This window comes from Homalodisca vitripennis, chromosome 6, assembly GCF_021130785.1.
Source record: "Homalodisca vitripennis isolate AUS2020 chromosome 6, UT_GWSS_2.1, whole genome shotgun sequence".
Taxonomy (NCBI): domain Eukaryota; kingdom Metazoa; phylum Arthropoda; class Insecta; order Hemiptera; family Cicadellidae; genus Homalodisca; species Homalodisca vitripennis.
In genome coordinates, this window is record NC_060212.1 from 34,710,173 (window position 1) to 34,854,351 (window position 144,179).

The following is a 144,179-nucleotide window of genomic DNA, read 5'->3' on the forward strand; positions in this document are numbered from 1 at the left end:
AGAAGAAAAAAGAAGAAAGTGGTGTTTTTTTAGTGGGTATGCCATCAGAATACTATCTGGTGGAGAGCCCCACACTTGTTCGCTTGGTTACGGTAAGACCAAGCGTTCGTGCAGCAATGCATTTTTTCACCAATTAAAAAAAAAAAAAAAAAAAAAACATGGTTTGTGTCATATTAATTTTACTTTTTGTTATAGCTCTCATTTTTTTTAAATTTCCTGACTACATGGAAAAGAAGTACGAGTATTGTCTAATAAAAAGGTAATGTATTACTTATATAACTAATAAGTACAAAACACAAACAACTTCAATTTCGTTGGTATATTAAAGTTCAGCTTACAGAGCATCTGTGTACAAAGTTTCATTGCGGGCACTTGTTTGGTTTAGTCTCAGGAGCGACTTTTATACGAGAACGCCCCGTCTAACGGTGCATTTAATTTCGACGATAGGACCTCTGACGGCCGACACCACCTTTTTGACGTTGGTATATTAAAGTTCAGCTTACAGAGCATCTGTGTACAAAGTTTCATTGCGGGCACTTGTTTGGTTAAGTCTCAGGAGTGACTTTTATACGAGAACGCCCGTCTAACCGTGCATTTAATTTTGACGATAGGACCTCTGACGGCCGACACCACCTATTTGACGTTGGTATATTAAAGTTCAGCTTACAGAGCATCTGTGTACAAAGTTTCATTGCGGGCACTTGTTTGGTTTAGTCTCAGGAGCGACTTTTATACGAGAACGCCCCGTCTAACGGTGCATTTAATTTAGACGTTAGGACCTCTGACGGCCGACACCACCTTTTTGACGTTGGTATATTAAAGTTCAGCTTACAGAGCATCTGTGTACAAAGTTTCATTGCGGGCACTTGTTTGGTTTAGTCTCAGGAGCGACTTTTATACGAGAACGCCCCTTCTAACGGTGCATTTAATTTCGACGATAGGACCTCTGACGGCCGACACCACCTTTTTGACGTTGGTATATTAAATTTCAGCTTACAGAGCATCTGTGTACAAAGTTTCATTGCGGGCACTTGTTTGGTTAAGTCTCAGGAGTGACTTTTATACGAGAACGCCCGTCTAACCGTGCATTTAATTTTGACGATAGGACCTCTGACGGCCGACACCACCTATTTAACGTTGGTATATTAAAGTTCAGCTTACAGAGCATCTGTGTACAAAGTTTCATTGCGGGCACTTGTTTGGTTTAGTCTCAGGAGTGACTTTTATACGAGAACGCCCCGTCTAACGGTGCATTTAATTTCGACGATAGGACCTCTGACGGCCGACACCACCTATTTCACGTTGGTATATTAAAGTTCAGCTTACAGAGCATCTGTGTACAAAGTTTCATTGCGGGCACTTGTTTGGTTTAGTCTCAGGAGCGACTTTTATACGAGAACGCCCCGTCTAACGGTGCATTTAATTTCGACGATAGGACCTCTGACGGCCGACACCACCTATTTCACGTTGGTATATTAAAGTTCAGCTTACAGAGCATCTGTGTACAAAGTTTCATTGCGGGCACTTGTTTGGTTTAGTCTCAGGAGTGACTTTTATACGAGAACGCCCGTCTAACCGTGCATTTAATTTTGACGATAGGACCTCTGACGGCCGACACCACCTATTTGACGTTGGTATATTAAAGTTCAGCTTACAGAGCATCTGTGTACAAAGTTTCATTGCGGGCACTTGTTTGGTTAAGTCTCAGGAGTGACTTTTATACGAGAACGCCCGTCTAACCGTGCATTTAATTTTGACGATAGGACCTCTGACGGCCGACACCACCTATTTGACGTTGGTACATTAAAGTTCAGCTTACAGAGCATCTGTGTACAAAGTTCCATTGCGGGCACTTGTTTGGTTAAGTCTCAGGAGTGACTTTTATACGAGAACGCCCGTCTAACCGTGCATTTAATTTTGACGATAGGACCTCTGACGGCCGACACCACCTATTTGACGTTGGTATATTAAAGTTCAGCTTACAGAGCATCTGTGTACAAAGTTTCATTGCGGGCACTTGTTTGGTTTAGTCTCAGGAGCGACTTTTATACGAGAACGCCCCGTCTAACGGTGCATTTAATTTCGACGATAGGACCTCTGACGGCCGACACCACCTATTTCACGTTGGTATATTAAAGTTCAGCTTACAGAGCATCTGTGTACAAAGTTTCATTGCGGGCACTTGTTTGGTTTAGTCTCAGGAGTGACTTTTATACGAGAACGCCCGTCTAACCGTGCATTTAATTTTGACGATAGGACCTCTGACGGCCGACACCACCTATTTGACGTTGGTATATTAAAGTTCAGCTTACAGAGCATCTGTGTACAAAGTTTCATTGCGGGCACTTGTTTGGTTAAGTCTCAGGAGTGACTTTTATACGAGAACGCCCGTCTAACCGTGCATTTAATTTTGACGATAGGACCTCTGACGGCCGACACCACCTATTTGACGTTGGTACATTAAAGTTCAGCTTACAGAGCATCTGTGTACAAAGTTCCATTGCGGGCACTTGTTTGGTTAAGTCTCAGGAGTGACTTTTATACGAGAACGCCCGTCTAACCGTGCATTTAATTTTGACGATAGGACCTCTGACGGCCGACACCACCTATTTGACGTTGGTATATTAAAGTTCAGCTTACAGAGCATCTGTGTACAAAGTTTCATTGCGGGCACTTGTTTGGTTTAGTCTCAGGAGCGACTTTTATACGAGAACGCCCCGTCTAACGGTGCATTTAATTTCGACGATAGGACCTCTGACGGCCGACACCACCTTTTTGACGTTGGTATATTAAAGTTCAGCTTACAGAGCATCTGTGTACAAAGTTTCATTGCGGGCACTTGTTCGGTTTAAGTCTCAGGAGTGACTTTTATACGAGAACGCCCGTCTAACCGTGCATTTAATTTTGACGATAGGACCTCTGACGGCCGACACCACCTATTTGACGTTGGTATATTAAAGTTCAGCGTACAGAGCATCTGTGTACAAAGTTTCATTGCGGGCACTTGTTTGGTTTAGTCTCAGGAGCGACTTTTATACGAGAACGCCCCGTCTAACGGTGCATTTAATTTCGACGATAGGACCTCTGACGGCCGACACCACCTTTTTGACGTTGGTATATTAAAGTTCAGCTTACAGAGCATCTGTGTACAAAGTTTCATTGCGGGCACTTGTTTGGTTAAGTCTCAGGAGTGACTTTTATACGAGAACGCCCGTCTAACCGTGCATTTAATTTTGACGATAGGACCTCTGACGGCCGACACCACCTATTTGACGTTGGTATATTAAAGTTCAGCTTACAGAGCATCTGTGTACAAAGTTTCATTGCGGGCACTTGTTTGGTTTAGTCTCAGGAGCGACTTTTATACGAGAACGCCCGTCTAACGGTGCATTTAATTTCGACGATAGGACCTCTGACGGCCGACACCACCTTTTTGACGTTGGTATATTAAAGTTCAGCTTACAGAGCATCTGTGTACAAAGTTTCATTGCGGGCACTTGTTTGGTTAAGTCTCAGGAGTGACTTTTATACGAGAACGCCCGTCTAACCGTGCATTTAATTTTGACGATAGGACCTCTGACGGCCGACACCACCTATTTGACGTTGGTATATTAAAGTTCAGCTTACAGAGCATCTGTGTACAAAGTTTCATTGCGGGCACTTGTTTGGTTAGTCTCGGGAGTGACTTTTATACGAGAACGCCCGTCTAACCGTGCATTTAATTTTGACGATAGGACCTCTGACGGCCGACACCACCTATTTGACGTTGGTATATTAAAGTTCAGCTTACAGAGCATCTGTGTACAAAGTTTCATTGCGGGCACTTGTTTGGTTTAGTCTCGGGAGTGACTTTTATACGAGAACGCCCGTCTAACCGTGCATTTAATTTTGACGATAGGACCTCTGACGGCCGACACCACCTATTTGACGTTGGTATATTAAAGTTCAGCTTACAGAGCATCTGTGTACAAAGTTTCATTGCGGGCACTTGTTTGGTTAAGTCTCAGGAGTGACTTTTATACGAGAACGTCCGTCTAACCGTGCATTTAATTTTGACGATAGGACCTCTGACGGCCGACACCACCTATTTGACGTTGGTACATTAAAGTTCAGCTTACAGAGCATCTGTGTACAAAGTTTCATTGCGGGCACTTGTTTGGTTTAGTCTCAGGAGCGACTTTTATACGAGAACGCCCCGTCTAACGGTGCATTTAATTTCGACGATAGGACCTCTGACGGCCGACACCACCTTTTTGACGTTGGTATATTAAATTTCAGCTTACAGAGCATCTGTGTACAAAGTTCCATTGCGGGCACTTGTTTGGTTAAGTCTCAGGAGTGACTTTTATACGAGAACGCCCGTCTAACCGTGCATTTAATTTTGACGATAGGACCTCTGACGGCCGACACCACCTATTTGACGTTGGTATATTAAAGTTCAGCTTACAGAGCATCTGTGTACAAAGTTTCATTGCGGGCACTTGTTTGGTTTAGTCTCGGGAGTGACTTTTATACGAGAACGCCCGTCTAACCGTGCATTTAATTTTGACGATAGGACCTCTGACGGCCGACACCACCTTTTTGACGTTGGTATATTAAAGTTCAGCTTACAGAGCATCTGTGTACAAAGTTCCATTGCGGGCACTTGTTTGGTTAAGTCTCAGGAGTGGCATTTATTAGAGGACGTCCATTTTACGATACATTCCTACGGTTTACTTAGGTATTATATTTGGGATTTTTATTCATGACACATTTAATGGGAAACCTTTGTGGAAAGTAATAAATAGAAAAAACTGTGTTGATTTTGTGAAAGATCGTTTTTATAATTAGTATTATACAATTTATCTCAGTTTTTGAATTTTTGTTAACGCCTTCAGATTGATGACTGCAACATTGATGCACTAGACGGTCTGGACGATAAAGTGACGCTAACTTCACGGTGGTAGTAAATACTAAACCGTAAACAATGCTCATCCCCACCACATGCAGTCAACGTGAAAACATAGTCAGCTGTGTATTGTTTTTACCCGAACAAAATGACGATGGTCCAAGGTTGTATAAAATTTGAATTCAATTATGTCAATGTAGTTATACTGTTCGTAAATAAAAAAAAAACTCATTGATAGATACACGTTTTTCTACGACGAAAACATATTAATAACTATAATGTAGTAATTGTTAATCTATACATATTATACGTTAATTGTTTAGTTTGTGTAAGTAGCTTTGTGCATTGTCGTGTGATGTTTTTAGTTAGTTAACTGTTATCTCGCGAATTATATTGACAAAATCAACATTTCTACTACTCATTTTCAACTTTTACTAAAAAATTAAAGATTGTTTGAACTAGTGAATGGTTTTATTTCTTTATGCTCCAACCGCATAACCAGTCGTTTGCGGTTGCACAAACTGTTGGCGGCTGCACGACTGTTGCACAAACAGTCGGCAATGAGAATAGAAAGTGCTTAAACCTTGATCACAGCTTCTGAGTCACAACTGTGTATAGAAATATAGATATGTGAAACAGTAAGAAAACTTAATATTGATAGTCCTATTGTGAAGAAAACGTTATTTAATTTATTTATTTATTAACGGACAAACCATTTTACAATAAATTACACAATAGCTGATACAAGCGATAAGGCAATAAAAATACAAAAAAAGAAAAATATAAACTATTGAAACATAAACAATGAAACTGCAAGATGTGTTCTGCAAATACAGCAATTAATTAACAAAAATCAGATATATATTGTATTGTTGTTAGTATTGGAGTTATACTGGTCAGGTGCCATTGACCAATGAAATTATCAATGAGTTTTTTTACTGAAAAACTTATTTATTTCCAAATAAATAAATTACAATGTCATAATACACTAAATTATACTATATTTAAAAAAATATTGACTAAAAAATAAGCATTTCTTAAAATATAGGAAATGAACTCACATAGGCAATTCTTTACGTGAGTACGATTCATTGAAAAAGATAGGTCAACCTGAATTGCGAATAGGGTTTAAAATATATATACATATATGACTCAAATATATAGCATCCAAAAAGAACACACATTAATAACCTTGCTCCTTGTGTCTAGAGTCAAGTTGTCAGCTTTGTACTAAAAAAAAAAAAACTATAAAATATAATTACTTAGTTTAAGACCTGCTGCCTCATGCTAAATTTCTTATGAAGTTTTTTTTTGTTAGGAAGAAACTTCTCTGGGATTTTATAAAGGGAGTCATTTCGACTGCTGGTAATCACGTTTATAATTATAAACTAAAGTTTAAATTAATTTTTAATATACTGTGTTACATTTCCCAACTAATGCAACATATTGTAAAGTTTTAATGAGATACAAAGACAAGATTATCGGGACATGATATTTGTGTGTTGTAAAGCCAAATATGGATATGGTAAAAAAAGGTTCACAATTAAATATTTCATTTCTAGATGCCCAAAAACTACCTGATTTCTTTTAGGCGTTACCTTTAAAATCTCTGTCTATAGCTGTACTCTTTAAGCTGTACATTTAACTTTAAAAGAGAATAGATTTTGCACCCATATAAAGATTGTGTAGCAGAAAGTTTGTGCTTTAAAGTTTATTTTGTTAGGTGGTACATAGATAGCACTACCTATACCAACTAATCCATTTGAATTTTCTAGTAATGTCTTCATTTATATAAATTAAATTTTAAATGTTCTACAACTGTATTTAATTTACAAGTCACAATTTTGAATCTGTTTATATTATTTGTTGGTATAAACTCTGATATTTGTTACACAACACATGAAGATATATAGAATAAATCAATTACATTACATGCACAGGGTAAGATTTACATAAGCAATGCCTCTATTATTATTGATGATTAAAACAAGCTTGAATTACTTTGAATTGGTTTATAGAGAGATCATTATAGAGTTATAATAGAAAAACTAAAGGGTGTGGGTGTGTGTGTGTACTGTTAAAACATAATTGATTTTGAGCCTAACTTTCTAAAATGCAGGGGAAGGTTTTACTGTATTCTACAATAACTGAGATTCTACTGGAAAACTAGACCACTGCCTGGGGCTGAAAATTTAAAGGGTTACAATGTTCCTTATGACGGTCCCTATCCTGGAAATGTTTGTTATAATCATTAATGGAAATTTAAATTTTTGACATAACGAGATGTACAATTTTTGTGAAAATGTCTTTGAACTTCTTAACATTAACGTACTCCATAGTTAAAAGGTATACACAAATATTGTAAAAAAACATACTTTATTAAATAACAATTTATTTACAGAACCACAAATATTTTGAAGCAAAAATATGAACAAGGATTGTTGTGGAATAATTTATTATTAACACAAGTATTTTTATTACCATACCAAACAATCTAAAAAAAAAACATAATAAATAATAAGATCAAAATACCTCCATTTAACATTTAAAATTAACCGAGATACAATTTTACGCTACATTTCAGAGAATCCCATTACTACAACTAACTTAGATGTAACAATTAACACGTAATAAGCATAAAAACACTGACTACAAGAAAATTGTAATTTTATTTACAAATGTTTTAATTTGTTAGTTTCAGCATATTAAACTGGACTTATTAATAACTGGTACTTTTGACTCATAATGCTTAAGAAATATAATGTTACTGTAGAAACTGTGGTTTAAAAACTGATCTAATTAATATATTAGTTTAGTTTTGGTCATTGAACCACACATATACGAGGTAATCTCCCTTTTTCTCCCTACTATGAAAAAAGACTGAACACAATGAATATTTAAACTATGCTATTAGTGTACAAATAATAAATCTTAATGTTGAAAACCAACTCTACTTTTGGCCATTTTGATTTTAGCTCCATAAAATTAGCTCAAACCTTCAACACTTTTACGCCATTATTTGCGATCATAGACTAATGGGAGATGTTTTATTTTAAAGATATGATTAATACGCATTCCAAACATGTTTAGCTAGTTTTGGGATACGTTTATTGGTTACTTTGAAAAAGTCTCATACTTCTTTGCACTAAATAGACAAGAAAAACTCCAAGTAATATCTTTTAAATGAGAAACTTCCCAAAAGTCTATGACCACAAATAAGGTACTAAAGGCATTTAAGATTAAACATTTTTCTTATGAGGTAAAACTCAAATTATTATCTACAATCGGCTCTTAACCGTGGAAGTGTTAAGACACAACAAAAAACATAAGAAATTATAAAACATGTACTGATTTTTGTAAGTTTTACAAAGTTCCTTTATAAGTAGCATACAAAAATCGTATGAGTAATTTATGCATAGTTGTATATAATTTTCCTTGTTAAGAGTCAGAGAATAAACCTAACCATTTAAAGTTGTAGCTGAAAAACAGTACAATCAAATTTTGAAAGCTTATCAAGTGATAACTTTGATCATAATTACAATACAAGATTTAAACTGAGGAAACAGTCAACCTCAGACTTCATTAATAACTCACATAACAAACAAAGGGCTGTTTGGGAGGTTATTAACTACGAAAAATGCAATAACAGTAAAAAGGACGAACCACTTAAACTTATAATCAATGATAAACTGATCCAGGACCCTTTGGAAATAACTGAACACTTCAACCATTACTTTACAAAAATAGCTGACATCACTCTCTGTAACGCTAACCAGGCCATAAATAATCAGCTAACAACATGGAAAGACTATGGCGATGTACCTGACTTCATCCCACTCTCAACCACACCGGAAGAAGTCCTTCATATACTCACATCCCTTAAATCGAAACCAGCCGCAGGTGTCGATGAAGTCTCTTCCACACTCCTAAAACACTGTAAGGATGAAATAGCAAATCCCTTATGTCACATAATTAACCTGTCGTTTTCACAAGGTGTCTTTCCTATGAAACTGAAACTTGCAAAAGTATTTCCTAAACACAAGAAAGGCAATACAACATCAGTGGAAAACTATAGACCTATATCGATTCTTCCAACGATATCAAAAGTAATTGAAAAAATCTTTCTGAATCAATTGACAGCACATCTGACTACTCAAAACATCTTGACGCCTCAACAGCATGGCTTCTTACAAGGAAGATCCACCACCACGGCTATAGTTCAACTGACAGAGTTTATTATCGACAAACTTGAAGAAGGTACAACAGTAACCGCCATGCTACTAGACTTCAGCAAGGCTTTTGATTGCCTAAACCACTCTCTACTGCTCCAAAAAGTAGGGAATATGGGCATTAGGGGAGCATCACATGACTGGCTTGCTAGCTACCTGAAAGATCGACAGCAACTAGTGGAAGTAAATTATACCAGAAACAACACATCCCATAAAGCAAGATCAACCTTACTCCCAATCACTAGAGGTGTACCTCAGGGATCTATACTTGGACCAGTGCTCTTCATATTGCTGACAAATGACCTACCAAGCTATCTTCTTGACTGGGCCCAAGCTATGTTATATTCAGATGACACCGCTCTTCTTTTTTCCAAAAAAGACACAGAATCTCTTGAAATAAATTCATTTATAGCCCTGAATATGACAAAGCAATACTGCCAACATAATGACCTAGTTCTTAATGAGAGCAAAACACAACAATTAATATGGAAAGGCCGAAGAACCAATGATTACTATGGCTTACCTGAAATAATCCAAGATAATGAAGCCAAGTATCTCGGCATAACAATAGATGACAATCTCTCTTGGAACTCACACATTGATGGTCTTTGCAGCAAGCTCAACTCTAGTATCTATGCTCTTAAAAGAATAAAAAGTACTTGTAACAAAGATACTACCAGGACAGCATACTTCTCTCTTTTTGAATCTCATCTGAGGTACGGACTACTTGTGTGGGGCAACTCCTCAGTAAGAAACAGGGAGCGGGTTCTGGTTCTACAAAAGAAAGCAATTCGAATTCTTGTGGGACTGACTCCTCAAGACTCATGCCGTCAGGCATTTGGAGAACTAGCGATCTTGACAGCTGTCTCACTCTACATCTGCGAGACCATCTGCTTCACAATAGCTCAGAAACCTGACCAGCTAGGTGACACACACAGCTATGACACCAGAAACGCCTGTAACTATGCCCTCCCCACACACCACCTGACCCTATTTGAAAAGAAACCTACATACATGGGGAGAAAACTTTTCAATCATCTTCCAGAGGACCTCAAGAGACGCAGAGATGAGAAGTACTTCAAGACAGCACTCAAGGCCTGGCTGCTGCAGAAACCATATTACACCCTAGAAGAATTTTTAAATACCTGATTGTACAACTAAATTACATTGACACAATTCTGTACTCCATGTATACGAATAAAGATTTCTGTATTCTGTATTCTGTAAAGCTAATTTTCAATATCCCATACATCGACTGCGTCTGGTAGAAAAAACTCCAATATACACGGCAAAAAAACTATACAATAAGTTACCTCAAAAATATAAACATTTAATCAATTCAAAAACATTTAAAAGCAAACTAACAGATTTTTTGTTGGAAAAAAACTATTATAGTGTTGATGAGTATTTGATGGATCCTGAATTTTAAAATTGTGTTTTAACATAGATTACATTAAATTTGTTACGCTGTCTTGACCTCTTATATGTATTTTTATTAAGTTTATATGTATATGTGAATTGTGATGTGCATATGTATGAATGTATATGTGTATGTATCATTATTACATTAATTTATGACAATGTTACCTGTTTCTATAGCAATGCTATGTATAAACGTTGACGTAACAATAAAGACTGATTCTGATTCTGAAATAATTTTTTCAGCATACATCGTATCTATTTGACATATGAAGAAATTATTACATTAAAGTATCCTCATCATAATAAAATGTAATATAAAGTGTTTACATTAAATTTTAAAGTGTGTCATGAATAGTTTCTGATATACAAGGATCACTTATACTGTTTTATAATTAATACTGTAATGATCAACACTTCTAGGGTTATCAAAAACCACTACTTTTTTTCCCCTTTGGGGCTGCCTACTGCCACGCACAAGCCTCAAGGGCTTTTTGCACACCCCGGAAACACACCATGAGGCCCACCAGTCTACAACTTCAGCAGTTCAACAAACCGCCAAAAACAACCTATCAAGTCCTCCTGGGAAAATTCATCACCCCTGTCCAAAATACCAAAGATGGCATACCGCTCTCTTGCTATTGCAGGGCAATCAAAGAGCAGGTGTTCAGCAGTCTCCTCCTGCTCATTACACCTTACACAGAGCGGATCCTCCTGAAGGATGCCAACTCTGTGAAGATGCTTCCTCAGGTGACCATGCCCCGTAATGAGACCAATGACCTTAGAAGACATTGATCTGTTTAATGAGAGAAGGTCCGAAGCCACCTTGGAGGAAGGTGACTGTAATACCATTCTACTCACTCTCAAACCCGGATGCAACCTCCACCTTCTCCCATGCTCCGCGCGAATCCATTTCGAGACAACCCTAGAGGATTCACACCTCGGAATACCGCAGAACGGTTGAGGGCCCGTCATAATTGTCGTTGAGCCCTGGTTGGCCAGGGCATCAGCTCTTTCGTTCCCAAGAATCCCCTCATGACCAAACAATATTGAATCAAAAAGAAGATTGTATTGTATTTATTTTGCTGGATTTGTTTAACTCACACATAACAATTGTAATACATATTGTGAATGCAGAACAGCATTCTATCCCACAAATGTTAACAGTGGCCACAAAGTTATTGAATTGTAAGATTATTTATTGATTTTAATTAATGCAACATTTATTATACGAGAATTATTTTGTTATTATAAATATTATTATACGTAATTACAAGTAAGTTATGTTCATCATAGTAAATTACATGAATAATTACGTTTCTCAAACTTTGCAGAAATATATTTCACTATTTCCCACTAAGAACTACAAAATATGTTGCATTTATTTAAAAAAATTGAGAAAAAGGTATGTCCAAAACAGAACACTATTACTAATTACTTTATTAATCATTTAGACCTATTACATAGTTACTTTCTAGTGAAAAAATTATAAATTGATTGAACCAAGTTTCAAATGTACAACAAAACTAAATTTAATAGAAAAATCAACTTGTTAAAACAGGCGTAATATATTTGAAAAACGTAAACACAACCACATATTTATTTTTCATAATAATACATAGAATGTTTGGGTACAAAGTTTTAAATATAACCTAACTTAAAAAAAATACTCTTTAAATAATAGAACTAAATTAAATTACTTAAAATTAGTACATAATTAACAAGAGGATTGAAATAAAGAAATTAATTTCTAATTAAATCCTTGAATATGAACTTTTAAAATATACAAAAAATTATATTTTTTTTTATAAAATAACCATTTAAGATTATTACAACGAGGTAATTATTCTAAAATATAAATAAAGGTATCACACAAATTATAATACCTTTTTCAAGGTAAAATTATTAACAAAAACAAATATTCTATTGTAAATGTTTTTTAAATACCCGATTTGTCTGAAGCAGTCAGTATCTTTCTTTTTCTCCGAAAATAACATTAAAACAGTTTTAAAGACAGCCAGTGCTCATAGGATGGATATCACTACTTTAGAGAATCTGAGGTGAAAATACTTGCATATTGCAATACTTTACTAGTTCCCAATCAATCAGCGTAGTATGTGCCAAACAAATTTAAATTGTTCTGGATATTTTCAAACTGTGCGCTGAGCAAACGGATACAGACCAGTCTTTTTTATCATGTACCTGTCTCAACATTCAAGTTGTTGGAGGTTACCACCTATTTTGAAGCTCATCATAGAGTGTTCTTTCATGATCTGCTGAAACATAGGCTGAAGTAGGTTATAGATAATATAGTTAGAGTTGCTCCCTTCCCCCCCCCCCCAGGAGTTTATCCTTACTTGATTTCCTTACGTATCTGTACCACCTTGTGAATTTTAGAGCTCTATCGTCAAAAGAACTTTTACGATTGATATTGATGATGAAGGCGGAGACAATAGCTACACACAATGTCGATTGTACTGGCAGGTACAGACAATTTCAAAGCAGTAACCGATAATCTGGCTGCAATTGGTGTGGCAGATAGGCCACAGGAAGCAGCATATAACATCTCTCCTCTGTCATCCAATAGTTGTAAAATTCACCTCCCCTAAAAGTAATCATCCCTCAGACATTTAAGACGCATCATCTGAACGGAATACCATGTGCAAGAAACCTCATCCAGCCATTGGTATAAGTAACCATGGCTTGCACTAAGATTGCTTGCGTCAGCTAGGTTGATATTTCTTGAATTATTTAGTTGATGGGGATGGGGAAAACTGGATACAACTCGTTTTACCCCTAATTCCTATCCAGTGTCTGTAACACTGGTTGAAGTTTTATCATCTAATCTCCCCAACACGTTCTACAAAAAGCTGGATTTAACCATTATGCCTTGAATAACAGTTTCTGGTTAATACACTATTCATCATGCACTGCACTGAGACAAATAAAAAAAAGCTTAAATGAATCAAACAGTCAAAAACAATTCTGTAAAATTACATACAATATGGAATCATGATTACATTTCAATAAAGTATCACACAAACTTATAAAATCAAGTAAATAAACTAAAAGCATTGATCAATATTCTTCATAGTTTGTGTATAGTGACATATCCGTAACTATTATAAAATAATCAGTTTCTTAATGTTTGCTTTCCAGTAGGAAGTATTTATTTGTACTGCACATAATAGATAATCTATTATAGTTTATGTCCTAAAATATCAGTAATGAAAAACACTTGTCATTCGAGATAAAACTGATTTGATGTGAGCAAAAACTTTTATCCTTTACTAATTGACAAAAAATCTTATAATACGTAATAAAACTAAAACTAGTTAGGACTATTTTGAAGACCACTAAAAATACCATGGATACAAGACTATTTAACCCATTACAGATCAATGACAAAATATCTCATCACGCAGTAGCTGGCCATAGTGGTGACAAGCTCAGGTTATAAAATGTATCTGCTGCTAATTTTACCTCCTAATAGTTTAAAAATATCAAGTAGACTACGAAAATGAGTGAGTCTTTTGTAGTCTACTGAATGTTTTTAACAATGATCTTCCTTCGGTTTTCTCAAACACATTTGAAAATATTATATAGATTGCAGTTGTATATAGAAGCTAAAGAATTACTGCTCTGTTGCCGAAGGGCCCGCTGGGACAAACACAGCCGAACAAATTGATCCGCAATGGGTTAAACCTAATTTAATGAAATATATTCCCAAAAGTGGGACCAATGCTTACAGCTAGGGCAGTTTTCAATAACACTTATGATGATCTTTTTACAGTACTCTTTGGCATTTTACAGCTTCTAATAGCAATATTTTTTTTATAACAGTGGTCTGTTAAAAAGAGTAACAATAGTCATATTTAAAATTAGTAGAATTAGGACTAGTAACACAACACTTTACTTAGGATCGCTGACAATGAAGTATTTGAGAATATTATATAAACTACAACCTTGAAAAGAGGAACGTTATATTAACACTAATCAGTCTTTACATTAGAAGCCTACACATCACTCTCAGCCCTGCCTACTGGTTCCGTTTGCCACTTGGGGAATGGAATTTTTAACAGGAACAGAGTTTAACATTGCAGTTTTATCGACGGCATGCTTTACGCCAGGAGGATGAGTGGAGTGGGACATGGACGGGTTGGTCGAATGGGACCGGTTCGCCATCAAAGCGAAAGACAAGTTGGTACAAGACGAGGAACGGTTGAGATTCGACTCTGCTTCCGGAACGACGAAATAATCCTGACGACTCAAGGGGGCCATAAGCGATACAGAGCATCTTCTGTACACCTCCACCACCGGGTACGCACTGAGAGCATGTTTCTGCAAATAACAGACAGTAGATATTGACAGTTAGTTTACAAAATTACCTGTCAACAACGAAAGGAACAGGAAGTTGCGATATTATGAACGTAATTAAAAATGATTAACCTATTGGTAGTCAGGCTGCAACAAAAGATGTGTTTTATATTTACTTATAGTGTGACGCATTCTTAAATTTGCTTTGTAAGTATGCAAGTCACTAAGTAAGAATTATTAAGTAGGCCTAATAGACAATAGTCTTTATTCAGTTAAATACCTATTTAAACATATTTATTCATCAAAGTATAATAGTATTTTCACGTATAATAGTGCCTTCTACTCGGTTTTCAATGTTTAATTATGGATATCTACGGAAGTTTAGTTTTTTATTTTAAACATGTTGATGTATAAATAATTTAAGACAAGAGAACAGTTCAAATTCCATCTGGTTTTTATCTTTACTAATGTAGAGAAGACTAAGACTATAGCCAGATGTTTGTGACCAATCGGTTGAAGAAGGGTTGTACCATACATTTTATATTTACGGACGTATCCAACTCACATGAACTTTGAGGTTTGTACTTTTGTAAAATCAATCAATTTTATCATATACATACAAAAGGTATAACCAATCAGCTGATATTAAGTTCATTAATGGATTTGGAATAACTGCCTGTGTCCTCCTCCATAGACGAATGGTTATAGTCTCGGCTCTAACTGAGAGGTCACGGGTTCAAATCCCGGAGAGGGCCAATAATGTATAGACACGAAACAGAGTGTGTACTTTGAAAATACCAGTGTACATCAAAGCCTACCTAGCTGAAGCTGAGGCTAACAAGAGGAAAAAAAAAACTGCCTGAGCAACACGTTTTAACAATCAGCTGTTTTAAACTAAAGAAAAGTACTCTCATAATATTGACATGGGAACTTTGGAAGCCCATGGGACTGAGCCATATAGGTAGATGTATTTCATATCCAAAAACGGCATATTGTACAGTGTACATACAGTGTAGATATCTTCAGTTACAACCAAATCTGCAAAAATGATAGTTTATATACCTAAAATCGTCGAACAAAAATCAAGAAATTCTTTTAACAGAGATAGATTATGGCTTGGAAACTGTAAATCTTATATTTAGTTCTAATATATACTGTACTGCCAATTGATAATTGAACAATAACTCAAGACTTTATACGAGTCATAAAGGTCATTGGTTATGATGGATGATTTTTAACGATTTTAAGATTTTGGAACATTGTTACGTGAGAACAAGAAATTTGTGCTACTTGTGGATTTTTTTTAAACGTGACATAGCGACAAACTCTGAGAGGTATTGTCAAATGTGGAAACATAAGAAGAGCATTTTATCAAGAAGAAACGACAGAATGTTGAGTTGTACCATACCGAACAACTGTAATATTTGATAGTACGATAAACAATTATCATGAACTCTTTTCTTTACATGGCTGAGTAAGAGACACTCAATTCTGGTATAAGTGTGGTGATATCCGTTAGACAAATAGGCCTGTCTCAGCAACGAAAAAAAATTCCCATGAGCTGTGTCTGTATCAATTTCACACATAATATCAGTGTGATGATATCCGTTAAGACAAACAGGCCTGTCTCAGCTACGAAAACAAAGTTCCATGAGCTGTGTCCGTTAGTATCAATTTCGCATATAATAAATAGTTATTAAGCTGAGAAGATCTTGTACATATTAATAATAAATCATTATCGTAATTTAACTCTTAGACTTTCGTTTTTAATTATTAAAGCCAGTTGTGCACATCCCTTTGGTTGAATCAGTTGTCATTTTACTAATTAATGTCTCGGCTTAAAGCTAATTAATTTGTGATTGTTTTAGTGAAGTTCGTTGTCAAGGATTTTATTGTTGACAATTCGAGGTTACCGGCTGGTATGACTGTTAACACAGTGGAGTCAAGTTAAACGGAAGCATTTTATTAGAAAATTTATTTGAGAACTTTGCGTTGATATAGAAGTGTTTAGGACTATAGGGCTATGATTTGTTTTTTAAAGGCTGGGTAGTTATTAAATCAATCTGCGATTAACTCCGGGCAAGTGTTACTTAAAAATAGCAGTGTTACAATAAATGATTTGTCAGTTCTGAAGGCAGTGTTGTTTACTGGTGTACAACTAACCTTCTGTACTTCGGTAGAGAGTAACAAATTTTTTTGTTTCTTCAACAAGCGTCTATTTCCATGATCTCTTAAAGTTTGTTAACCTCCATGCAAATACTTAAAGTTGTATTAAAGTCGTGCTGAAAAGTAGTATTTAAGCGTTGTTCTCACATAACAGGTTTCCTATTTTTTTTTTTTTTTTTTTTTTTTTTTTTTGTAAAACTAAATTTACTATCTATAGACAGCCCTTGCATTATGTCACTTACTAACAACATAAACAGTAACTGTCTAAAGGCACTAAAACATAATAACTTAAATTATATACTCACTTTACTATACTTATATATCTTGGGATATATAATCTTAAGTACTAGCCACACGCCAAAGTACAATAACCAAGGTATTGTCGGACATGAGATATAAATGGCGTTGGAAATCGGTTTTGTCTGAAGAAGCTTGTAGCCATGTTCAGTTATGTAGCCTCTTATTTCATCACTTAATTCATTAGTGCCAGAACTAACGATTGCACCATACGCTATTCCATAAGGCCCAACCTAAAAAATAAAATGCAAAAGACCAATTAGAAAACAAAACCTAGTTGTGTTTTATATTAGCCTACTATAAAATAACATACGAGGGCTGTTCAACATTTTTTAAGGTCACAATTTTGCGCACTACAATTTAATTTAATCTTATGATATTACAGTCTACTTTAGCCATATACAGTATAGCTATAGTTACCAACAAAACTATAGAGGTGATCATAAATTGCCCCCTGCCAATGTTTGAACAGTTTAAGTTGGATAAACGAATTTAAGCCGTGGTCCTGGACAAATAGTAATTACCTTTACTTGTTGTACTTCAACCTGTAAAAATTACTACAACTATAATCTGAAAGATTGAAACAATACAGCATGCTTCCTAAAAATCTGTTATAATTGTTGCCAATGTAAATAGGTGTTGTAATTGTGCAGTAGGTTAGGTTCGAGTTTTCACTAGTTTACCTCCAACAAAAATATTAAAATTATTAATAAAACTCTCAGATAAGCCGGCCCTTAGGTAGGTCTGACAGTCACGTAAGTTAGATCAGATGAGGTGTCATGTATTTTTTGTGTTGGCAGCCCTTCCATATTGGTCACAACGTAAAAAAACCGTGTACATGAAATTTGTGGGAAAGATACACAGTCAAATGTTGTTAGAGGAGTAAATATAGCAGTGTTTAGAAACAACTAATGAAGGTAATGGTGATCTTAGTTTTAATGCAAAAACATTAATTCCTCTTGTATTAAAGCACATAAGTCTTAACAACCATAGTCACAGACATGTGGATGACATATTTTGGGTTGAGTGACTGTGGTTTTATGCATTTTATCATCAACCAGTAGTGAAAAATTTTGGTACTTTGGGATTATACCGACCACACCCAGACATGAATTGTTATTTGACATTTTGCTTCTACTGATTACTAGATTAGCGTAGAACAATATTTCATCAATATAAAACAGGAATTGTCTTATCGCAAACCCCTCTCCATCCTCAGACAGAGGTCAAAGTCGAGAGGTCTAGTAGATAACGTGATTGCAGAGTCTCGCCGCCTGTTCAGCTGGTCCGTCACTTTGTTGTACTTCCGTGTTTTACCCCTACATTTCTCCAAACACAAAAATTCAACAAAAACAAACATTACCAAAAAAAACTAAACTCTTTATTGAAAAAACACACAAAACTTGTTTTTATTCTTGATCACACTCCGCCACCCAAAATGCGAGTGCCTCCGGCCATCAGCGCGGGCTTCGGCAGCCCCACTCTGATGTCAACGAAAGAAAAACATCCCTCGAGAAAGGCAATTATGTACCCTGCAAAAAACTTAAATAATCATGTGATGCCGCGCGGCCTGCCGTAATCAGGATTCTCAAGAAAGATAAGATAACAGTGACAACAATACCGATCACAATACCTGGAAATGCTTGTTGATTGATGGAATGTTAGTTGTGTTACTCAACTACATCGTTTTATAACGTTCTAAGTTCATTGAAAAAAGTTTAAACATTGGGGGCATATAACGGAATCTGACTCCATTAACAATTGATAATCGTTGTAAGTTTGTAATTTTGTAATTAAAGAGTTGTTTTTTCGTTCTATCATGTTTGTTTCTATAAATTTATATTTTTGTGTTCTTCATACTGGTGTGGTCAGTATAATCCCAAAATTTTAGATCCGGCAACTGGTGATAATTCTCGACAGTTGAAAACTTGTGGAGAACCGTGAAACAAATTTCAAAGTGCCATACCAGATAACCTGCTTGTAGATCATCATATTTATATAGAAGAAAGGAGCGGTTTTCTGGAGAGGATGTTTTCAACCATTTCTTGAAAGTAGTCAATCATTACTATTCAGGAGAAAGCTAATCATTAATAGTTCTACAAATTTCCAATTTCCTGTTCTGATTGTTACGGTTCCTGGATGTACTGTCCCTGTAAGTATAAAATATATTATTTTAATTTCAAACGTGTGATTGTTATTGAGGACTATAGATATGTTGATAGTCTAGTACTCAATAAATGAATAAAATGAATTGATGATAATACTAATCGCACAAAGGTAAAACAATTAAAATTTAAAAGGACAGAATGGTAAGAATATTGGTATCATTGAAGGATTCCTCCCCTTTAGGAGGCTATTTGATATGTTTAAAGTAATCTATTGATAATTAATTGGTAAATATTGGGAAATTATAAGATTAAAGGCCGACCTGGCAAATCACGAATTTGACGTTATCAACATATTCTGCTCATCCTCCTGAACAAAAATATATATATGGTTTTAGGGGGTGCAAATGACAAATAACATGATTTTATTGGGTATATACATAAATAGTTAAGTTTCTTATGTTCTGTTTGTGTGCTGTGTCTGGATATCTGTAAATATGATCTGCGGCTGGGACTGATAGCGTATATGTTATCTGAGCACTCTGGGGCAGAAGTCAGAGATATCGTGTACTGTAGGTTGGATCAAGTGAGTGCGTGACAATCATGAATCAGCCATCCACTAGTTTGACCAATTGTAGTAAACTGGTGTGTCGTAAATATTATCTGTTGACAATTACCAAATATTGATGGCCTAGACTTTTAGTTAAGATCGGTGTGGTTTCCCGAATGCTGATCTCAATACTCTCTTTAAAAATTGTTAATACTGAACTATACGTTAACATTCGAACATACAAATAGTCACAGTAGCCTATAAGACAAATATGGATATGTATATCAACCCATGTTATGCAGCACTCAAGTATCCACAAGTAGGATTAGTTGCAAATAATAACAATGGTAATTATCATATTAACGGCCGGAGCGGAAAAATACGAGATTTGTGTTATTAACTTATTGGAATCGTCCTATAGAACAAAAAAAGTATAAGGTTTTATGGGGTGGAAATGAGAAATAACGAAGTTCTAGAACATAAAAAATTAAATAAATATTCATGCACGGAGTAATATCTCCATGTTCTACATCCACGTCTAGCGTCACATGAACTTTTGTGACCATGATTCAACCTCGTGATGACGTCATCGGTTGTGCCACCATCTTTGCAAACGTAAATGAAAAATAATACTGAAATGAGCAGAATTTTGATCAAAATTAATAATGTTTTTCTTAATTTCGAGCAACAAATTAATTACGAGTGCCTCCGGCCATCAGCGCGGGCTTCGGCACTCGGTGCTGCCCCCGCACTGATGTCAATAAAAGAAAAACATCCCTCGAGATAGTACCTATCAGTAAAATATAAAATTCTAGAGGGGCTGATAAGAAATATAAATTGAAATGTAATGCAAAGGCAATTATGTAAAGTTAAAAACTAAATAAATCATGAAAAACTCAAATATATAGATGGATATTAACAGAGAACACTTACCATTAGTTTGTTGGCGGATATAGCTGAGCAGCAGCAACAAAGAAGTGGTGGAGCCTGGTATGTGGGTGGGGGGTATTTTGCCTTGAAAAGGAATTCTGCCAGGTACCCAACAAAATGGTCAGTCCGGACACCATACCGAGGGATGTTGGCCCTGACTTCCCTCCAGTGTCTCTCAATCATGTTCTTGTGGGTGCCGGTGTTAGGGTCGACAAAGTTTATTGAGTGATTTACCGTTAAGTGCCTAAATCCCTCGTCACCGAGACAATTGTAGGCCCTCCAACAGTCACTAACAATTGTGGTACCTTGCAGAACCCATTGTTTAATTAGGTCGAGCAGAGTGTCCCTATCGCGTTGTTCTACAGGAACAAGGAAGGACGCTCTGCTCTGCCTTTCTATTCCCCCAAAAACCTACTGTCCCTGAATTCTTCTGCCGCGATTGTACTTTCTCTTTCCAAATTTAGCCTCATCAATTTCAACGACTGTCAAAGGTCCGCCAATTTTCTTCGACGTCGTTGAAATGTGATGAAAGTACACTTCGGGGCAGAAAGAATACCAGTCCACCACACAATTTGAAGAAACGCCAAACTCCAAGGAAATGTAACGTTGTCTCGGAGGCTTTAGGTGAAGCAACGTTGTCACCAAACCAAAATAGGTCTCTAAATCTAATCGCGTTTTTTCAAAAAATGAACCTGCCCGAGCCGATTTTTTAAAATTGCAACATTTCATACTTTTTTTTTTACTACTTTTCCTAATTTTTCTATCACAATGAAACGACAAAGTCTCCCGGTTTAAAAACACCACTCGACCGCACAACGAACAAATACACTCACTTTTTAAAATTCCATGTTCAATTAAAAAAGAGATCATTTCGTTTCGGTTAAAACGTAAACTCTTTACGTGCCCTGTTCGAAACACTCCGACACACACAATTCACTAGGGTTGGTTGAACTAGTGGATGGTTGATTCATCATTGTAAACGCACTCACTCAATCCGACCTAAGTTACTGAACACAATATCTTGTGTAGAACTGACTCATGCCCCGGAGAACTCAGATAACAGATACGTTATCAGGCTGCTATCAGTCCCGGCCGCAGATAATATGCAAGTAAACAGATTATCCAGACACAGCACACAAACTGAACATTAAAACATTAGAAACTTAACCACTTATCAATATACCCCCTAAAATCATGTTGTCATTTGCACCCCCTAGTACTATATATATTTTTTGTTCAGGAGAGTGAGCAGAATACGTTTGTAACGTCAAATTCATGATTTGCCGCCCCGGCCTTCTATCTTACAGCTACGATAACAATAACTGTATGTAAAAGCCTAAGTTAATGAACTAATGATAGGTTAAGGAAATCTGGCTACTTACTCTTCTTTCATAGCAAATTTGCACTTTGTCCTTGGTTGGAAAATGTTCATTGACTTTAGATAGCATTGATCTCGATAATGTATTACTCAAGCCATACTTATAAGCAATTGTTAAACTATCCAAATGGGGATGGCCTACTTTTACTTCTTTGATTACCGAAGTAATAAGTAGGAATAAAACTGAAATTATTAAGAGAAATAGTACCACAAATGGCAAAAGCAATACTGCATCAGATAATTGAAATTGTGGCTGAAGCTCGTTAGTAAATTTCAATGGAGTAATAGTACAATTGATACACATATAGATGGTTAAAAGTAAAAGTGTACCGTTAATCAACAATGCAATTTTATGAAACATTTTCCACAATAAAATATCATTGTAGATCCTAAGTACATTGCATTAATGACAGTTGTAGTGTTTAGATATTTTTTTTCAAATGAATAAGCCCATAATAAGTCATGAACTACCCTGTTACAATTGCAACTTAACATTCAAAACTATCCTAAATACACATCTGTAACGAAATTAATATTGAGGTTAGATCTTCTACCAGTATACCGGCTACCAGTCAACCAGCGCGCGAGCGTCAAAGTCCAGTAAATAGATTCTTTTTCTTTTTTTCTTTTGCCACCTTTTTGTGGCGGCCTGGATTAAAAATCCATGAGGCCCCGATGTTCACTTTTGTGGTTGTCCGTCGTTTGTAGGTAGTTCTTACAAGAACTTTAAAAATTTTACATCAGTCTTCGGTTTGGTAATCTGAGGAAAAAAAAAACATTTAGATTCGTTAGTTACAACAATAATGTACAGTGGTAATATGTTTTGTAGTATTTATGTTAGTTACAATAAAGCTAGGATATTCTAAGGATTTTGTAAGTAGATGGGTATCAGGAAGGGAAGGTGTAGGAATTTCTTCTCTGCCAGGGGCCGATCAGGCAATGTCCTATCCCGAAAAAAGGTAGGCCAAGGAAAGAAGAGCCCAGGATTGGAATGACATCTATGTATTGTGTCTGTGTATAGATGGAATTTGTTTTTATATTTAAAGTTTTCGTTTGATTGCTTTTAAAAAATTGTTGATTTCATTATAAATTTCATACTTTTCTGTGCTGATTACATAGTTTAGATTATTGGAAAATGTCTCACTAATGATTTTTGTTTTTTGGAGATAGTTATTTCTTTCATGCGTATATTTTGGACACTGAAAGATTAGATGCTCCAATGTTTCATCCACTCCCATTGTGCAATTTAGACATAATGGTGTAAAATAACATTTAATTCTGTGAAGACATGCGTTAACATTAGCGTGACCAAGCCTAATCCTACAGATATTGACTATTTCACCTCTCGACATTTTAGAGGCTGTGAACCAAGGTGTCTTTGTGAAACATTGCTTGATATTTTTGTACCAATTTGCCTTTAAGGATGATGTTAATATACCAGTCATTTCAGTCCCAATCTTTTTGTTTTGGTGCGATTTGAAATCAGCATTTGTTACATAGAATTCGTAGCTGGTGAAAGTTAGACCTGTTGATTCTTTTGCCAATTTATCTACGGCTTCGTTTTCTTTAATCCCACTATGGCCAGGTATCCATTGTAAAGTGTAATCATTTGTGTTGTTTCTCATCATTTCCGCTATTATGTTCAAAGTCAGGTCCTTACTGTTATTATTCCCCAATAATGCCTGATCAACTGCTTCGATGACAGATTTACAGTCAGAGCAGATAACTATTTCACTATTTGTGATCTTTCTAGTATACTCAACGGCTTTCAGTATTGCATACATTTCGGCTGTATAGCTCGAAACGATATGGTTGAGTTTGAAAATATGTCTTTCGTCATAGCACGGAATATAGAAGGCTGCGCCAGAGCCCGAGTCAATTTTTGATCCGTCAGTGTAGATCATAATATTATCCTTATAGGTTATGTTTACCATATTATACCATTCTTGTTGCAATATTTGATTGCTGACTTTCTTGTCAAGTAATCTACCATTAATTAGTGTATTGCAGCTTACATTTACGTCAGTAATTTCAATAGGTTTGGTTAAATCGTGGGGTACAGCAAATAATTTTAAGTTGTTTTCTATGGGGTTAATTGTTTGTACTAGGCTTAATGCTTGTATATATACAGGAGTTTTCTTTTTGTTCCAGAAAGGGTTATTATTAGTTAGCATGTATAGATACATGACACTGTGATAGGCTGGGTGAGTTGTATCTGTTATTATTTTATAAATTAGTCGCTCAGTAAGAGATAATCTTCTCAGGGATAGTGTAGGTATAGCACATTCAAATTGCATGCCAATGATAGGGGTAGTTTTAAAGGCCCCAATCGCTAATCGGAGTGCTTGGTTTTGTACTTTTTCAAGTCTGTCAAGTATATAGTTAGGAGCATGACCATAAATAAAAGAGCAGTAATCAATCTTGGATCTAATTAGACTTTTGTATATACTCAGCACAAAATCGGGGTTGGCACCGTTTCTGCCACATGATACCATTTTTAAAATATTTAAGTCCTTCTGACATTGCAATATAAGTTGTTCTAAGTATGGTTTAAATTTTAATTTATTATCTATAGTAATACCTAGGAGTTTTAATTTATCTTCAACTCTTATTGTTTGACCATCAATATAAAATTGTGTATTGAGGTTTGTAATTGACCTTTTCCTAGTAAAAATGGTTATGACACTCTTATTAGGATTTAGGCTTAGATTTAAATCCTCTAATACTTTATTCATATTGTCTAATGCAAATTGCATATTATATTGTACGTTGTCATAACTTTTACCAGATGAATATAAGGTGACATCGTCAGCATACTGTAATGATTTTACCTGAGTAGGTAGACATTTATTTATGTCTGATATATATATCTCAAATAATAAAGGACTCAGGACACTACCTTGCGGGATCCCTCGACAAGTGGTCCTTGTAATCTGATAGTCGGGGAAGGTGATTGTCAGCTGCCTATCAACCAGCCATTTGTGACAGTGCACAATAAATTTCCTAGGTATACCTTTAATGAACATTTTTGTCCATAAAGTAGGCAAATGTACATTGTCATACGCACAGGAAATATCTAAAGCCGCCAAAATAGTGAATTCGTTGTGTGTAAAAGCAGTTTGTATATTTGAAATTAATTGCACCAAATAATCAGCACATCCGAGGTGTTTTCTAAAAGCGTGTTGTGCATCAGGGATTATCTTTAAATAGTCTACAAGCCATACTAGCCTATTTTTGATCATTGTGTTCATGATTTTAATAAAACATGGTATTAAGGAAATTGGTCGATACGATGTTTCATTATCCTTATCTTTACCAGGTTTAAGGAGTGCAACAACCTTGAATTTTTTCCAGCTGTCAGGGAAATCCATTATACCATTCCAAATTTTATTATATAAGTTTAGTAATATATCTAGTGCCTCAGGTGGTAGTTTTTTAATCATGGAGTAAGTAATACCATCTGCTCCAGGTGAGGTGTCTTTTGTCTTAGATTTAAGGGCCTTGTATAATTCTTTGATGTTAAAATTAGTTTCAAGTATATGTGATTTTTCAGAAAATAATGGGGGTTGAATTTCAGTTTTGTGTGGTACATATTGTGGCAAAATGTGTTGCATAAATTTTTTGTCCAAGTTCAAAATTATCTATCATTTCAGATTTTGATTTCATATCATGTGGATTTTTTAGTTTTTTAACAATATTCCAAGCATATTTTGATGAGGGTTTATTGCCTATTTTTTGGCACAAGTTTTCCCAACCTACTTTCTTTGCTGCATTAATTACATCTTTTGTTTTTACTTGAGTTACTTGATAAATATGATATGTTGTTGGGGTCATATTAATTCTAAAATTTTTAAAGGCCAATCTCCTTTGTGCAACAAATTGTGAACATTTCTCCGTCCACCAATGTTTTGTATAAAAATTTGGCTTATTTATCGGAGCTTTAATATTTGGAATGGCCTTTTCCGTGGCAAAATGTATTAATTCAAGCAGCTTATTAAACTGTATTTCAGAAGGTAAGTTTTTAATTAATTGTATTTGGTTTTGTATAGTTCTTGTATAAAGATCCCAATTAGCTAATTTAAAATTTTTTCTTATACAGTTGTTTACAGGTGTTTCATTTGTAGGCCTACTATAGAATTCAATTTGCATAGAGATAGGGAAGTGATTACTTCCCATCGGATCATTTAAGACATTCCAGTTTGTGATATGAGCATGTAGGTTTGGGGTAGCAAAAGTTAAATCAATAGTAGATTGTCTATTATACAAATTGGGGATGGTGGTAAATGCATTTTTATTAATCATAATATAGCGGGATTGAGAGTATTCCCGGAAAATGTCCTTACCTCGGGGGTTTGCCTTAAAGCAGAACCAATAGGGGTGGTGGGCATTCATGTCACCGCATATTAATGAATATTTATTGCCATTTATAAATAGTTTGTTACTCCAAAAGGTGGGGTCAATTTTACTATCAGCACAATAGATGTTGTATATATGGATACATTTATTATATAGTTTTATTTTAATTTCCAGAAGTTGAACTTTATTATCATTGTATTCGGACATTTTTTCAAATGATATAGATTTATGTATAAGGAAGGCAGTACCGCCGTATCCATCTAGCCTATTTACACTAATTATGTTGTAATTGCTATCAGATAGTTTTTCATTATCAGTTAACCATGTTTCTTGAAATGCTCCAATATGAAATTGATTTTTAGTCAAAAATTGAGTGATCTCAGGCCACTTGGGTTTAAGTGACCTGCAATTCCATTGGAGTATGTTTAGCTTTTCTGTTGTCATACTTTATCAGGGGGGAGAGTGCTATTATTTTTATTAGTACTTGAATAAGTTTTTTTTGGAGTAGTATTAGCAGAGTTTTTAGTGTCAGTGTTTGAAATTATAAATGTTGCTAGTAGCTCATCTATTTGTTTTTTTGTTGTAACATTAGAAGTTTTAACCTTATTCCTTATTTCTGTAATTTTAGTGTTCAAAAGAGCCTGTAAGTGTTCTCTGTCAACTGTCTTTGTTTCTGTTAGGTTAGGTTTAGGTTTAGGGTTAGCATATATAGGTTTGGTTGAGTTAGGTTTATAGTTAGTAGTGAAAGTTTTGTTTGAGGTATGGTTTGTGTTTGAGGTAGGTTTTCGATAAACTGTGTTTGAAGGTAACCCGGAAGTGGTGGGCGTATCTAGTACAGTGCTAAGGGATGAGTATCTATTAGAGATGGAAATTAGGCTATTACTTGGAGATATTTGTGGAAGATTCGGATAATGATTAGTGTCTGAAGAGTCAAGGGACTTGGTTGCCTCGGCAAAAGTTTGAGGTCTTTTGGGTCCCCTAATATTCTTATAAGTGACCGGGTAGAATTGACTAGATGTAAAGTAATCTTCTTTTCTTAGGCTCATCCTTTCTTTAATCTGTTTTTGTCTGATGAATTCAGGGCAGTATTTAGAGTTGCTGCTGTGGGGGCCTAGACAGTGAATACATTTAAGAGGGAGTTGGCATGGTGAAGAATGAAATTTATCGCCACAGTCTCTGCAAATTCTCTCGTTTTTGCATGGGGAATTTGCCACGTGCCCGTATGCAAAGCAGCGGTAGCACTGTTTCACAGGGATTATATAGGGGGTTACTTGAACCCTGACATAGTTTAAATGAATGTAATTAGGGAGAGTATCGGAATCAAAAGTTAACTTGACATAATGTGTGTCACAAAGTTCGCTATTGATTCTACGCTTAATACGTCTGGCCTCAATAATGGTACAGTCTGATTCAGTTTCTTTAATTATTTCATCCTCACTGATACTAGGGTCTATATTCACTACACCATTGGAGTGTATTCTAATTGAAGGTACAAAAACATTGTATTGGGATAAATGACGGGAATCGACAATATTGTTTGCTGTTTGCGCATTTTTGCAAAAAATTGTTACATTGCGGCCGGATGGTTTAACATACTCAATGTCTGTGTGGTGTAGCTTTATAATCTTTCCTATATGAAAAGCATTGAGTTTAGTTTTATTTTTGTCCTGAACAATAATCTCAAAGGGGCCTTTATTTTCAGGTTTATAGTATCTGATTGTGAAAGGTTTTTTTGGTTTAGGGGGAGCAATTTCACTTTTTTGATTATGTTCTAAGTCAGAAATGTCATCGTTTTCATGTTTTCGTTTTATTGTGGAATTTTCATTAGTTAAAATAGACTCTATTGCCTTAGAGGTTTCATCGTCCATCACGTTGCCGGCCAGACCTGACGACATGTCAGGACCAGCCGAAAGGAATATTACTTAAAATTTAAATTGGTTATACCAACAAAGAACAGTAAAATAGAATGAAGGAAATTAAATAAACAAATATGAGGAAAAGGAAAATTATAGGTTAAATTACATGTTATAGTTACCCAATCTCCAAGGTAGGATGATATAGGATTACAACACAGAACACACAGGAATCTACTTGCGGACAACCACTTAAACAACAGTGCCGAAGTTACGTCTGTTTCACAGCGATGCCGAAGTCGAACTGTAAATAGATCTTATTGGTCATTCCACATTTTCGTCTACAACCGTTACCGTTGCTGATTGGTGATGGTATTGGCAATGTCAAACTGTCAAAGTCAAAGTGAAGTAAGTAAATTGTGGCTAAGGGGTAAAATCTGAGAGAAACTAAATTTTTTTTTAATTTATTTTTTTTAATTCTCTTTTAAGCTTCAGCTCTTGGATATGCTGGCTTGTATCTGGTCACTGTGGCTATTATTCCTATCATATTTGGACCTCCAAACTTGAAACTGATTACTCCTTTTGCCTATTAACAGCTAAAGGAATTGTTGGGTTTTGCAACTCTTTTAAGTGCCGAGTGGTAATGCAGAGTAAGAAGCAACAGATTTTTATTTGCTTAAATCGTACATTCTGATTCCAATAATATTGTTCTAGGAAAACCCTACAACACTAATGGCATTTTTAATTGATTTTAAAGTTAACAGCTTATTCCCATTTGAAATTTTTTTTATTCTCCTCCCGGGACGAATTCAGAGAGGTACAGCTTTACCTGTGGTTTGACGTCCCGGGCGGGACTAGTGGACCTATTGGAAATCTTCAAATTGAGATTACATTTACGTCAAATCCATTAACCAATAAACTTTTTCTTTAATAACAGGGATTTAATTACTTTCCACAGTAGTGGTGATATAATAAAAGCAGTTATCTAAATTTTAGAGATCTAACCATCTCCTTGACTGTCTATTTATATTTTGGCAATCTTAAATTTATTATTTTTTTCAGAACGGTAACACCAATTATACATGGAACCAAATATATAGCCTATCCTACTAATGTGTATCTTTAATTAACAAGAATAACAATAAGTGACTAATAATTTAACAATATAAGAAGAGATAATAACGAAAATAAAAGTATCACAGTAATAAATAATTTGATAACAATAATGTTCCAATTAAAACAAATCATAGGAATTTTACAATTCACAGTTCACAACCATCTTGATAAAAAAATAATTTCAAATGCATTGTCCCAATGCATCATGGTAGGTGCGCGCGGGGACATTTTAAACTATGTAATGTCCATTACTTTTTGATGCTGGCAGTCCTCATCCAACAGCTCATCCCATGCTACAAGTTAGTGTACTGTATTAGTGTACATGTTGTATTATTCTGTCACAAATATTAATTTAGCACTGTAATAATTAGATAAGTTACTGTGTAATATATCGTTTTATCAGTAAACAATGCCAATGATTCAACAGTGATATAGTTAAATTAACTCATGAAATGAATCAATTATTAAACTGTGCTGAGTCCGTACAATTACACTATACGGTTTTATAATAATAGTATAATAATTCTAATAATGTATAACAATAAATAAACATTATATGAATCCATAAATATGTGACCAATGAACAACAACAATATAATAAATGTATGAACAGAATGTATAACAATAAATAAGTAACATTATGATAAATCTATAAATATTATAAAAAAAATAATAACAATGGAATAAAACTATAAGTTTATAACAACTACAGTAAAAGTGTATATTAGTACATGTATCCTATATTCACTAATAATATGATAGAAATACAAAAGTAGAATATAGAAAACAAATATATAAATGGAGCGATTTAAACAACTCTGTTCTTAATCTGATACGTTTTCAGTTATAAGTTCAGACGTTCAGACATAAGATCATGCTTCCATTTTGTACTTCAGGTTTTTCTCAAAAAATAATTCATTGCCATAATAGAGTACGAACTTGTTAAAAAAATTGGGCCCATGTAGCAGAACTGGCATCTAGAAGAAACTGTCCCAAACAGAGGCAATTCAAGCTTATAAAACTGGGTACTGCGTGTTGCTCTATTCACGGTTTTGATTTTATGGTGATCTAAATATTTATGTACCGCATCAACAAGCAAAACTTATACAGCTGGTCAAAATTTAATATTTTATTTTCTTTAAAATTATAGCTGATTCGGTGTTTTCTTTGTAACATTTTGCACAATGCGTGTCTTTGCGCCATTATTATTGGCTTTAGAATGGGTTTAAATGTTCCACCGTAGTGTATTACGCTAAATCTTAATATACTCTCAAAACCAAGAAAAAACATAGTTGCTTCATCTCTAAGGTGCTGCTCAAGATGGCTTAAACAGTAATTTACTTTCCTAAGCTTTTCGACAGAAAGTTGATAATATGGTGGTCCCATTTCAGATAGTTATCAACATATAAACCCAGACATTTCACACTATTACGAATCGAAGTAGTTCAAAAACGAACTTAATTGGAAGAATCTTGGATTCAACTGGAAACTCCTGTGGATGAACCTTTTGTTAAGGCAAAATGTCTTTAATGACTATTTTGTAAGCCTGGGGGAGAAGTTAAATGCTAAGACCAGCACGGCTCAGGATCTTTTGTCTAACAAACTTTCAGTGAGTTCTTCGCTGTTTTCTGTTCCCTACTGATGAGACTGAGTTAAAGAATGTTGTTCTATCCTTAAAGCCAAGTAGTTCTGTAGGTTTTGACGAAGTATCGTCCAAACTTCTGAAGCAATGTATAGATTTACTTACAAAGCCACTAGTTCATTTGATAAATTTTTCTTTATTGTCTGGTTCATTTCCTTCACTTCTAAAAGTTGCGATTGTAAAAGCCTCTTTATAAAAAGGCTAGCAATGAGCAGTGTAAACAACTATAGGCCGATCTCAATTCTCTCCACATTTTCAAAGGTGTTTGAAAAAATTTTTTCAATTAGACTTTTATCACACTTTGACAAGCACAATATTTTGTTCCGTAATCAGTTTGGGTTTCAAAAACAAAAAGGTACTCCTTGACGCAATGTTCTGTTTTATTGACAAAGTAGTTACTGCTCTAGATAAAAAAATGTGTGCTATGGGCCTTTTCGTCGATTTAAGCAAAGCGTTTGATTTAGTTGACCATTCGTTACTGTTAAGTAAACTACAGAGGCTGGGCGTCAGAGGTGAAGCTCATGATTGGATAGCATCGTATCTTTGCGGTCGATCTCAGCGAGTTGAAATCAGCTTTGTGGACAGCCAGGGTATTTTAAAGAAGAAAGTGTTCAAATGATCTGGTCATTAAAATGGGAGTCCCCCAAGGGTCGTGTTAGGTCCTCTCTTTCTCTTCTTGGTATTTATTAACGATATTAGACATTGCACCAAAAAGTCAGATATTTGTATATTTTTGCCGATGATACATCTCTTTTTGGTCACAGCTCACAATCAAGTGGATTTAGAGATCAATGGTTTTGTTGAATCCAATGCTCTTCTTCAATGGTTTACCTCAAATGGCATGATTGTGAACACAGACAAGACCCATATTCTGAAATTTCACCACTTAGACGTAGTTTTGTGGACAACTTACAGGTAATGCTAGGGGAGTGCATGGTATCATGTGTGGACCTCAGTGAGCTTCTTAGGTCTTCAACTTGACTGCAACCTGACATTTGAATTGCATATCAATAAAATAGTAAAAAAATTAAGTTCGTGTTTGTTTGCATTGAGAAAATTGGCTTCTTTCGCTAATTCACAACTACTACTAACTTTGTACTATGGCTGCTTTTATTCTCATCTTGTTTACGCAGTTCCATTTGGGGAAGGAACTGCAGAACCAATTTTCATTTTTAAATTGCAGAAGCAAGCTTTGCGGATTATTTTTGGGCTAAGTAGGCATCAATCTTGTAGAAATGTATTTAAAAACGAACAACATTCTTACTTTCCCATGCATATTTATTTATGAATCTTTGGTTTTTTTTAAAAAAGAATGAATTACTTTATGACACTAGCTAACACAAATTTCAGATTATTCACTTAGAACTCCGGATCTTAACATTCCAGTTCCAAAACATTCTACTTCTTTTTTTTCAAAAACACGTAACTTACAACTGCATTAAACTTTTCAACTCACTTCCAGATGCTTTTAAAGGTGGATTGTTCTTTAACCTTGTTCAAAAATAACTTAAAACAGTTCCTCATCGACGGTTCCTTTTACAGTGTCCCAGGATTTTTTGCATAAATTGTAAATAGTAGACTAAATATAGGTTTTGTTTTTTTTCTTTGATGTATACTTAGCATAACATGTAACAACTGTATAAGTTAGTTAAGCTAGCCCTGTGTGTATACTTTAATGACGTTGCTAATGCATGAAAATGTTATTTTGAGCAATAAAGGATTTTTGATTTTTGATTGACTATCCCCTACCTCGATATTGGAACAGGTACTTATACATACAGCAATGTGAATGACAAACTATAAGTTTAAAAATAATTTCTTAAAATAATCTGTATCATTGGATTGATATAAAAAACGAGACATTTTAATTTTGAAATATTGATTAAAAGTTTATTTTGAATTAGTCAGTCTGACACCGCACCCAGATCCTCTCTAATCCACATTTTTAGTGTCTCTTTGTTGAAAGCAAAGCACACCAAGGTGGTATCATCGGCATATGCAGAGATTGATGAATGTAAAGGTAGTTTTAATAGGTCTTTTATGTATATTAAAAAAATAATTGGACCAAGTACACCACCTTGAGCCGTCCACAAAGCAGTTCTGAAGATTCACTATGTGATTTTCCAATCTTTACCATCTGCCTTCTTTTAGTGACTGAGCTGATAGGGAGACCAGATAATAGAACCATAATCCAGGATTGGCTTAACCATGGTCTTTGTAGAGTAAAACCAATGATTGTGGAGATTTACAGTTCTTGGCAGATCTAAATATGAATCCCAGGAGTGCGTTAGCTCTAGTTATGTAGAGTAGATGGTCAAAGAGACTAAGAGGCCAATATTACCCCAATATTAAAAAAAACTACAAAACCTAAAAGATGTTACCAACTAAACAAACCTCAACCAACAAAATTCGGACACACGTCATGACAGTAAGATCTAGGACCAAAACACAGGGCTGGGAGCGATTTGTCTTTACTACTTACATATCCTGACCATTGCCTGACCCATTGTTTCAGATGACACGATGCAGTGCTGAAGAAGGAGCCGAAATTGATTTTCCTGTTCGTCTTTCGTCTGAGCCGTTGTGATTGTGATTCTCGTACTCGTGACTTGTCCTCGAGACTTGCATTCTGTGCAGTAACAACGTCTGGACTGTATTCCAAAACACTTCGGGTATGTTTATAACCCCCTTTTCGCTTCTTTTCTCTTTTTTTCTTTATATTTGTATGTATTAATAACTCTCTCCCCATGACGAAGAGGGTAACTTCCAATCCTCGAACGTTGTGTTATTCCTTTTGTAACATATAACTACGATACATGTCCGAAATCCTGTTATGTAAATAGTGTCCCTGTGTTTCAAGAGAAAATTGCGTGCAAAATCGCAGGTGATTGCTATTGTACGTATAAAATGTAATGACTAATTATTGACATTACTATACGAGTTGGGCGTATAATCATATAATATGATTGATTATATACCAGGGGTTTGTGATCTGTCCTATCGCAGAGCGTACTTGCTGCTTCTTCCCCCACCCCCCCCCCCCCCCACCCCCCCCCCCCCCCACCCCCCCCCCCCCCCACCCCCCCCCCCCCCCACCCCCCCCCCCCCCCACCCCCCCCCCCCCAGTTACAACTAAAATCCCAAAAGTTAATATTGACTACACATTTTTAGCACTTCAACTTGAGCTGTTTGAACTTGCTGCAAATAAGGAGTTAAAAGAGTACTACAAGGCATGCTACAAGAATACACATCTTCCATTTTAAAGTTCGGGTATAAAATGTGTTTCGTACTGTAAGGCTCGTTAATTAATTGCCCTGATCAATAGTTTATTTGTAGTCAACCAGCAAATTGTTAAAATCTACGTTTTTACATTTTTCTTTGTGTGTCTCGGTGATCATTTCAAAAGTTAGTTTTTTCGATCAGAATGTCAGTGAACTAATTTCTCAAAAAATTATTTTTGTGAAATCCAATTACAGAGCCAACCTTTCCGAAGAACACCTAAAATCTATTTTGATGATAGAGCTGTCGATACAGACTGACACTGTTGGCCAAAAAACACCTGCACAAATATCTCACATAAAAAAAAGAAAGGCCAAGTGGTGTAACGGATGTTTTGTCAACATTTAAAAAGAATATCAATTTGAATAAATAAATTAATGGATTTTGTATAATAATACTGATAGTTCGGAACCTACTAAATCGGCTTCAGTTACTGCAGAACGTTCAATTATTGGTAGTTAGTTTGGTCTGAACGTATTGTCTTACAATGTGAACGTACTTGGAGATCACTGAACATTTGTACGCACCTAACAGAGGCTGCTGTGACTGGGACTGCTGAGTGTCTTCACTTCTGTTGCTGTTCTGCCAAGAATCTTCATGGTCCACCTGCAGCAGAAAACACCATCAAACTAATTGCTCATTAATTAAGCAAATACATAGTCCACTAAAAATATAACATCCTTGCAGGATCAGCTGTCTGAAGCCTCTTTTTCTGTGAACCATTTACTCTTCTTACACAAGAAGAATTATATTTGTAATTTTTGTCAATATCAAGAGGTTCCATGAGTAATTACGTGATAAAAAAAACTGAACTGTTAGATTTTAATTTTCATGTAATTGTAGAGACATATTTTACTGTTAAATATTAACATTGCAAGGTAACCTAAATTAAATCAAACTTAATTACCTTAAATGAAGATACTGAAAATATTATTATATAGCTGAATAATCAGAAATCAGAAATCAGAAATTTTTTATTATTCATATTCCTAGAGAACAGAGTAAAGGTCACGTGGTTATGTTACAATTATGTAGGAGTGTATGTTTTGTTAGCTATGGGTTCCAGTCCTCCACTGCAGAAATTCTTGTATAGTGTAGAATGGACGTTGCAGAAACCAGGTTTTTAGTGGGGGGATGAGTTCCTTTTCTGGAAGCCTTCTTAAGCTGTCGGGCAGTGTGTTGAAGAATAAAGCTCCTCTGTAGGATGGTTTTTTCTCAGTCAGGCTCAGGTGGTGCTGGTCAAGTAGGAAGTTTCTTCCGTGTCTGGTGTGATAGGGGTGTCTGTCTCCTGTTCTTGTTTGGCCTGTCTTGATTGCGTATAGGATTGTTTCCTGAATGTAGAGTCCTATGAGGGTCAGGATTCCCAGTTCCTTGAAGGCTGCTCGGCATGTGTCCAGTGGTTCAAGGCCTTTCAAAGTTCTGACTGCTCTTTTCTGGATGACAAGCACTCTGTGGAGGTTTGTGGCTGTTGTCCCTCCCCAGGCTATCAGACCATATCTCATGTGAGACTCAAATAGCGAGTAGTACGCTGTCATGGCTACTTGAGGGTTGGTAATTTGTGTTATTCTTCTTACTACATAGAGGCTACTACTTAGTTTATTGCAGAGTTTATTCACATGGGGTTCCCAGGATAGATTTTGGTCTATGATTATGCCGAGATATTTTCCTGAGTCTATTGTGTTTACTTCTGGAAGGCCTTCATGGTAGTTTTGCCTGGGCGTGTTGATTATCTGTTGTGTTTTGGAGGCATTTAGAACCAAGTCATTATAGAGGCAATATTGTTTCGCCATATTAAAAGTGACGTACGAGTCAACATCTAGCTGGTCTTTGTTCTTGCTTGCTACAATCAAGGCTGTATCATCAGCGTACATAACCATTTCACAGTAGTTCTCAAGATAACTTGGGAAGTCGTTGGTTAGTAATATATATATAAGACGGGGCCGAGAACTGAGCCCTGAGGCACTCCTCTATTCACCAGAAGCTGTTCGGACTTAATTTTCTGGATTGTGTTGTTTAATGTGTAGGTGATTTCAACCAGTTGTTTTCTGTTACTTAAGTAGCTCCTAAACCATTCCAGTTCCTTGCCATTGATTCCAAGTGATAGAAGTTTTGTTATTATTAGTTTGTGGTCAAGACAGTCAAAAGCCTTGCTGAAATCTAGGAGGATGCTTGTGGTTATATTTCCTTCTTCCATATTACTGATGATAGTTTCTATTAATTGAACTATTGCTGTTGTTGTTGATCTATTTTTGACAAAACCATGTTGTTTAGGAGTTAGTAGATGATGCTGTTTGAGGTGATTTAGGAGTCTATTCAGTACTACCCGCTCTAAAATTTTTGAGAATGTTGAAATGAGGGATATGGGCCGATAGCTGCTTGGTTCATTTGTTGGGCCCCCTTTGTACTTCGGGTAGACTTTTGCTAGTTTTAGTTGGCTAGGGAATGTTCCTTGGGTAAGTGATTTTGTTTATTATATCTGTGAGTGGTGTGATAATTTCTTTTTTGCATTTTTTGATTATTTTTGATGACATCTCGTCCTCTCCGGCAGAAGTTTTAGATTTTAGAGTGTCAATAATTTTTTCCAATTTCTTGTTCGTTTGTTCCTGCGAAAGTTAGTAGTGGTATCTGAGGTTGTCTGTTTGGTCCAGTTATGGGTGTTGGAGGTTTTCCATTTAGGTTTTGGGAGAGAGTTTTGTCGGCTATTGTAACGAAGAAGTTGTTTAGATGATTGGCAATGTTTGTTGGCGAGTGTATGAGTTCTTCTCCTATTTTCAGTTCTTCCAGTTGACTCTTGGTTGATTTTTCTTTTTTTTCATTATTTATTACCCTCCACATGGCCTTTGACTTGTTTTCTGACCTTTCTACAAAATCTGCGTTTTTGCTGTTTCCAAAGGGTTTTTAGTTTTGTATCATAGGCTTTTTTTCTTTGAGCTGTTTCTCTTTTGTCATCGGGGTGTCCAGTGGTGAGTTCTCTGTTGAGTGCCTCTAAGTAGGACCTTTTTAGAGTCTGGCTTTCGGCATCCCATATATTTTTGGTGGGGTTTCTTTTGTCTTTGACTGTCTTCAGAGGGCATGTTGCGTTTATTGTTGAGTGAATGATTCCATTAAATGCATTGTAAGCAGTTTCAACACTCTCCGCCTGTATGATGTGTGACCAGTCTTGTTCCTGTAGGCTACGTCTCAGTTCTTCTATTGCTTTTTCACTGAAGTGTCTTCTTTTGGACTGAGTTGTTAAGTACCTTTCCATTTCTGTTGTGATTGTGCATATCTGGGCAGTATGGTCTGATAGGCCAGTTTTGAGAACTTCAGTGGACACTACAGATTCTCTAGTGTTTGTACAGATGCAGTCTATCGAGGTTTGGCTATGGCTGGTTATTCTTGTTGGAGGAAGGGGAAGTCTGGCCAGTCCATGGCTATAGAGCATCTCCTCAAATTTGATTTTCTTGTTGTCTTGAATCAAGTTATCTATATTGATGTCTCCCATTACCAGAATCAGGTCGTTGGCAGAGATGGTTTTATCAAGTTCAGAAGACAGCAGGTCCATGGATGTCTCCAGATTGCTGTCTGGAGGTCTGTAGACACCCAGCAGTTGAAAATGCCTGTGTTTCAGTTTGATTTTCAGTAGAAAAGTTTCGCATACAAGTTCTGTTGCGGCGCTTGAAATGGATGTTACTTTAATTTTGTTATCTAGCTGTAGGCTTGCATAAACCGCAACTCCCCCTTTTCTATGTACTTGTCTGGTAAAGCCGCCTATTAGAGTGAAGCCATGGATTCTGGTGTTTTTCCAGTTTCTCTAGGTTTAGGCCATGCTCTGTAAGTATTACGAGATCTGGCTTTAGACTGTGCAAGCAATGAGTGAGTCTCTCAGTTTTGTCAGTTTTTTTAAGCATCTGTCACTTATACTAACACAGCCACCATGGTACCAAGAGTTACAGGGGCCTGTACAAAGGATGGCTGAGTACTTTAACCCCTATAACCACATTCACCACAGGGTATTTTGGCATTATTGTGTGTGGTTTTAAGTTATATTGTCAAGCAGTTCAAATTGTAGCAGTTTTTTTAAGATTTGGCTAGTTCTTTATGTTAAAATTCTTTAGGTCAGAGAATAAAAATTCTGTTTTTTTTTTTTTTTTTTTTTTTTTTTTTTTTTGGGCCTGGTTCTTTATATCATTCCTGTGTTGAGCTGATTGATCGATGGCATCTCTCTAGCCCATGTACAGTTTTCTCTGAGAGAGTAACATTCATTTTATTTTGTCAAGTTTATGTCCATTTAAAAATGTCTTTCCTTATTTATACTTAATATCAACAATGATTAAATATCAAGGGGGTGAAAATGATCAAACCAGTCACTGGATGAGCTCACGCAACGCCTACTGGAAAATGATCCATCCGAAAGAGACGACAGTTTAGCACTTGCTGCTAAGATAGGTGCAGCATTACTAGAAGAAAAATCAGGCCCTAAAAACTGAAAACTCTAAACTGATCACCAGAATGAAAAGTCTAGAAGCTCAGGCAGAGGAACACGAGCAAAATGAGGCCAAGTATTTTCTAAAACTGGAAGAACTCCAACAAACAGTTTACATAATAAAACTTTGTGTACATCAAGATAAATACAAAGAAATAAACAACATTTATTTAATAGTTCAATATTTTTAAACATGGAGTGTCAAACAGCAAAGAAGACCAAGTGTTGAGTCCAGAGATTTTAAATAGCAATGTAAAGAATATGTTTTAATTATTGTGCTTCCCAGTTACTCTGCAAGTAGGCCAATGTTTTAAGTAAGCACTTTTTCATACAAACATAAAAAAATACAACATTATTTATTAATACAACCATTACAATATTATACATTGCTATGTCTATTTTCTTTAATTTAGGTATTCTGAATTTTGCGTATGTCATATTTAAAAAACATACCCATACAATTTGGTAAACTTGTTTTATATATTTTACGTCACACATTTTTGTTGCAAATATTATTTTTTGTTCTTTCATTTTTTACTTATATTGGGTAATTCTTGTTGCTCAGCAGAGCATGGACGTCTAGGACAATCATTCTATACAAGGGTGTAGCCAGTAAGGGGGTCCAAAGCCCTTGGACCCCCTCAAATTTTCATTTTTTCAATTACTTTTTTAATTAACGAGTATTATTATTTAAATAATTCAGTATTACTGACATGTACTGCTGAAAGATCGTTCTCAATAAAGAAACAGGTCAAGAACTTTTTAAGGAACAAAATGGAGCCTTGCCTCTGTCCAATACAGAAAAAATCTGTTGTTTAGACCCCCCAAAATGTTGTCCTGGCTATGTTCTTAAATCTATAGGTTCTATGTTATTCTTACAGAAGTGGAGTCTTGGTTCTCGTTGTCGGGGACAGGGGTAGAGGACGCAGGTTTGGACTCGTCGTCACTCAGGTCCATGTAAGGTCTGACATCGTTCAGCTCCTCCACTGCACCCGAATTGATGAACCGAGCAAAACGCTTCTGAGCCCTTCTTGATGGCTAACGTCAGGTCGTCCGTAGCTGTAACATACCACAGTTTTCACGATTAGTTTTTGCTCATTTGATGTTTTGATGGACAAGAAACAATCATGTCCCGGACAATCTCAAGAATTAGACAGATTGTCGGGATTGTCTCCTCTCCTCTCCTCTCCAAACTAAAGATAGAAAAATTCGTTTTCATAAGTAATTATCCTATTTTTATTAATTTTTGTTCACTCAATATTTTTATTTGTTCTGTCTACTTTCTCTACAATATTGCTAATTATCAGAATTCTTAAGCCATATCCGTAAGTTATTCTACATCAAACACCTTCTTTCAATTAAAAAATGTATACAATTAATCTACACGCTGCTCAAGTTAAAATTCTAATTCTAAAAAGTTCAACTTGAGTCTACGCACAGGCCATTAAGGCCCATGTAGACTTTTTTTCCCAAGTTATTTTTAATGTATGTATATATATTTATATATATATATAATATATAATGTATGTATATATATATATATATATTTTTATTTCTCTCTTTATTTCAATATATGGATTTATTTCTATGTGATATAAGACTTTTTAACATTATTTAGCATTAAATTATTTAATTTTAACTATTTTGAATTGTATTACTTGAATATTATTGTATATTTTATTACCATTAGATATCCAAATGCTACATTTGTTTTCTTTTTCAATACAAAATATTTACTTCTGTTTTTCAGTATTTTGTGGAAATAAATGTGATTTGATTTCATTAAATAAATTTAAAAACCACCTACTTTACCAAAATGAATTACATCCTTCTAATGTATTTAATGTATAACTGTGATTTAATATTTTTAATAACTATTTTTCATTATTTACATCACCAAGTTTACTGTGATAAAACCGATTGAGCTCACTTGACTAAAAGTTACCGAAACTTAGCTAACTAATTGTACATCAAAACTACACAACAGTATGAAGACAAGATTAACGACACAGAGACACAAGATGACAACACAAATCAGAACGAAGAATATATTACATTACCATCTGTTGGAATTTGTCACACTTAAGTGATGTGCACACAGTACAAAAGTCATTTAAGCGTGTTAAGTAACCGAACCAAAATGAAATGGAAGCAATACTGTATTTAGGTACAAAGATTTATAAACAGCATAAATTTATATTTTATTCAAAAGTATTAATTTACAGATATTTAAATTTAAATATTCTGCTTGATGACTAGACCATTGGTCTCCAAAGGGTTGATGTTTTCAAGAATGAGAGTAATTGCAGGTTATTTACAAAACTAAACGTTTCAATTCACTTGTCCACAATAAGTAAGAGTTCAGCAGTCCTACTAAACTACTACTAGTTAGTACTCAAAGAACTACTACAAGTCCCAGGAGCCTATACCAACATCTCAACATTTTTGTCATTTACATGAATTGCAATAAATATTGTAATAACTACTTACGGTAATCACTTAATTGATAGTACCAATCATGCAAAATGCAACTAGTGAAATGATTGTTAAATTTTACGTTTTGTTCAAAATACGTTTTTGGCTGCTTTTTAACAGCGTTCGAACACTAACGGGTAACAATCACGTGCACTTCATGCTTTCTAATAAATCTACGATATTACTTGGTTATTTTAATCATCTGACTTAATAGAATGAGAACCAAACCAGCACACTCCACAAAAGCACAACAGCACCATAGACAATCAAAGGACAAACTACAGTATTACTTGGTTATTTAATCATCTGAGTTAATAGAATGACAACCAAACCAGCACACTCCACAAAAGAACAACAGCACCATGCACAGTTAGACAATCAGAAGGACGAAAATGGATAGCCTAATAATAAAAATTAGTTACTTACGTTTCAGATCGATTTGTTTCCCGTAAATGATCAAACTTTCTGGCTCGATTTCTGCCAACGGGATAACTCCAGGTTGATTTACTATCAACTGATTGATGAGTTCGATAGGGTCAAATCCATCCTTATCATCTGTGAAAATCTCCAAACTTAATCCAGAGAAAGTGTAATGGGTAGGGATCAAGGAGAAGTTACTACCAAAGGTAAAGATGAATTGACGGAATCCTTGGAGATAGGGACACGATCATCAAGCAATAGGAAAGTATATTGTGGGAAATACGGGATTACAGAAAAACCAACAGTGGGAAACGAGTTAAATAGTTTGTAAATGACTGGATTGGGTTTGGGTTTATAGAAAGAAAAGAAATCGCTACATGGAAGTTGAAGGCTGAAAAGTATTCTTAAAAAAAAGGGACACTGGACTGTACTTAAGAAAGACTTCTTAAGCGAAATTTGTATCTAAGTACTATACAAACTTAACACGCAAAAATTATATATTATCTTTTTATAAGAATAAAGAAATTCATTATTTTAGAGCGTTGACTATTACTTCATCTGAAGTGGATCTTGTCAAATCCGAATTTCATTCATAAAAGACATCCAAGAGAATCTCAAATTAGCAAAAAATTTAACATATGTTTTTTAATACGGTATCATTTACTGTCAAGAAAAAAATAAATATAAAGAAATTAACTCCTAACCTACATAGAAAGATTACTTTTAATTATTTCAGAGGTGCCTAATGTTTAATGATTGTAAAAATTTTACTATTAGTATAATTAATTAGCAACGAAAAATATGCTAGACAGACTCGTACGCCGGCAACTTCACTTCCAGAAGCCTTTACAAATACGATTCTTGTTATCTGATTTCTCTACTGTACCGTATTTTTGTATGGCATTGTAGAAAATTATTATTACGTCATAAAGCACTTCAATGACAATATCAAGGAAATATTATTTTTGTTTACTTGGTACGATATTAGAGAATAGAATTTTACTTTATTAAGAACTATTACAGCCCCCACTAAAACTGAGTTACTCATACCATCACCAACAGCAGCGTGGTTCCAATGGGCTTGAAAGTTCTTCGGGATTGGTTTAGAATACGGCACCTGAAAATCAATCACAGTGTGATATAAAATTCTACGTAAAAATTACTAATAATTAAAGGCACAGATGGATTAAACTGAAATCATAAATCACTTAGTTTAAAATATTATTTTATTACATATATATTAACCCTTTTAGTTAAAAAACTAAGATAAGTTAGAAAAACTACAGAGAAATGCCAATGTCCGAGTATACAAACGTTGCAAAAACTACCGAAAAAATGAAGATGTCTTTATATACGAACGTTTGCAAAAAAATCTACCATGATAATTTGTTATAAAAATGTTGGTACAGTATATAAAGAATCAGAATGAACTAAATATAGTAATAACAAGAAAAAATATTTATAGCAATCTTGTAAGATTAATTAGCTGTTCTTTTCTGAAAAAAATATTTCTATTTTTTAAAATACATTACTTCTATGAATATGATTTGTTTTATAGCTTTTATGAAGAAAATTTATTTTTCTGCTTTCTGGTAAAAAATTGGGAAAATAAATTAATATTTGTAATTTTTAAAATTTTTTCAGTAAAACACTGCAAAACGAATGAAACAGGCCTGGCACCCTACAGTAGTACACTGGGTGGAAAATCCCCAGCATTCTTGGAAATTACTTAATTTTTGGCATGGCACTAAAATGGTTAAAAGTTACCATGGCTAATCTGTTAGAGTGAATACATTTAAACACATAACTATATAGTGAAAATGTTCCTCAATACCTTCTTCAGAACAACTTTGACTTTTTCATCAGTAGAATCGATGTCCAGACCGGGGATGGCCCCAGAGTTGTCAGAGGCAGGGTTGATGGTCTCAACTTTGTCCTCCGGACCCATGCCAGGTATCACACTCAGGTCATCTGCAATTTTTATTACAAATTACTGTAAATCTTCCGTACAACATTTGTAATGGCTGACTATGAGAAATTATTAATGTTTCACACTTGAGATCTGTAATTTACCTTTAACAGTGCAATTAAAATTGTTACAACTTCAGTTATTTTATTTTGTTCCATATATCAAAGAATATTCAATTTGAGAGTTTTGCTTGTTAAGCACAACATTATAAGCACATAACTCTTTCTTACTCCTGAAGTTAAAAGCAAAGTAACAAAGATTGTTTAAGTGATATTTAAATTAATTTAAAATTATGCTCCATATATTGGTGTATTCATTTAACTCTAGCTTTCTTAACTAGAAATTTAAAATATTGAAATAACAGATTTGCAATTTGTAATATTTATGCTATTTTATGTAATATCATCTATCCAAGTACATTACATTTTAATGGCATTTTATACACATTTTAACAGCAAGTGATTTTTAAAAACCAAAAATGATAAAAAATGTAATTCACTACAAAAAAATTCTATTTCATCCAAAAATTGTAATATTTTTAGTATTTGGTAAAATATAAATTATCTGTCAAATAACCTTAATCATAGTAAACTTAACTTAAATACGTTGCTTTATCGTTCAGTATTTTTGTTTTCAAAATATTATTTGCAACTGGATGAAGTCTGTCACCAAAATATTTAGCTAACATTTTCTTACAGTAAAACAAAATATCGAATTTCACTTAAAACAATGACAACAAAGCAGAAGTTTTTTATTTCTTTAGCAATACTTGTTTATCATTTCAATATAGTTTTCATTTTCTGATTTAACATATAAATAGTACTATAGAGCTAGCTTGGATACAAAAAAATCAGGTCTACTACTTGTATAATGTTGATAACGACACTTTCAAGGAGAAAAGAGAAAAAATATATCAGTTAAATTTTGACAGCATTTTTCTTACATATAAAACAGAGTCATCGAAAAATAATGCCTAGATTTAATAAAATTATAACATCAAAACCTTTCATGTTAAATGAGTAATTCTTTCACTGGACGATAACTGGTGAACACAAGTTTTTGTTTTTTAGTTCATCTGATTGTGTTTCCCTGTCCTTTGTGATGCGCAGACAAGCTGCGCAATCGTCAAGGTCAGCCGGCCACAGACGCGCCGCCGCTCAGTACGATGTTGACCAGTGCAACAAAAAGTTTCACATAAATGGATGTGTAAATCGTCACAATTGCCGTGTATGGGGATCGCAACAGCCAAACGAAATCCACGAGTATGTGCGCGATTCTCCCAAACTCAATGCGTAGTGTGCGTTATTTCATGACAAAGTTATTGGACCTTTCTTTTTTGTAGAAAAAACCATTACAGGCCTAGTTTACTGGACAATGCTTGAACTGTTTGTGGTTCCCCCAATTAGACGATATCGAACAACAGACTGGACAGCGAATCATTTTTTTATACAAGATGGGCTCCACCTCACTACCATCGCGAGGTACGCGCTGCACTAAACGCAACGCTTCCCAAACGGTTTGGATTGGTAGAGCAGGCCCCCATTTCATGGCCTCCTAGAAGTCCTGATCTTACCCCTTTGGATTTCGTTTTCTGGGGTACATAAAAAATACAGTTTACGCAGAAAAGATTCGGGATTTGGGACCATCTTCGGGAGCGAATTTCTTCCGCAATCTTAACTGTTACGCCAGATATGATTGGACGCACGTGGCAGGAAGTTGACTACAGAACTTGATATCTGCAGGGCAACGAACGGTGCTCACATTGAAACATACTAAGGTATGAAAAAAAAAAATTATTTCTTTCCGCACATTTTAAGACTACAACCTTTAAATTACCTTTAAATAGTTTTTTTAATGACAGTTTATTTAAAAATCTAGGCATTATTTTTCGATGACCCCTGTATTGTAATCACCAATATACGTTTCAGTTTACTTAATTGATAATACACTACATTTATTGTTGAATTGTATATAACACCATAGAAAGGTTATAATAAGGATAATAGGATTTCGGACATTTGCTATGCGTTAAGTTAAAAATGTATAACACTCTTCATTATTTACCCTGATTCATATTTTACATCTCTGCACATAGGTCATGTTCAGGTGCCAAAAATAGGAAACTATAACACTGTGAAATTTGGTGTTATACTTTTTTGTAACATATAACGATACCAAATGTCCAAAATCATATTATCCTTTAAACTTTCCACTGTCAATAACATACTTTAAACAAAGGTTGAAATAATTGTGCTCAATCTGTTAATAAACAGGAGCTGTATCAGTTTTAATAAATTAGTTTGTATAATACTCTTAGGTTTTCTTCATATATTGGTTTTGTTTCAGTAAGAAATGGTTAACGAGATACCATTATATATCAGAAAGTAAATCTTGCAAATACAACGGATGTAATCCTATAACTCTAAACATATCATATTTCATGGTAACAGAAAACATGTGAAGTTTAGAAAAATATGAATAAAAAAGTTCTGAACTCTACAGTTACTTACAAGACTACAAGAAATCGTGCAATACAGATTGGAGAAAATTTTGGTTTCTCCACTTACATTTCCCGTAATTTTTACTTTTACAAACCTTATTACTGATCGTAGACTCAAACAAACATTTTGTAAGGAAGAACTGTTGTGTTCAAGAACATAAATTTTAAGTTATAACTTTCACGTTGTAACTGTGGGAAATGGAACAAACCGATTTCATTCTCGTCGAGGCCTGACATGTTGGCGGGCAGTGTGTTGAGGTTGTACTTGTCCCTCATGAGGTCGCCAGGTCGATTGCGTGTCCAGAACTTGCTCGAATGGTCGTTACTTCCTGAACACAAGATGTGACCGAGCGGGTGCCACGCCAGAGTCCACACAATGCTGTCATGCGCTTGCTCTATCGCTCCCACCTCCTTGTCAGCTCTGCATAAGCAAGCAAACCATTGTTCCTTTACTCACAGCTCAATAATGGTATTTAATTTATTTTCATTTCATTTCATCATTTTTATTTGTCACATAAATGTACAATATCATTGAGAAAGTCTTAAATACAGCTCATTGTTACAGCCACATTAAAATCTTAAAACTAACAATAATTAAGCTTATACAGTGATTGTAACAGAATACAAAAATGCAACTATCATTAAAGGTACTATCTTAACCGATATTGTCCAATTTCAGCATCATTATTATGTTTAAATTTAAGCAAATTTGGATTTTTATGTATATATATATTGTAAAATAATATTTTGTCTTTTAGTTGTTATCAAGTCTGATTTTGTTTGCTATAATGCTGAAGGTGTTAACAACTAAAGTTTTTAAATGTTTAATTTTTCAAACTCTTAAGAATTTATAAACAATATTATTGTTTTTTGTAAATATTGCAAAATTTAAAATCACAACATTTATCTGGATATCTGGGTTATCCAGATTGGTTTTACAGAGTAGACGGGGTAACATTTTTGGAAGAATAACACATTTTTGTTTTAATGAAGAACTTTCAAGACAAGAATATTCATGAATCAGTAGCTTTCATGGCTCATTCTGAGTAAAATCAATTGTAAATAATGTTTAATAATAGAATTCAAACTTATATAAGATTCATCATAGACATCAGTTACCATAAAATCCATATTCCATCCATAGAAATGTATGTGGTTGATTCTTTAATGTTTCTTCCTCTTGAAGTTTTCTTCAACCAGTTAATTACTTTACTTTTAAGTAGAAAATGTATCAACTCATGTTTGAGATCGGATCTCTGACTCACCCCACATGCCAGAAGAGTATGGCCCCGTCCGAACCCCCGCTGCAGAACAACCCCTCGTGGTACGGATGCCAGGCGACGGAGCTGCTCTCCTTCTTGTGGCCACGGAATGTCTGCACCTCGGATGACAAGTTCCGCACGTCGAACAGCTTGAGTAAGTGGTCCCTAGACGCCGTTACCAGCCAGTTGCCATTGTTGTTCCACTTGACGTCCATAACCGTTGACTTGTGCGCATGTCTGAGACACACACAGTGGAATTTAATGCCTACGGTTCATGTCACACACTAAATGTATTTTAAAGTACATCATGTCTTCCATTGAAAGTTATGAAGACTGATAATTAATGTAATAATTTTCTAATTTTATTATGCTGGAGTTTTTTTTTCAATTATTGGAAAACAATAGTTGTGCTTGAACAACACAAATTGTATACAACAAACATAAAAAACACCCTCTCAGATGTGTGTGGTTGGTGGGGGGAGGAGTTATTAAGATTCAGTGTAAAGGAACTCTAAATCCTTATACAATGTTGCATAGACTATCAACAAATGATATCATGTTCCTTTATAAAGTTCTCAACTCTTTAGTGACCTGCCCCCCCTGATGGAGCAACCAGATTTTTTGTTCCCCTCCCTTGCCCTAGATCTCACCACTTATCTGCATTGGGACATCATAGCCGCAATTATCTCCAGTTCAGTACCATTCAGAGAATTCTTAAACCAGGCAACGAGGTCAACAGCATTATAGACTTATTCTTTGATGGACTCATTGTTGCTCTGACATCTAGATTACAGGCCTTCAGCATGATGTGAATTATCAATTCTCCTTACTCTCGACTTTTCGACTTAACAAAAGTTTCCACTTCATTGCAGGAACTATTTTTCTGAAGTAGCATCGTTATATTGTTGATTTTATTCACATTAGTGTTATATTGTTAAAATATTGGTTACTGCTGGTTTCTTTAAGGCATTTAATTTAATAATTGTTACACTTTGTGTCTACTAATTAACTCCTTACTTGTTTTTATTAGTTTTTAATGTTTGTTCTTAAGATTATCTAAATGGTATTGCCATGTGAATGTAGATTTAAAAATATTAATAAAAATGCCTAAAATTGTCATACCTATCATTATATAGCAAAGCTATTTCCTAGTAAATTCAACACTGAATTAGGTGGAGGTTCTAGTACCATAACGGTAGTAATGTTTATACAGCAAGTACACATGAACAATCATCCATAAAATAAATGGTTAACACAATGGTTAATTTATCTTTAGAATAAATTATATATTTATTTTGCAAGTGTCTTACTGGAATTGAACACACATGCCAGAATAATAAATTAGTCATGTTATAAAAGTCTGTTTACACTGATTTAATATTTAACATTCAAGATTTCCTTTTATGTAAAACCCTTCCATGGATACAAAACTGTGCACAATTACAAGTTCAATGTGATGCTATCAAAAGCGGTTTATACTGTCACACTAATGAGGAAATGTTGAGAAGTATTCAATTCATCCTTCCAACTATTCCTGATTTCTTTCTTGTTTAATATTTTTTTTTGTAAAGAAAAGGTGAAACAGCAATTAAGAGACTGATTCCTCATTCTAGCACCCAATTTATATAAACCCATTTTCTTAATAGTTTTACGTCTGCCTTTTCCGACTTAATATCTTCTCATACTTTTTTGGAACATTTACAATGAGGTTCGATTTGTGGCAAAACCCACCGGAACAGCATTCCGGTACCTCTCTGAAAATATTAGCACTTGTTTTGCGTGGAACCTAAGAAATACATAAAAATATTGTTTGGAGGTGCCTTATCTTCAAAACTTTCCAGGAGATGGCTACCAGACCCTACTTTCTTCTGGGAGATATTTAAAATCCCCGAGAGGTTACAATTCCATCATGTTTTTTTTAATAAATATCAAGCACTGCTTACACTTTTATATCCTTGCTAACATCTGCCCAAGGCTAAAGAGTCACTTTCTGCTTGTCCTAATCCATTACAACTTATCACTTGAATTGCAAATTCTGTCCTAATTAATTCATCTGATAAATGTAGGCAATTCCTAATGGCTCGACAAAGACAAATCTGAAAACAACACGAAAATCAAATGGCTCTCTCAGAACTGCATTAATATCCTTACCAAATGTGGTCCATCAAGGTTGAAACAGACTAGAATTGGTATGAATACCTGCAACTCGAGTCATTATCTAATGAGAGTTGCAAAATATTTATCAATTACACTTGGAACATTACAAAAGCAAAGTGTATGTTCTGCCTTTTTCTAACAAGAAGTGTTGAAAAATGACAGTGGTGCGATTCAATGCTGGTAGATCATTAATCCTCCGAATAATTATTTGCGTACTCTTTCGTAAGATCTTTGGAATTTTTAACTTGCAGTAATATTACAGTGAAACACTCACTGGTCAGAGATAAAAGTTACTTTACTACTTGAAGGTACCACTTGAAACTTACAAAGTAGCGAGCGACTGCCCAGTCTTGGGGTCCCACAGTTTGACGGGCTGTTGGTTATCCTTGCTGCCGGAGATGACGAGGCCCTTCTGAGGGTGCCAGTGGACACACTTAACGTCTGCTCCGTGACCTGCAACATGACACGGTCAGACCACCACAAGACTGTTCGCTTCTACCGTTAATTCAAATAGGAGAGAGTGGGTTTCGAGTCTTTTTAAGAAACTTGGTGCACTAACATTACCATCCATGTATATTTTATCCATTTTAATGTTTGTTAGAAGGAATTTAAATAGATTTAAGGAATTAGCTCAATTAGCAGTTCACAATCATGCACAGGAAACAAGCATAGGCTGATTAATAGCAAGTGTACTTTCAGTTTAACTCAGAAAAGTTTCCAATACCAAGATATTAAATTTTATAGTGTACTACCTAATTCCATTGAAACTATGCCAGTCAATTTGTTCAAGAAACACATGAAAAACATTTTGATTAAGAAATGTATCTACAATTTAAAAAACTTTTTAGATATAGACGACTTTTTTAACTCAAGCATGCTGTAGCTTAGCGAATTTTATTTTATTTTTTACCATTGTTATACATTTTTATTAATGTTTTTGGCAAATAAAGATTGTCTATTGTCTAACTGTGATACAAAAACCTTAATGTAAACTGTAAACTTTGTTATTTTTTAAAATTATTGTATATGTTTTTAATTTTTTTTTATTTATAAATGTGTTTAAGCGATAATTTTAATACATGAACCACTTAAAAATAATTTTATTGTAATATAGTTCTTATTTATAATACATGTTTACTATGTTCATGACAATGTCTATTGTACACTTATGTATTTAATGACAATTATAAAGCTTTTTGATTCTTGATTCTTAATCAAGAGGAAACCAGGCACTGCAGATTCAGGACCGTTACTTAGTGACTTGTGCCTTAGATACGATTCATAGTATTCACATAATTACATTTACTATAGTAGGCTACCAATGTACTACTTACAGTCCCAAATCTTGTACAACTCTAAGAGGATCTACTGAAAATGTAATACGCTATGTAAAAGGACTATGTAATAACAATTTAGTAAAGGATGTTACGTATTAGCCCAATTTATTGACTTATCTAAAGTGTTTCACACAATATAACACCAAAAGTTCTGTAATGTAAACATATTAATGATACACTTTTCTGTTCTGAAGTAAAATTTTGATTGTTATTTTATGACTTGTTGTTAATTATTATTAATAATTAAGAGTAAAAGTAAAAGCCAGAAAAGTGGTATCAACAAACAGTAAAAGTAACATTTTTACAAACATTCTATGCAACTGTAATCTGGTGCTTTGTTTAGCTTTGAACATCAAATTCAAATTTTAGTAGTTTCCCGTAAAATTAACATGTGTACCAGTTGTACCTCACTGGTGGGGAAAACCCAAGCGAATTATATTTTTATAAAATAAATCCAATTGCTGATTTAATACAGATTGCCATGTTATAATAAAAAGTTACTTAGGAATAACCAATAAAATCTATCATTTAGTCAATAAACTTTGTTTTAGGCAGCAATCAATGTGTAACTACTAGTTTTATCCCAATTTTCCATATTATTTTACAACACAATTACACTTTGTAATAATTTGAATTAGGTTTTACTAAAATATACTACTGAAAATCTTTTATTGGCATTAATATCTTCAGATAGTATATTCAGACATGGTCTTATGTACGCATACTTAATTTTGACATAAAAACTTACATTTTAGCATGTTAACGACAACGGCTTATTTTTGGCTGTTTTTATTTGCTGTAGAATTTTTAAACAATAATGACAAAAAGAGCCCGGTGTGTACCCAATTGGGTACACGACGGCAGTTGTAAAGTTCACATGTACCCGATGATTTTATAAAATTATGTTATTTCAACAATTTAACATAGACTATCAGTCAAGTAACACTCCTAAAAATAATGATATTTTAATGCTTTTTAAATTCTGAGTTTTATTTAAAGAAATGATAATTATTGAAGAATAAAACTACATTAAAAATAACTATACGAGGGGGTACCCAAAAGTAACCGGAATTGTATTGCTGGCAGCGTGTAGTACACATTCCTGCCGCTAGGCGTGTGTCGCGCAACCCATTGCAAGCTCAGTGACCCCAGTTCCGTTGTCCTAGTGCATTCTGTTCGTTCGTAGTGACTGTTTTCGCTAACCCTGTTTTGTTCTTGTTTCATTTTTTTCATGGCAAGTTTAAGTGAACAACGTGCAGCTGTGAAATTTTGTTTTTTACTTGGTAAAAATGCTGCAGAAACTATTTTAATGTTGAATACAGCTTACAAAGATGATGCTATGGGGAAAACTCAGGTCTACGAGTGGTTCGCTCGATTTAAAAATGGCGACATGTCGATTGAAGACAAACCTCGTTCTGGACGTCCATCAACCTCTCGAAAGGACGAAAATGTTGAGAAAATTCGTGAACTTGTGCTCACCGACCGTCGACAGACAATTGAGGAACTATCAGAGAGTAGTGGGTTAACTTGGAGCTCGGTTCAGCGAATTTTAACAGGAGATTTAGGACTGAAAAGGGTTGCTGCCAAATTTGTTCCTCGACTTCTGACTGACCATTAAAAGGCACATCGAGTTGAAACTTGCCGCCTTCTGAAAGAACATCTCGAAAATGATCCCGATTTTCTGGAAAAGGTAATTACTGGTGATGAGTCATGGTGCTATGGTTATGACCCAGAAACGAAGCAACAGTCAAGCCCATGGAAGTCGCCATCTTCACCTTGTCCAAAAAAATGTTGGCAAGTCAAATCAAACATCAAAACCATGTTGATTTGCTTTTTTGATGCTAAAGGCATTGTTCATTCTGAGTTTGTTCCTCCAGGTCAGACTGTCAACCAAACATTTTATTTGGAGATTTTAAGAAGATTGCGCAACAGTGTTCGCCAGAAAAGACCCGATTTGTGGCAGACTGGAGACTGGTTCTTCCACCACGACAACGCACCGGCACACACAGCCATCTCAGTTAGGCAGTTTTTTACCCAAAAACGGCATGGTTCCGCTGCCCCACGCACCTTACTCGCCTGACCTCGCTCCATGTGACTTTTTTTTATTTCCACACATGAAAAGAGGCTTGAAAGGTCAACGATTTGACAGCGTTGAAGAGGTTAAGAAAAAAACGAAGCTCGAGCTTGCAGCCATTTCTAAAGATGACTACAAAAAATGTTTTGATCAATGGAAATACCGTTGGGACAAGTGTATTAGTTGTAATGGAGATTATTTTGAAGGAGATAAGGTCGTATTGTAAAAAATTTGATAATATATAATTTTTATAAAATAATTCCGGTTTTTTTGGGTACCCCCTTGTATGAATAGATTGTAAAAGTTGATATTATACTAAGTGAAATCGTTCAACTCGCCTCTTAATGTCCTCTCTTCTTGGCAGCGTTGAAAGTCCCAAATTTTAATCGTTCCGTCATCTGAGCAGGTGGCAAACTTACTATCACTTGGACTGAAACTGCAAAATAAAAATATTTCTCAGTAAAAGGTTACAAATTAAAAATTTTTCTTTACATTTACTAGAGAAAGTCACACATTTTGTCAAATCAAACTACCTAAAACAGTAACTAGCTTACCATTAACAGTTGAGAGTGTTCTTTTGCATGTTTCTTAATCCATTTATAAGATCTATATTAAATTAAGGTAGAGTACTGTAAAAGTGATTATTTCAAATTCAAAGTATTTATTGCACATTGACATTTGAATACATAAGTAATACAAACAGGTGCATGATCAAGTTTTTTAAATGTATAACTAAAATACAAGCGTTGCAGTATGTTCTGCATGTATTCTATATTGTATTATGTCTATAAAGAATAACAAATCATCCTTATTTTTACATAGACTGAAGTGATAATATGGCGTAATAATGAATAATTGCATGGGTTGTGATTTTAAAATTGATTAGTTATATTATTTTAAAAATCTTTCTGCATTTCATTTACACTGTAATAAGCTTTTTCTATGAGGAGGTTTTTAATACTATTTTAAACATTATTATTTTTAAGCTCTTTTAGTGATAAAGGTAAACAATTAAATAAGCGAATTCCCGCATATAGTGGACTTTTTCAAATAAAGAAGTTTTATGAATTGGAAAGACAAGAAGAGTTTTGTGTCTAGTATTATGATTATGCTGATTTTTGTATTGGTCAAAGGTGTTTAGGTTTTTATTGACTAAATTAAAAAAATGTATAAACCTGGTAGTGTGAGTATTTTAAATTTTTTAAATAACGGTCGGTTTTTTATTTACCATTGTGTACCCCAGTGACCGTTTCTGACTAATTAAACAGATTTCAAATGTATCAGGGTTTTCTATACAGTTTCATTCATACTATTTTGATGAAGCTGTATATGGTCATAATTTATTTACATTGAAGAAACCAGATAGTAGGATTTTCAGTTTAACAAGGAATTTCTGATGTACAGGTTGATTATACTAAAAGTGTTGGAGCACTATTTCCATGCTCGTCAGTAGGGTGATTGTTATGAGAAGTCCAGGATTGTCTAGACCACCCTGAAGCATTGCAAATTATACTAGGTGCCAAAATATTTTTAAAACCCTTACCCAGCTGTGAACGCCAGTTATTGTGCAATGCTCCTTTATTGTGCAGTAATATGGTTTATGCTTCTTATTACTACTCTGGACTTACAGATATATGCTTGACGTTTTTAACACATAACTTGTTTGCTGTTATGTTTGATTCTGGCAATTTCATTAACAATAGGTTTTTTAAAATTTTTGATCGCGTTTATCCTTGTCTCAAGATATTTTTGAGAGCTGAAAACAATAGATTCCAGTCCTTTAAACCAGCATTGATTTTTGTAACGAATAACAATGGAAAATGTTGGATATTCTTTTATTGTTTTTTATTAAGCTCACACCTTTAAAAAGCTTTCAGCCCTCAGTTTTTAAAATAACATAATTTTCCAGACCTGAAGATGATATAAAATGAAATGGAACAATAGTTTGCATTGTACAGAACCATTGAACACTGTTGTTGTAGACTTGGGAATGTGAAAATATACAATATGTCTTTGCTTATTGTATCTCATTTCATTCCCTGTTGGGCATTGAGTAGACAAAAGTGAAATGAAACTTATAAATAAAAGCTAGAATTTTACACGACTAGGTCCACCATGAGAAACAACATGACAGATAGGATTGATGCATGATTTACTTCAACAATTGAAAAAGTCTAATCACAATATATGACGTATTCTTGTAGCCAGCTTCTATACAAAAAACATAATTTTAAATCCTCTACTTACAGAGTTTGTTATTAGAGGGCCAGATTTGTATATATTTGTGACTTCCACTTATGTTTAAACTCTGTCTATTGGGATATGTATGTAAATCAAATAAACCTCTGATCTAGTAAACATGAACTCTAAGAGTGAGCATGTTTGTTTAAACCCTGTCCATTGGGATATGTATGTAAATCAAATAAACCTCTGATCTAGTAAACATGAAACTCTAGTGTGAGCATGTTTGTTTAAACCCTGTCCATTGGGATATGTATGTAAATCAAATAAACCTCTGATCTAGTAAACATGAACTCTAGTGTGAGCATGTTTGTTTAAACCCTGTCCATTGGGATATGTATGTAAATCAAATCAAACTCTGATCTAGTAAACATGAACTCTAGTGTGAGCATGTTTGTTTAAACCCTGTCCATTGGGATATGTATGTAAATCAAATCAAACTCTGATCTAGTAAACATGAACTCTAGTGTGAGCATGTTTGTTTAAACCCTGTCCATTGGGATATGTATGTAAATCAAATCAAACTCTGATCTAGTAAACATGAAACTCTAGTGTGAGCATGTTTGTTTAAACCCTGTCCATTGGGATATGTATGTAAATCAAATAAACCTCTGATCTAGTAAACATGAACTCTAGTGTGAGCATGTTTGTTTAAACCCTGTCCATTGGGATATGTATGTAAATCAAATAAACCTCTGATCTAGTAAACATGAACTCTAGTGTGAGCATGTTTGTTTAAACCCTGTCCATTGGGATATGTATGTAAATCAAATCAAACTCTGATCTAGTAAACATGAACTCTAGTGTGAGCATGTTTGTTTAAACCCTGTCCATTGGGATATGTATGTAAATCAAATCAACCTCCGATCTAGTAAACATGAACTCTAAGAGTGAGCATATTTGTTTAAACCCAGTCCATTGGGATATGTATGTAAATCAAATAAACCTCTGATCTAGTAAAACATGAACTCTAGTGTGAGCATGTTTGTTTAAAACCCTGTCCATTGGGATATGTATGTAAATCAAAGAAACCTCTGATCTAGTAAACATGAACTCTAGTGTGAGCATGTTTGTTTAAACCCTGTCCATTGGGGTATGTATGTAAATCAAATCAACCTCCGATCTAGTAAACATGAACTCTAAGAGTGAGCATATTTGTTTAAACCCTGTCCATTGGGGTATGTATGTAAATCAAATCAACCTCCGATCTAGTAAACATGAACTCTAAGAGTGAGCATATTTGTTTAAACCCTGTCCATTGGGATATGTATGTAAATCAAATCAAACCTCTGATCTAGTAAACATGAACTCTAGTGTGAGCATGTTTGTTTAAACCCTGTCCATTGGTATATGTATGTAAATCAAATAAACCTCTGATCTAGTAAACATGAACTCTAGTGTGAGCATGTTTGTTTAAACCATGTCCATTGGGATATGTATGTAAATCAAATAAACCTCTGATCTAGTAAACATGAACTCTAGTGTGAGCATGTTTGTTTAAACCCTGTCCATTGGGATATGTATGTAAATGAAATCAAACTCTGATCTAGTAAACATGAACTCTAGTGTGAGAATGTCTGTTTAAACTCTGTCCATTGGGATATGTATGTAAATCAAATAAACCTCCGATCTAGTACACATGAACTCTAGTGTGAGCATGTTTGTTTAAACCCTGTCCATTGGGATATGTATGTAAATCAAATAAACCTCTGATCTAGTAAACATGAACTCTAGTGTGAGCATGTTTGTTTAAACCATGTCCATTGGGATATGTATGTAAATCAAATAAACCTCTGATCTAGTAAACATGAACTCTAGTGTGAGCATGCTTGTTTAAACCCTGTCCATTGGGATATGTATGTAAATCAAATCAAACTCTGATCTAGTAAACATGAACTCTAGTGTGAGCATGTTTGTTTAAACCCTGTCCATTGGGATATGTATGTAAATCAAATAAACCTCTGATCTAGTAAACATGAACTCTAGTGTGAGCATGTTTGTTTAAACCCTGTCCATTGGGATATGTATGTAAATCAAATCAAACTCTGATCTAGTAAACATGAACTCTAGTGTGAGCATGTTTGTTTAAACCCTGTCCATTGGGATATGTATGTAAATCAAATCAACCTCCGATCTAGTAAACATGAACTCTAAGAGTGAGCATATTTGTTTAAACCCTGTCCATTGGGATATGTATGTAAATCAAATAAACCTCTGATCTAGTAAACATGAACTCTAGTGTGAGCATGTTTGTTTAAACCCTGTCCATTGGGATATGTATGTAAATCAAAGAAACCTCTGATCTAGTAAACATGAACTCTAGTGTGAGCATGTTTGTTTAAACCCTGTCCATTGGGGTATGTATGTAAATCAAATCAACCTCCGATCTAGTAAACATGAACTCTAAGAGTGAGCATATTTGTTTAAACCCTGTCTATTGGGATATGTATGTAAATCAAATCAACCTCCGATCTAGTAAACAAGAACTCTAGCGTGAGCATGTTTGTTTAAACCCTGTCCATTGGGATATGTATGTAAATCAAATCAACCTCCGATCTAGTAAACATGAACTCTAAGAGTGAGCATATTTGTTTTAAACCCTGTCCATTGGGATATGTATGTAAATCAAATAAACCTCTGATCTAGTAAACATGAACTCTAGTGTGAGCATGTTTGTTTAAACCCTGTCCATTGGGATATGTATGTAAATCAAATCAAACTCTGATCTAGTAAACATTAATTCTAGTGTGAGCATGTTTGTTTTAAAAACCCTGTCCATTGGGATATGTATGTAAATCAAATCAACCTCCGATCTAGTAAACATGAACTCTAAGAGTGAGCATATTTGTTTAAACCCTGTCTATTGGGATATGTATGTAAATCAAATCAACCTCCGATCTAGTAAACAAGAACTCTAGCGTGAGCATGTTTGTTTAAACCCTGTCCATTGGGATATGTATATAAATCAAATCAACCTCCGATCTAGTAAACATGAACTCTAAGAGTGAGCATATTTGTTTAAACCCTGTCCATTGGGATATGTATGTAAATCAAATAAACCTCTGATCTAGTAAACATGAACTCTAGTGTGAGCATGTTTGTTTAAACCCTGTCCATTGGGATATGTATGTAAATCAAATCAAACTCTGATCTAGTAAACATGAACTCTAGTGTGAGCATGTTTGTTTAAACCCTGTCCATTGGGATATGTATGTAAATCAAATCAACCTCCGATCTAGTAAACATGAACTCTAAGAGTGAGCATATTTGTTTAAACCCTGTCTATTGGGATATGTATGTAAATCAAATCAACCTCCGATCTAGTAAACAAGAACTCTAGCGTGAGCATGTTCTCTCCTACACAGATACAATTATTTTATTTATTTATTAACAACATTGCTATTTTGAATACAACATTCTCAAAAAGAAAAATAGCAATGTATAGACAATATATAACACAGCAATCTAACAGTATTATATTTGTAAAACAAAACGAGTTGTCTATTATACAACTTAGACAGTTTCAGGACTAGAAATTGGTATAGATCGTTGAAAAGACTGGAAGGTTAGAGTCAGCTAAGTTCAATGAAGAAAGTCCACTATTATAAACTTGTGATGAATAAAGCAAAGCTATCATTGTAGAAGTCAAACATATTAGAGTTGATTATTATCATGTTTGTTCTTGTAAAAACGGAATTACTTCATGTTTTCATGGATTCAAAGATGTTGTATTTGCAGAGCACTGCTCCAAAGTTCCTTTCAAAGACCATTCTAGAGCACTGCCACCTTCACAAATGTTGCTTCTGAACTTTAGCTATGTTGCTTCAGAAAGAATCTTTAAAATAAAAAGCAATGAAATTGCCTTTCATTGTGGAACTGTACTTGTACTGTAAAGCAAACTACTGTACAAGCACTGTGGAATGTTATTCGTCACCATTGATCAATTCAACCTATTTAGACAAAATACATAAACAAATGTTGACTTGTTATTTTATCAGATGCGTGAACCTACAAGCAGTTGAGGGATGCTATTCTCTCAATTTGATTTCACAACACTTTTATTGCCTGTTCCTTAAATTTAAGGAAGATAGGCCAGTTTTGGATGTTCTTCACTTTAAGACTGGTCTATCTTCATTAGATCCAAGGAATAAATTATAAAATAGTATTCAAGCCTGCTTAAAAATTAAGGATGTTCTTAACTAGAAGAGAACACAATTCCAATGTGTACATCTCGAATGTCATATACGATTTTGAATATGTTGTGGCTCAGTCTACAAGGGGGAAATAAAATGTTTAATATTTACATGTGTTTGTGAAAACATTAAGCACACAAAACATGATATTCAAAAATCAAGTATGGATGCAAAACCAAAGGTACAACAAAATTTGATAAAATTCAATATTTAAAAAAATTACACACTACAATTAAGTGTCCAAAAATTTTAAAATAATAAAAAATATAAATAATTTCAACAAAGAAAACAGCGTCAGATTATCCAAAAGCTGGCAGCACGTGATAAAGAAGCCATATTGATCACCTGATTGGCTGACTACTAACAGTCATGATACAAGTCTTTCTGCTCTATTAATTTTTAAAAGCTAACAAATAACACATTTGGTTTTGGTTGATTTGTTTTGATGTATGTTATTGGTTCTGTTAGTTTTGGTTTAACATCTGTTAACTGAAGATGGCTCTTCACAGCAAAGCCGAAATTTGTAAAGATTTTAACTTTATTAGCAATATTTCGCCATGGTGCGAATTGGAAAATTAAAATTGTAGTTTTAAAACCATAAATAACTGTGTGGGGTTTCATTTTTATCCTGAACCACTTAACTTGGAATCCTTGAAAAATTGCAGAAACATGTGTGAATTGGAATGGTTTATATTTCTTTAAAGTTTTAAACGTGGAGTGTGAAAAGTTCTGAAAAACATGATTATATTTCAATACGTAAATGAAAAGATTTCAACCTAATATGGTACATCATTCCTACTTGTACTTGACTTGGTTTAGTCTTAGTCAATATTCTATCAAAATGTCAAATCTTTAAACCTCTTTTAAAAATTTCAATGCCATGCTTTTAAATTTTTAATGTCTCAAAAGATTTAATGGTAGTAACCATTTACAAGAATGTTAAAGTCCACTTTATCATTGATAAGACATTACCAACACAACAACTGTGGTATGGATTTTGAAGTTCATAAATTTTAATAGCATTTTAAATTTAATTTCAATATGCCAACTGCAGGCAGTATTAACTTTTTTGGCTGTACTGGAAGGATATTTTATTTTTAAGGATATATATGTTTTAGTTAACTGTTAGATATCTTCTCCAATCTCCTCAAAAAATTAGCAAATTTAATCTTGAATGATGAAAAAAGCAACCTTAAAAAATGTTTTCATACATAAGTTTATCTGCAACATTATAAATTGTAGGTAATAGTTGTTTGTTTTTTTGGTATTACACTAGTCTCCAATAAAAATAAATCTAGTATAAAAGGGCTTGTTTCATTTTGAAACAGGTTTAATGAGGTTTTATAACAGTAATTACTTCTGTATAAGGTAAATTTTAGATTAATTTTATAAACTACTTTTATATAAATATAAAGCAATATTTAGTGACTAATTTTCTTATTACACACTTTGAAAGTATTGTGTTTTTGTTATTTTTGAGAAACAATTAAGGATATCAAGTCCCTTCAATATTTTTTTCATCTCACTAAAATTAGACCTTGATTTCCTCTTGTACGTAGCACATAATATATTAAAGTAAGATTTACTGCATTGTTTTCACAAAATATTTTACCCATTTTACAGGATATTATGGATTTGTTTTAGTCGAAACTTACTTTTACTCTACAACAATAGGTACTAAAAGCTTGTAGACAGCTTAAAGGATCTATCAAAAATTGAACAGACTCTTACATTTAGAAAACTAAAGATTTTTACATTAGTTCTAGAATAAAGTATAACAGTTTCGAGAATTGAAATCTACTCTCTTAATTCCTTCTTCTTAAGGACTCTGAATTAGGGAGGTGCTTATTCAGCACATGGACACAAGCAATGGCGCTGAATTAGAATCTCCCGATTTCAAGTGGGTGCTTATTCAGTGCAAGGACACGGTTAAGGCATTGAATTAGCAGGGTGCTTATTCAGTAAGTGGACATGGACAAGGCGCTTAATTAGCACCCCCCTTTCCCCTGATTTGAATAGGGTGCTTATTCAGTACACGGACATGGACAAGGCGCTTAATTAGCACCCCCCTTTCCCCTGATTTGAATAGGGTGCTTATTCAGTACACGGACATGGTCAAGGCGCTTAATTAGCACCCCCCTTTCCCCTGATTTGAATAGGGTGCTTATTCAGTACACGGACATGGACAAGGTGCTTAATTAGCACCCCCCTTTCCCCTGATTTGAATAGGGTGCTTATTCAGTACACGGACATGGACAAGGCGCTTAATTAGCACCCCCCTTTCCCCTGATTTGAATAGGGTGCTTATTCAGTACACGGACATGGTCAAGGTGCTGAATTAGCACCCCTCAGTTTCAATAGTTCCGTTATTTCATACATTTAAGACTAATGCATAACTGTTTGAATTGGAGAAACCACTGTTTAATACCAATGTTACAAAAGATAACTGCTTTCCAGATATTTTCCATCATTAATGTTATAAACATAAAACACTGCATTTCAAGGAGGTATATAAAGTATATTCCTAAGTAATAAACTTTAAACAAAGAACCAATGTTTCATGCTCATGCTAAGACAAAGAAGTTAAAGTCTGTATGTACTTTAAACAACTTTGTATTATATTTCTGGAATTAGATGTATTTAAATTAAATAAATTTATTTTTTATTAATTAAATAAATTTTTTTTTTTCGCTTATCTAGGGTCATCATATCTTTGTATTTCACATTTTTATTTCAGTTAATTATGATTAATTGGTTTTTTATAACCATTTAACATATTAAATCTTATCTGTACAGATAGTATAACTAATAAAATAAGTTAACTGGCATGATCATGTTTAGCTGAATACGTTTTCAATATCGAAAAGCATTAAGAAAATCGTTGATAAGAACGGCTTGACCGATGTGGCTATTATTATTTTAAAACTCTTGCAATAGTCCAAATTAATCCTTTTATGGAGAAAAATGGAAAATACGTAAATATCGCAGAGGTTCCAATAAGACGGGAAATACCAAGCATTTCAAGAGATAGTAGTGTATTGTAGACAGCAACGTCAATGTGTAGTGTGTTAGGGATATTATTTAAACAGTACTATAAAATTAAATTCAATGAACAAAATTGTGAATTTATGCATGTAAGGTACCCATAAATGAGATTCTTGGACATTGTGGTACAGAATATTTACAGTAGCGGAAGTAATAAAAAAAAGAGTAAAAAAGTGAAAATAAAGCGAGAGCAGCGAGCCTTTGATCATGGCAAATAGAATCGAGGTTGTGCTACATCAGGTCATAAACACGGTCAAGGTGCAGATTTAACATCCTTTCGTACATCAAATTGACATCACGAGGGGGTGCTAAATCAGGTGCACCGTAATAACTGCAAAGCGAGGGTTACACATCTCGGTTGAGTTCAAAACATCAGACTAGATTTTATTCAGTTACATTAAACTTTTTTTTTCAAAGCAATCTCACTTTCTCCTTATTTTTTCTTATAATGAATTCATGATTTTATTCTCACCTAACAAAACATGAAAATATTATCCTTATCTTCTTCTTCATTATCGGTAAACTAAGGCATAAGGTAAGAGAGTTTTAAAATTGTATGCTCAGAATTGGTCTGTTGTGATGATGCATGAGTAGAGCAATGCACTGTAGTAGTGGTTTTATTTTTTAATTTAAAAAACAGTCATTGTGAACTAATAAAAAAAATGACTGAACTTAGCTCCAAGTTGTTACCAATAGCTAAAATAACCCCATGTTGTTCTAAAGGTCGACATTTGAATTTATTGTTTTAACAAAACAAGAGGTTGACAGGATGATAGGATAAAGTTTGTCACCAAGTGGCATTATTTCTTAGGAACTGTTTCAGCATCATTTTTCCCAGGAAGGAAAACAGTTTTGCCTCCCCTCAAAGCTGAAAGTTGTAAAAGTGTATCCGAAGCATAAACAAGGCAATAAATCAAAAGAAGAAAACTACAGACCAATCTCCCTAATCTCAATTTTTCCAAAGTAATAGAAAACGTTTATGCTCCATAGACTGCTAGGACGTCCAAACAGAAACGACTTTATACCATCAGAACAACATGGATTCACAGCTGGATGTTCAATGTTCGACTGTTATCATTCAGTATCTCATACAGGACTTGAAGCGACAAACACAACTACAGCTGTGTTTCTTGATTATAGTAAAGGTAATTGCATTTATCATGAGAAGCTTTTGAGAAAGGTTGAAGCAATAGGTGTAACAGAGAGGGCAGGAAAGTGGTTTAGAAGTTTTCTGAATAACAGACACCAAACAGTAACATTTAACATTTAACCAGGAATTAAATGATTCAAAGAACTACCTCCGCCAACCTCCAAGGCTCTATCCTTGAGCCTATTCTTTACATAATTTGTCAGTGACTTCCCATCCTATATAAAATATTATAGCATATCACAATTTAAACATACATAGCACTGAACATATCAGAGTAATCCTGCCAAAAAAAAGATTTTCTTCAACACAAAAAAGAGCCAACAACTGATAATTGGTTGAAAAAGACGAAAGACTCCAGCTACTCAAAGTTCAAAGAATTGAGGAAGGAAAGTAACTAGATATCATTGTAGACAGCAAACTATAATGGATTTAACATATCAACTTACTACACAAAAAGCTAAGTTCTGCTCTCCATGTACTTAGGACACTCAAAGAAATAAGTAACGATGACGCAGTAAGAACAGCATACTTTGCACTATTTGAAGCACACATAAGGAAGACATGGATTGACTGCCTGGGGAGCCTTCTCAAGTCAAATGTCGTTCTTACACTGCAAAAGAAAGCCAACCACTTACTTGCAAGCCTTGGCTCCCAAGAGTCATACAGAGCAGCCTTCACAAATCACAAGATGCTAACCACAGTGTCCCTGTATATTCTAGAAATAACAATGCATGCACAGAAACAAAACATATGATTTTCACTCTTCCAACACTTGATCGCCCACAATTTCAGTATTCCTCCTCACAGACTTTTGAGAAGCAGCCTACATTCTTTGTAGCTAAATTATTTAACGTCCTGCCTGAAGTAGTAAAGAATTTCAACAACCAAGAAAAACTACAAAAATTGCTCCTGGAGAACTGAAGAATTTATGAACTGAAGAGAAAACACTAATCTAGAATAGAACTACTGTGAACCAAATAAAGACCTATCCTGAGCTAAACTGACTCAAAAATAATAAGAACCTTTTTACTTGTATAAACATCTGTTAATTCCACTGTATTTATTTTATCACTAATTATTTTTAAATGTGTTTTATGTTTTGTAAATTATTTTATTTTAGGATAATATAGCTACATCTAGTTTTATTTCATTTTAATATGAATTGTAACCTGTATCTGTACCATTAGAATTTAATACTGGATCACTGTTTGTGCGATTAATATTGATTATTTATCAATTAACTAGCTGTTTCCCACGGCTTTGCACGCTTTTCGTAAATGTCGTGAACGACATGTATGTGAACTTCTGGTTTAATTGAATTATATTTACAACACCGATGTAGAGTTTGCTTTGTTGCCACGATCAAGAAAATCTGTTTATGTTTATAACCATTGTGCACGTACATGTACTTTATTATAAAGTGGTCTAACACTCAAACTTTAAGTTCAATCAGAAATGTATCTTAAAGACAAATATACATAATAACTTATTGCCTTCAAATAGTGTTTGGCTATGTAATATACGTAACTGTCTCGTAATTGCAGTTTATAATGTGCAGGCGCTTATAAACCTTCTCCATGGAAAAATACGTATACATACAAATTTTCATACTGGTCTGTCTAATATTTTGCGATTCCATAAAGGACAAACACACAAACATTCATTTATATATATATAAATTCATTTCTTATATATATATATAAATTCAATAAATGAATATATATATAGATTATTAATTATGTTTATACTTTTTTATTATTAGAATTAGTATATTTTAAACTATATTGACGAGTCACCTGTTCATTGTAGATCTTATCTACTACAATTATGTAATGTTACGTGACAATACATTTCTGATTAAACTGTTGTTTTGACAGTGTGACATTAATCATCTAGCACAGCTATGTGATAAATAAATAAAAGATTCTAGGTTAATTCGGGAAATCACTATCCACCTTAAAAATAATTTAATATATTGTAATTACAACAAATCACAGCTTCTGTAAAGGGGAGACCATCTTCTAGTAGACATAATTATTATTGTTCCAAGATCCTAAAATTGAAAAAATACATAGAAAAGTAAATACCTCAATGAAAATAACTTTAAAACGCATTTCTAACCCCGCTTTTCAATATTTTTAGAATTAGAACCTAGCTTACATAAAACAAGTACGAAAAACTGAAATCAAAGAATTACAAGCACTTGTTCCATGTAGTACAAGATTTAAAGGATAAATAGAAAAGGAGTAACAGATTATTATCAATAGTTCTGTTTTAATTTGCTCCAAGGACAGCATTTTGGCTTAAAAGGTTCTCACAAAAATAAAAATTATAAATTTAGAAAAGCACAAGAGTTGAAAAGAAGGATTTCATACATAAAAGTAAATGTTAGTCCAGACACACTTTTTAGTTTTCTATATATAGGACTAACAGTGTATACATTTTCATTTACTTTTTAAGTGAATGAAAGAAAATACTTTATAGAGACATGGCTATCCAGTATGCATGCAGAGATCCAGAGTTCCAAACTAATTGTTTTAATTTACATATATAATTATTTTAAATTTGTATTCATCATGTAATTCAATACGGAAGTAACACTTGTCAAAAACATTTCAGCCATTTTGTATGTGCAATTGCTGTTTAATAACCTACAGCGGAAACAATGTGTTTTTGTGAATTAAGGATTCCAAATATATTTTAGTATTTTAGGAGTACTAAGTTGTGGAAAAACTATTTCGCTTACACAACTTCATCGTACCAGTTTGGATGATAATAAATGTTCAGAACAGCCCAAAACCGCACAATTATAAATAACACTGTTCAAGTTTACCAAATGGTGCTAAAAGATTGTTAAATTAAGGTAAGAAGGATAGCAAAGGGTACAGTAATTAAAAATGTGTTTCAACATATTGATTAAAGAATTTCACAGGAATAGGCTAAGCATTTGTCGTCACTATGTTTGCTCACACAGATCAAAATGTATTGAAATGAACATTTGAAAACACTTTGTTGGAATATGAGGCCTGTATTCAGACCGGTTTTTTCGGACAATTTCACTGGGGAATGGACTCTCAGGGAGCCCCGGTTGGGCCTCGCCACATGTCTATTTGAAGGGACACTGTCTGTGGACGATGTAACTAATGCTATTGTAATATCATTCATTAAAATTTCCAAGAAACTTGTTTATTTACATTGTGCAATCAAGCGGAAAAGTCAATAATAGTTCCTGCGATCAAACAACAAATACCTCAACACTTGCATACAGTCTAACTCGATAAATCATAACTGGAATGTCGATATAAAAGACAAATTATCTTCAATTGAAAATATAAATTTAATTAAAAAGGATGTCTTTTAAAGATTTTTCTCACAATCATTTATACCTAAAAAATAATTTCAACTGGACAACTAATAGACTAATAATAATTATCATATGTGTTTAGAATTCACTAAATTTATTTAAAACAATGCTTGAAACGGTCCAATTTATAAGATTTTTTCCATACTAATTTTTAGCAACATATATTGAACCTGACTATCATTAACAAAATAATAAGATGTTGTCAATGGGATAACGGTGGAGGGTGGGGGGATGAAACGGTTTGATGGGGGTCAGTGGTGGGACATGGCAGGGCCTGGCCGATATCTTTTCCGGGCCCGCCAAAGCTGAGTACGGTTCTGTGGAACAGTACAACCCAATAAAAATGTAACTAAGCACCACTTAATTACTGAGTTATCATTATATCCCCATGAACAATAAACCAGTCAAAACAGTGGGATGCAGAGGGGGAATTGGCTCTTAAAAAGTCAAAATATGTTCCTTTGGCCGGGAAAGTGATGACAATAGTCTATCGGAATATTAACTATGTCTTAATCAATTTTATAGAGAAAGTAAAAACCATTTCAAGAGCATACTAATTACACAAGCTGAAGCTATAAACTACAAAAATCTTCCATACTTAAAAAATTGTTTCGCTTAGATTATGTGCTGTATATCAGAAAAAATCAGTGGTTGCCATATACCAAAATCGATGAGTTGCAGTTTTTAACACCTTGAACACTTTTCTTATTCATCCTGGTCAAGTTCCAAGTGATTTTTTTGTTCCCACACTAAAAGTAGAACTCAAGAAAACACGTACTACTGCTTGGAACAGGTTAAAACAGATTGAAACAGACTGGGAGACGTGTATAAACGTACTGGGATACTACGCAGAACAATAAACCAAAAATAAATTCGAAGAAAAATTCCTTTTTCTTTGTTAGGTCTGAGAACTTTTCAGAAGCCTTTGTACTACTAATTTAATCCATGTTGAAAACAACAAAAGCTACAACACTAAAATAAAAACTGACATGATACGCATATTGATATTTCTATCAACAAAGTGTTCAACAGTATAACGATTCTCTATTCTTTGTTTGAAGTTTGTTTTTGGTGATAGAAGGATGGGAATGTTTTAAAAACAAAATGTTTTGGATATTGAGTTCATTTAGTAAAAACCAATTTGATCCGGACCATAACATATATTACAGATAGTATTACAACATACTTACATTTCTCTCCAACTTGCCTTGTAACCACTGTTGAGGAAATGAATGTTGATGTTGCTAATATTGTAAAGTGAACTAACACAAGTCTCACTAGTCTACGACTGTTAGATACAGGAATGATGGATATAGGTTTCGCTAAACTAAATATACTTGGTTGGTGTAGATATTGCAATCAAAAACAAATCTTGACAAAACACTTTTACTTTGAATAAATAACAGGAATTTTATGGATATTGTTCATTTATAATTTGTCAGGACTGTATAATAAAAAGAACAAATATACAAATAAAAACAAATCTTGATGAAACTCTTTTACTTTGAATAAATAACAGGAATTTTATGGATATTGTTCATTTATAATTTGTCAGGACTGTATAATAAAAAGAACAAATATACAAATAAAAACAAATCTTGATGAAACTCTTTTACTTTGAATAAATAACAGGAATTTTATGGATATTATTCATTTATAATTTGTCAGGACTGTATAATAAAAAGAACAAATATACAAATAAAAACAAATCTTGATGAAACTCTTTTACTTTGAATAAATAACAGGAATTTTATGGATATTGTTCATTTATAATTTGTCAGGACTGTGTAATAAAAAGAAGAAATATACAAATAAAAACAAATCTTGACGAAACTCTTTTACTTTGAATAAATAACAGGAATTTTATTAATATTGTTCATTTATAATTTTTCAGGACTGTGTAATAAAAAGAACAAACATACAAATAAAAACAAAAATTGAAGAAACTCTTTTACTTTGAATAAATAACAGGAATTTTATGGATATTGTTCATTTATAATTTGTCAGGACTGTGTAATAAAAAGAAGAAATATACAAATAAAAACAAATCTTGACGAAACTCTTTTACTTTGAATAAATAACAGGAATTTTATGGATATTGTTCATTTATAATTTGTCAGGACTGTGTAATAAAAAGAAGAAATATACAAATAAAAACAAATATTGACGAAACTCTTTTACTTTGAATAAATAACAGGAATTTTATGGATATTGTTCATTTATAATTTGTCAGGACTGTGTAATAAAAAGAACAAACAGACAAATAAAAACAAATCTTGACGAAACTCTTTTACTTTGTATAGATAATGGGAATGTTACAGATTTTTCATTTATAATTTGTCAAGTGTAATAAAAAGAACATACAGACAAATAAAAACAAATCTGTATGAAACTCTTTCACTTTGAATAGATAACAGGATTGTTATAGATATTTTTCATTTATAATTTGTCAAGTGTAATAAAAAGAACAAACAGACAAATAAAAACAAATCTGTATGAAACTCCTTCACTTTGAATAGATAACAGGATTGTTATAGATATTTTTCATTGACAATTTGCCAAGTGTAATAAAAAGAACAAACAGACAAATAAAAACAAATCTGTATGAAACTCCTTCACTTTGAATAGATAACAGGATTGTTATAGATATTTTTCATTTACAATTTGCCAAGTGTAATAAAAAGAACAAACAGACAAATAAAAACAAATCTGTATGAAACTCCTTCACTTTGAATAGATAACAGGATTTTTATAGATATTTTTCATTTACAATTTGCCAAGTATAATAAAAAGAACAAACAGACAAATAAAAACAAATATGTATGAAACTCCTTCACTTTGAATAGATAACAGGATTGTTATAGATATTTTTCATTTACAATTTGTCAAGTGTAATAAAAAGAAGCAACAGACAAATAAAATCAAATCTGTATGAAACTCCTTCACTTTGTATAGATAACAGGATTGTTATAGATATTTTTCATTTACAATTTGTCAAGTGTAATATAAAGAACAAACAGACAAATAAAAACAAATCTGTATGAAACTCCTTCACTTTGAATAGATAACAGGATTTTTCTAGATATTTTTCATTTATAATTTGTCAAGTGTAATATAAAGAACAAACAGACAAATAAAAACAAATCTGTATGAAACTCCTTCACTTTGAATAGATAACAGGATTTTTCTAGATATTTTTCATTTATAATTTGTCAAGTGTAATATAAAGAACAAACAGACAAATAAAAACAAATCTGTATGAAACTCCTTCACTTTGAATAGATAACAGGATTGTTATAGATATTTTTCATTTACAATTTGTCAAGTGTAATAAAAAGAACAAACAGACAAATACAAGGTGCCAATAACTGATGACTGTGATTTTCTTTAGGTGAAAAAATATGAATATGAAGAGATAGACTAGTTGTAAAAGCACCTTGTCTTAGCCAGGAAAATTTCAGTAGTAGTAGTATTCAATATCCTACACTTTACTACTGAAGTTTAACATGCAGAAAGCCTAATTTCTACTGGCTTAACAGTTTTCTTGTTTTTTTATATTTTAAATTATGTGTTTAATGACGTGTTTCTTAATTTATTAACCTTTCTGCATGTTAAAAATTATGCTAATGTCAATTTGTTCTGTCATCTTATGAAGACAATAGATATCAGTTATTTGAACAAAAAAAAATATATTCTTGTTATTGATTGAAAATTACCGTGAAATTTCTGATATCGTTTAAAACTATCCATTGTTAGTGGGATAAACGAGCAATTCTATAAGTTATTAAATGTACCAAGGGAAAACATTTTTACGATAAATAAATTGTTTATAAGCAACAACATTTGTTACAAAAGTATTTATTTCTAATAAATTGTGCAAAATAAACTTGTATTCTAATATCTTTAATTGATTGATGCCCCCCACTTTATAATTGTATAACTATTACTCTGGGAGTCAAATTTCAGAAGGCTCAATATAGTTTATTGAAATTTTAATTATCATGATTTTATAGCTTATATACATAATAAAATTATTCTATACTTTATAAGTGGGTTATGATATAATGGTATAGAAAGAGAAATGCTGTCTCATTATTCATAGATTAATAAAGAAATACGTTTGAGAAAGATATATATCACACACATCCATGAATTTAAATTTTATTTAAAATTTTAGTGCTAAAGAAACTATATATTATATTAAAATTTAATATTGAACTGAACCAGAAATGAATTTCCAATTCTACAAATCCCTCAAATCCCTGCATGCCGTACCCTTTGTTTGATTACTTAATTGTTTTGTACTAAATGGAATGCATCCTACTATCTATCTACTAGAAATCAACGAAGCCCAACAAAAGCTCTACCGGCTTGTTAATTGTTAGATTGAGTTCAAAATACCTATTATAATTACAGAAAAAGTTCAATGAGCAGTCCACACTGAAACAATCCGATGGCGGATGGTGCACGTTAATCTCCCTTTAAACAATGTGCTCAACACTGTCACCAGTTTTATGTGTATGGAAAATTACTGATCTGTCTCAACATCAGGGAACAGCTGATGGTCAGTAGCGATATGGCAACACTGCCTCAAATGTCATCAGACTACTTTGGTGCAGGCTACTTTATTACGTACTTAATGTGACCAGACCCCATCTGGACCACTGGGAGTCCAGATTAAATAAGGACATACAACAGACTGACTGTAACAGTACAAGAATGAACCAAAGGAGAGAATCAAGAAGTAACCCTTACAGCACTGAAGAACATTTGGCTTAAATGTAGAGTATTTTAAATGATTTCTTTGTTGCCAAAACTCAATTTATTTTCCTTTTCTTAGAACATGAAATAATACATAACTTTTGTTTAAGGTTCATTCCATACACTGTATGCCTATGACCACATTCAGAATCATACATAATTAGATTTGTCTTATCATAAGATTTGTATTATTTATACAGAGTGAGGCAAGCCACCCGCGATATATGGCAACTGAACCGAGAAACCTACCTTCTTCGTTTTAAACAAAAATCCCAATATTTTCATCCCCAAATAATTCGGGAAAATAATTTTTAACACCCAAAAATACCCCAACCAAATGGCACATGTGGGAGGGTAGGGGTCATTTTCCAATGTAAAAGTAAATACGAGGGCAAATCAAATATAAACGGTAATTTTGCTCTTGACTGTACCAAACACGTTCAGACGTGATGCGGCTGTGGGCGATTGTAGTTTTGCTTAATAGGAGTGGGGGGAACTGCTTGCTTCACACTAGCGTTGTGTTCTGCCTTCAGTACAGCCATGACCGAGCGAGAGGTACATCCATCTGTTGCGCAACGCATCGTCATAGAATTTTTAACAAATGAAGGTGTTAAGCCTTCGGAAATTTTTACTCGTTTGCAGGCACAGTTTGGGGACACTACTCTGTCTCAAAATCGAGTGTAATGGTGGACCCACGTCTCTCATCACATGTGACGATGCGCCTCAAAAAATCTTCACCTTCTTCTTGAAATCGTTGCAGAAGTCTCCCAGCAATCTCCGACCTGACCTGTTTTTGATTTCCGGTCAACAACCTCGGAACCCAGCGAGCACTAATTTTTTCTGAAGCCAAGGTGGTCTGTGATTGCAGACTGAACACTCCCGTAGCTGATACCAATTTCCGACGAGATTTCTTGAACAGTTAACCGGCGATCACCTTCAATAAGCTGTCGAACCGCACTAATGTTGTCATCTGTAAGACTTGACCTTGGGCGTCGACCGTGACTTTCGTTTTCAACACGTTCTCGGCCATCCCTAAATTCTCTGGCCCACGTATACACTCGATTTTGAGACAGAGTAGTGTCCCCAAACTGTGCCTGCAAACGAGTAAAAATTTCCGAAGGCTTAACACCTTCATTTGTTAAAAGTTTTATGACGATGCGTTGCGCAACAGATGGATGTACCTCTCGCTCGGTCATGGCTGTACTGAAGGCAGAACACAACGCTAGTGTGAAGCAAGCAGTTCCCCCCCACTCCTATTAAGCAAAAACTACAATCGCCCACAGCCGCATCACGTCTGAACGTGTTTGGTACAGTCAAGAGCAAAATTACCGTTTATATTTGATTTGCCCTCGTATAAAAACAGTAGATCAAGCCATACCTCATTTTAAAAGTCTCTATCACTGATTCTTTTTTTTAAATGTTGAAATTTATTTTTCTTCTTAGGGTGGTGCAAAATGAAAAACTGGTACAGTTTCAGAGCTTTTTTACTGTTACCTATTTAAAATTTTTACACAGCCTACAAAGTTACCCCTCTGGGAAAAAAACTAAGTGTATGAGTGGTTTTCTCAATTTAAAAATGGTGACATATCCATTGATGACAAGCCTCATTCCGGATGTCTATCAAATAGAGGCACTTTACCTAAACAAAGCACGATGTGGAGATGGATAGAGGAACATGAAATGGCGACTAAAACAAAGACTCACCAACTAACGTTTCTAACACTTGTGAAAACTCATTCTTATAGAGATTTGTGATGTCACTCTGAGATGAGTTTGTAATCAAAGTTTGAAATAGTGAACCAGGTTTAATTTTGTATTTAAAGTATGTTTTACAGTTTTCAAAAGACAAGCCTTTGAAGGAACCGGGTATGAATTCTGTTGACCTGTCCCCACCAGCAACTTCTGTATTGTATCACATCGGACCATCATTGCAGGGAGTTTATCAATAAGTGTAAACCTTTTCAAAATTAGGAATATGTGAGCCACAACCTCCATCGTACATGTAAATCTTTTATTATTTTATTAATACTGTACTTTTCAAAAATTGTACACTTATTTATACAAATTTTAAAAGGAAATTTAAAACATTATAAGTTGACAAAATGGCTTGTAGCGCTATACATATATCATATCCTAAATCTATAATAATCTTCAGATTGTAGTTTGTTATAAATAGAACATAGCTAAGATAATATTCAATGCTAACGCAGATAGCAAATGACCCTAAAAAACATTTGTAATAAAGTTAAGTGTGTAGTTTTCACTGCAACTTAATAAGGACGTCACAACCCAGGTTCTAAAAATGTTTTTTTTGTGAATTTTCATTTATAACTGCTAAATATAACAAGTTTAAGAATAAAAATTCAGAGAAACTTTGATTCAGCCAGTCAATTTGAGTCAGCTGATCAGAACTACTGATTCATGGCAGCTGAAACTCAAGTATAATAAATAAATTCATTACATTTAAAACTAATTTGTAGAAACCAAAGTCAGTTTGGTGCTCATATTAAGTCTAAGTAAACCTGCTTCATAGCATTAATAAGTAAGATATGATATTAAATTGGGAAAATTTTGGCAACATAAAGAAAGATGCCAACTTGACATCGTCGGTACTGACTGCGTTCAACCGGATTGTAATTAACATTTACGACATTTACTACACCACTTTATATATAGTCCAGACTTATGAGTATATAGGAATGTGATAGTTGGTTTTTCTGCAGTAACACACAAACTCCGGTATATTCATATGGGTTTATATTACTTCACAACTGAACCACAAACAACACAGTTCTAGTTTCTCCCAGTAGTGCACTGGCAAATTCTTAATGTAAAGCGACAGCTGTATCCCATGCTTTTGTCTTGACAGTAAATTACAAATTAGTATTAAAGTGCTAGTGACAACATCACTCAAAACCAATTATAATCCAACAAACCTGTACAAACTTACTGCAATCCACAATGTTACAGTGGAAAAATCACCTATCACATCCAGATCTTCACAAAATGAAACATCATAATCATATGAACTACGTATACCATATTGAGTTAGTTTATTAAACTTCCTTCTACTGCCTACCAACTCGATGTGAGTTTGTTTGTTGCATTCAACTACGAAAAAAACCTGTTAAACAGATTTTTAACCCCAACAAATAGAATAACTTGGCTAGCCAGACTACCAGTAACTTGCAGGTGCACTCAATTGTGCACCTGATGAGACAGTGAGACTGTCACTTCACCTATTTATAGGTGTCTCTCTCTAATGTCGAAAAGATTTAAAGGCTCATTTTGAGCTTCTTCGTCACTAACTTTCTTTAGACCTCTTCAGACAAACATGATTCCAGGGGTCAATTCTGAGATAGTGTCACATACCAGACGCTGTATTAAAAGGAAGGTGAACTGGAGGTAAATTCCACATTCAAATTGCCAGTATCTATCGCAACAAAGAAGATTTTTCTTTCGTGACCATGAGACTTACGTCACTGTAAGGATAGAAAATTTTCTTTCCACAAATACTTCAGTGGTACCTTCCCGGGAGGATTGGTCTGAGAGAAGTAAAACTCTTTCACTATCAGAGCTTGAATTACTGATGGCTCTGACAGAAAATGTTGCAGGCACTGAAATTGCAGGGTGGTCTTTAAGGATCCTTATTCCAGTCTTTCAGACAGAAGTCAAGGTCAATAAGGAATTTTCTTGTGAAAATCTTCGTCTTGTAATAAAGGAGCAAGACAGTTGGTATTTCTAGTATTGGCCAGGCAGCTTTGAATGTGTTGGACTCTTGTGTTAAATTCCAAACGTCTTGGAATGTTATCAGGTCTTTCTTCCCTCAGCAGAATCAGCATTGTAACTGTTTGTTAAGTTCCTGGTCATGAGGGGTTCTTGGGGAATTTGGCAATCATGAGCATGACAGAGCATCGAGCATGACAGAGCATCAACCATTCTGTGAAATTCCTACGTATGAATCCTCTGGTGATGTTTTGAGGTGGGTTCACACCTAACACAGGAGAAGGTGGAATTGCATCCTAGTTTAAGGATGAGTACGCTTATCTATATGATCCTGGATGCATCTGATCTCTCTTTAAGTAGATTGTTGTCCTTTCAGGTTGTGGGTCTTATTATGGGATACAGGCATCTAAGAAAATATCTTCATAGAGTTAGCACTTTTAGGAATAATCCGCTCTGTATAAAATGTCATGAGCAGGATGATGAAACTACTGAATATCTGCTTTTTGACTGCTCTGGGCTAATAAGTGGATTTTACAACATCTCTTAGCAGCGAATTTCCTGTGATATGATTTGATGTGATATTTATAGTTAAGTGATTGTTATACAGTGTTTTATATTTTCTTAGTGTGTGAAAAAGTGAGCATTTATAAGCTAATAATTGTAATTTTCTCACCACATCCATACAAAAAAAATATTTAACCACCGGTTATGAATTTTTTTTTTTAATAGGGAAAGTTGTTTTTTGGGTTTCTAATATTTAAATGTTACATGTCTAAAATATGTTATTAATATAAAACCTACAAAACTGGTCTTTTTAGTATATAAGTCACTATAAAAAGCAGCTGGAGGGTTAATTAATTACAATAAATTGGAACTTTATATTAATATCAACTTCTGTAATCATATTCACTTACATACATACCATACTTACATTTAATTGTATATGCATACAACTTAAGAACCGAGTATAAAACTAAACATTGATTTACTCAACAGCAGTAATCAGTTTAATGCTCTTTACTATGACATTATACAAGCTTGTTCATAAAACTGCACAACCATATAGATCTTTCAGAACAACTATAATAAGTCTTGAAAAGGTTCTAGCACAAGAAGATACACTATATCATATGTTAACCTGCCAACCATGAGTTGAAAAATGTTATTAACAAGCGATTGAAAATTAAACATCTACAAGGCCATTAACCCTACAAGTAGCAACTATTAGATTTCCAACGTTTAAACAATTTTTTGTGAAAAACTCCACAGGGGTTATTATTTGTTGTAAATACTTCAGGGTAGCACCTCTAAAAAGTTTCAATTATGGAGCAACTATGGTCAAATTAATGTTATTATGTAGAGTTTTAGTTTTCAGATTTTTGATATTATGTCTTTATTTGAAAAACTACAAAGAAAACAAAGAGACACCTGCACTGTCAGGTCTGGAAGGCTACCAGTGACTCGAGGTGTTCCCCAAGGCTCCGTCTTAGAGCCAATCCTATATATTTTATTCACAAATGGCTTGCCAACTTTCTTGGAAAACTACACAAATTCTATTATGTATGCAGGCGATACTGTTCTGCTATCTGCCCAAAAGGATGTTGAACAGCTGGAAATAAACTCCTACATCACATTTAATATGGCCCAACAATATTGCAGATACAATGATCTAGTATTAAACAGCTCCAAGACAAACCAAATCACTATAGGAACTAAATAAAAACTATGTGTCCAAACTCCCTGACCTCCAAGAAGCAGAAACATAAATTATTTAGGATTAATAATAAATAATAATTTTACTTGGACAAATCACATTGACAATTTATGCCTAAAGCTAAACTCATCTCTATATGCCTTATGACGAACCCATGCAAATAGCAACCTTGAATCCACTAAAATAGCGTACTATGCGCTATTTGAAAGTCATCTTAGGTATGGAATAGCAGCATGAGGAAGCACAACAAAACTCAACCTTTCAAAAGTCCTTAAAATAAAAAAAAAATCATTACATTAAATGGGCAACCTAGGACCTGGAGAAAGTTGTAGAGCTACGTTTAAAGAATTTTAAATACTTACGGTAACATCCCTTTATATAGTAGAAACAATATTGTATTGCCTAACGAGAGACCTTCCTCGAAATGGTGACCTCCATGAGCATAATACAAGACATGGTCAAGACTTTCCACTACCTCTTCACAGAACAGCCTTATTTGAGAAAAAAACCTACCTATGCTGGGAAGAAATTCTTTAATGCTCTGCCAGAAGAAATCAAGAATAATCAAGATAATCTCAAGAAAATTAAAGACAGTAATGAAGAACTGGCTACTGCAGGGAACCATCTATACAATAGAGGAATTCTACTCTTGGAGGCAACTCAATCAAGACCACTAATACTTTTATAATAAGACCTAACTAATAACTATGTACATCTTATTTTCATTGATGCTACTTTATTGATAATCTTTATTGATAATTTCTTTATTGATAATCTTAAAGATTATCAATAAAGAATCTCTGATTTCTGATTTCAGCAGTTCGAAAAGAAACGCATCTTATTTTTACATATAGTATAAAATATTTTTAGTAATATCATTTATACTAAACGAAAGCCTAAGATCTGTAATATCATTTGACTACCTTAGTAATTGTTCTCTATTAGCAATCACCATGACACAGCTGATTCAAAAGCAACCATATAGGTTGTTGCATCATCCAACAGAAAACATTCCAGTCAGTTCGAGTTGATTATTGTTTGGTCTTTCTGTCGTCTTTGGATTATTGATTGGTGTTTATGTTGTAAAAAAACAGTAATATATCACTATCTTTTAATATGACAAGTTATTTGAAGTGTAAGTCATATTCAATATATAAGTTAATTTTCATTTTTATTTTTTAGTTTTGTTATGTATATTAAACATTATACAATCATTTGTATATAGCAATGTTTTTTTCATAATTTATCCACTAGCTTAGCTCTAGAATTACCTGTAAAGTAATTATTTCTATTATTTCAGCAGATTTTAGAATATGTTTTAACTATGACTCTCTTAATACTTGTAGGCATTGATAAAAAAGATGTGTTCAGATTAATTTTTTTGTACTTTTTGTTTAAACAAATATTTTAAAAAATATTTTTTTGTTTTAGCAAAAAATTTGCTAAAAAACGTATAACTTTAAATTATAATATTGTTATTTTAAAAATTCTAACTAATATGTTGAATATAATATTTTTTTCAGCTATAAAACAAAACTCATATTTTCATTGCAATTAACTGTTTAGGATTTACAATTACTAACAATCAAAACAATAATATTAACTTGTTGTCCTCTTTGATTTCTAAATACAATTACATTATTTATAAACAATATACATCATTTTCTACAATGTTTTAAATAAAAGGGAAATATTTTATATTTCTTTTCAATTACAATCAACATGGTAAAAAACCTATTTTCTGCATTAAAATGTTTCTATTGAAACAAATAAATTATAAAAACTTAAGTATATTTTGGAATTGATTACAACAATATTTTACCATTTTTTTATAGTCATCTGATTCTGACATTTGAAAAAAACAAACAAGAATTATTCCCTCAATTTAAAATGTGACTATTAAATATTTATATATTCAATAATTTTTGTTGTGCCAGATTCATAATTTGTAAAATATACTGATTGCAAAAAAAAAAAAAATATATATATATATATACACTACGGGGTTTCAGCATATTATAAACAATTATTAAACCTCTGCACAAAGGCAAAAATCTGACTGAATTTACAACCAGTTGTAGGGTTAACACTCAATATACCTTTCATTCTTTTACGTTCAAACACATAAATCATACACAAATGAACAAAAAACCTAAAAATCATTGGCCTTATATTTTGGTAAAAACTGGCCTCAGTGTGTAAAATAGAAAAGAAAATAATTCACACCAACATAAATGAACAGTGAATACAGATGATATTACAATTTTATTTCTTTAAGTCCAGACCAATATAATTATTGTATTGGGGAAAAAATCTTCAACTATGAGCCCAGTTTGTGTAAACATCCCGGGGTAAAAATGGTAACATTTTTAGATGTAAAAAATCTGTATCTTAAGTTCCATACAAAATATTATAACATGTTTTGTGTTGAAATGCTTTGAATAGTTCCCTTTATAAGAATAGCTTATAATAACTTTAGTAGGTGACATTTAAACAAAGTGTGTGACATTAAAAAAAAATAAAATACTTTTGTCATGGAAACATAAATACTGTATTTTAAATCTGTATTATAGAGCAAAATTACACAAAATTTCAGATAAATAGAGCAAAAAGTTATGGTTTTATGGATTTTTCAATAAACGTCAGCAGAGGAACCCGCACGCTCATCCAGCTAGGAGTAAACGTTAAACAAGAAAAATAAAAGGCTTCACTAACCATACAAAAAGCCTCTTTGTACTATATATATATAGTAGTACCAGTCTCCAAATGGTTAATACCAATTGATGTGCTTGTTCAAGTGTTCTTGAGGCAGACTGGATTTTAATTTTGAAGCACTTGCCCAATATGTGAACAGAATATGACTTTAAAGAGCAGTGTTTCGGTGTTCTAAAATTGAAGAATGAAACAGTTTTTATGTGCAATAATGAAATAGTTCAAATTTCTGCTAAACAATCCATTATATTTGATTGAATAACAATAATGATTTCCAACAATTTCAGTAAAACTATTTTAGATCAGTGTTGAGGAATCATTAAGTCAAAGTTCTTGGCTTACTTAGTGAATGCACTTAAGATAAAATACTATGATGGAGGCCTATGATAATTTTGAAACAAAAGTAGGCATATTTGTGGAAAACATTATATTTGTGTTTATATATAACATTTAAAGACAATACACAGTTGCTTTTGACAGAATCACAAACATCCAGAAAAATATAATTTTACTTATTTTAATTCTCTAAAAACCCACTCAACTCGCTGAATTTGCACCCTCAATATTAATTCTTGGAAAGAACGAATATCGGCCTGACAGCAAAGTGTTCATATTCAAATATCTTTATTGCCATAAAAACATATAAATGCATAGCAAACGTCTTGAACATATTTGATATACAATGGTATTGTGCAAACTTAGCAACTAAAATGTCTTATCTTTTATAAAATTGTCAACACAATAATACTCTTTGTTTATTAAAATTTTCTTTAAAATATTTTTAAACTCATCTAGGCTTGCTTCTGATTTTAGGTTTGAAGGAAGTTTATTATAGAAGATGGTGTGGTTATATATGGGATGCTTTTGGAAAAAGGCTGTTCTGTGAGAAGGAATGGCTAGGCAGTCATTGTTTCTAAGGGTTCTGAGAGTTGAAGGCCTAGAAAAGAGGTGTAGATTTTTTTTTGCAAAGACTAGTGACTCGAGTATGTAGATTGAGGGGAATGTCAAAAGTTTATTTTCCTTAAATACTCCTCTACAGCTTTGCCTTCTTGGTAAGCCGAAAACGAGTCTTATGGCCTCTTTCTGCAGGATGAAAATTCTTTTAGTTTTTGTACTCTCTGACCCCCATATTGAGACAGCGTAAGCCATGTGGGGTAAGAAGCATCCATAATAAACCAGGATTAGGATGTTTCTGCTGCCAATGAACGCGAGCCTACGAAGAAGAAAGATGCCTTTGGAAAGTTTTTGGACTACTTTATCTATATGTTTTTGCTTTCAAAATCTCTTTACTACATCATCCTATCTCCTTGGTGCAGTCTGGGTATTATGACAATTTTTATACCAGGTGTCTTAAAAGTCTTACCCTATTAACTTTCTTATGAATAGGGATAAAGTTATTTACTTTGGGGCATGTTTATAAGACCAAATAAGGAGTTTTATGTATGAAAATTTTTGAACCCCTTCCCTCAAATGGGATAGTTTGGGGGTAAGTCAATATTTTTTTAAACAGGAACCCCTAGCAAGAGACACATAATTTTAATGGTACTTTAAAAATAAGAATAATGGCAAAACTAGAGGTGTCTAACGTTACTATATCAAATTTGGTGGCTAATTAAAGTTTGGGTTGTTTTAAAAAAACCCCATTACTTGTGAATAATTTTGTAACAAAATAAAATGGTAAAATTCTTGAAATCCTCCTCATTTTCAATCAGATGAGATGCTCAAAATGGCTACCATGTATTTCTTGACCAAAATAAAGCCTGGATTCAAAACTATGTTTCACATTGTGTAAGCTTTCAAATATGATGAGGTGGCAAACGTCTTTTATCCTTGTCCTTCATTACTATGTGTGGTAACTACAATAGCTGGTAATTCTGCATTTAATTTCTTTCTTAAAATCACTAAATTACAGCAGACTTCATTCTTTTCATGCTACCAACTATTCAAAACTATTCACTGTGTTCGCACCTATTGTGGTTTTTTTTTTACTGTGTGGCATTTTTAGTATGTATCTGGGGAAAAAACTAAATCTTTCTTGTTGAAAAATTTCCATTACCTTGTATTGTAATCGTATATTGAGAACTTCAAATGGCTGATGTGCTAAGATGGAGTGTGGATAATCTTGTAAGGTTGCTTTATTCATTTTTGCATCTTATAGGCTAGTCAAATTTGTTCCGAGTGTTGCATGATATGTGTATAATCATATTGTATAACATGAAATGTATGTTACAAATTAGTGTTATAAAGTGTTACAAATAAAACTATGTTATAAACAAATTTATTTGTCTGGAAAACTTTCTTTTTTTTTGTAACAACCGCTAAGCATATTTTGTATGAAAGGAGTCTTATGCTCCGTATGGACGAACATTGCCATACAGCAAACATTCAAAATGTCAGAAACACTTCTTGAAACTCCTCTGATAACAAATAAATTGTGAAAATGTCTGTACATGTTTATTTTTTCATTCACTTTCTGTACCAAATCATTGTGATCACTCTTTCAGCCATATTTTAAAGGTTACCCATTTGAATGCCATTCATCCCTCATAACGTTTTGTCCATACCCTACACAGTTCTAATGGTGAATTTCAACTGCTTTCACATCTTTAGTGCCAAGAAAACAAATGACACGTTTATCACAGTTGGTGGGGTTCTCAATTTAGAGGGATATTTGAAATATGCATTGAAAGATGTAAAAAGGATCTATTTTTGCCCTAATAGTGCCCGTGTCTCGCTAACGGAAGGTAGATAGTGGGCAAGCACAGGACACTGATCACAGCAGCGGAATTTCAAAACTGTACTTCAAAAACTTGCTTTAACTCATCTGTAACAACAGTTTTATTCAGATCATCTACCAAAGGCAGACAATTTTGTGCACTAGGGCTTAATGTCAAGATCATATTGATGACCCTTTGGCTATGTTAACAATGAGAACGAAACTAGACGACATCCGTAGTTCAAGATCTTTCTACTCACAAAATTATCCACTAGGAACGAGATACAAAATACTTGTGCTCTTACCTACATGACAGACAGTGAAAGAAGGTTGTAAAGGATAAGTAAAAGGATGATATAATAACAATGCTCATTACACAATTATCCTGCTTACTAAAACTAAAATGTTATATAATTGTACTTACCTCTGAGTTGGTTTGAAAGTGTAAGAAGAGCAGGAAGACTGTTACCTACCTTCCAAATCTAAAGCTACGTTTTGTACAGATTGGTGAAGAACTTAAGCTATTTAATTTTACATAATATTAAGTACGAAATATATCCTACTTTGTAATAACGTAAATTTTATCCAACATTACTTTTTTTATTAAAGGTGGAAAAGGTATCCTGTATTTATAAAACAACATGTATTTTAACTACGGAAAATAATTAATAGAATTGTGTTTTCTATTTAAGAAAATAACCTACAATATCAATCAAATTTTCTAACCCTATATTCGTAAGAGATATGCTAACTAATAAAAATCAAAATAGCAGATGGTTCTTTAAATTTTGTTAATATTTTTTAGTAGAATTTATATAAATTTAATACAATATACTTTGTATTTGTCATTAAGTTAAAAACAAGTCTGATGCAAGGATAGTCAAAGTTCTAATAAACATTTTATGTAAGCTCAATAATTGTGTAAAGGAATCATTATTTCAACATTAAATAAGCAAAATAAATTTTAAATCAATTTATCTGTTTTGTTGGTTTTGGGAATAAAGTTTTATCTCTTTATGGAAAAGGGATCTTGGGCCACTTTGGGGTCAAAATGCTTTGGTTGGTAGTTATTCATTAAATTATAACACTGGAAAATGTAAGGATATTTCACTTTCTCCATAATATTATCTCTGATATAGTGGCAATTACTTTGATGTTATTCAAACAATACATAACGTAACTTGCAATTTCTGTATTTTTGTTAATAAATAACTTAACTGTTAATTTCATTAATATTCTATTGTAAGAGAACTATTAAGCAATATATCAATGAACTCATTTTTCCAGCATGAGAGAAACGATCAAGGTGTTATGAAGTAAAATTCAATAAACCAGGCCGTGTCAATTTCATAATTCAGCTACAAAGTAAATTGATGGCAAACTCACAGAAAATATATATAATTCTCTTTGAAACCAAGCAATTAACAAAAAATTTCAATTATCAATAGAGCAACTTTGAAATGTATTATGAATGAACATGTTACAATAAAAGCTAAAAACAATAAACCACTCAAAAATTGCAACTTGCATTACAATTTTTAATTTTATGATTCGGATGATGTTCCAGATAAACTTATTTACCAGTGTGAATCAGCCAGCAGTGAAGCATTCATAATACAATAAAATGAAGGAAATTATACTGTAGAGAAAACGATTTATAGTTTTATACTGAAACTTCCCTCTTGTAAGTTGTATGAATGGCAAAATGAAAATGAAATGCAATCTAAATCGATCTTATGAAAAGAACATTTTCAATTCACATTAAAAGCTAAATAAACTACAAAATAATCTCTAGAGCCCTATCCACTTTTCCGTGTTTATTTTCAACTACAGTACAACCTCGTTTATCCGGACCTCATTTGCGCGGATCAGTCTGCGTGATTGAATTTCCCAGAAGCATTATTGTTTATCCTGATCACTTCGGTCCTAACGAGGTTGTACTGCATATGTATTTAGCTAACCTTTATGTAACAAACTTCATACTACAGCATATAGAGGATCTTTTTAGCTGGAAAGGATGGGAATCGGGAAATGACAGGTCGTATATATAAAAGTATAGTTTCTTACAAATGTAAAAAATTCCTAGCCATATTATTATATTGAAATAGTTTCCAGTTGGATCTGGTTTCATATCAAAAATAACAATTCAGGTCAGGTTACTTCATAACTCAATAAATTATACTATTCCGAAGAAACATTTTCAATAAAAACAATTGATCTCATAGTTTTTTTTTTTTTTTTTTTTGCAAGCTAAATTCAATGTAAAGTTATAAATTATTATTGCAATATCCTACCCATATCTGAAGATTTTAATTTTAACATTCAATTCATATTAGGGATGTACAAACCTTATTTTTAGAGATGTGCGATAAATTTTTAATATCAAGTTGAACTTTTCCCAAACATCCGATTATCAAGTCAACTTGAGCATTGATAAAATCTCTTACGAAATGTTACGAACCAATTAATCTCTATTTAATTTATTGCTGTGTTGCTAAAATTCAATTTCATTTAACATTTCTGGTTAGTAACATTGGTTTCTATCTCAAGGTATATTTGGATACATACATCCAAATATTTGGATTTATACACTTGTATGTATAAAATGCAAGCTAATTAAAATTGGTTTCTTTAACTAAATATCAATTTATTTAAATGTACATTATTGATTAGCAATTTTTTGACGTGACAACGTCTTAAATTAGGTTGCGGCTCGGAGTCACTCATGAAAAAGTGTAACGCCCGGTAACGTTACGATGCCCGTCCAGTGGGTCCGCCGCACGGGATCCGCACGGGATAAAGCAGATAACTGTGGGTCCGCCGCACGGGATAAAGCAGATAACTATGTTTATTCGTGAAAATGTGGAGTGCTTAGATTCGTCATTTACAACAACTACAACAATAAAGGTAAATAATTGTACACTGATATTTCATTATCGTAAACTATGATTGATTGATTAATTGTTAGATTGACACAAAAGTTGAGAAACTGAGTTTATAGGTTATGTCATACTATTGACAAATGTTGATAGTGTTAAGTAAATTATTAGTTTAAATCACTCTGCAATCAATCGTAATTCAGTCGATTGAGAAGAAACAGCGCGTATTGCTAGTCAAACATTTAAAATAACAAATTATAACCTCTAACCTGTCATAACAGTGCGACCAAACAAACGAACTAAACCGACCAATCACCACGCGCGGAGTTAGAATTTAACTGTGTTTAGCAAGAATTTCAAATTCCAATTTTAGTAAATGTTTTATTCAACTTTACCATTTACAATAACAAATTTTAATTAATTTCAAATTATGTACAATGTTTTAGTAAACAAAATATATTTCTATAGTTAAAATTTGTGCAATTCTTATTTTCATTCAATTCCTTGTTCCTATTGTGCAATTTAATAATATTCATATCAATAAATATTTTACCGAGAAAAAGACGTTGTCACGTAAAATCTTCACCCGTAAAACCGACTTTACAGGCAACCATAATTTTTTTTTTATTTACAAAATGTACACAAATTAAAGTGTGCTACTTTTAAAAATGTAAAGTTAAGGATTTGTAATTTTAATTCTGAAATAACTTTATTTTAGAGATCTAATTTCAAAATTTAATGTAATATATATATATAATTCGGGTTTATTAACAAAATAACAAATGCACAAGCTTAATATTGGTTACAAAATTTGTATGCATGAGGGTGGTTCAGAAAATAAGAGCAGTTCGTGAAAACCTAGACAGGTTTCACTTCTGACATCCATACAGCGGTGCGTTCGTAACATATTCCACCAGCTGTTTAAAAAGTTTCACTGTTGTATAGTAGCAAGTTTTGATTTTATTAACATTTACTATAGACGTGTTAATATGAAATACCGCCAACCATGAAAATAAATCACTTATTTTTATTTAAGCAGTGAACATGTTAAACCTACTGAAATCCATATGAACGTGTTTCAGTGTATGTTTCGAATCTATAAGTGAAGGAGAAGTACAAAACTAATGTTGCCTGTTCAATTCAAGAATGATTAACATTCTGTGATGAAAACTGCTCTGATTGTCCATCCATCTTTAATAAAGATATGAAAACACAAATGACAATCACGTCAAAGTTAACCGATGTTTCATGTTGGATGTACGTAAGTGACTAACTTCTTACAATTCTTCAATCAAATTATTAGTAACCGAAATTGGGTTATAGGAAGAGTTTGTACTATGGATGAAACTTTTTTTAATGACGCCATAATAAAAGTCCTCGGCAGAGTTTTCCTGAAGACTACAGTGTTAGTGGTGATGAAATGCTGGACAGAACAGTGACTGGAAATGACACTTGGATATCATTTACTGAAATGAAATGCCAATCCATGGAATGGTATCGTGCAAATTCAATATCAAGGCCAAAAAAGTGCAAGCTAACCTGTTCCAACACAGAAACTGATGGCTACCAATTTATAGGACCGTTATGGTGTTTTACTGCAGTTTATTATCGAAAATAATAAGCGTTGGGACATGTTTGGAATAACCAAAATTTCCGATAATGCAAAACGGAAACGGTTCGTTGGTTGGTTATGTTAATAAAGAAGAACTTCCAAGAAATTTACGTAGGTGCACTCAATTTATAAAATTACTCCATTATTTTATAATATCTACAGAACAAGAATACTTTACAGAACATTTACAATCAATTGAATATAAACTTACTTGTTTTTTGAAAAAATCAGAGGTAAGATTAAATTAAACTGAACTTTCCACTACAAGTAATGTGCGATAATGGGGAACAGGTTTAGCAGCTGCCGAATGTGGCACCGACATTCCAAGACGTGGAAGGGGGGGGTGGCGGTTGTGTGGGAGGCATGTAGGGATATCAGATTTGTCACTCATCTACTGATGACTGATAGTAAAGTCATGACTGGGTGTATGGCTCACGAAAGCTCAATTGGTATTGAGGAAGAGTTCTTAATTGTGTTTTTTTACGAACATCCGCTTGGCAGTTTAGGTGTTCTCCTCCAATGATAGCCTTGTAAAATATTTTGAATACTGTTCAATATTGTTTGTTCGTCCAGGTTGTGTTAAAGGGGGCTTCCCGGTCTTGACTTCACATGGTAAAATATGACATCCTTATCTTTATTTTATATAATACTGGAGTTGTCGCTTGCCCAAGTTATTTGCCTTTTCTGTAGCCTCTCGATTCAAGGCTATTGGAATTGCTTTCACTACTTCTCACGACGTTTCCGATAATCACGGTTTTACTGTATGTCAATCCATGGCCAGAGGTGAGACAATAAATGCGAATTCTTATCGCTTGACTCCAAGATGGCTTTGGCATACCACCCGCAACTGCCAGCGTGGTCTATTGTAAAAAAGAAGTGTGTTTAATCCACGACAACACAAGTACACGTGGTGTGGAAATAATACAGGAGGTGAATGACAGTTTTGGGTGTGAGGTTTTTGATCACCTTTCAATTAGTCCCAAACTTGCCTCCATTGATTACCACCTTCTCCCAAAACCGAAGGATTTCGCTTCGGCAGTGACAAAACACTCAAGAAGTCATCAGGTGGTTGAAAACCAAGGCAACAAACTTATATGATGTGACAATTAAAAAGTGTGTTTGACGTTGCGATAAACTCTTCATTATGTATGGAAATTAAGTAAAAAAAGTATCTTCAAAGTGTTCATTATATATTGGTAGTATATTATCAAATGAAAATGGCCCTCACATTCCGGATGACCCAGTATTAATACTTGAGAACTTTAATGATAATTTTATTCCTTAAAAAGACAAATATAACAAGAATATGTGCAAGCTGAATTTTAATATAGTACTTAATTTTTAAATATGCATAAATTAAATATTGAATTCAAACTAGAATAACAAAATAAAAATTAAATTAATTCATCTTCTATGGTTTTCAAGCAAGAAACTTACTATTTTGTTATTTATCTAACCAATTCTAGTTATTCAATTATTGTTTACCAATAATAAGGCGATAAAGTAGAAAATTCCTTAACACATCAACTGCCACAATGATAATGTAATCATGAAAAAGTTTCCTTTATTTACACCTTACAGCATTGATGTGTGTCTACTCTTATATTGCGGTTGGCTCAAGCTGTGCTGATCGCTTGTAGTATAGCTGTTAATGTAACGAACTATTTCTTGTACCTTTGCTTGTGATGTTTTTCCAAATCAGACTCAGTCTGTAATGCGATTGTTTCTGCCATTTCACTCTGTCAACTGTTTGTGCCGTATTTCACACCATTGGTTCATTCACTGTAGTGTGTATCATATGTAATCTAACTTGCCTTGATTTTGATTCTTACCTAGGGAGTATAAACCTGACAACACTAAAATGTTTTAGTATTTCCACATCTCTATTTGTTTTTCCTTTATTTAAACCAATATTGTAATAGTTAACCAAATATAAAACAAAATTTATTGTAAAACTCTTCTGGTACCACATATTAAAAAAAACTTCATGACATAATCATTAATTTATAAAATTATAATTGTACAAAATTACGTGAAATTATTCCCCATAAACCTGAATATTTATGCTTGATTTCTGTCAACAATTTTGGAACATTCCTTGCTATACGAAAATTATAAAGCAATTATTATAAAATTTTAATGTATTAAAAGAGGTTATATCAGTAATGTAACCATTAACCATCTTGATTCTTAACATATTAATGAAAAGTTGCTTCCTTTTACAGAATACTGAATAAAAAAAACAATGTGTTCATTTTTATTTTATCCATTTATAATATTTTTAAGATTTGAGATTCAAACTTTGGCTAATTTATAATAAAATTGACAAGCTAAATAAAATACAATCGTTAAACACAATATTTATTTACACGCCATTAAAGATTAATGTAGTTTGCACATCCCTAAAATGAAGTTTAATTAAGTAGTGAAGATATTATAAGTGATTTTACTACTTTTATAACTGAAATCGTTTCATTAATGTAATTAAATTTAGTTCAGAGTTCGATTTTTCTAAATTTTCATAAAAACGTTATAATCTAATAAGTTCATTTTTAATATCTGGACTCCTAACGTGCGTGTTCCAATAAAAACAGTGAGTGGCATTCTAAGAATTTAATAAAATTTTATCATATCAGACTAAAGGTGTATAATTTAAAATGATTCGAAGGTATCTTTGAAAACAAATTTTATTGTCCAGAAGTATAAACATTACAGAAAAAAGTTATAAAAAACAACTAACTGTATTATTACTAGGTACTGGACAAAATATCACAAGAATATCACAGATAAGTTGAGTCTCGCTTGGGTTTTAACGACTTTATTTTACACGGGCGAGACAACCTGTCTAGGATAGGGGAGTCTCTTTATTTAGAGAGGAGACAGGTTTTTACAAGAACCAATAAAACATACAATACTGTATACTTCTGACTAGAACTAACACAGTTGTGAGCACGGTAGGTAGAATAGACACGGTTAGGGGTCGCGAGGAGGATGCGCAGTAGCATGTGACGTCAACGGGGCCCAGCGCCGACTTCACCGCTACCTGGTTACGTGGAACTACAAGCTACTGTCTGTTTCCGGCTGTCATTCGGCGCTGTATGTTTCCCGCGTTTTTTTGTCATTGTGTCTGACAGTAGGCTGAGTGAAGTGTCTATAGTGCGTTTGATGTTGATATATTTAAGTTTTAAGTTATTTACAGTCTTAATTTTTGTTAAAAGTACCGTATGTGACTATGTGTTGGCCTAGTGAAATGTAATAATAATAATGCCGTGTTGTGCAAGTAGCTGGTTGTTCAAACCATTCAAGACATTCTAAAGAAACGGGAATATCTTTTCATCGTTTCCCTACGGATATTGATTTAAGAAAAAACAATGGGTAAATGCATGCAAAAGGGCCGATGAATTTAACGTCGATAACGCCAAAGTATGCTCAGCCCATTTTGGGGAACATGATTTTGAGCGAGACTTAAAATCTGAGTTATTAAATACGAAAAGTAGAAGGATTTTAAAGAACACAGCAGTTCCTTTCTTTGGTCTGTCAAATTTAAATGAACGTGCAATCTCACGATTAAAACCGAGTTGAAAGTAGGGAAACAAAAAAACAAATTAGTAACATTTTTTGTGAGATCGCCAACATAGATGAAACCGTCTGATGCGATTCCAGAATCAACCAATGATGAAAACCTTATAGTAAACGACAAAAGTGAATCAGAATATAATTTATTGTTGAATAAGCAATTAGCCGAAGCAATTGCAAAAAATTTCCGTGTTGGAAAAATAAACTTAAGTCATATGAATCTCTTTTTACAAAATCACAACAACAGTATATTTTGCAAGGTCAGTGTAGGAGTTGGAGCCAAGAGGATGTCTCAAAGGCAATTACATTAAGATGTATTTCAAAAAAGGCATTTTCATTCGTTAGAGATGTGTTAAAGCACCCACTGCCAAGTGAGACTACTATTAAACGTCGGCCTAAGTCACTTTTCTATAAAACCAGGTTTCATTGATATGAGTTTAAAAGTTATGGAAACTCAAGTTAACGTGTTTAGTGATTTTGAAAAGAACGTGGTTTTATGTTACGATGAAATGAAGGTCAACTCTGACTTATGTTATGATAATGTGGAAGATCGAATTTTGGGTCCATATTCCATGGTACAAGTGATTGTGGTCAGAAGCATAGTAGGTAAGTGGAAGCAACCCGTTTTTTATGATTTTGACCGACCTTGTAGATAAGGCACTTTTGTTTGAAACCATTGCAAAGGTGGAAGCTACAGGTTTTCGAGTAAGGGCCTTTGTAAGTGACATGGGGACCATCTAACCAAAAGCTTATGAAAACCTTGGGTATTATACCTTGGCAAAGTAACTAGTTTAAAAAATCCAATTGACGCCACTCGTCGTCAAATTTGGGCGTTTTTTGATGTTCCACAATTTGCTTAAACTTTGTAGGAACCATTTATTGGATCATGGTTATCAATTGAAATCTGGCGAAGTAGTTTCAAAAGAAATTTTTTCTAAACTCGTTGAACTACAACAACATGAAAAGGATTTGAAGTTTGCTTACAAAATTTTCCACCTCTCATATACTTTTGTCAGGTTACCGAGAGGCAAAATGTAAGAAAAGCCGCAGAGCTACTCTCTGGGACAGTTGCTACAGCAATTGAATTTAACTTTCCCGGAAATGAATCCATTGTGAAGTTTATTAGGATCATTAACAATGGCTTTGATGTTCTTAATTCGCGAATGCCTAATCACCCATGCAACAAACTAAGGTAGCCTATGGGCTACATTTAGCAGAGCAAAATCACGCTCTCAATGAGCTCTTTGATTTGTTCAGTTCTATGCGTGTCTTGGGAAAGTCCAACTTGTTTACCATTTCAAAATGGCTTTCTTATTTCTATATTGAGTATTCAGGGACTGTACAATGATTTTGAGAGCTGAAGGCTTTACCTACATCATGGCAGCCAGGTGCAATCAGGACATCCTTGAATCGTATTTTTCCCTGATTCGTGGGCTTGGACGATTTTATGACCACCCTCTACCGATAGCTGTTGGACAACGAATAAAAGCTTTACTTTTAGGCCACTTTGCAAGTTCTATTGTAGCTACTGGAAACTGTCAAAGTGAAGAGACATCCACCCTCAGCGTTGATTTATTGAACAGTTTCGATTGTGCTGCTGAAAAAGGCTCTGAGGAAAAAGTTGAACAAAGTGAAACTAGTAGTTTTATAGAAGTTGACCCACAAGAAGAAGATGAGTTGATAGGAGTTATTGAGCCAGAAATAGCAGGAGATATCGGAAACGTAGCTACTAATGAATATGATGTTTTGACTAAAGAAAAGACGGATTGATTCAAATGCTGGCTGGATATATAGCCTATAGGGTAAAGAAGAAAAAACTGGAATCAAATTTTATTTTATGGTCATCCAACGAAAGATTTCCCATCACAAAACGATTGGCTCTCTGCTATATCACGTGGAGCTCTGATGAGACCGACCAGAGAATGGGAATGGACTGTGAAAAATATGGAAATCGACTTTAACAATTTTCATGGTGTAAATAGCCTTAATAAAAGACTGCAATGTAATGAAAACTCTGACTAGTGTTTTGAAAACCAAATATTGCAATATAGATGAGTATGCAATTCTTTGCTTTGTGCGAACACGCACATTCTTCAGGATAAAAAGCAATGAACAAGAAGAAAAAGTGACAAGAGGAAACATTATGGAAACAAAAAAAAACAAATTGTGGAAGAAAAGAGTCAAAAAAGCTAGCTAAACTTCAATAATTTCAACCGAGTAAGTAATGCATAATAACTCTGCTAATGCATTATTTTGTCTATTTGTGTTTTAACCTAACGTTTCCTTTAACGTATTTTTAAAATTGTATAAAAAATCTATATTTGTGGGTAATATTGATACATTTATGCCAAGTCTCATTGCTTCACAAGAAATGGTAAAACAATAAAACCATTCCGGGACTTTTCAAGCACACTGTTTGACACGACAAACTATATGTTTAATTATAATATTATTATTGTAAGCATTTAGGAGGGTAATATTTTAAATTTCAATTCACTAACAATAATATTATTTTCATGTGTAAAATATTATTCGGATCACCATATCAATGCAGCTATGTAGGCCCAAGTGTAGACCTAGTGTAATTTATTGTACTATTCACAATGTGTATTGATAAATATTATATTCGTTAAAATTTAAAGCGTTTATTAACAATTAATAGCAGACAAAACATCATTTCAGTTATAAAATACGACTTGCGGGAAATTTGTATTGGAGAGTATGGCAAGAACGCAATAAAACAATGCTGGGAAGGAGCACTAGTAACGTTGTTATGAGCTGGGCACCGCAGCGAGTGGGCCCCGTTGACGTCGTCAGTGGTGGGGGAACATGCGCGTGGCCCATACCGTTTCTATTCTACCTACCGTGGTTGTGAGTAAGGAAAGGAGTTGGGATATTTATTTCTTCTCAGTAACCAATACACTTAATAAAAAGAAACTGAAGCAGAAAAGCAATGATTACACTTATTTTACAATTAGCCTTCTTAGGTTTATTTAATCGTTATCAAAAAGTGTGGATCTCTACATGTGTACTGAAGCATGGTAAACTAAAACTTGGTCTTATTCAAAAAGATAAAACACACTGAAATTCAAAACACATAGGAGACAGTAAAATCTCGGAAAATTTTTACAATCCTGATTAAAGAAGAAATCAACGTAATTAAATAGTACTATGAAAATGGTTTGTACTTCAATTTAAGCTGAAATCTTCTTGAAGGCTCATCAAGATATGTGATCTCTTTAATTGTTGACTGACACATTTTTACTTGTAAAATATGTAAATCGTAAAAAGTAAATATGGAAATTGCAAAAGGTAAATAATATTATGTAAATTGTAAAAAGTAAATATGTAAATCGTAAAAAGTAAATGGGAAACGTTTTGTGTATCTTTTGTTACCACTATCCCTACCCTTCCTGAAACAATTGCGTCTTAACGATTAAAAACTGTTATAGTACAAACAAAAGGGTTGGCTATATTTTACAGTTCATGTACTTATCACCATGCCTAGACGAGTACAGTACGAACAATAAGAAGTGAAGACTACCTGATGCCTCGGATTGCCTCCTTGTGGGCTAAGAACATCTTGACGTTGTTCATGTTGGACTGCCAATACTTGACGTAGCCGGCGTGATCGGCAGTCACCATCCACACGTCATTGTGCGACCACACCATTGTGCGCACCGGACTGTCGTGAGCCTGCAACAGCGGGTAAGGATGTCACTGCACCTCTTCCTGTACTTTGTAAATATTTAATGATCCGCAGTGAAGTACAGAACAGAACGTATTACAATACTGTATCGCATAATGTCACCTACTTAAAAAAATAGTATTAATTTATGTAGATATATACTAGGGGCACAATTTTATTTGAGGTTAGTGGGATTGGAAAAGGTGGACACCCTTAAAAACTTGCTACCGGTTGGATATCTTAAAACACACGTACATGCCTATAACGAGGATCAACATTCACTATTCCTTAGAATGTAATATCTAATGGAAAGCAAGCTAATTGTATAATACTATGTACAGCACTAAGTATAACTTTGTTATGTAGGAAAGTTTATTAAATAACACACAATTATTTATTAAAACTTAGCAACATTCCGATGTTTACCGAAACATCGTAACAAACAACACAGTCTGGAAAACATTTTGTTGGAACAACATGAAAATTGATTTTCATGCATTAGTAAAGTATAAAACAATCCATCAAAAGTTGTAACAGATTTACTTTATATTTTAAAATGTATTTATACTGTACAATAACCACTGGATTAAGAAAAATTAATTATAACTATGTACTTTGGATAGTTTGGGAATTCAGATTCTTGGTGTTATAAATAAATATCACACTTCCAGATAACAGACTAATGTACTGGCAAAAACATAATACTGAAAAAATATTAATCTAAAGATTTTATTGATATCAGTGAGTGAGTGACTAGATGGGTGAGGATAACATTAAATTTAATATATCTGGTTGGATATTTTTTTAGTCCTAGCTAAGTTTCTAGAGTCGGCGAGGGTTGGTTGGCGATGGGAGTGTGAGGGTATCTTGCCATCACTGAATTTTTCCCTCCATTTAAGACAATCAGTCTTTTCTCACTGATAGTCTAGATATATGTATTGCATTCTGGATATAATTAAGGCAAGGACAGAGTTAATAAATATAAATTACAAACCTTGAATAATAAACAACAACCAAGTATGTAGATTATGTAATCTAAATCACGTTGAAACAGTTTTTCAAATTGTAGTGAAATTTTAAATAATATTTGACAATTTTGGTTTAAAAAGGATGTTTGTCATTAATCCGCTATGTAAAATGTGTGACGAGTAGGAAGAAACTGCTGAACACCTGCTCTTTGACTGTTCTGCAATAGCAAGAGAGCACTTTGTCATCTTTGGTAGTTTGGACAAGGGTGGCGAATTTCCCCAGGAGGACCTGATCGGTTGTTTTCGGCGGTTTGTAGAGCTGCTGAAACCGTAGACTGGTCGGCATCATGGTGTGCTTCTGGGGTTCGCAAAAGGCCCTTAAGGCTTAAGGGCATGGCAATACGCCATCCCTTAGAAGAAGGGTGAATTTTTATTGAAGGGATTGGAGGGGGAGCTTAGTAACTTGTCTATTTGAAGGATTAATGGATGGATATAAAGATGTGGTGGTCTAATAGTAACATGTAATTTCTAAATGCAAAAAATGAACTAGTTTTTTAATAGTAAACAATGAATAAAATAATTTAAATTGTTTTCTGCAAAAGATGAATAGGATAATACAGGTAATAAATTAATAGGATATTCATGAGAAACTGAATATAAATAACCACTAGTATTAACAAATAATCATGTGTTTAATAACTTATTAGCATTGTTACATTAAAAATCAAGTTTCTATAGTGAAACACTTATGCATTTGAGACAAATTCCTATTTATAATGCAGTTTTAAACTTTAACTTTAACTCAACTGTTAAAGTTGAGCCTCTGATGCAAAGCTGACAGCTAACTCTCATTCCCTCTTAAAAACAATAAAATATTTATTATTTAAAGCGTAGTTTTATTTTTCATAAATACAGTATGTATTTTATTACATTTTCCAGAATTTAGTCTAGTGTAGAAGTAAAAGACAGTATTAATAACTCTTTCAATACTTTTATTTTATATACTATGTTTTGCTGTTCATTTGTCATCTACAGACAATATTGCCAATCTGAAAATAACAATATCAGACCACTATTTTTTCATCTTCAGTTTTATATTAGATGTTAGACATAAGATCAATACAGGACTATTCTATTCTAGATTTCATATTAATTTTTCTTTCTAAACAATAAAAATGTACTAAAGTAGTTAACAGTAAGTAAAACTAACTCACCATTATTATTTATTATTTCCAAATGCCTTCAATTTCTGTTTGTGCCACAGTTGAATAGCATATTGGATTATCTCTAAAAGTAAAAACAATACTAAAGCAACACGTTTACAAAATTTAACACCATGAGTTCATTTTATTACCCACAATAACGTGTATGGGGAATAAAATTCACATGCAAAATGTTCTAAACTTTCTTATGGATTAGCAAAAGATAAAATGAGAAATCTGCATCTCCAGTATCATTCCAATTTGACCCAGTAGGGATCACTTCTGGCTGGTTTATACCTTCCAGTTGAACCTACAACTGGGCACAACAAAAACTGATGTGTCACTTAAATCTGGGCAACCTTATGGATGTCCAGGAGCGGCACATCACTAATTACAAATATCAAGATTCTGGGATGCAAGGGGTCTAGTCTACTGCGGGAAATGACTTTTGGAGTTGGTGGGGTTCATTCATTAAGTATCAGAGGTTCTGGCTAGCCTCAACCAGGGTGTGCCACCCCCTGCCTGCTTTCACTGAAGAGGCTGGTTCAGAGCTGGCCTCCCCTTCTTCCGGAGGGACATGACTTAAGATAAGTACCCTAATTCTTCCTCATAGATCTCAATAGGAGGTGGTCCCTATTACCCATCCTGAATATTTTGTCATTCCGGAAGCAGTGCAAAGGTTCTTATAGAACTAAATGCAATTTATAAGCTTCTTGTCCTAAGAAAAGAAAAATAAATCATTCCAATTTTAGTATATGTACTGCTGAAGCAAGAATCTATATCTACCAAATGTGTAACATGAATCCAAAAACAGAGATATCCTTAACTTATCAATATAGAAATAAAATATGAGAATTGAGAGAGATGCCAAACTACATTGCTGCATCACTGTCCCAATCTCATGATCTGTAATAAAAAAAAAAGTAAAGTAAAGTAAAGATGTCTTATTTTACCAGGCAAAGTTAAGGCTAAGAAGCCCTCACTAACACTTAACCTGGGGACCAACAGCTTAAAGGTGACTTCCGAACCACCATCAACGGCCGGGCAGGCGGGCTGCTTGCAAGGATAGGATCGCTCAATGGTCACCCATCCAAGCAGCAGCCACACTCGACGTTGCTTGATCTTGCGATAACCATTGTACCTGCTACACTGCGTCATTGTAATACATGTATTCTTGAAACCTTCACCTGAACGGTGTGATGTCCTCAGCTGTCATCCACTTCACTGTCTAGAAGATCTAGATCTAGAAGCCAATGTGTAAAGGAAGAGGGTCCCTGTCTTATCATATTTTTACACTACCAATTGAATTGTCGCCTATATATTTATAATTGAATAATATAGCACAATCACGATCCGTTACATTCTTGCCATATTTAGAGGTACGAGCAGCATTATTTTCTTTGTTTTATTTAGTATTTTAGAATCTATCATAACCTATCATTCTGGTAAACAATAATTGACAATTTCCTAATACATTTTATTTTAGCAAATAAAACACTTGAAATTGAATACTTGCGTGTATTGATATTCACATACATTTTCATTATGATTCGATTACAACACAATCAGTATTTCTTATCACAACAATAAGAAATATTGTACCTTTCACATGCAAAAGTTAGTTTATTCTGATCTGAGCAACAAAGAGGATCCAGGTTGGTTAAGGATACAATTCTTTAATGTTGGTGTTATACTGTGTATATGTATAAACCATCTGATGACAATGTCAATGCAATTATTGTGGACCGACAATAAAGATTCTTGATTCTTGAAGGTTACTTGTTAAGCAAAAGCAGTTTTGGTGCGGGGTGTAGAAATCAAAGGAGTAAATGCAGTAAATCATTTTGCTATGAGTAAATGCGATCACGTTTTATTACGTTCTGAAATAGATTTCCTACATTTTAATGCTAGCAAATTTCTTAATATTTACGCTGTAAATTCATGTTGTTGTATGTTTATCAACACTTAATTGTTCTATTAATTTAAAGTTTTAAATACTGTAAAATACAAGGAATGCTGTTGTCAGATCATTAGCCAGAAACTAAAAAGTTTGGACTAAAAAAGAACAACTCAGATCAGTTACAGAGTTAAAATAATAAATTAGAGGAGTTATCACTTTTGGCAATCATATCCACAGTGTTGCATCTAAAAAGGAAAGAATTTGCAAATTGTTTGGTGCTCCGAGCTTTTCATTAAGATTTTTACTAAATTAAATTAATCAAATGTCCATGTATTCCACTCTAGGAGACACTGGAAACAATTAGTAATTACAAGTTACTATTTATCAATAATATTTCTTTATCCTGCAATCACACCACCCAACTAGGTAATTTTTAAATGACAACATTTTATGGTTTTATGGTACAGTTACGTATGATATAATTCATTGTGCTAGTACTATAAACATATTTTAAAACAAATTTATAAGGCTCAGAGATTTCCTGTACGAAATGATTTTCATCATAAAATGTTACTAGCGTTCAAGAAAATGTTAATATTTGATCAGCTATATTCACTTAGTTCACTTGTACATATGCACATACATACATCAAACAATACCACTTCAGAATATGTCTAAACAACAGTCAATCGAATGTTTTACAAAACAGTCTTCCAAATTTGATCATAGAAATGTCAAGAAGGTAGTTTTTGCTATGCAGGACTAAGGATTTAACACAACACCTTAGTATTTGATCTTTGCCAGATCTAAAATAAAAACAAAGAAGTATGTAGCAACAGAAAATTTAAACCCGTAAATGAACGCTGGAAAAACCAATAACAATTAGGGTAGTTTGTTATTAACATTTTACAGTTTTAATTGACATGTTCGTTTTGTTGTTGATATTGATTGTTTTATATTATAGTGGTTATGGTGTATTAATATCACAGCTTGCATAGCAGTGGTTCATTGTATGTATTATAAAGTCTATTTTTGCATTGTTGTGCATGTCTTTATAATATTAAATAATTTGTATAATGTTTTATAGTAATATGCTTCATGTTTTATCAAAGAAAATTTTAATGTTTTATAGTAATATGCTTCATGTTTTATCAAAGAAAATTTATTTACTATGTTTCTTATGGTTTGTTGTATTTACGTCCTTAAAGTTTACACAAAGCTACTGTACTTTTATATATTACACCATTATCAATTTTACTGTTGAAGAGCCAGTGACACGCACAGATAAACCTCCTCAATCCAGGTCACATGAATATGTATATGAATTAAGTGTTTTTATATAATTTTTCTTGCTGTGATGTTTAAACCATCACTATATACTTTAGGATACATTTACAAGTATCAAAAATTTGCACTTGATTGGGGAAGTGCACTCGGTGACTAATGGTGTGAATTATAGAGTGAAAATATCCTGTGAACTCGAAACTTGAGATAAGGCTTGTAACTTACTTCTTAATTATTATTTTAACAAGCTTAACAGATAATTTAAAATACAAATCCTTCTTTCTTCAAAATTTCTAGGGTAAAGTTCATAGAAGGAAAATCAAAATGAAAAACGTGGTTAGTTAATAATACCACTTGATTTCTTAATCTAACAATCCGCAGACAAAATGTTTATAATACAAACCAAGCACTTGAATTCAAGACAATCATGCTTAATTTCAATAAAACAATAGAACAGAGAATAAAACATGAACAAATTTCACTTTGGAAAAGATTTGTTAATGACTTAAATTCACTTGACTCACTTGCAAAATGGTTTCAAAATTGAAAGTCAACCCATTCCAGAGGGTGAACTCTCCGGAGGACGCTCCTGTGACCAGTCTGCGACCTTCTGGGGTCCAGGCCATGCAGAATATCGGACACCTCATCTTATTGGTAGCTGCCTTGACGAACCGTGTGGTAACCGCGTTGATTGCGTTATCATCGTACGCAGGAGGCGGTTGCAAGTCGGGCATGTACAAAACATCCGGCTGCAGAGCTCTCCTGTCTCGGAAGTCCCTCTGCCACACCCGTGTCTTCACACAACAATAACACATTATTTTTTTGTGTCATTATTAACAAAAATAAAATTTATATTTCACACCAATAAAGCAAGGATTGAAAACAATTTAAACTTAAGGAATTAATACAACTGTTCTTTATCTATAGAAGTATACCATTAACACATTGACTGAGGCGTAGTTTCACCCCGCTCTAGCAAGTGGCTACACCACACTGAAACAGTAAACAAGCGGTAGAGCGCGCGGTCCCCGGTGACCGCGCCGCACCCAATGTGTTAATTGTACAAATAATGAAACCATAACCTAACATATCCGTGGCATGTATTACTGCCTTCTTGGTTGTCACAAGTGCACGTCTACTACGTATCTCGTTATTATTCTTCATCTTGTTGTAGTATTGTGCTTAGTTTGAAATATTTATATTGTTTTGTAGTAAAATGTAATTAAACTTTTCAGTTTGATTACATTTTAAAATGAAATTGAAATTTATTTGAAATAAACAGTTTTGTAATCAGTTCTTTTTTTATCAAGAAATACCCTAATTTTAAGTACAATGCCCTGCTTTTTTACTTTTACCTCTGATAATTTAGTTACAATAAAAATTAGCATTGAACTTAAAGAAACAATGTTTTTTTTTTACGTGTCTCAGCGTTATAGGAATGTTTCCTAATGGATTTATTAGTGGCGTGCGAAGGGTTAAGTTTATAACTTACATAGTGATTAGAATTCTGAAGGCTAACATCATCACCTGATACTTAAAGGGTTAACATTGCCTTACACCAAACTGGCTACAGTAGCCAGTCATTGTTAACCTAGATGTAACTTTCGGGTTCCAGGTGGCAAGCAATCTTAACAGACTGAAAATACTGTTACTCATATAATTTGTTACTCATATAATTTGTCACTCAGAATATTACTATCATATATATTATTCAGAGAATTATTATCAAACTGGAACTCTTGAGAGCCAACACCACTTACTACAGCTAATCAGATATTGTGACATTAAAATACTATAATAAGTTTACAGTGACAATAGCCATGTCAAATTTACTTAAAATCCCAGCAAAATGTATTTTTATGAAGTGCCATAAAACGTACCTCTAACATTTTTATGATTGCGGAATTATAATCTACTGTTTTTCGCATAGCAGATTTTCGCAGCCTCTTCCCATCAAACTCCGGGTCCAGGGCTGCCACACCTCGCACGTACGGCCGGAAGGGTTGGAAAAACGTGTGTCTGGGGCGAAATTGTTGGTTCTGGTGGGGTGGTGGGTAACGATGCATCCCTTGGTTCGGCACTGCCATGTTACCCACTGATGGAGGTGGCATCGAATACGCATTGCCGCCATGTGGTGTTAGCGTAATCATCCTGCAAACATTGCCAGTTTATAAGTTTGCACTAAGGGTCTGAACGTACTGTATTTTTAGCCTATGTACATAGGTAATAAGTTAATAACGAATATTTTTTCGTTCTGTAGGAAATTCATATTTAATACGTTATTGATTTGGTTTCTATAACACACTGAAAACCAAATAATTTACTGTACCAAATAAAATTCAGTGTAAGTGAACATGATACCTTTAAAATTTTAATAATAATACCAATCCTAGTGAACAGACCTAATAATGCTGAAATTTTTAAATATAATATTTTTCAAACTAATTTAGTTTACATATGCTCTCACTCCTTCTGACCAGCAAATGGAAGATGTTACATTGCATTTCTCTTCACAATGTGTGAGTTACACTGTTATATCATTTGTTCCCAACACAGATTTTTTTTTAGGCTATAACTAAGTGCAACAATTTAGCTGTGTCTTGCATTATTGTCTGGCAGATTATATGTGGGAATGTGACACAGCATCCAGTCATTGCTTTTTGTTCTACAGTTTCGTACTTACATATTTAATTTAAAATTATTAACATTTTAAACTGCATGTTTTATTCTGTGTTCTATTGTTTGACAATAATGTGGCATTATTGTCAAGAACTCAAATGCATTGTTTGTATATAACATTTTGTCCTTAGATGTTACATTATTGGATTAAGAAATCCAATGTTACTATTAACTCACCACATTTTTCACTTAAAGTTTCTTTATATGAACTTTACCCTGAAAGTCCTGAAGAAAAGAGGATTTCTATTTCAAATTACCAATTGAGCTTGTTAAAAAAAAGTTTGCGCCAGTTACAAGCCTTATCTCAAGTTCAGAGTTTAAATGGCATTTCCAATCTGCCAGAAGAAAACACCATCTTAAGAACTTACACATCATTGTACCACAGGGATGCAACATTAGTATTTACATAATTTCCAGTGATATAAAAAGATCACTCCACGCTAGCACCAGAGTTTTCAATCTTCTCACAAATATTGCTAAGCACACTGTCATTTAACATTTTTTTCTGCTATATTAACATATTATGTTTTAGACCCAAGTGTACAAAAGTAAGTTGAACCATTTTTCTCATGCTAGAGTAATATTTCTTTGTTATACATCTGTGCTGGGCGTCACGTGATCTTGTTATGACCGTGAGTCAACCTCTTCTTGGATGCTGTTAACGTAAGTCACTGTATTATCTTTGGGTATGTGAATTAACAATAATACTAAAATCAGGAGCATTTGACACAAATAAGACGTTTTTGTTAATTTAGACCTCCTGAGAATAAAAGTCCATTATCGGCCTGACACAAGTTGTGCCTCCAGCCACCAGAGCGGCAAGCGAAAAACATCCCTCGAGGTAGTACCTATCACTAAGATCACCTACAGGATCTGATCACAAATGCCTCCAGCCATTACTACAATCTAGGAAATGCAACTTACAGAGCAAATATTGTAAATTCACCTAACCATAACTACCTACTATCTTGCATGAAAATTAGTTCCAAAATTCACAATTTGTCATTTTTATCCCCTAAAATTGCAATAAGTTAATAATGCGAATCTCTTTACAGGTGTGGATAAAAGTAAATTTTAAAACGATGCAAAGAAATTCAACCAAACTGTAGGCTATACAAACAAATAAATATTAAAATACAAACATAGGTTTAATAAATAAGTACAACTAACATAAACAAAACTTCTTGATTTTGTACGTAACCTAAGTACAATTTAAGTTACTTAAAAACCACCTGGTAACTTCTGATGACATAAAATATATTTTCTCAATTTAAAAATAACACAATTACAACCAACTCATACTTTCACTCTGGAAAAAAATTATGAGAAATAGAAAAGGAATAGGTGAATTAACATTTTTACTGCTCACGTAATTCAAAATCAAACACCTAGGCCTAAATAATTTTCAAAACTAATTGACTGTAATAAGACTTAAAGCTCTGCAGTGCAGTAATGGACCCTATGGTTACCTAGAAAACAGTGAAGACTATTGCGTGGGAGAGTTGTTACTGTACTAGACTGTTATACCTAGGCTTCAATATATTTTTTATAAGAATATAAGGTATCAATTTACAATATCGTGACCATGGAAAGGTATGTTCATTTTTTTTTTCCTGAAAACTACAATTTTTCCTGAAAACAATAGTGAAAAAAAATTCGTTGGCAACGAAAATCAAAGGAGTTACGATTTTTTTAAATTCTCTGAAAACTCTGTTTTTGACAGTACCTCTGGCAACACTATCCATATTTGACAGTTTGGTATTACTCCGCGGCTCTCTCAAATAAAGAAGGGACGCCATTTTGAACTATTTTGTTCCTCCGTGTCTATTCTTAACCTCCTAGTTCAGTAGTGGTAATTAATGGCACACCTTTGTGTTGGATGTTCATTAAGGTAAGTGATAAGTTACTGAAATTATGCTGACTAGTACGTTAATCCTGTCAACGATGCCTGCCCGCTGCGCACTGCTTGCTCTTTTAGAAAAAAAATTAACTCGAGCTTGCAAAAGTCGAATCCCAGATCACGTGATGCACCTGCTCCTTAACGCAATAATGCCCGAAAGGCATCAATATAATACAATAATATTCTTTCCCCCCAGTTTATATGCACGTGTGATAATAATACTAAGCTATAAATGCCCAACCCATGAAAAAAAAGTCCATTTTCCATGGTCACGGTATTGTAAATAAATACCGAATATAAACTACATGTGGGTTTAAGTTATATCATGTTTACTAAATTAAAAGTTTGGTGTTATACTTATTACTAATGGTAGAAATCTTAACCTAAATATGTAGGAGGGCCAAAGCCTACTTTTTAATTTTAACCAAATATAACTTCAGGTTTCAAAAAATTGATGGAATTCTGAATATATACCTAGCATAATGAACGAAAACAATTCATTCTGATTGGCTATAAACATAAGCAATCATTGGCAACAGTCTAATTAACGTTGAAATCTGGTTACATCAATGAAATTCTGTTCTGAAAAGATTATGCTTCAGATATATTTCTTGAGATCTACAATAATGCTTTTAAATAAAGCTTTAAAGTATAAAATTGATGTTAATTAGGACAATAAACTAGCTAGGTATGAGGACATGAACATTACCTAGATATCCTGGAGAGCAATAGCAAATATAAACGTCAAAAGTTCGACATAAAACGTGTAGTTACTAGTTCAACGTACAGCCCATTTAAAACCGCATTATTACGCAAAAATGAAACATTTATTTTACAAACAAATAAAAAAAGTTAGCAAACCCTAAAACGCCATTGATTCCAGAACTGCAAACGATTGTAACAAAACGTGAAACAAAATCAACTTATAAAAACAAAGACCAACGAGACAGACCAATAATGACACTTATAGTGGCTGTAAACAAAGAGTAAAAATAATACTATGAGAATGCTAAACAGATTTCTTAATTACCTAAAGTTATAAATCGGAACCGTTCGTCACATTACTTGCAATACTCAGGTCGTTGATTCGTGGATTCGTAGTGATTTAGACTCAGATAGTTGATTACGTTTATTGCTTAAAATATATTTTTTTAGTCTTTTTAATTATAGCCTCAAATAGTGAAACTAGAAAGGAAACTATTAAGTTTCTTTACACAGATATCTTACGCTCTATAAGGAAGTGCTATAGAGTAGAACTAATTTAAAGTAACTGCTTAGATTTTTTTTATAGTTAATTACTGCACATAGTCTGATTTGTTTTAAGCCTAAATCGGTTACATATATTTTTAAACCTTTTGAGCCAATTGTATTTTCACTGTATTTTATCAGTTACAAATATCCTGTGAAAATTGTTCTTTGAACTATCTAACTTCACCTTAAAGCAGTTTGCTCTTTTGAAAAGGAGGAATGCCGTAAAATAGGATAAACACAAAAACGAATGTTATTTGTTAAATAACTAAACCAATATTTAAATTTAGATCCCTGCGAAACATGAACTAACTGATACGTTAAACAGTAAGCCATAACAACATCTACAACCCGTTTATTACAAACTCCTGTAAACGCTCCCACCTATAAGTTATTAGATGCGAAAATTATCGTTTAGATAGTCAAGTTATTAGCTAAGAGCCAGATAATGTCTTATAATTTAATTTAACCTTTACAGTGAAATTTTTCTTCGTTCTTCAAAACACTGAGAATCGTGTTGGATAATGTTGCCTACGTCATCCGAGGAGCCATTGTCAGACTGAGGGGTTAGTATAGCTTCAGTAACGTATTATCAGCATTCGTCAAGCTCAAACTCGTACAGTCTTTAGCTCTCTCAGTATATCAATATTGTTCCTCGCTTACGGAAGCAGTATATCTAAGAGAAGCAAATTGATAATTCGAAAAGAATAGAATGCTTCTATTCGTTATGTATTTTCTCTTTAGCATTTTGACTACTTATCTTCTTACCACAAAGAAGTACGGATGGACGCTGTTCTCTGTAAGAGTTACAAGTCTTCGGCACAAGAGGAACCGCAATACCGGTGTGGGTAGTGATTAAAAGAGATCAGGTTTCCCACCGCAGCACACACATGATCAAGAGTTTCACTTCGAAAATGAAACAGATTTTGACAGAATAATTGTATCTTATTAATTTTTGATCAAAAATGTTTAATGGTCTTACAAATAGTCTCAAAATACTATCTAGTGTTAGGTTTAAGTTTAATTTTAAAATGTAAAAGAAAAATTGGTTTCTAGTTCCGGTTTGTTCTCAAACAGTTATTGAACGATACTGTTATTGGTTGAGATTTTGCAAAGTTTTTCTCTCAAGTGGCTAAAACATTTTAATTTTTTGTCTCTTTGTTTATCCATCTGTCTGTTTGTCTGTGCGCACGAAATCTCCGTAACGAACTGATCTATAGAAGTGAATTTACCGTGAAACTTAATTTTCTATATAAGCAGCATCGAGTTCCTATGATAGTGCATGTCACTCCTTAGAATTTGGCTGAACGTTAATGAACATTTTTACAGTAGTCTTATAGGAAAACGACGTAAAACTAGGGAAAAATAAGTTTATAGATGAACTCAGTACACATTATATGGCATGTGACATGTTAACATATATGTGTTTTGCATACATGTTAACATCGAAATTTTGCATGCAGCCTAAGAGAAGTATGCTATGCTTAGTAATATTTACATTGGGCTATTTTGAAAAACAGTTTATGTACTGAAACATGCTCGTAATTAAAGGTTTTTATTTATATTTTAACGGTTCCCTAAGTTATTGGAATCAATAGTAATTGTAAACCCTTACATTACGTCGTTGTTCTGTTAAAGTTAATATCAGAAAACAATCTCACATATTTGATTATGATACAACACTACTCAAATCTGGTTCATCGGATTAGGTGTTTCAGCAGATTAAAAAAATGTTTTGATACAAACTTGCTACCCCTTAATATTTCCAAATTTTACTCTATGTTATTTTTTTAAGGCAGTAGAGTTTTGGTTTATACTACGATTCATATCCTTACAATACACTTTTGCGATGTTATATATATGTACCGTCACCTTCCCTTTTATATATATATATATATATATATATATATATATATTTTTTTTTTATCATAGATCAATATATATCATTTGATCATTTGATCAATATATATTTTTATTTTTGATCATAGGATGACATGGTCATATCATGTAGATTACTTAGTTAAAAAATTACGCCGATTGATTTTTGCTTTCAGACAGCTGAGCGATGTCCTTGGTGCAAGTGAGATAAAGCTGCGTACTACGCTTACATTCAGTCTATGCTATCATTTGGAAATATCGCTTGGGGGGGAGCTAGTAAAAACAACTCTAAATAGCCTGTTTTTATGCCAGAAACAGTTGCTAATACTTGCTTTTCACAAAAAATCGTCGTTACCCCTACTGACCACCCTATTTCAAGAATTATCAATCCTTACAGTTCGTCAGTTTATTTATAAAATCTCTCATGGTTCACATCTTCTCACACTTTCACTCTATCTTTTCAGAAATTCCCCATTCATATAACACCCGATATGCCCGTGACACAGGAATAGCCACTTTACAACTATATAGATCTTTCTCCACAACTAATTCGTATTACATATCAAATATACTATTCAGAAATATTTCTAGATTCTTCACGCTTATAATTTCTTTAACGCACAATCCTTGTCAGTTTTTAAAAATCGTATCAATGAGTGGCTATTGCAATTAGGCGTATCAGAGGCGGAAGATCATTATCACTGCCGGGTACAGGGGACCTGACCCTTGACCATTGACGTTGTTACTATTACTAACCGAACACACACACACACACACACACACACACACACACACACACAACACACACACACACACACACACCTATCTCTCTCTCTTTCTCTCTCTCTCTCTCTTCATCTCACTTCTCCATAAATTGATTATTTGAGTTTAGCAGCACATTTTTATTTTGTTTCCACCGCTTGATTAAAAACAGTCACTTACACAGTATAAAATTCAAGTAGCAATAGACATATATCCCCCTTTATCTTTTTTACCTTATTTTTACTCTACTACTAACATTCCAGCGTTTTATTTAAATTTTATGTTGGCGGCTAGATGCAACTAGGCTACGCACAGGCAGATTGCCCCATGTAGGCTTTCCAGTATTGTTATTTTCATTGTGCTATTCGTTACATTTTCTTACATTTCTTCTACATATATGAGCTGCTGTATATATAATAATAGCTATTTCATTTAAGAACCATTGTATATATGTTACATATAAACTGCTGGAATAAACGTTATTCATTCATTCATTCATTAATTCATTCATTCATTCATATATACATATATAAGTGGCATATATATATATATATATACATCAAATTGTATAAATGGCAATAACCTTATTTAATTTCAATAAACATTGAATCGCAAAAAGTACTTGCTCCGCCGGGAGTCGAACCCGGATCTCTCACTTATATGTATATATATATATATATATATATATATATATATATATGACACTTATATATGTATATATATATATATATACATATATATATACATATACATTATATATATATATATATATATATATATATATATAAATATATATATATAATATATATATATATATATATAAAGGGAAGGTGACGGTACATATTTTCCCTCGCTAGGCTTTGAAGACCATTATGATTGTCCAAAATAGCTTAACTTTTAGTAAGTATTCCGTGTCAGATTCGTTAGGTGCAATCGCATAAAACAGAATAATAATGAATTAATGATCTGTTTATGAAATGTCACAACACTTGTAAATGTAGTGAATACTTTTAAAGTTAATTGTTATAGGTTATTCATAGTCAAATACTTTGCAAATAAGTAGTGTGGGGGAAAGATTATATTTTTAAAGTGAATTTAATAATAAATTATTTTTATTCTTAATTTCATTGCTTTTTAATTACTGGATGGGGTTTGTTAACGTTCACAGAGACATGTATATATAAATATATATATATATATATATATATATATATATATATATATATATATATATATATATATATATATAGTATCTTATGTTGAATATTCTTTTTTCAGAGTTGTTACGACACTTGTCACCAATTGCTTATGCTTGATTTTGGAGTTCTTTTATTTTCTTAACACTACATTTTCCTTCATAGATAGTTTGTTTGTCTCTTTTTTAAGCCTCAGCGTTAGCTATGTCTTTTTCGTTGTACATTGATTATTTTATTAGCAAAGTACACTTTTGATCGTGTCTTTACATGATTGGATCTCCTCGGAATTTCAACCCGCGATCTCTCAGTTAGAGAGCCGAGACTATATCCATTTGTCTACGAAGGAGGACCTTCATCAATAGTTGATGTTGCTTCTAAAGTTTATTTTCAGATCGTATCTTTATAGCCATGAAAATGTACACTTCTCATAAGTTTGGCTGCTTATAGTACAATCGTATTTTGGTTTAGCAGGAATTCTCAGAGCATAGACTATTCGGCTAGAATGTCGCATATTATTGCAAAGTTAAGTAAAAACCTAGGAGATGACAGCTTTTTGACAAACCACTGTACATGCTGGAGAAGCTTCATGTTTTATCAATCTTTGCTGATTCAACAAACATAGCTGATTCAAGAAGCTTATTCATCGATAGTGCCTATATTTCCTAAAGACCAAAGTGGTCGTTACATGGCACGGTATTTTAATCAATATAGTGGGCTAATGGTAGTAGTGGGCTAATTTAATCTAATAGTAGTAATGGTTATTATATAGCGGGTGTTTTATGTATATCCAAATGCTTTCACAATTCTTTTTCAGATTCAAAGGCGATTTTTGTGTGATTAACCAAATGTTTTCGTTTAAAGATATTTTTCACGTCGCAATAGGCTCTTATCTTTTCTCCTGTATAAAACCGATGGAATTCTTGAGATCCTCAGTAGTGAAGAATGTAATTAATATCTTCAACGTTACCGAATATTTAAAAATGTCAACTGAGCAATTTTGTTCGATCCGCTGAAAATGTATTTTAACTACTCGTCTGTTGAATAAAGATGCTATAGCGTTTTGTTTTCCATAGGTACCTTCCATTGTAATTGCAATGAATTCCGAAAAATACCAAATGAACTTTGGTTGCTTTCGTTTAAACATACATTCGTCAACCAATAGCTTGTTTAATGGAAGACACAAAATACAAATAAAATAATTAATAACCACAATTCGTTAGCGGAAAACACTAGGGAAATACTTAGTGGTGCTCTAGTGTATTAGCAAAACAATGTTGATTAATCTGTACTTATTTGAACAATGTTTATCAAGAACTAATCATAAAACTACACCACTATGCAACTGTTATTAGTAGCAATAAAATTGACTAAACAACTCTAATAACTCGGAACTGATATAGAGTCTAGTGTTTACACTGACAGACAGACTATAGGACGATATGATAGTACGTTTGCGTCATTACATCTACTTCTTCGACACCAACGAAGGGGACTAAAATCCGTACTAGCAAAACATTAATTTTAATTTAATTAATTTTTTTATTATTGTTCGTTTGGCTGTAAAATAATTTAATACTTGAAACAATATAATCGCAATGGAATAAAATATTAAGTGAATAGTACCGGTACACAACAAAAATTAGTTGCTTAGACTCTGTAATACATGTTATATAGTAATTACTTTGTATTCCACTAACCCAGTACCGTACCGGCGTTCCGGCATTAGTACATCCCTGACTGGATTAGGATGTATCTTGGTGTTGAGTCCCTTCCAGAGCCTTATTTTTAATAAGACCGACTAGGTCCGGACATAAGGTGGCAAATTTCCAAAGGCGGCAACTTTGGATGTAGTGGAGACCGGTGCGACGATTTAACATACCAAATCTCCGACTATTACCACTAAATTACTACAGAATGTAGCAGTGCCTGCAGGCAACAACTTGTAGTGTACGGAGTTGGTGTAGGTGATTTTTGTCTATATTCCACGCGATATAAGTGAATACATGTCTCACGAAACAGCTGCCTTAAAAGCTGGACAGAGTCAGAAAATACAGAACTAGTTTCTCTTGTATGGACCCATGTACACTACCATTGTTCCGCCACTTAACGTTGACTAGGAGGCTCGTGAGTCTTAGGCTCATCTAGTAATGTTTTAAGCTGGTGGCACTCATTTCAAAAATACTATGACACACATTAGAATGATTTTTTTTACCTATTTCCAAAATCAGTTTGGCATTTATATTCTGGATACAACAAAAATTAAGTGTGTGCCGATACTTTCACATCACAACTACCAAAATACGCTAAAACTACAGGAATTATTGGCTCGTTTGAATAGTCGTCAAATGTTTAAGGGTAGCATTGGTTAACTCTCTCCCGCTCTCCCATCCCTCAGAATCGGTTTAGGTGTCATTTTATCTGCGTTTACTTTTAATTTGTACAGCACTCGAGATGGGTGGCAATTCCTATTCTGAGGGCAGCATGAAGATAAATACGGGTTTGTCCTCTCGTAGTAAGAGCAACTTCTAAACTAATCGTTTATTCGAAAATTACTGAATGGCGAAGTTGATTGTCACAAAAACTTAAAGGATCAAAACCAAGGTGCCTAGTGACTGTTTGAACCAGATTGTGCCACCTCTTCTGCCGGGGAATATATTCAAATAAATGTAAGTTCCATAGCTCGAATGCAAAGAACTGGAAACATAATTGCATCACAATATAACTTTAGATGTAATATAACCCATTTCATACGCTTGTGATGATGCATAGAGATTCTTAATGTTGTTTTATTTTCATATATATATATATATATATATATATTATATTCATAAATATATAATAAATAACTGTATATACATATATATATATATATATATATATATAAAACTGCTTTATTCAAATTTTATTAAATTCGTAATCAATTAATGTTGCATGCAGTAGTTATCAAACGCCTTTATGTTTTAATGCGTACGCTGTTTATAAAGAAATATATGTGAGACTGTACCATGCTATTTCTCTTTGATTCAGTACGGATATTCTTTCAATCAGCTGTCTAACCTACATCCTGTTTTCATGTTTCACGCTCATCCTGTTCGTCGACTTGCCAAAAATATGTCTTTCCGGTTTGCTACCCCTTGAGGAGAGCTGTTGCACTAAGTTGGAGTAACAGATTTCTTTCCCCATCTTCAACATGAGGATCTACAAGGACCTGTTTACTGGTAAATTATACTTTCAGATATATTTTCTCTATTATTAGATATCCTATTTTGCATTATTTCAATTCGTTATTGAACTGTTTACTATGAAACTGGGTGGGTCATGTTTGTTGTCTAAGGCTAAAGTTCATCACCTGTCTTGTCAGTTATATTTTTAAGCTCACGTTATGGAAGTTAATTAATACAAGTGAATACTTTATTATTGAAGTGTAACAAATTTAAGCCATTAGATTAAAATAAGAATGCTAATTTAATAATTTTAGAATGGCTTATTCAAAGGAGGTATTCTTTGGTAGCCTAATTAGTAGCCTATTTGTCCTAGGTTAAATGTTTCATTACATATAGATTCTGTACTACCTACTAGTAGCACATGGTAATTTTAAATATTTTACTTTTCTATAAATAGGCCTAGATCACTTATGTCAATAGGGCCCCTAGGAATGGTACCTTTAGCCTATCTCTTCCAGGTGATGCTAGGCCTATTCAGTTGCTGTGATTGATTGGTTTGATTTTATCTGAATTAGGCCTAATAATTCAATAGACTAGCCAATTACAATTTATCTATCCAAATATATGATTCCAAATTATTAGGAATTATTTTTAATGTCAACAATCACAGCAAGAAGTAACATTTTTGAGAATTCCTAAATGACAATGAAAGTTAATGACATGTGGGTTTGCCCCTTGGTAACACATGGGCTAATCCAATCCATTTCACAAAAGCATTGGTGTGTAGGCTGCTTGTAAGTCTTTCCTAGTTACCTATATGCTCTTTTTCAATTTGGGTTGCAGTAGCCTATAATAAGCGGCCACCATGACAACTAAATTATCTAATAGTTAGAAATATTGAACTATTGAATGGAAACAAATAGCCTAAAGATATTCATAATTATTAATTGGAAGCTATTGTTATTTGACAGAATAACAGTATTACAAGTTACTCATGAATATAAATGGATACAATATTATCGTGGCTGTTTATTATAATGCAGCTCAGGTATCACAGGACAATAAATCGAAGTTTAGATCAGAACATTGCTGTAGCATGGTTTTCATTACTCGTTAAACAAGTATCTGGCTACAGCATTAGCGGCCATCATCTCAATTAAATCATTTATCTTCATGGTTATACTGAACAAAAATGGGTAAACTTTAATAAGCGGCCTAAACTTGTTAGTCGATTGCTGTTATTGAATGGTTGATTGTTTTTATCTGAGGGATAATTCGATATTAAAATTTATTTAACCCTTTGGACGCCAACGCCTAAGGCTGCCGCCCTACCCATCACGCTAGCGCCCGAACCAACTGTACTAGCCAAAACCGCCAGCCTTGTTTTGACGTTTTTGTAACCTATTAACCTTTGCTCTGTATTATCCTTAGTTTTTATGTTAATTGAATATTTATTTTTTTTATTTGTAAGAAATTATATGCGCTATCTAATAGGTAGTGTTGTTATATAAATAGCATTTAGAATGGAACTACATTGTTTATGATGTGGTAATGCCTAACCAAAACATTTGTTTACATAAGCTTACAAATTTCACTTCAGGCCAAAATATCGGTACCTACGAAAAAAAAAAAATTTTACCTAACGGTGATATTTTTATTCGTTACAGATATATTATATCTAAGACTGCTCACAAAAATTCAGAATTGAAAGTTGAAAAATAGTTTCACAAAAAATAAGTACTTTTAATTAGTGTAGATATTAGAAAAAATGTACAATAACTAGAATTAATTGTACAGTACAAACAATATGTTTGCTTGTTTTTTTTATTTACGTAGTATTAAAATGAGAGCATCTTCTCACTACTATAAGTCTATATTATCATAGATTTTCTTCAAAGAAGTAAGAAAAATCTTTGTCAACAAAATAATTATTTACAAATATATATACATTTGTCCCCGTCACTTCTAACATGTGTGTTTAGAGAAACACAATGGGTGGACACTAAACTGAACAAAATTGATTATACAGATAGTCTTATATACTTCTGAAATAGTCCTAAACAGTTTAAACAGACTTTTCAAGTTAAAAAATAACTTTTAAAAGATGTTTTTCTCAAACGGCTGAGCAATCGGACGTTGGCGCTTTTCGCCCGGACCTCAGCGGTCCGATCGAACGAACGTTGGCGTTTTTCAACTAGACTTCGACGGTCCGATCAACCGGGCGTTGGCGTCCAAAGGGTTAATAGCATGAAAATCATATGCTTTCAACTTATTAGTTATAGTAATTTTAATGTAAACGATAAACAACAAGAACTAACCAATATTTTGAAACTTTGAAAATGACGAATATGAGGAAAGTATATAAGATATTTCTCACAAGTGATAAGATTTGTGTAAGTAGCTTCAACATGTGGGTTTGACTCCTGGTATCACATGGACAGAATTCTTTCCTCCATTTCACAAATGCGGTTACTCATTGCTATCATGCTGGGCAAGTTATAAATATTGTAATGTTTCTTTGTTATCTAAATCTAGGCCATAGTTAATTGTAATGTACGAGATTCTTCTAGTTACAAAAATTTATTCTAACTCTTATTGTGTGCAATTTTTACATGCATAGAAGTTCGATAATATAAAGTCTCCCCATAATAATATTATACTGAATTACATTAACATACTTCAAATTGTAGTATAGTTAATCTATTTTTATATCTAATAAGTAATGATCTATTAAATTTAGGATTTGTGTATTGGTACAATGTAATGAATAAAAAAATTTAACATTTAGTTTTTACTATTTTAAGGATAAACTCGTCTGACAACTTGCAACACAAATAACACGTGTTCTACATCATTTTACTTGTAACTAAGTATTACTCAAATACCATATAGATTATTTGGCTCTAGTATAATAAGTGGCTACTACCACATTCCTATCATTATTATTGATTAGAAATATCAAAACTATTTTAGTTGTAACCAAACCAACTATGACTTTGTGTCAGAATGTATAGAAATACTATTGCAGATTGGCTATAATTTTGTTTTGGTGTGGTTATAAAAATTTAACTAAAGTATTATTTTCTTATCTCAAATATATTTATTTCTTTTAGAAATGAAAATATAGCTTCACTAAAATACAATCTTACAAGTTAGTAACGTAATTTGGTTAGACATCATATTTTCAAATTAATTCAACAAAGTAAAATCCTGCTTATGGTATTTGAGTAAAGGCCAAAAGAACAATGGTTAATGTTCATGTGATATTTGTGCCGACACATTTACCCTTCAATATAGTAAAAAGTAACTAAATGTTACACTGTTTTTTTTTTTTTTTTTAAGATTGTAAATGTACATGGCCTAGATAGTTTTTTTTATTCATAATTAAGTCATTACTTTTTAAGATAATCAGCCAAACTATACTGTAATTCGAAATAGTCTACTTGAAACGTAATTTGGTTGGAAATTTGGGTTTCAGTAGTTTTAGATAACAATGAATGTTTGAAACATAATTCGGTTAGAAATTTGGGTTTCAGTAGTTTTAGATAACAATGAATGTAGAGAATTGGATACTCATGAATATCATTAATTAGATTTTCGTGGTAGCCGTATGTTAGACTGCAGTCCAGCTGGATTTTATGATACTCTTTATTGTTTTATAAACATACTCTATTCATCCTGAATGAGACTATACATCGTTTTTTATGGGATGGAAATAACAAATAATAATGTTTTTTATAAATTGAAATGGAAATGTCATTTTGCATTTATATTTATTGTACTGTGGTTATTGTTATCTATGATTTTCATAAGCAACTGATAACTTAGAGAGTGGTTTGTGGTCAGAACAGCTCCTTACAGCACCAACAACCATTCTGTACAATAGCCTTTACTGCCTTTGTGATAACAACTGGGACACATTACCTCTATTACTCTCAATTTTTGAAAGTTATGCAGTTGAGTGTGGATTACGTGTGCAGTTAAAATGTGAGGAAATAATTTATTACTGGTGGTGTGTTTATTTAGATTGAGAATACGAGTTTGCCATGTAATTTTTTTTAGTAGGAAAAGATATTTTTCTGTGATCGAATTCACTCACTAGTTTGTAGATTGTTCTTCAAAAGAAATTAGGAAGTTATTGCCACATTAGTTTTACTTATTTTATTACACTAATGTGCGTTTTTAACTATTTTGTTTGTTGAAAATTTGGTTAAATGCGTTAATTGTGTTTAGTGATCTAAAATTTCCAGGAATTTACACTTGTGGAGGGGGGGGGAGAATTCCCAGCGACCATTGCTGGGAATATTCCCAAAATTCATAAATTCCCGGGAATTTATTTGACATTTTGCTTCTACTGATTACTAGATTAGCGTAGAACAATATTTCATCAATATAAAACAGGAATTGTCTTATCGCAAACCCCTCCCCATCCTCAGACAGAGGTCAAAGTCGAGCGGTCTAGTAGATAACGTGATTGCAGTCTCACTGCTTGTTCAGCTGGTGCGTCGCTTTGTTGTACTTCCGTGTTTTACCCCTACATTTCTCCAAACACAAAAATTCAACAAAAACATACATTACCAAACAAAAACTAAACTCTTTATTGAAAAAAACACTCAAAACTTGTATTTATTCTTGATGTACTCACCATCACATCATCTTTATGTACTCCACCACCCAAAATGTGAGTGCCTCCGGCCATCAGCGCGGGCTTCGGCAGCACTGAAGGTGCTGCCCTGCGCTGATGTCAACGAAAGAAAAACATCCCTCAAGATAGTACCTATCAGTAAAATATTAAATTGTAGAGGGGCTGATCAGAAATATAAATTAAATTGTAATGGAAAGGCAATTATGTACCGTGCAAAAAACTTAAATAATCATGTGATCCCGCGCGGCCTGTCGTAATCAGGATTCTCCGTAATCGGGATTCTCGAGAAAGATAAGATAACAGCAACAACAATACCTGGAAATGCTTGTAATTTTGTAATGAAAGTTTTTTTTTCGTTCTATCATGTTTGTTTCTATAAATTTATATTTTTCTGTTCTTCATACTGGTGTGGTCGGTATAATCCCAAAGTACCGAACATTTTAATCAATTCTGAAAGTTATATTCAGAAATGTACATCATACATGTCTTAATTCCTTCACATGAATTTTAAAATTGTGATACTTGTGTTCATCGTTAAATGTTATCGAATACCACATGATTGCTTGGTGGATCACTCACTATCAACTATGTTTTCTAGTATCAAAGGAAATGAACCAAATTTTTAAACCTATTTACAAATTCTTGCAAATTTGTTATAAAATAGTGCAAAATATTCCAAATTACTAATATGTCATTTTAACTTGTAAATTAAACTGTAAATTTAAATATTTGCAATGTTAATAATTAGGATTATTTAAAATAGATTTGATATCTTCACAGTTTGTTCAGATCAGGTCTTCCAAGATAAACACATATCTGTAAACACTTGGCAATTAAATTATGCACAGTAAATGAGTGTAGGCTAGTTGCTATGTGTTAAAAATTAGTTTTCATCGTCTTCATTTTCCATCGCATCTATCATGTCCAAACTCATTTTCAGTTTCTTCCATGATGGAAGTTTTTGCCAATATTATATCATTATATTTTTTATTATTAGGCTTTGCTATTGATCATTTAGAACCTAGGTTTCAAAACTGTTTTAAGACAAAATAAACCCCATTTAAATGAGTTATTCCATAAATTCCCTTGTTTTGGGGACCTATAAAGCCTTCGGGAAGTTCCCTGGAATATTCCCATTTATAAACTATCTTTATTTTTTTCCCTTGGGGTGGCCTACTGCCATGCACTTAAGCCTCAAGGGCTTTTCATTTATAAATGCTTCATTTGTGAGCCTGTAAACAAGGAAGACTAGCGGATACGTGTCAAAAGCTCACCACTATTGAATTGAATTTTTTATCTGATATTCAGTTCATATTATTTAGAAGTAAACCAGAACACTCAAACATACAGAAATAACATCTGCACATTACATTTTGTGTTGATTTATACAAACACAACACTAATTCATAGCCACTATGGTTATTGTCATGTTAGCTTGGTTCAATGCCTCCTTATATTATTTTTATAGAAGCAACTGAAATGTCAAACAAATACTAAATTATCAGAACTCATGTTTGTATTGTTTCTTTACTTAACAGTATAATATTGTCTTGTTATTCTTTTCAGGTGACGAAATGTTCTCAGATACGTATAAAATGAAGCTCGTAGATGAAGTCATGTATGAAGTCTACGGAAAGGTAAACATTGAACATATTTTGCACTAAAAATAGTATAATCTATCTGGCTCCAATAATTTACCTTGTACAATTTGTTTATCCCTCTATGACAATATTTATTCAGACAATAATTTTTTATAGGATTAAGGAAGTAATTATTATCTATTGTAGTTATCTCTGCTACTGGCTATTTAAGATGACATTCTTAACTGGAAGGGGCAAAAAGGGAAATGCTACATAAATATCTTTTACTACATGTATATGAATTATTATTATAAAGCTATTAACATTTTTCCCAAAACAACTTACCCAAATTTTTGCTTTTAATTTTGTATGAGGGAAAGAGTCGTATTCTTTAAATTTAGTCTTTCTTGCGTGTTTCTGTTTGGATAGTACTTGTAGAGACTAAAATAATAAAAAGAATAAGTATATTCCTTTTGTGTATTCTGAAGTTTTACTTTAATTCTGACAATATTATATTAACGTGTACTATTTCTGTTCCATTCCAAGAGGACCAGAACACGACCCCTTGAAACTCTTATATATTTTTTGCTTGCCAATATTGTGTGCCGTTATTTGTTAGCCTAGTATTGCTAGAATTTTAGGGGAGGAAATACCTTAGGCTGAGGCCAAGGTTTGGTTGTGGATGAATAGTTTAAATGGGGGTTTTGTATTAAATTTCTGATAAGCTTTTATTGCTAACATCATTTCGTTTTGGTTGTGTGCATGAAATATAATTTCAAATAATAAATAATTGTAAATTTTTAATATATATACTCTCTTCCCCTGTATATAAAATATCTTCACTTCTTCCCAGTGTGAAATAAGGTTACAAAAATTAATGTTAAATTTTCTTAAAATTGTATGGATTAAAGTATTTTGATGTTATGAGACGAAAATGAGATCTGTTAACCCATTGCGGATCACTGACGAGCTGGGCTCGTCACGCAGCGGCCAGGCCTAACGGCACGATGACGAGCTCATGTCGCAAAAGCGGTCTGCTTTTAAGTTTCCCTTCAAATAGTTCTATTAATGTCTGATAGATCGGGCGATAGTCTTCACTTGTCAACCAAGAGTGTTTAACAACGGTCTACATTTAGAGTTTTCAAAAGTTTTATAAATATCCTACAGATCGCAGTTATATGTAAACCCATTCATACAATTTTACTCTCTGCTTTTTAGCACTTCTGATTGGGTGTTTTCCTCAGTTGTTATTATAATACTTTTGAGGTTAGTGACACAGAACTAAACGACTCAGACGTACAAGTTGGCGGGTTTAGTCTAGACAATGGCCCGGATGTTGTAATCGCTTTATTTAGACTATGATTCAGACGTTATCCCTGCCACCCCGGAACCTTGCTCGCGTGTTATCGTTCCTACATCACGGTTACCCCAGTAGGCCCATGTTCCATCTGAACGAATACCTTCACAGCTGAATTTCCTAGTATGCAATAGCGAGCGATACAATGTGGCGCACCATTGCTGATCGTGCGGCCGCTAACCGTAAATTAATTCGTGCCGGCTGGTGCCCGTGCACCAAAACATTACGATCCGCAATGGGTTAAGACTAGTCTAGTTTTTACACATAAAAGTGTATACGAAAATAAAACATGAATTTGCCTACCCATCAAAAGCAGATAGAGATTGAAATTCTAATTATACTCATCCTTATACTTGTAAACAAGTACTGAACAGTAAGCCGTGGCAACAATCTACAATCGACAATTGAATCAGCTGATCGAGAAGGCAACTATAGCTGTTCAGTTTCAGTACTGTTTATTATGGCTAATACTGTAAATGACTTTGGGTTAAGTCAAATTACCCAAATACTGACCTTTAATTTTGTTTGTTGTTTGGGGAAAGAATCAAATTGGATTAAAGACAACAATCATTTAAAAATTGTTCCATTTCCAGTAAGCTGACTAAGTAGTTTCCTCTATATTTGTAACTTTTTAACTGTGAAAATGGACATGAATGAATGTGTTAAATGTTTTGACAGCTTGTAACAAGAAAGCAAGGTGACATTCAGATTGATGGGTTCAACCCGTCAGCAGAAGAGGCCTCTGAAGGCACAGATGAAGCAGTTGAATCCGGTGTAGATGTGGTTCTGAACCACAGACTGTGTGAAACCTATGCCTTTGGAGACAAAAAATCCTACACAGCGTATCTGAAGGACTACATGAAGAAGTGAGTTTCGTTATAATCTTAGTATTAATTCTATTAGGTCAGACGAAAAATTACAAGCCATATAATCATAACGTTATTTTCTATAGTACAGAATACAAATTGCAACTCAGTAAGTAATGTGTGTTCTGTGGACGTTTCAAAAATAAGTATTTTGCTATGAGGAGTATTTTGTATTCGTAATAATTTAATGTTTTTATTAAAATTTTTACTTTTAACAGGTAATAAATTAAAATATGCTATTAAATCTATATACGCTTTTAAGTAGAAAAAAATGACAGAATATTTATAATGGGATACATTATTTTAAGGTTGTACATGTTATAGGCTAATTAAATGTATACAAACTTTTAAGTAGAAAAGTGTAAGATTTTTTACAATGGGAGACATTATTTTAATGTTATACATTTTGTAGGCTAATACTACCAATATTGTGTTTAAGTAATGTTGAAACAAGTAATATTTATTTAGTAACACAGCTTACAACAGTAAAACAGTTTTCCTGAACAAAAATTTAAGAAGATGAGTTTAATTTGTTAATGATAATTTCTGTCAACCAGATTGTTAATTGTGTAAGGAATGCACTAGATGAGTTATTTTATAAGTTTGGTCTAATTTTAAAGAAATAATGGGTTTTAAAGGAAGGTACTTTTGTAATTGAAAGGTTTCAAAAATATGCCTTTCATTTAAAAAGTCCCCTTACTTAAAAATCCAACTTAATCAGATAAATTTGTTAAGCTTAGTCAATTTTGTGTGATTAGTTCTAAGAATTGATTTGAATTTGCAGTTTTTAACCCTTGTAGTGCCAGGGCTCGCTTCAAGACGATACGTACCTACATGAAAAGTGCAGTCTCTGAATGAGATGAGATGTAGTACCACTATATAACTTATCCCATACTGGCTGATATACCAAAGGCCAATACATGAACTGAACTAACCTTTTCAACTATCATTTCTACTTTATACTGCTATTAGATGACGTAAATAACTAAATATACAACACTCAGTTGGATCATATCGTGACGAGTGGCGGAGCGGTTGTTATGTAATATTGTGTTATATATTAATGTGTGTTTTTAATCATTTTTAAAAGTGTTAAACGTGTTTTGAAGTTATATTAGTTATTAAATTTAATACAAAAACTGATCAAAAGTTACATAAGAAAACCTTAAGAAGATGTTTGTGCTGGTGTTACGTCCGAGTGACCACGAAGATAGTCTTGTAGAGTTTGTTAGAAAGTTACCTGAGTAAGGTTATGTTTACGTTTTGAGTTTCCTTTTTTCCAAACCCTTGTTTTTTTTAGCAAAACAAACTTCTAGCACTTGACTATTTGTTTATAATTTAATGGTACAATATTAGGTTATTACACATGATTTTAGTTTGTTTTTAAACGCTCTTTATTATGATATTTCATGTACCTTTAATAAGAATTAAAAAGAAGCTTTTTCTCTAAAAAGAATTAATCTTTCGTTTTTTTCTTAAATGCTCATGAGCATAGTCAGAAAAATAACTACTTTTCAACATGGATTTTTTTTAACCTCTGGCACTAAAAGGTTTAATTCTCGCCAATAGGACATTTATGATCTTTAGTTAATAAATTTGAAGTTTTAAAGTTTGTTTCATATTTATTACAGATTAGTAGAAAAATTACAAGAAAGCAATCCTGACCAAGTCGACGTCTTCAAGACGAATATGAATAAAGTAATGAAGGATATATTGGGAAGGTTTAAGGACCTACAGTTTTTTACAGGTAATTGCTCACAGAGTGTAAACTATATTATGTTTGAAAAGTACCACTATGTGTTGTGACCTTAGTTATATCCTGAACTTGTTGAGTCTGTACAATTTGCATTGGATTTATCCGGCAAACGCTGGCTGTTAGATATAAAACTGTATTAACCCTTTAAGTGCTTTACCTATTTTGCTATGTTACCCCCTAAATTGCCACGGCACTCAAAGGGTTTCAAATATTTTACCATATGCTAACATATTTGTATTAAGGTAAGTGCAACGTACGTGTGCATGTTCTAATATCCACTACTGACATACGCTAGTAATGGAAGCTATACATGCTACAGAAACGGTTGTGTGTTGTAATGGTTCGCTTTGATATGTGAAGCGCAACATACATTGCCAACTCACATTTCAGGTGTCTCGCATAAAATACAGTGAACACATCTTGATGGTGAACACTAATGTGAACGATTAATTGTAACAAAAAATTGCTCTACTATTAAATTTGTGTAATTGTATTTGTGTATTAATTTGACTCAACAAGGGTTTGTGCACTGAGGTCTGTGGGCATCACGCTGATATGCACGCTAAAACCTGTTTTTTTATATTTTATTTAAAAGCATTAAAATGCGTTGGGAGATTTTGATCCACCTCAGCAGAAAGGTGGGACGTAGAGATTTTGGGAATGAATTTTTTTTACTCACCATTATTGTTTATGCCGTGATATTTGAGAGGATATTTAAAGTCAGGCTGAGGTAATTGTACAGAGCCAGTTTACTTTGTCAAATTAGTTGTTCTTAATTTTTATGCTAATGAATTTGAATTATTCTCTTTTAAATCAAGTCTTTACATATATCAAGAAGAATCGTATCTTTCCATAATAGAATTTCATAATGTGTTTATGATAACAATTCAAAGCATGAACAATACTAAGGAACCGACAACTGTTGCAGGGGAGTCTATGGATATTGACGGCATGGTGGCCTTACTAGAGTATAGGGACATCGATGGAGACAGCGTACCAGTGCTGATGTTTTTCAAGCACGGCCTCCTCGAGGAGAAATTTTAACTGGCAGCAATCCAACGCATTGGCTGACATAAAATATAAGAAATCGCTGAAGGTTTGTATAACATTTTATGTCATAAAACCATTAAGGAATACCAACATGTTCATAAAAAAGTCAAATAATTTCTTTGATAACATAAAGGTGGTGTAATCGTTTTTGTTTAATTCACAGAATTATTAAAAATAATTTTTCAGAAAATAGAAATAATTTTAAAACTGTACTGCATTAAATTTCTTGTAACTTCATACTACTATCTTATATAAACTTAATTCTAATTAATTGTTAATTGAAAAGTATTTCAAGTTAATTTTTTTAGTCTGTAATGTACAGTTTTTAACCTGTTGGATCCCGTAGCCGCACAGTTGCGACTGAGGCAAGTGTGCAGTCGTGGCCCGTTGCCGCACTGTTGCGGCCGCGCGCAGAGCGTTTTATTTTTGCGTTTTCTTCAACTCAATTCGCTAAATTAAATGACGTTCAATATACCGGGTTACTCGGGAGAACACTGGCTTTCTCGTGAGGTATATTTTGTTTCGCGCTACGATACTTGGCAGCCTGTTTTTACTCTAAACGTCGAGGCGTTTCAGCCGGTTGCTGTTGTTTGTACACAATAATTATGGCTTCGCGTAAGCATGAGTTGTTTGATCAAGATATTAATGAATTATTGGGCAGTGAGTTTAGTGAACTATCTGATAGTGACGACGAAAGTGATGTGGATATTTTCAGTGGTGTAAGAAGTGGTGATTTTATTTTTAGTGAACTAGTTCGTGATGCAGACTTCAACCACGATTTAGGTTATCTCGATGAACCAGTACCAGGACCATCGGGTGATACTGTTTATTCTAATAATCGTCCAAATAAGCCTACTTTGGATAGTGTTGACTTGGTAATAAACGAGGTAGTTCAAAATTATAATCCCAGAAATGACTTTACTGGTAATGAAGGAACTGAATGTAGGCCTAACCCCAAACGTAGAAAGCTACCTCCAATTACCTATCCCTGGGTGAATGATACCAACTTTATTCCGCACATATTTCCATTTGACAGCTCAAAATCTGGAATAAATGCTGATTCTGGAATAAGTAAGGAATCTACAAACCTAGATTTTTTCCTAGTTTGTTTATCCTAGTCTTATTGATTTATAAAAAATAAACTTACACTTGGAATCAAAATATATATATAAATTTAAATATGTATATTTGAATTTAGAAATATCAATAATATGAAATAAATAAACATAAAAATAAAACTTATGAGTATATCATTATGCAGATGCAAAAAATAACTATAATGCAAAGTAGTAACCAAGTGCCAGAAAAAACCCGGGCCAGCAGATGCCCCTGTGCTGCCATAACCCGGGACTCAACAGGTTAATGTGATTCTAAATTTTACTTAGAATGGTACTAAAAAACAAACTGAAACTTTGGCATTTTTAATTTTTCATATGTATGATTATTTGTTATTTTTGTTCCAGATGGAGCTTAAGGACATCTATTAAACTTTCCAGAAGACGCCTTGCCTTCGGTTGTGGCAAGGCTCAACTCTAAGCTCCATCATCATTTTTATATTTGTTATTTTTTAATATTATTAAAATTTGATGTATTTAATTTTTTTTGTATATACTTTTTCTACCCTCTATATAAAACTGTACACTTTAATTTATTTATACTATGGAAGATGGGGGAAGTTTACTTGTGAAACCATCGTTTAAGAAGACAGAATATTTTGCAATAAATAATTGCTTTGAAATTCACGATCTTTTATTTTCGCCTTTAAATTGTATCAGTTTGACCTGTGGACTTGAATTGGTGGCTGAGATATAAGTAAAATTAAAATAACTCAACAAATACTTGTGCCACAAATTGTTATGCTAATGCAATTATTGTTATGTCATGGCTGAGAATGTATTGTGGATGAATTTAGTCCCATTTCTGCTGAGTTGCAGTGTCGTATCTGACACTGCCACCTTTGATTCTTGAAATGCAGTTCCATGATTGTCTAAAGGGATGCAGCAACTTTGGCATTTTGTTTTCTCTTAAGATAAAGAAGCGGACAAACCTCTCATTGTATTTAGTTTTTTTACCTCCGCACTGCTTCTGGAGGACAGGATGGGTAAGGTTGGGGGTAGGGGCCCCCCTCGATAGAGATCTGTGATGAAGGATTATCAGTAACCCTTGCACCCCAATATTTTAACTTTTGCAGTTAGTGATTTGCCAGTCCTCGAAAACATTTGTACGGATTTGTGACATTGATTTTACTTTTCTAGTTATAAGCAAACTGTTGAATTTATTAACCCAGTTGTATTTGGTTTTACACACAGTAAAATAAACAATCCTAGTAATATAAATGCCAAAGTGCCTTTTTTTTTTGCTTTCACACCTAAAACATTTTACTGATTGTGCTTAAATTTTACATGGATGTATTTTCAGTTCCTGGGATGAATATAGGTGTATTCATATTCTGAAAATACCACTGGTCTTAAAAGTGGTGAAATATCCCATCTTTGTGAAAATTGGTAAAATATCAATTGAAAGAGCCTGTCAAATGTATTTAACATTGTTTTATAGCAGCATACCCTCATGTTTAATTAATTAACCACGATTTTTTTTTGTTTTTTACATTTTATAGTGTGTAAATCCTATAGAGAGTAACTTAGTTTTTATACCGTTTTTAGATTTCATTGATTAGAAAAGTCACTATCTATCGTAGAAAATGTCCTAAAACATAAGATGGTCAGAATTTACTCCACTTGGAGCAGTCTGCAAGAACTAAGCTAGATGAAAGTTTGCTGAACTGATTTCAATCTATTGTACCAATTCCAGCTCTAAATGTTCTAAAATATGTAAACCAAATTTCATTCTACAAGAAACAAAACACGTAAATAGTGTCATTGTGAATGTAGTTTTTTAACTGTGGATTTTTAGTATTTGATATAAAAGACAAAAGTTACTATCTTTTCAAAACTTCACTACAAATTTAAGTACTGTAAAACCAATCTTAGTTGTCTTTTGACAGAAGTAGGCTTCTTTGATCTGTGATACATATTTTCTTAATCAGAAAACAAGTCAAAATCAACTATGGGAAAAAAATACTGAGACTGGAATAAATAATAATGACCATAAATATTCACTTCTTAACGTTTTCTTGATTGTAGTAACAAGGCAAACTCGACATTGGTATCAGAAATATAATTCACTTGATCCAGAAGTGGTCATACAGGTACAAAACCTATGAAGTTGCGTGCGAAGCAGTGGGTAACTGCTAGTTTTTTATATTGATAAAGAAAGGTTAATATAACTCAGAGATGCTGAAAAGTGAAATGAGTTATGACTTCAGTATTACATTTTTTTATGGAAAAAATCTAAAAGTTATTAAATTTGAAATAATCAATTGATAAAGGAATGAGCTCACAAATGCTGATAACGTGGAAAGCTGCTTGTCGTCTGGACTATGATAAATCCATTTCCTCAGATGTTAGCCAATTGGATACAATGTATCATGTCATTTAGATGATATATCTGCAACGATGATATGTGAATATGTGGTCGATTATAATTGATTTAATGTCACTTCGATTGAAATAATTACATACTGAATGAAGTGTGATTCTAATACTGTAATTAATTGTCAAATAATTATTATTGAAGGTGTTTTAATAAAGGCCTGCATTATAAAATGAGTATTCTTTATCTAGAGTAATCAGTTTTTAATATTTTTTAAATTATAAATCAATAGTTAAGTATTCTTTATCTAGAGTAATCAGTTTTTAATATTTTTTAAATTATAAATCAATAGTTAAGCTAATAAAATGGTGTGACAATAATTTAAAATGTATCTTGTATTATTGAACGGCCGTATTTTTTTTTTAATGAATTTGTCAAATACAAGTGAATCAAGTTTTGTTTTGAACAGTTGAGTTTAATTTTTTCAAGAAGCATTGAATTAATCTCAGTTGTCAGTCAGTCTACATTTTCTGTTGAATCATCTAATTAGTTCATTTTTTAAAAATTGAAAAGAAAAATTATATCAAGAATTGAGGTGTGGCGAATTTTGTTGAACTTATTCATTAATTCAAACCGATTTTATGGTTATTAGTTGTAGTTTTGGCGATCGTAGGCTAGTGGATAACATTTTCACTGTGAATATAATGAAAAGTTTTATGTGAAGTTTTTGGATTCTGGATCAACAGCTTGTTTATGGAGTTCATAAATTAATTTCTGCTGTGTCAAATGAAGGATATGTTATGAAATTTATGGTACATGAATTTTAGAGTTTCCGTTACACAGAACAGATTCAATTAGAAGGTCAAGTTAACCCTCCTGGAAAAATAACTCAACTGAAAGAGCAAGGAATCAAATCTTTTGCACATTTATTCCAAACCTGAGAGTAAAACAAGTCTGCAACAATAAGGTGAACAGAAAAAGCAGAGTCAGCTCCTTTTGTACATTTATTCCAAACCTGAGAGTAAAACAAGTCTGCAACAATAAGGTGAACAGAAAAAACAGAGTCAGCTCCTTTTGCACATTTATTCCAAACAGCTCAGATAAATTTTTGTCTATTCATGAAAGGGATTTTCTCTGCACATCCCCAATTGCTGTATCTCGCTAATCCCAATCTCGAGTTGCCCACAGTAACAATCAAGACTGTGGCATGGTAAAATTTTACTGTAGCAATAAGTTTTATGTTCAAACTTCTTTAGTTTATAACCATTAATTCTGGAGGGCAATTGATATGTAAAATATAATATCTTGAAGTTCTCATCTGTTGATTTCTACCTTTTTGATAAACCAATCTTATCTATACCAAGATATTAATTGACTTTCAACCTCTCTTTCATTGAATACTTTATTCCAATTTTCATGTTGCAGTTTTTGAGTTTTCATACTAAAAATTACCAGTTTCATTGTTTTAGGTTCAGCGTACTTCCTTCTAAGAAACTGCTAAATAAAAGGCTAATTTGTTATGTGAAAGACTAACAAAAATGTTGTCTGTATGCCTCCACTGTCAGGGCTGTTAGGGGGTTGATGCCTGTAATAGTTTGTCAAAAACTGTAACCCAAAGGAACGTCTGGTATGGAAATAGTCTCTATTATGACTAGTAGTAATGACAATAAAATCTGTTCCTTTGAGGTTAGAAAATGGCTCACTCTTATAACCATGGTGACATCATATGAGTACACACTCGCGAACAGGTTAATAGATGTATTTTCTTTCCAATTTGTATCAAAAGTAATAAAATCGAGGTATTTATACCAAAAAGTTTTACATAAAGACACATTATACACTTTAATGTCATGGAATCACCACTATTTTATAAAAGTTATAATTAATTTTAATTGCCTTTTCACAGTATCTCTGTACTTGTATATAAATAAAGAACCTTTGACTTTAGACAAAGTGACATTCAATAGTCAGCGTTTAACAAATTTACAATATTTTGAAATTTTAAACCATTTAATGATTTTTCTTGAATAAGAAAACACTTTCCAAGATCAATAACACCATGCCTTTGTCAGAGTCAGTGTAATTAGTAAAAACCATTAATTACAAATAATATATAAATGGGATCAATAAAAACAAATAAATATACAAACAAGATATCTCACAATTTATTCCTAAACATTGTAATATTTTACAATCTTTAAAAAAATGAGCTAATTTTTTTTCACAATAATAATAAAGATTTATAAATATTACTAAATTATAACTTATACAAAATAATAATTATGATAATACTTATCTGTGTGTGGAATATATAACTTTACTTATAAATACATTTTTTGATAATAAATCACAATAAATGTTTATATCTAGTCAAACAAAGGCAATAAACTAAATATAAACTTTTGAAGAATAGTTTTAAAAATTTGTGTCATTATTTGAGGATTATCTATAAAAAAACATTTGCACCAAAATCCTCTTTTCCTAACCTCAAAACTCTGTTAGTCTTATTTGGTAGTTGAATTTTTATATCAAACTAGTGGGTGAATTTTCTGTCAATTTATCTGTCAGTCAATAAAAATGTTGCTAATCTCATCAATATGGGAAAGAAAGCCGAGTGTTAGGGCTGCTGTTAACCGAAATTAACACCTTAACTTATTTAATATGTTTAATCTGTTTTGAAAATATCTATCACGAGACCCCTAACTTTCATTGTTGCAAAGCTGGACTTCGAATTCCATCATTAATTTATCTGTTATTTTTTCTACCCACTATATATTATGTACAGTTTAAGTCATTTATACAATGATTAATAGAGAAATATCACTTGTATTTAATTTTTCTACCCATTTTTTATCATATTCACAGTTGTACTCATTTATAATACGAAGATAGAGAAAGACTATATTGAAACGGTTTCAAAACTAATTGTTATCAACCACGATTCCATTATTTATCTTGATACATTTCATCTCAATAATCATGCTGCTTCTATAGAAATGCAAGTCTTAAAGCGGGTAAAAAGAAAAACGTTCGATTTCGCTAAACTCATAGTGAATCAATCTTATATTAAATGACTTTTATAGTATAAACCTATTTAACAGTATAAAAACTTTGAAAACTCTTAAGTAAATGCAAAGTCTTACAAAAAATTTAAATATTTAAAAATATACATATTAACTTATATCAAAACAAAACGTTTTTTGAGGTAGGATATTTAACCAGAACGTGGACCGAGTTTGTTCAGCACATTCTTGCCCTCTTCCTGGTACTCCTGGTTGGTGATCCAGAAGTTGGGTTTGTCCTTCATTACCTCGGCCAGGACGGCCCCACCGATGAACACCATGTCCTTCCGCCTTGGAGGATCTTCTATCCTGATCTTCAGCTTCTGTTAACACAATACCACAGCCTTTAAAATAAGATACAAGAATTTTAATTGATTGAGATAAAGAACTGTGATAAAATCTCTGGGAAAAGCTATTTACAACTACTGATGATGCTGTGAAAATACTCAGGCACCAATAAATTGTTGCCTTGACATTTGTAACGTTTTGTGGTACACTAGTCTTCATTAGTGTTTTTTACGTAAAACTAATGGCTGATTTCTCAAAACTTGTATAAATAAACTAAATCTTTTGTTTCTTTATTTGTGACTATTTTTGTTTTCTACTTTGTTAGCAATTTGTCAAAGGTCTTTTCTACTTAACCCTTTGAATGCCAACGTCCGATTTTACCGGATGTTCTCGAAAAAAAAATCATTAAAAATCAAAAACAATATTTTAAAACTAATATTATATTAAATTGTTTGTGAAGAACTGTTCTTTTCAAAATAAATTGTTTATAGTACACCTCCGACCAATTGACTTAAACGAAAATCAATCTAGAACTGACATATAAACATTTTTGGTTGACATGGCTACTGGAAACAATGTGACATTAGTTTCTGAAATGTGTAACTCACTCATTATTGAAGGTCATATAGAATTTTTCAAGATTTATAGACAATTGAATACTCTTTCCAGTGATACGGACAAAGAAAATTATATGATTTTTTATTGTAATGATAATTAGGTTAAAAAATTAAATTTAAATTCTGGAAATTTTTTGATGTAAGTCCATGTTTTTATTCCTAAATTTAATTTTATAGTAACTTTATTATTTTATGTTAATTAGGCAGAGTTTTCAAAGAAAAATTACAAAAAAGTATGTTGATAGCTTATTAAATCATCAAACTGTGAATTTTTTACTGAAACCTTGCAAAATGCCTTCAAAAGGGCTGGCACTTTTAGGTGCACCCAATAAAACAATACCTGGCACTTTTCAGTACACCCACTCAATAAATACTTGGCACTCAAAGGGTTAACATCTCACAAAAGTTATACAAAACATAACGTATCTTTACAGTTATTAATGTAATCTTTTCCATTACATTAGTTTAATACTATACAACAAAATTATTAAAATAACCGAGTATCAAGCGCAGATACACTAAAAGAAAGAGCCACATTTTTATATTACTTCATAAATGTACTGTAAAAATAAAGAAAATTCAAACATATGCACATATAGAATTGTAAAGTCTCAATGATGCGGCTTTACAATTCAATGGCTCTAAATTTAGATATTTTTAACAATTATAGTTAAAGTGAATTCAAAAGGGTATGTTTAACTGTGCTTGATACATAAACATTTATAAGCATAATAATATAAACCATAGTTTGGCATAGATTGTATCCTTGTTTATTGCTAGTTGATTTTTTATGTATACTATTTTGTATGTCGTTTTGAGTTTAATAGTTTGTGTTATGAATACTTTTTACTTGCTTACAAGTGGTAGTTTTTGTTTTTTAGTACCACTCTGTTGTAATTAGGTTTTTTAACTTGTAACTGCATGTAAATAAATAAATATAATAACTGATTTGTTTACCCAATACGCACCAAATCCAAACCCCAAGATTTTAAAATTAATTTTTATTTAACACATACAAGCAAAAACAAAAATTACAAAAAAATATCTAATTTTTTTATTTTATAAAAGCATTGTTACAGAGAAAAAATGCCATAAAAACAAAAATAGAATAACGTTCACATCTGGGTTACCCACATTGAGCTTATCCATGTCGTTGCGCAAGACGCGCTCCAGGTAGAGTTGTTTGATCTCCCGCTCCAACCGGCTGGGCAGTCCCGGGTACATGGTGGAGCCCCCCGAGAGCACAATGTGTTTGTACAACTCAGCTCGGATGTCGATGTGCGCCGCCTGTATCGTGTTGAAGACCAGCTCTGCTATTCCTGGAAAAAAAACAAAAATTCTGTATTCAACGTGTAGATTTTGTAGAAACTCCAACTCAGAAAATATCTAACACTTATAAGAAATTAATGATTGGATTAGGTTAACATTGTTTTGAAGTTGAATTGCAAAAATACATTTCATGTGTTTCTTAGTGAACTTATTGTTCTCAAAATCATCTAAATGTTTCAGTTCCCAATTTTCAATTCTGGCAGAATTTGAAATTTTGTTTGTATATGTTAATGTACTATTTTAAATCCAAAATTTTATACAATATTTGGTTTTAAAATACCATACATGGTTAAAAATATAAAGTTTCAGATGTTTTATTCATAACAATAGATTGCACATTATAAAATGATGAATGCTTTTAACCATTAATGAATAGTTTTTATTACAGTAAATATTATTCAGGACGATTTGTCACTATTTCTTCCTTCTAAAATAATACAAAAATTAAATACGTATTCTAAACATTATTTTTGTTACAACAAAAAATGCTCTGACTAAATTTTCTCCTTCTTTTATGAAAATTGAACACAAAAACCAAGTAGGCATGTGTAATAATAATTAGATAATAAACTGCATAATAAATTAATATTTAGTTACACAAATGTAATAAAATATATGAAGTATTATATAATTCATAAAATAGGAATAATTTTTATGTATTACTACATATAGTTTAGCATAAACCACACATTAGACAACTCAATATTTTGATATTTTCCACAATGTATGATGAAATGCAGCACAATCACAAGTGAATGCATATGCAATCTAACAGATAAACTTTGAACTGAAAGGTTGTAAAATTATAGCATTCAAGCTGTTTGTAAGTCAAATGCTTTATTTTTAGTCATATTTAAAGTATTACAAAAATTAAGTAGATGATCAAGCAAACACTTTTTGTTAGCATACTTAACCCTCAAATTATATTTTCTTCTTTATATAGTAAATCTGAATAAACAAACCCAAATAGACTTAAAAAATAAACTAATAAATTGATCACATAAATCTATAAATAAAGGCATTAAAATGAACATCTCATATAACCAGTTATAACTTCATATATATACAATGGTACACAGAAATGCAGTGCAATCTATCGGATAAACTACGTTGGGCACTAAGTTCAAGAATTCTTGTTTTAAGAATCAGAACAGTTTTGTATAGTTAGAAATGGGCTGTGCATCAACCAAATCAAACGGCTCCACCAATACGCTATAGGCTGATGGGTTAGATTACGCTCAAAAGGGTGGGTGTTTCACTCTTATAAGTAGCTGAATTAATTAACGGACCATTCTAAAGGTCTGGTTTTCTTTTAAGTACTGGACAAGACCTTAAAATTGTGTCTGGTCTACCCGTCCATGTGATAAACACTTGATAGAAACATCCTACAGACTTGATACTTGGTACATAGGTTCTTCTTGTTCCAAGGAAGAGCTGTATTGATATCTTAAGGTCAAAATTGAAGGTAATAAATAATGTTCTAAACTATCTGCATTGACCACGATAGCAATAAGAAAAATCGAGCATAAACAGATTTGTAAATAAAAATAAAACCATACACCATTTTATCGAGCTACTTTGTTGGATTCGTTGATAAGACTGATATATTCTTCGTTGTATCAATTTATTTAAAAAAAGTTACTTTATTGTATCCAAACAAAACTTACAAAGCTTTGGGTGAATTTTAGTTATGACAAATACCATTGTACTTAAATCCAAACAACACTCTTTAATTAAAAATATATGTTTAAACACATTTACTGCACAATGGACACACAAGTACTCTTGATGTATCACTGACAAATGTCCAGGGAGGGGGAGGGGGGACTTGAGCACCGCGTATAGCATCAATGTATCCCACCACTTTTCCAGCCAGAGATTCTATTCTATCAACATATTAAACCTTTGTGCTCATCAACTTGCCATAGCTGTTCTCTGAGTCAACTCAGAGACATTGACAATGGACCTTTCCACCAACATCTCCACGCTACTCTTACGTCCCTTGACGTTTTCCCGTTCAGCTCATCAGGCCACTACGTGTGGTCCACTGTATCACTCAGTAATAATATGGGCGGTGCTGGAAAGTGCTGCAATCTCTTGGCCAAATAAGGAACTAAAGGAATATTTCACTATTTGCAGCACATAACATAGCAAATATTGTTTGGGGGTGTTTTAAATTTGATTGCCAATGCCACTGCCATTGGTACAATTTATTGAAATACTAGTGCATTTGGTGAAGCCAAACATCAAAATTTAAAAATTATTTTATACTCTATTGATATCTGAGACCTAATTTATTTATTTATTTCCAACGGTTTTACCATTTTACAGAAGATTATAGCAAAAGAAATTAATAAATTGAATTATACAACCTAACTGAGACTGATTGTATTTCCATATTACAAATACTGTCAAATTAGGGAAAATGACAGCTCAAATTACATATTGCTTGGTACATTTACAAGAAAACAATAACAATGCAACTAGTACTAACAAAAGTAAAGTAATACAATTTTTGAACTTAAAGCTGTTTAAAAATTGTGAGTGTTTAAGAATTGCTTTTAAATCCCAGCTATTTAAGAGGCTGAAGCCCGTATACTGTCGTTTAAATACAAATCAGTAGGAGGCGTGAAACTGTAATCGTGACCTTGGCCTGTGAGGGAGGTGGCAAGGATTGGCACTGCCACCACTTATCTTTCCCGCTTCCTGACCAATGTTTTTTACGCAATTGCAGACTGGATCCAGCCAGCCCGGCAAGCTGAGAGGATGACTATCTGAGATTTAATTTCAGGTGAGCGAGAGATCAGCAAGTGTCCTCGCGAGTACATAGGGTTAAATATTTCAAACGAGTACACAACTTACCTTGACCCTCCACGTCGATGAGATGCGGCTGAAAGAGAGCTTCTGGGGCTTCAAACCTCTCTCCACCTAGCTTGATAACCCGACCATCTGGTAACTGAATTAAAAAAACAGATCTTCATTGCTTACATTTATAAATAATATCTGTAAAGATCAAGCAACTAGATGATTATCAAATTAATTGACCAAATAATGAAATGAACTCAAACCTCAATCTGAATTGTACACAAATCTGAATCATGACATATGTTCTTATTTGAATTTACTATTACAGTTATAAATGTCAACATGATTGAGATATAAGGGCTATTCAGAAAGTACGGAACGTTTCCACCTGACGTCGCTAGACGTGCTCATGCTCGGCACCTCAGTCAGTGTCTTGCTGTAACAACGGGAATATTGCCACACTACCCAGTTTTTTTTTATCATTCAAATTTGAAATGTGTGATGCAATAAAAAATCAACTGTTTGAAGTGCGGTCTGGGATTTGTTCTTTTTTAGCAGAAAATTTAAAGCCATTAGAAATTAATTGGAAACTATGTGAAATGTACGAGAACAATGTAATGGATAAATGGTTGCATTCAGTTTAAAAATGGCAGAAACAAACATTCATGATCAAGAGAAGAGTGGACGTTCGAGCATTGTGACTGTTGATCTGGTTGCCAAAGTTGACGAAAAGATTCATGAAAACCCGCCTTTTACAATGACTGAGATTTCTCTATGTTGCCCACAAGTTTCATTTCACGGACTTTATTGTTTGACATTTTTTTCGCAGAAAGCTAGGCTACCACAAATTTTGTGCAAGATCGATGCCAAAAATGTTTAAAGATCACCATAAAGAATAGTAAATGGGGGTAGCTTTGACGTTTTTTGGTGGCCTACCACAGTCATGAGTCATGGTGGTAATGGATTTTCAGTTGTTCCCAAAAATGAAGACCTGGCTAGCAACACAACGTTTTGACAACACACGTTGAAGTGGCACTTTTATGGTACATGTCACTGAGTGGCAGAATTCTTGTTTATATCTTTGGCGGCAGAATTATATGACACAGGGAATTTCAAAGCTTGTCCAACGCTAAAATAAGTGCCTGAATCTTCTTGTACTTGGTTTTCTTTTAATTTCCAAAACGTTCCTCACTTTCTGAATAGCCCTCTTAATCAAACAAACCATTAAATTAGACCTAACTTAATGTATTTTTCTCCTTTGTCAACAATACTGTAACATCAATATAAAGAAATTGTAATTCTTCCTCGATAACATTGAATTTATTGCAACATACTTTATTTTATATTGTTATTCTAATGTATATTGTCCAGTAAAAAATGTCTTTTGCCAAAACAATATTCTGAATTTCCTGTCTATTTACATTTTTCAATGTCTTTCCTTTTACAAAAAAGTATCCACAAAATTCCATTGGTCACCAGTAATGTCAATCATAATTACCATTTAAGGATTAGAAATGACCTTATCTTACCTTTGCCACAAAACAACATTATTTGATAATCAGTGCTTTTATGCCTCTATTCGTCTTTTTAACCCTTTGACCTCTTTACTTGAAAAAGTGTTGTCTGATGATAGGGAATTCTTGAATAAACTTAAAAGGTTCCTTATTTTAAAAGAATTCTACAGTATCCGAGAATACCTAGAAGTGAGAAAAATGTTACACTCCATAATTAGTTTACCTTATTTTCATCGTTTTATGGGTAACTCTGTATTTATTTATTTACTTTTATATACTACATAACATATATTATATTGACGATTTGTCCATGCATTTTGATGTTTTTTTGACAATAAATAAATTGAGTTGAGTTGTACATTTGTTGACACTAAAAATCGTGTACCACCATGTGAGGGTTTGTAATGTTTTGTGATTTTTCTTTCAACAGAGTGGCAATTTTGGAAGTCCCATTACAAAATGTTCTGACAAAATCCATTACAATTTTGTAAATTGTTGAATGATGAATAAATTACTTTATTGACAAGACCTAACTCACCGTATAGGGCTCCACCAGCACTGTCGTCTCCAGAGCTAGTTTCTGTTCAGTCTCAATGTTGTAGCCGACGTAACAGAGTTTCTCCTTCATCTGCCGAACGGTCTCGAAGTCTGCCGTGTGGTTGAACGCATAGCCTCCTTAGCAGCAGCAACTGTACATGGATAAACAATGCGGTTACAAAGACACAAAACACGTTGATACGCTAAAGTTTTAGTGTTTTTAAACGCAATTAAAACTTATAAAATACTTAATAGCTTTACAACTTAAATTAATATTGCCTGCAAAGAAAAGAAGCAAGTTAATTTATTTTATAAAAGACCAAAGTAAACAGGTATCAGGACTTTTATTGGTGTTCTTATTTTAAATAACTTTAACGTGACTTGTGATTTGTTGGTTACAAAAATTTCACATTAACTAAACATTTAAGAACAACCAAATTTTACAATATCTGAAAAAAATAGTAAATATGTTTAATAAGTAAAATTTAATAATTATCAATTATGTAAATAAATATTGACTTATTTTGTCACAGTATAATAATGAACAGATTAAAATATGTCTAAATCAAATAATACCTTTGGTATGTAACACCCTGAAATATAATTTATTTTATAATAACAAGTGTCCAGGCCAGGTGATAGTGAAGATTGATAAAAACTTATTTAGACTGTATCAGTCATCTGTCAGTCATTTATTCCCTTCAGGACATATAGATTGAAATCTCTTGAAATTTCCCACTTATATCATGAATATTAATTAAATACATTCCATCTAAATAATATGGGTGAAAAATGCAAACAAATTAGAATTGTTTTACTTAATAATAACAATTATGAATATTAACATGATTTTTAACAATCTTTGTAAATAAACGAGAGATCTATGTAGCCAAGATGTAAGGACTGCGTCTCTATCCCGGGTCACAATTTCAATCCCAAGGAAAGCTAACAACATTTATTATTACTAGAAAACCAATGCACTTCAATGTTTTATGAATAATAAAATGTTACTAAATTTAACTGCAAAATATGCCACATAAATCATACAAATCAATTAGTAAATAATGTAGATGTAAGCACTGCAATTTGCAAAACCACCGAAAAATTATACTTTGCATTATATCAGTTAAAAGCTTGCATATAATTATACACTGATCTTTGTTGCGATCTAGGTGTCAATATTAAGGAATTAAATTTAGCAACTTTTTCTGTTCTTTATATATGTTTATAATCTTATTAGTTTTTATGTTATTAAGTAATTGAAAATTTAAATAATCCGCCCTCTTGAAACTTGACATGGTATTCTAATATTAATTTTTCTCTTGATTTGAGACTGCAAGAACTTGTGGCAAATTAACATTTTGCTGGTTTCTAGGAATAAAAAAAATCAAATTTGAAGCACTTATGCAGACAGTTGGTAAACTATACATTTCTCACCCATATTTACATTAAAATGTTTTGTTTACCTTAACACGGAAAGCAAATTCCAAAAGACCACCAGAGAGTTTGTAAGTACCCTGTAATAAATCGTATAGTTTGTATGAAGAAAGTAAGTATTATAGTATCCTTTCATAGTTTTTTATAAGAGTCCCAATACAGTGAATTTCCAACCAATATTATAGTTTAATTTGTAAATCATACTGGGGCAATTTGCTCACAAGGACAATGTAATTTCTTGTTAGAGGTTAGGAAATTGCTTACAGGTTGTGCACCCCCTTATTGCACAAAGTATTGAATTATTACGTTGTTTAGAACAAAAAATAGTTTTTCTTATAAAAGATATCCATAAATACTAAAACACAACTTATTGATTCTAACCTTAATAAGGTATTTGGTGATGTCACGGCCAGCAATGTCCAGCCTTCGTGTGAGATGTGGCAGCGCGTACTCTTCGTAGACAGGACAGATGTGTGTCACACCGTCTCCAGAGTCCACTACCACGCCACTGATCAGTCCTTGTGCGTAAAGAGTCAACACGGCCTGGTATGGGCAATGTAAGCACCATGGAACTGGTACTGCTCGAACATAACCTACAACACGACGGTAACTTAGACAGGACAGATGTGGTGTTCACACCGTCTCCAGAGTCCACTACCACGCCACTGGATCAGTCCTTGTGCGTAGAGAGTAACTCGAACATAACCTATAACACAATGGCATCTTATACATACCTGACATACATACTGCAGGAGGAATGAGTCCGTTTTTTTAATTGTTTCTTTTGTTATAAGTGTCATACAGGGTCTGACGTGGGGGTCTGAGCTTAGTAACAGATTAGGAAGTAGTAACATACAAGCTCTGACACAGTAAGAATCAAGTGTTTAAAAAAAGTTAAGTGTGGGTTTTTCTTACAGCATAAAATGACAAAAATGCAATTTTCAATACAGTAACATTATGCAATTAAATTGTGCCATCACCTTGGTAAAAGGAGGCTTCATATTTAGGTGGCTTACAAAAAACATTAAAAAAAACATGAAGGCGCATTTTTGTCGACTACCCACCTTTAACGCTTTGTTTGGACAAAAATGAGGCTAAGTTAAAAAGTTTTCTGGACACTGCTGTTCGAGTTTCCACAACATTTTTTAAACTAAACAATAAAACCATCAATGCTGTTTTATTGCAAAAAGTTCCGAAAAGCTTAAACGGAATCTTTACTGATAAAGCTTGAACAGAAATGAGCTATTACTTTTAAGGAGCTTCTGCTGTGTAAAGATTGCAGCAGTGTGATAATGTTCAAGCAAACTATTTTTGAGGACCGTTAACAATTAAGTCTGCCAAAAAATAAAATCATAAAATAAAAATAATGTTTGTAAGTGCGCTTGGACTGTTTTCCCTAAAAAACCGTTTTGCATGCTGAATTAAAAACACAACGTTGATGTAGAAAGAACCCCATTCTAAAAAAAAAAAACAGTATTCATCTATAACCATAATTAATTGAATTTTTAATGCTATTTCTGATTATCAAGCACTGATACGCAACTAAGAACACTAAAGTAAGAAACAGGAATGGACAAGTTACTGTTAAATACACAGTATTTCATAAATGCTTGATCTAAAGCTTTTAGAAACAATCTCAGCTACGAGCTTACTTTCGGTTTAGTCTTATCAGTTTTTCTGACAATAGTTTATTGTGTAGTTTTGTAACAATTAGAGCACATTTTATTACCATTATCCTCCTCACTTAGTAATATGCATACAAATCTAATAAATTAAATCTTACTCCAATTAACGGTAACATGTCTCAAGAATGTTCTCCAAGCAAACTTGATCTTACCTCAATCATTTTTTCCCTGTTCTTGATAGGATTCATTGGTGGTTCAGTTAATAGAATTTTACACTCTTTAGGGTCTATATTCATCTTCTCTGGGCCAAACGTGTAGTCCCATACGTGACACATTGTCTTTCCAATTCCTGAAATAAAACATTAACATTTGTTACATTAAAACTTTATCACTCACTGTTAAATATTAACTTTATTACCTGTTATGTGTCGTGTTATTAGAATACAGGGAAAACATGGATAATTTTTATCTACTTTGAAATCTTGAATAGTTTTAACTAATTTTCTTACCTCAGGAGGGATTACTTCTGGCTGGTTTATACCTTCCAGTTGAACCCACAGTGGGTACAGCAAAAAACCGATGTGTCACTTAAATCTGGGCAACTTATGGCTGTCCAGAAGCGGTACATCACTAACTGCAAATTTTGAAATTCTGGGGAGCAAGGAGTAATTCGATAGGTCTAGTCTACTGCGGGAAATGAATGTTGGAGTTGGTGGGGTTCCCTAAGAGTCAAAGGTTCTTGCCAGTTTAGACATAAGGGTGTGCCACCCCTTGCCTGCTTTAACTGGAGAGGCTAGGTTCAAAGCTGGCTTTTTTCCTAGGGAGACATGACTTGAAATTAATGCCCAAAACTTTTCCTCATAAAATCTCAACAGGAAGTGGCCCCTACTCCCAACCTTACCATCCAAAATATCCTGTCACTCTGAAAGCAGCGCAAAGATCCTTAAAGGACTAGGTGCAATTTTCTAAGCTTCTTGTCCTAAGAGAACAAAAAGAAAAAAACTATTTTTCTAGTTTCTCGAAATTTGTATTACACATAATGTTAGAATAGAATGGTTAATTTAGTTTAATTTTAAACTCAAAACACTCAAATTTATTGGAGATTTTTTAGAGTTTTATAGTGTAAAACGAAAATGTAGATTGTTTTAAATTTTAAGTTTCCAAATAATTAGGTTCACATAATCTACTAGTTATCAGGGCTACAACAGGACAAGATACCTTAGCAAGAGACCCTGAATTTCTACTATTAACCAGCTGTTATAAACATGATCATTTGAATAATACAGTACAAGGAACTGAAACAAATACAGTTTAAATTCATGTGATATTTCTTTTAATCATCCTCAAAATTCTTAGATGTCCAGTAAAATCTTTAAAGATGTCATAACATATTTAAAAGGGTATTTTCAAAACTTCATACTGCAAACCATACCTGACAATTCCGTTTTCCATGGGATAGTTGAGTTCTAACATGGAACGCAGTTTGCTTGCTTCATCGCCTACCATCAAGTCCTGAAAGTGTCCACAAGCGGTTTTAGCGAAATTGTTCGAGTGCAGTGACAGTTGACATGCAGAACAATTCTCTGTACAAGCATGTTGCAACTGTTGTGTAATAGTGACAACCAGGATGCAATAGTGCAGTGAATTCTTGTTACATCACTTTCACTATAAATAACTGTTATTAAGAATAAGAAATTGAAAACTAAAACCCTTTTAAATTTTTTTTTATTTTAGACACGTGTTTCGGTATAAACCATCTTCGGTAAAAACTGAAGATGGTTTATACCAAAAACACGTGTCTGAAATAAAAAAAAAAATTTTAAAGGGTTTTAGTTTACAATTTATTATTCTAACATAAAGATAGCCCTATAATGTGGAGTTAATAACATAACTGTTATTAAATATAAAAATTATGCCTGCTGTGATGGAGGATTTTTTTAATTTTTCAAAAGCATGAACATTTGAAACAATAAATTTCAAAATCACAACAGTCCAAATGTTTCTTTTACTTACCAAAACTTAATAAAAATACACTTCTAAAACAAAATCTTTCAAGTATGTTAAAACTTTGATGAATTATTCACTTTATCTAACTAATTAAAACACTGCTGTAACTATAATGATTATATTTAAAATACCACTTAAGTGGATAGTTCACCAATTTAATACGTTTATGATTACATTGTACATAACATTTCTGAAAATGTTAACCCTTCCCACACGGAATTTATCTTTCAATTTTGACCTCATAACGCGTAATTAACTTTAACATTTTCTTTTACATTTTACCGACTCTAATTTTTTTTTTTTAGTTAGTGGTGGCTATTAGGAATAAAAAATAATACAGTATCACAAAAATAATCCCCCCCCCCCCCCCACCCCCCCCCCCCCCCACCCCCCCCCCCCCCCACCCCCCCCCCCCCCCACCCCCCCCCCCCCCCACCCCCCCCCCCCCCCACCCCCATTACTGCACGCACTGGAAATTTAGTTAATTAATTCTTCAACTCCGTCGCATCCGGTCTTTTATTTTACTCCTCGTTGATTTTAAAGTCTCCCCTTACTATCAGTTACCTAAAATTCCGACCACGGTTGAAAAGTAGTCACCTTTAAACTCACATTCTCCTTCACATCGATAGGAGTTTCAGTTAATGAAAGTGACTTTAGTAAAATTAATTAAGAACTTTCAATTTTTTCATGTTTAGTATCTCTTTTGTCTTCTGTCTCACCTTAATTATTGAACTTCTACGTCCCTTAACAATAGAACAAATTTGGCCACGGAATTTATTTGTCTATCTTAATTGCATAAGCTAGATGTCTTCAACGATACTCCATGTGTATGATATTTGTAACTGAGACAGTTTAGGAACGCGATTAATATTTTCATCCTCATCTAATTAAACGGCTTTAATCTACTTACACAAGTAAATATGTTTCATTCCACATTCATCGGTGGGTTAAAAGTATTTTTTCTTTATAAAAACTATAAATGTATGATTTTCGAAGTGTATTAAACTGCCTTAGACAATAATCTTAATATATAAAAATTAAATGATATTTTTTATTCTCACTAAAACTCTTTATCGAGGTTTATGCTGGATCATTCTGGCTAATTTTGTTTTGTTTTAAAATATTTGTAGGAAGTCCAAGGAAGGTTTAAAAATTGAGGAAACATTGGAAAATTTCTCGAAATATTTAATAATTCTGGAAAATATTTATAATGTTTACGACACGTAATCCAAAGTTAACCAAGGAAGCTGTTGAAAGTTCACCAAATTGACAGAAAACGTTTATTTACATTTACATTTTAGAAAATATTGCATAATTGAAACAGCGCTTGATCAATAGTGCTATGCAGATTTCAAACACAAAGTTTACTATCTAATTTTGTATTATTTTAGACTGCACCAGTGACGAATAAACTAGTCTAAAAGCATTAAAAATAATATTTAAACAATGTTCTAAAACCCACCTTGATGAACAAAGGTGTGTATGTTTTTGTAAATAAGGTTATCGAAACTGGGGTTCTCCCTTAAAAAT

General features: G+C 33.2%; 2 protein-coding genes, 1 long non-coding RNA gene and 1 pseudogene across 3 annotated transcripts; 1 reads left to right on the forward strand and 3 right to left on the reverse strand.

The window, feature by feature from the left end:
* Positions 1 to 13,233: 13,233 nt before the first annotated feature.
* On the reverse strand, positions 13,234 to 19,618 carry LOC124364265. The gene is made up of 3 exons (XR_006922592.1): positions 19,283 to 19,618; positions 17,325 to 17,549; positions 13,234 to 14,877 (listed from the first exon to the last, which is right to left on the reverse strand). It is a non-coding gene; the product is annotated as an uncharacterized LOC124364265 (long non-coding RNA).
* Positions 19,619 to 35,050: 15,432 nt separating this feature from the next.
* Positions 35,051 to 105,411, reverse strand: LOC124364266 (pre-mRNA 3' end processing protein WDR33). The gene is made up of 13 exons (XM_046819612.1): positions 105,204 to 105,411; positions 101,796 to 102,066; positions 100,440 to 100,709; positions 94,418 to 94,569; positions 53,523 to 53,620; positions 50,100 to 50,226; positions 47,620 to 47,853; positions 46,564 to 46,775; positions 43,720 to 43,856; positions 42,936 to 43,002; positions 41,892 to 42,020; positions 39,870 to 40,049; positions 35,051 to 35,131 (listed from the first exon to the last, which is right to left on the reverse strand). The coding sequence occupies exons 2-12, from the start codon at positions 102,063 to 102,065 to the stop codon at positions 39,934 to 39,936; spliced, it is 1,812 nt and encodes a 603-aa protein (XP_046675568.1). The 5' UTR covers position 102,066; positions 105,204 to 105,411; the 3' UTR covers positions 35,051 to 35,131; positions 39,870 to 39,933.
* Positions 105,412 to 112,639: 7,228 nt separating this feature from the next.
* Positions 112,640 to 125,734, forward strand: LOC124364268 (translationally-controlled tumor protein homolog). The gene is made up of 6 exons (XM_046819613.1): positions 112,640 to 112,796; positions 118,954 to 119,024; positions 121,003 to 121,190; positions 122,822 to 122,937; positions 123,875 to 124,042; positions 125,460 to 125,734. The coding sequence occupies exons 1-5, from the start codon at positions 112,769 to 112,771 to the stop codon at positions 123,988 to 123,990; spliced, it is 519 nt and encodes a 172-aa protein (XP_046675569.1). The 5' UTR covers positions 112,640 to 112,768; the 3' UTR covers positions 123,991 to 124,042; positions 125,460 to 125,734.
* Positions 125,735 to 129,569: 3,835 nt separating this feature from the next.
* LOC124364269 lies at positions 129,570 to 140,992 on the reverse strand (annotated as a pseudogene).
* Between the last annotated feature and the right edge of the window lie 3,187 nt (positions 140,993 to 144,179).

Coding starts and splice junctions, on each gene's coding strand:
- LOC124364266 (XM_046819612.1), bottom strand. CDS start 102,065: ATGATTACGCTAACACCACATGGCGGCAATGCGTATTCGATGCCACCT. Junction 100,710..101,795: donor CAATCATAAAAATGTTAGAG/GTACGTTTTATG, acceptor TGTTGTGTGAAG/ACACGGGTGTGGCAGAGGGA. Junction 47,854..50,099: donor GGGCAGTCGCTCGCTACTTT/GTAAGTTTCAAG, acceptor TGTGTGTCTCAG/ACATGCGCACAAGTCAACGG.
- LOC124364268 (XM_046819613.1), top strand. CDS start 112,769: ATGAGGATCTACAAGGACCTGTTTACTG. Junction 112,797..118,953: donor CTACAAGGACCTGTTTACTG/GTAAATTATACT, acceptor TATTCTTTTCAG/GTGACGAAATGTTCTCAGAT. Junction 119,025..121,002: donor TGTATGAAGTCTACGGAAAG/GTAAACATTGAA, acceptor ATGTTTTGACAG/CTTGTAACAAGAAAGCAAGG.